Genomic DNA, 144179 nt, shown 5'->3' on the forward strand with positions numbered 1-144179 from the left:
TAGGATAAGCACTCTCAAATATTATTACTTATAAACCGGGGGAGGGCTGGGTTTCCACTCGCATCAGTTACTTTCTCTCCTCCTAGAAAATCTTGCAGCCGCTAGAATTTTGGGCCCCTTTGCTAGGAGGCAATTAACAAATTGCATTTTTACTATCAAAGTTGAGAAAGAGTGGCCCTTGCCCTGCCGGCACGCTTCCGACGCGTCGCCCTGGCCTGAAGATGTCTACGGTCGGGTTCGCGCCCCGTGGTCACCTAAGGCTTCCAGAGCGCCGGAGCCGGTGTACAGGACCTGCTCCTCCAGGGTCCCCATCTGGGTCTCCAGCTGTCCTTCCTCTCTACTTTCTTCTCGCGGCACACCCCTCTGGGCCTCGTCTAAACGAAGGCACCGCTGGTCCGGAGTTGCACTTGTTCGCTCCCTCCTGGGCTCTGGCAGAGCTGCATCCCCGGGGCTGCTCCGGGTTCTGGCCAGATAGCAGAGTCAGAGTCGAGATGCATGTCCCCTGCGCCGGCCAAGGGTGCCGCTGGGGCTCGCGCCGAGTAGGCGAAGGCGGGGACCAGAGGCGCCCGAGGTGGCGCAACGCGCACAGGTGGCGCCCGGCCAGGCCAGGTTCGGGCAGGTGAGGCTAGGTGTGGTCGGGAAGGGGCGGGCGGACCGGCCCCACCCCGCCTCGGTTCAGCAAGTGGGCCAGCTTGTTGGGGCTCGCTTGGCAAGGGGACGCGGGGACTAGGGGCGCGGACGCAGGTACGGGAGGATGCGGCTGCGGGGACCTGGGGGCGCAGGGCTAGGGCAGCAGGCCCGGCCCGCACGGCTTTCCCGGAAAGCGCTGCCCAGCGCCGCGGCGATGCCCTCGCTGTGGAGAGAAATCCTCTTGGAGTCGCTGCTGGGTAAGCTGAAGCGCCTCGCCGCGCGTTTGCGGGTGCCAGCTCTCCGGGCCCTGTCCAGAGCCGCGGCGCTAGTCCAGGTTGGCTGAGTTCGGGTAGGAGGAAAAGGGCGCTCCGTGCCCAGAGTGGAGATGCTTATCTTCCCCTGGGAACTCTTCCTACTGAGGGGAATAAAGGAAAAGACCTAGACTGGAGTGTTCAAACTGAGTCTGCGAGGCGCCCGCAGAAGACGCCGTCGCCCGAGTTCCCAGCAGCTCTGGGATTGTGCCCAAGGAGCGCGAATTCCTCTCGTGTCGGCCTTGACCCCGCAAGGCCGGTATCGTCCCCAAAGACCCCCACCCGTGGCCTTTTAGTTTAACTTTACACAATTCAGTGCTGAACTTTAAAATTCAGAAGGAGAGGGGCACCTGTTTTCCCCAGGAGCTGTAGGTGAACACCCGGTGGCAGCTGCTGCCGTGAACTGGGCCCAGGACAAGTGGCCCTGGTGTGGGCTGCACACTTGGGCATTTGGCGAAAAGCATCGGACTCGAGTCTCATGTGCTCTCTCACCAGCTTTACAAAATCCCAAGGACAATTTTATTGGTGTAATTCTGTCGGAGCTGTGTGAGTAATAAAATGAAAGTTCCCAGACAAACATTTGGGATATTGCTGGAATCCCAGGTTCGTTACAAAACAAAGATCCCTCTGGTCTGGGTGGGGCGCCTTCCTGAGAACTTGATTTTCTGGGAGCTGGTAATTCTCAGGAGGGCTTCAGACTATTTTTTTTTTTTTTTTTTCTGGCTCAGTCTGTATCTATAAGTTGGGAGATGTACAGTGCCTAGCATTCAATAAGTACCTCAGGTGCTAGTACTCAGTGCATTTGATCTCACTTAATCCTCCCAACAACTCTGAAGGGGTTGAAAGTTTTGCGGACTAAGAAGCGGAGTTGGAAAGTCAGTTGGTAGAAAGTCCCCACACCTGGTAGGTAGAGGGGCTACCTTTGGACCCAGGCTGCTTAGAGTTATGGCAACTCTGACATTTGCTACTTGTGTAACCTTAGGTACTCATTTATCTTTCTGAGTCTCAGCGTTTTGCTTGTTGTTTTGTTCTTGCTTAGTTAGTTTTTGCATTTATAAGAGGCGAGTGGAAATACTACCCATCTCATAGCATAGGGGGCTGTATAAGGAATGAGACAGATGCTCCGTGTTTAACACTTAGCACCAATCCTAGTGCGTGGCAAGTGCCCATAGCGTTAATTATCATCATTGCTCAAGATTATACAGCGGTTATTGGCAGAGGTGCAACTTACTTCAGATCTGGGTATTCCACTACCCTGCACTGCCTCCTAAGGATTAGACTGAAAATGTTCTACTCAAGGGAATGACTGCTGCCTCACTCAAGTGCTTTGGGTGTAGTCTGGGGTTGTAGGAGGGAGTCCTGCTGCTTACTGCCCTTTTGGACTCTCACAATATTTTTCATTATACAGGGGACAATGTAGGTAAGAAAATTTTGTCAGTCAGGGTCCTGATGGGAAGCCAAATTCAACTCAGATGGTCCAAATGAATAGGACTTAATAAAGAGATTGTCTACAGCCATATGGGCAAGGAAAAGGAACAAGCAAGGGATGCTGAGAGACTCATGGCAGCAAGAAGCCATCCTCTACCAGGGCCTGATGTGAGGGGGCGGGGGGGGGGGGAATATGTACGTTTCACCAGAAATTTCACTTCTGGGAATATATCCTACAGATATACTCAGAGTCATGCATTACACAGTGACATTTCACTAGGAAATTGCCATCACTTTTCTGTCCATCGGTCTCTTAAGGCACAACACAGTCAGTGCAGTGAGTTCTGTGAATCTCTACACAGGTGTAGTGCTCTTGTTTTGTTTCCTGTCAGTGGAAACAACTGGAACCCAGTTCAGGCCAGAGTCATAAAGAAGAATGGCCAGCCTGAGTGGCTGGAGTGGAGGGATAGGGCTATTGTTAGAAACAATGCCGAAGTTACACTTTCTCTCTTTAACTTTTTTTTTTGTAGGATATATTTCTTGGTCTCTCTACCATGACCTGGGACCGATGATCTATTACTTTCCTTTGCAAACCCTAGAACTCACTGGGCTTGAAAGTTTTAGTATAGCGTTCCTTTCTCCAATATTTCTAACAATTACTCCTTTCTGGAAATTGGTTAACAAGAAGTGGATGCTAACCCTGCTGAGGATAATCACTGTCGGTAAGATTTAAAAGAGTTTCTTTAAGTTTTTTTGTTTTAGTTAAAAATCAAGTGAGATTATGTAGACTGTTCTTTGAATGCTAAATGTTTGAATTTAAAAAATCAAATATTTCTCTTTCCCTTACCACTACCTTAGAAGAGCTTTAGTAATTGGAAGACTAGACTGAAAGTCGATGTGTTTTACATTTACAATGTTTTTGCCAGACTAGAAAGACCTAAAAATCATTGAAATGAGTAGAGGAAAGATACCTTAAAGAACTGATCAACTCTTGAATATATTGTGTTTTTCTTTCCAACTGTGACATAACACTCAGGAGCCATTTTAAAAAGTTTGTTAAATAATAATTCACAAGAAATGTGAAGATTATGATGACAAACACCACAATAAGCAGTCAAACAAGAAACTAGGAAAAATACTTGCAACTCTTTTAGCCAAAGGGCTAATTTCTGTAATATATAGAGTTCCCACAAACCAATAATAAAAAGAGACCAACAACTCAATAGAAAAGGGGGCACAGGATCTGATCAATTCACTGGAAAGGAAATACAATTAGTTCTTAAAAATGGAAGCAAATGTATAGATCATAAATTATACACATACAGATATGCTTATCTATAGTTTGACAAGTAGATCAGCAAAGAATAGTCTGACTGCACTGTGCAGTAAGAGTGGGGAAACAGGCACTCATACATTGCTGGTGCGTGTCCATTGGCACAACCTCTATGGAGAATAATTTAGTAGTATTATCAAAATTACAAATAAGCACATTTCACCAGAAATTCTACTTCTAGAAATATATCCTGCAAATATACTCACAGTCATGTGTTGCATAGCGACATTTCACTATGACACTGCCATCGCTTTTCTGAAGGCACAACACAGTCAGTGCATTGACTTCTGTGGATCCCCACAAAGGTATAGAGCTCTTGTTTTGTTTTGTGTCAGTAAAGATGAAGTCTCGCTATGTTGCTCAGCTGGTCTCGAACTCCTGAGCTTAAGCCATTCTCCCTGGCCTCCCACAATGCTGAGATTATAGGTGTGAGCCACTGCTCATGGCCTAGAGCTCTTGTTTTTAAAACAACTCAGACTCAGAAGGATAGTGGCAAAAACTCCTGAGAAGTGTGCCCTTTACAAAGTTGGTGTCCATAGGAATTGGAAGATGTGTCAAATGGTCTTGAAATTTTCAGCTCCAAAAATAACAAATGAAGTTTCCTATCCTGAACTGAGTATATAGTAATTGATTTCAACTGGCATTGACTTACAGTATCCTTCCATGACCCACCATAGCTCTGAGTCTTGCAAGATTCATTTTCTTATCACACTTCAAGTTGATTTTATGGGAGTGATCTCATAGGTAGTAATTTCTTGTTACCTTTGGTGCTGCCTATGTGGACCTTACCTATACATCCACAGACTGAGTGGAAACTGGGATAGTTTCCATTACTTCAATCCATTTTTGGCCCAGTAACTTCTGGTGACTGTAAGGGATGTGATATAAAATAAGTTTGGGGTAGATATTCTATTTTATCTCTATGCTTCCTGTTCCCTTTTCACTTTCTTCCTCCGTGAAAACCTATCACCTTGAGCAGAAGTAGAATTATATTTGGAAATATGAAATAGGTAGGGAACATTACTCAGAGTTGAGGAGGAAGTGGCCATTCTCTGCTAAATGCTGCTCCAGGTGACCATTGAGCTTTGTTTTTGCTAAACAGAGGCTGAAGTAAGCCATGATTTGCTTTAAAACTCCCTTCAAATGCTTCTTAGGGATATGAAACAACTTTGTTTTTAGAGTCCTGAGATATTCTTATGTAAATACAGAGAGGGTCTGAGCGTTACATGCCATCTCACTTCTGGCACCTCAGATATTCAAGGTTAATTACTGTGTAAGTAACCATTAAACCAGTTCATACTCCTATCAATTTAGATTATTTTTGACCCACCAGGTTGGCTATAATCAAAAAAGACAGACAATAATAAGTGTTGGCAAGGATGTGGAGAAATTGGAACTTTCACACATGACTGGTAGAAATGTAAGAAATGTAAAATGGCACAGCTGCTTTGGCAAAGTGTGACAGAAGCAGTTATCATATGATCTAACAACTCTATTCCTTGGTATATACCCAAGAAAAATGGAAACATCTGTTCAGACATAAACTTGTACACAAATCTTCATAGCTGCATTATTCATGAGAGCCACAAAATGGAAACAACCTAAATGCCCATCAACTGACACATGGATAAACATACTGTAGTATATACATGCAATGGAATATTATGTAGCTATGAGAAGTAATGAAACACTGATACATGCTACAACCTGGATGCACCCTGAAAACATTATGGTAAGAGAAAGAAGGCAGTCACAAAAGGCCACATATTGTACAATTTAATACGAAATGTCCAGAATAGGAAAAATTCGTAGAGACAGAAAATAGATTAGTGGTTGCCAGAGGCTAGGGGATGTAGAGAGAAGGGAATGAGAAGAGACCTGCTAATGGGGATGTGGCTTCTTCTTGGGGTGATGAAATTTTTCTGGAATTTGATAGTGGTGATTGTTGCACAACTTTATGAGTATACTAAAAATCATTGAATTGTATATTTTAACATGGTGACTTTTATGATATGTGAATTGTATTTCAATAAAAATTTTAAATACATATATAAAATTATACACCAACTATGTCTTCCTGAGTATAAAGATGGTATCAGATAACATTCATCAAATGCAGATTATGGAGTTCCAATCCATGCTTGCCAAAACTGCTTAGCTCTCCCTATTTTGTTTGTAGGCAGCATAGCCTCCTTCCAGGCTCCAAATGCCAAACTTCGACTGATGGTTCTTGCACTTGGGGTATCTTCCTCGCTGATAGTGCAAGCTGTGACTTGGTGGTCAGGAAGTCATTTGCAAAGGTATGGTTAATGTTTCATGTACTTATAGACAAACAAGTATAGTCAGTTACCAAAGGGAAACTTGGGGCCAGGAGTTCCAGGTTATAGTTTTTACCTTCCATATGGCCTTGTTGAAGTCTCCTTTTTTTCCTTTTCCCAAAACAAGGACATGAACACTTGCCATCAATCTCAATAAGGTTTTGAAAATTAATGAATTATAGCAAGTTGCTTAAGTTGCTATATAGAGGCTAAGTCACATTCATTATTGCAGATTACCAACAAGACTATTTCAGCTACTTATTCTATGAAACTGTGAAATTCATGATGGACATAGTACATTGAGTCCACATAAAAAGTGTTTAAAAATACTTTTGCACTTACAGATACCTCAGAATTTGGGGATTCATTTTAGGACAGATTGTTCTTGTTGTTCTACGCATATGGTACACTTCACTAAACCCAATCTGGAGTTATCAGATGTCCAACAAAGTGATACTGACATTAACTGCCATAGCCACACTCGATCGTATTGGCACAGGTAATATAGTAACTTTGGAATTTTCTCTTTTGCAGAGCTTACATTTCCTGTGTGAATGTTCCACATCTTGGAAAGAAAATCTATAAAAGTAATCTTTCTGCATTATATCTATATTTCAGCTTTTTCTTCCTCTGAAATAATAATTGGTGCAACCAGTGGGCTATTTGCTAAGCAGCAGGCACATTTTCCTTGCCTGTACAGACAGAGGGTAAAAATAAAATACCGTCACTGGTTTGTAGCACCGTGGCAGTGGGAGACGAGAACCAGGCCTTATACCCTAGCTCTCATTCGGCTCTGTCTTCCTCCTCCTTCCCCCTGGTCAGGGCTCTCTAGGATGGGATTCTCCATCCTCCACTTCCACACTGACCCCAGTACATCTGTAACACTAAGGAAAGTTTCTGTGACCTATAGCTGTCCCTGGAACTTCCTGTGTTTTTTTCTTCCAGAGGTCTGAAGCTCCAAATCTAAGACTTGAAAAGAAAGGAAACCTTGCATATGCATACCAACTTTCCAATCACCTGTATCTCCCAGGGGCCAGCTTTCTCTGAGACAGAAACATGCCCAGCTTGGAGTTTGTTTTGTAAACCAACCCGAGACTCTTCTAAAAAGAAGGGAGAAGTGTTAGTGGATTCTAGTTAACTTGCTCCTAGCTTTTTGTGTAACTCTCAGTGAGTCACTGTTCTTCTGTAACTACAAGGTGAAATATCAAGATTAATGGAAGTTTAGAGGGTATTGGCTCACCACAAACAAAATGCTTGTATAATTTCCCCTGTGCCCCCTAGTTTGGCATGAAATGAGAATAGAGGGAAATTATGTCAGTAAATTGATCACATGATTATTAATAGTAGAAGACTTAGAACTCGGTCTGGTCCCCTAACATATGTTTTACATTCATATCTAGAGGCAGAGACTCGGGCAGCCCATTTCACAGGTACAGCCTGATAAAGATCTGAACTTCAGGGTACTGTTCACATTTCCTGACTTTTTTTCTATCTGGCCTCTGTTTTAAATGTATGTGACCCAGTTCCTGGCTGGCAGTCCCTTTCTCCATTTCTGCTCTGTGCCTTCCTTTATAAAACTGACTGTTCATCATGCACCTTCTCAGCCTATCTGAGCATATTAAGTATTTTTTGTAGTTTCCTTTGAAGATTTGTTGGGTCCTGTGTGGGGGTGGGGTCACCCACTGTCATACACTGCATTTCACTCAGCAAATTCAGTTTAGATGGCTTTTCCCTCAAAACTCTCTGCTGAGACCCCATGCCCCTGGTCTCCCTTCTGTCACTACCGCCCTCTCCCACTCCATCCCATCCCCACTGCTCTCAGCTCTGCCCCTCCTCCCTCTGATCCTGTTAATGTCAGAGAAGCTTTCTTGGGAAATTAGACTGCCAGCCGTACAGTCAGACCCTAAGACCTTCCTTCCATCCTGTAGAGGGCAGGATGGGGGTCACAAAGTGTCTGCCCAATAGGCTTTCTCTGTTTCTGTGAAGGAGTCCTCCTGCTGGCATCTTCTCCAGTTGTTACAGTTTTGTGTGTAAAGTCATTACTGTGATGAGTTGGACCTCTTGGTTAAATAGTACCAAGGAGCTACACTGCCTAAGCTCTAATCCCAGGTTCCTAGGTTCTCTTTACTAGCTGCGTGAACTTGGAAAGGCTACCTGATCTCTCTGGGTCTGTTTTCTTGTTTTTGAGACTGAGTTTCACTCTTGTTGCCTGGGCTGGAGTGCAGTGTTGCGATCTCGGCTCACTGCAACCCCCACCTCCCAGGTTCAAGTGATTCTCCTGACTCTGCCTCCCGAGTAGCTGGGATTACAGGTGTCTGCTACTGTGCCTGGCTAACTTTTTATTTATTTATTTTTTTGTGTGTTTTTAGTACAGACCGTTTTCACCATGTTGACCAGGCTGGTTTCAAACTCCTGACCTCAGGTGATCCACCCGCCTCGGCCTCCCAAAGTACAGGGATTACAGGCACGAGCCACGGCATCCTGCCCTGTTTTCTAATCTGTAAAATAGGATTAATAGTAGAGCCTACTTCATGAAGTTGTTGTGAAAGTTAAATGAGTTAATATAAAGTTAATATACAGGGCTCGGAAGAGGGGTTGGTGCACAGTGGCTACTCAGTCAATGCACTGCATCCACAGAGGGTTAGATGACAACCCTGTTCTTTGGGAGGAAGCAGCCTGTGTACTGGAAATGTTCCACTCAATTTTTACATTTGTTCCCGGACACTTTTTCTGCAATGCCTTAACTTCACATGAAGCAAATAATTTTCTGCATTTTCACCTGTTGAATTCCAAAATGCGTTTTCTGCCTTAAACCATTCCTTATCTGGCCTGCATGGAATTATCTCTCCCACTAAATAGCTGTCAGCATGTTTAGCTTTGTATTTTAGTTGCATGTCTCATCTCCTCTTCTGAAGTAAGCTTCTTGAAGCCAAATGCCATTTCTTCCTTAATGTCTGCTAACTATAGAGCGCAAATTTCCATATAACTAAACTTTTTCCATATATGTATTTTTAAATTCTAGATGGTGACTGCAGTAAACGTGAAGAAAAGAAGACTGGTGAGGCAGCCACGGGGATGGCCTCTAGACCCAACTGGCTCCTGGCAGGGGCTGCCTTTGGTAGCCTTGTGTTCCTCACCCACTGGGTTTTTGGAGAAGTCTCTCTTGTTTCCAGATGGGCAGTGAGTGGGCATCCGCATCCAGGGCCAGATCCTAACCCATTTGGGTGAGTTTGGGTTTGGAAGCAATCACAAAATTGGCAGTTATGCCTGGAGAAAGCAATGCCTCCTTTGTCAGACAGCTAGGTCTGTGCTAACCAGATATTTCATACCCACTCTCCCTAGATATCAGAATATGGCATGAAATTATTGTGTGCTCTGGAGAGAAGGGCACCAGAAGGGTCTTTTCCCCTGTGCAGAAGGATTGCTGAAAAGTAGATGTGGGAAGCCCAATGGTTGCTCACAGCTAAATAAGAGGTTTCCAGAGCTTCAGCATAGGCATCCCGAGGAATGCTTGCACAGAACATTCTCAGTGGTGGGAGAGGAGCAGCACTCCCTGGCCATTTCCTCCAGACCCTCTGGTTATGGTTATGGGCATTTAGTAGGACAAGACCACAGTCCCCTGGGGAGACTAGGTTGACTGCCTGGGGCACAGATCTCTATTCTCAGCGAAGGAGGGCAGCCCCAGGAGATCCCTGCATCTTCTGGTACTTTCTTGTTCCAGCCGTGGGACACACAGGGAGTTAGTAGTCTGGAGTCAAGTGTTGGTCCTTGTGTTTTGCCCTTATTAACCCTCTCTCTACTCTTCCTGACATATCATTTCTCTTGTAACTGGCACCATCTCTTCTTGCAAAAAAATTGGAGAAACTCTTAAAAGATCTGCCTCTGATAACTTTTCTCTCTTGTAGTGCTCAATTCTTACAATTGAAGGCATGCAGCTGCCTACTGGATCTTTCCCCAGCAGGGATCTGGGCATATCCCACAGGCTTGTCAACCTCAGCCTGTCCAAATCTGAACTCAGTATTTCCCAGTCCTCCACGCATGTTCTTCTTCCCCCATGCCCAGGTCCACTTTGTCTGTCCACCTCATTATCCAAACCTGAAACCAAGAGTTTGCCCAGAATTCTCCATCTTCCTCATTTTCTCCAACTCAGTTCTGTGACTTCTTTTAGATTAAACCCTTCCTCTCTATCCCTAAGCACATCTGCCTTAGTGGAGTCCTCACCATTTTTTCATTCAGGCTATTACTGTTGTCTCCTAATTGTCTCTCTTTAGCGGAATCTTCTCCACATGGCTCCAGAATGATCTCTGTAAAATGCAAATCTGATTCCACCACTCCTTTACTTATAAGCTCTCAGCAGTTTGCCCCACAATACACAGGGAAAATACTGCCCCCAATTCTCCCACATGAGGCAGGATCTGGCCCCTCTACTTACCTTTACAAATGCGTTCTAATCTTATCCTCCTGCTTCACCTGAGCCGAACCCACTTGCGGTTCTCTGGAAGTGCCAGACTGTTCCAGTCTCCCCACTGCCTGGGCTTGCTTTACTGTCTTGATGTCCTGGTAAGCCCTACTCCATTCAAAACGCAGCTGAAACATTTTCTCTGTGAATTCTTCTCTTATTATCACAGGGGATCCCTTCTTTATGCCACATACTATAATACTTTGAATCAATCAATTTTTGTATGTGTGTTATATATGTGTGTACACACATACACATATATATGTATCTGTTAGAAACTTTATTTTTCTGTATTACAGATTTTTAAAAATGTCTTTCTTCCTGTCCAGATACTAAGCCCCTTGAGGGCAGGGAATGGGAAAATGAATGAATATTGATTGCTTACTCTGTGTCAAGTACTGAACAAGGACGTTTGAAAATATTATTTCATTTAGAGTCTGTATCTTCCTCCATATCTGGGAGGAAGGCAGAGAAGAAAGAAAGGAACAAAAGGACAGAGGGGAAGGAAGAAGTTTATTCCTACGTGTTAAAGCTTAGTTTCCAGAGTTACTTGTGAAAACAAGCATACGTTTTGTGGCAGAGTAAAGGAAGAATTTTAATTGTAAATGGTGAGTCCTGGTAGCCAGGAGAAACTCACCATTCAACTCTGGGCCAATCATGTTACATCCCTGGCCTTGCTTTTCTCACAAGAAGAATGTAACTAAACTTCAGGGGGAAACTTTCTCACATATATAAAATGAGGGTTTGCTTTTCAGACATTTCCTAATCCTGTATATTAGAGTGAGACATTGAAGATGGAAATGCAACTCACAAGACCAGCATTTCCCAAACTGTGCTGGTTTGGGAAGACACAGCGTCTTCCCTGTGAGATGCTGGTTTCTTGAGATGTAAACGAGAAAAAGAAAATGCTTCTACATCAAATAGGTTGAGGAAATAGTGCATTTCAATCTTCCTTTCTTTGTACTTCACAATGCATATCAGCATATTAGAGACGTTTGGAGGTTTCCCAAAGTTATTTGAACATGGAATTATCCTTTAGAACATCTATTAATGCCTGACAGAGTAGGCGTGTTTCTCAGAACCAGCTTGAGAAATGTTGCGTTAGACCATCATCGCTCACCCTCATCATAGTAGGAATGGCTTTCTGAAATTCACCAGATTATACTTAAGGAAATGGGTCATAGGTATGTTTGATGGGGAAAAGGTGAGAGGGAGGCTCCGAAGGTGCTGAAAGGCCTTGGGAAAACAAAGGAGCAGTGTCATCTGTGGCCCTGGGAGGACAAGGGAGGACAAACTGTGTCTTGGTCACATGTTCTGGCTTCTCCTTAGCCCACGCCAACACTAGTGACCCCATCACTCTTAGTGTTCTGTAGCACTTTCTGCCTTCTGATAATCTTCATTATTATTAGATCTCACTATTTTGTCCAGGCTGGTCTCAAACTCCTGACCTCAAACGATCCTCCCCCCTCTGCCTCCCAAAGTGCTGGTATTACCGTCATGAGTCACTCTGCCTGGCCCTATCTGCATTATTTATTAATGGTGTTTATTATAAGTCTCCCCCACCAGAATGTGAGCTCTGTGGGAGAAAGGGATCATTGTTCATTGATGCATCCCAAACACCTAGAACAGAGCCTGGCACATGGTGGGCACTCAAAAATATTTGTTGTTGATTTGGCAGTAGAAAAATATCCACACTGTCCTTCATGGCCTCTTCTCACATCTGGTCTTCCGGAGCCCCAGGGTCATTCTTACACAGGTAGGAGCAGGTAGTAATATGGCTACGAGCCTCACCTCAGAGCCTGAGGACCATTTTAGATTCTTAGTCCTATGTGGGCTACTGTGTTTGACCTCAAGCAGGTTACTTACGTGCTCTTTCCCTCAGTATTCTCCTCTGCAAAATGGGGATAATATTAGCATTTACCTTACAGGCGCATGAGAATTAAATGAATAATAATTACAGGGGAAAATCTTAAAATAGTGCCTAGTATATAGTGTATGTTATGTTTTTGAGCTTAATTTATGTGACAGCTACTTAAATGAGTCCTATGTTCTAGCTATTATTATTTCTGGGTTTCCTTCTAAAGTTTAGTTAAATTTCTTTTTTCCTCCTTTTGCAACTTTTTGCCAAAATAGCAAAATAATAAAATCATTTGTGGTTGTTTTAAAAGCCACACAGCTATCAGTTATTTATCAAATTGACACTGGTTTTGGGAAGGCAGAGACTCTAGGCAAGAGCAGTATTGAGGTAGAGGAAAGAAAGAAAAAAAAGCAAACTAAATAGAAACCATTCCAATGAGCTTTTCTTTTTGTTCTTGGCAGAGTCATTTAAAATGTTACATGACCAACATGGACTGTACTTTAATAGTCTGAGAAAGCTTGGTTACTGCGCTTACATGATAAGTTGGCAGATATCATTGATCTCATGGCGGAGTTTTTATTCCTTCTCTGTTCTGAATGTGTATAATATTGGCTCCCAGTGGGCTCTCATGATCTCACCGGTTGTTCCACACACATTATTTCTTATATGTAACCAGAGGTGGGAGGTATATTTCTATTTTATATTCGGGACGATGAAATATTACTAACATCACATGTCTTAGAGCATGTCCTTTTTCACAGAGGTGCAGTACTGCTGTGCTTGGCAAGTGGATTAATGCTTCCAGCTTGTTCGTGGTTTCGTGGTGCTGGTTTGATCTGGTGGGTTACAGGTATGTGGAATTTACCTGCAGATAGACCATCACTGAGCTTGGTTATCCAGTTTGTCTGCAAGCATGCACAACTCAACTGAAAGTAGATACAACCATATAAATATGTACTGTGGCCAGATGGGCTGTTGCAACCAGCAGCAGCAACTATAACGCAGATGTCACCAAGGTCACTGGTGACTACCTGCTCTGAATTCCTGCTTCCTCCTACCTCCGCCTCCCCTTCCTCCTGTGGCTGTGCTGCTTTCCTGGACTACATTGCCATAATACTACCTACTCTTAAAAATACATAAACAAGGCACATGTGTTAAGTAGCAGATTTATAAAAATTCTTGATTTTTAATTAAAAAATTTTTTATTTGTATAAATTTATGGGGTACAAATGAGATTGATTGATTGATAACTTTTAAGTTCAGGGATACATGTGTAGGTTCGTTATATAAGTAAACTCGTGCAATGGGGGTTTGTTGTACAGATTATTTTGTTACCCAGGTAAAAAGCCTAGTACCCGTTATTCTTCCTGATCTTCTCTCTCCTTCTACCCTTGTCTGGTAGACCCCAGTGTCTGTTGTTCCCCTCTTTGTGTCCATGTGTTCTCATCATTCAGCTCCCACTTAATGAGAACATGCAGCATTTGGTTTTCTGTTCCTGCATTAGTTTGCTAAGGATAATGGCCTCCAGCTCCATCCATGTTCCTGCAAAGGATATGATCTCATTCTTTTTTATGACTGCGTAGTATTACATGGTATATTTTACCACATTTTCTTTATCCAGTTTACCATTGATGGGCATTTAGGTTGATTCCATGTCTTTGCTACTGTGAATAGCGCTGCAATGAACATATGCGTGCATGTGTCTTTATGGTAGAACAATTTATATTCCTTTAGGTACATACCCAGTAATGGGATTGCTAGGTCAAATGGTGATTCTGTTTTGGGGAATTGTCACACTGTTTTCCAAAATTGTTAGACTGATTTCCACTCTCACCAGCAGAGTATAGGTGCATAGATTGGGTAGTGGTCAAGTCAGAGTTCTTAGGCAATCCCTCACCTGATGGATAGAGTGGACCCATTAAGTAATTCTCATGAATAGCAGATTTTACCTAGGAGATGAGGGCCATGCATTGCCATGTTGCTAGTTGCCAGACTTCTTTCACTCTTCAAGATTCCTTGCTTTTCTGTGTTTCAAAAATGCCCTTTAGAATTCCATGATGAAGCTCCATTTCCCTTTCTCCTTTACATGTAACAGGCCCAGCCTTCCACGTCTGCTTACTCAAAGACCTGACCCATCTTTTCCCAGTTACACCCTTTAAGACCCCAGAAGTATCAGTGAAGACAATCATGTTTTGGGCCTCCCTCTTCCCTCTCCCCTAGTCTTTGTGAAGAGGAGGGAGCATTGTACTTATTTTCCTATAACAGAATTATGCCAGCCCTCCTCCTTTCCCTTAAAAGGCAGTATTTAATGATTATAGTCAGGTTTTCTGACTCTAAGTAAAAAAACCACTTTATTATATAGCAAATACTATATTTGGTTTATATAGCAAATACTATATTTGGTTTGAGACGTTGTTAATACATATTGATTAAGCTGGTGATTCAGAGTAGTACACTAGATGCTGTGTTTGAGAGATTGTATCAGTAATAGAAGATTTAGGATGACAACATAACAAGTGAATTTCTGTACATCATAAGCGCCATCACATTTGTCTGGAAATGTATGTGTAATCCAGATACATGGCTAACTCGATGAGGTTAGCCAGGTCCTCTTCCTCCTGGAGCTATGTGAACACACTGTTGCAGTCTTGTTGAGCTGTTTGTACTTGCTTGTGTAGTTTTTGATAGGCATTGTATTTGGAGCCTGTGGAGATTTGTGTGTATGTGGGAGTAATCTTTCTTCCCATCACAGGGTTTATTTGTGAGATTCCTCAGGGAAAGAGCCAGGAAAATTTGTCAATGCTGAGTTTGCATTGAGCATATGCAGAAGCTTTTTTTTTTTTTTAATTTATTTATTATTATTATACTTTAAGTTGTAGGGTACATGTGCATAACGTGCAGGTTTGTTACATATGTATACTTGTGCCATGTTGGTGTGCTGCACCCATCAACTCGTCATTTACATCAGGTATAACTCCCAATGCAATCCCTCCCCCCTCCCCCCTCCCCATGATAGGCCCTGGTGTGTGATGTTCCCCTTCCCGAGTCCAAGTGATCTCATTGTTCAGTTCCCACCTATGAGTGAGAACATGCGGTGTTTGGTTTTCAGTTCTTGTGATAGTTTGCTAAGAATGATGGTTTCCAGCTGCATCCATGTCCCTACAAAGGACACAAACTCATCCTTTTTTATGGCTGCATAGTATTCCATGGTGTATATGTGCCACATTTTCTTAATCCAATCTGTCACTGATGGACATTTGGGTTGATTCCAAGTCTTTGCTATTGTGAATAGTGCTGCAATAAACATATGTGTGCATGTGTCTTTATAGCAGCATAATTTATAATCCTTTGGGTATATACCCAGTAATGGGATGGCTGGGTCATATGGTACATCTAGTTCTAGATCCTTGAGGAATCGCCATACTGTTTTCCATAATGGTTGAACTAGTTTACAATCCCACCAACAGTGTAAAAGTGTTCCTATTTCTCCACATCCTCTCCAGCACCTGTTGTTTCCTGACTTTTTAATGATCGCCATTCTAACTGGTGTGAGATGGTATCTCATTGTGGTTTTGATTTGCATTTCTCTGATGGCCAGTGATGATGAGCATTTTTTCATGTGTCTGTTGGCTGTGTGAATGTCTTCTTTTGAGAAATGTCTGTTCATATACTTTGCCCACTTTTTGATGTGGTTGTTTGTTTTTTTCTTGTAAATTTGTTTGAGTTCTTTGTAGGTTCTGGATATTAGCCCTATGTCAGATGAGTAGATGGCAAAATTTTTCTCCCATTCTGTAGGTTGCCTGTTCACTCTGATGGTAGTTTCTTTTGCTGTGCAGAAGCTCTTTAGTTTAATTAGATCCCATTTGTCAATTTTGGCTTTTGCTGCCATTGCTTTTGGTGTTTTAGACATGAAGTCTTTGCCCATGCCTATGTCCTGAATGGTACTACCTAGGTTTTCCTCTAGGATTTTTATGGTATTAGGTCTAACATTTAAGTCTCTAATCCATCTTGAATTAATTTTCGTATAAGGAGTAAGGAAAGGATCCAGTTTCAGCTTTCTACTTATGGCTAGCCAATTTTCCCAGCACCATTTATTAAATAGGGAATCCTTTCCCCATTTCTTGTTTCTCTCAGATTTGTCAAAGATCAGATGGCTGTAGATGTGTGGTATTATTTCTGAGGACTCGGTTCTGTTCCATTGGTCTATATCTCTGTTTTGGTACCAGTACCATGCTGTTTTGGTTACTGTAGCCTTGTAGTATAGTTTGAAGTCAGGTAGCGTGATGCCTCCAGCTTTGTTCTTTTGACTTAGGATTGTCTTGGAGATGCGGGCTCTTTTTTGGTTCCATATGAACTTTAAAGCAGTGTTTTCCAATTCTGTGAAGAAATTCATCGGTAGCTTGATGGGGATGGCATTGAATCTATAAATAACCTTGGGCAGTATGGCCATTTTCACGATATTGATTCTTCCTATCCATGAGCATGGTATGTTCTTCCATTTGTTTGTGTCCTCTTTTATTTCACTGAGCAGTGGTTTGTAGTTCTCCTTGAAGAGGTCCTTTACATCCCTTAGAAGTTGGATTCCTAGGTATTTTATTCTCTTTGAAGCAATTGTGAATGGAAGTTCATTCCTGATTTGGCTCTCTGTTTGTCTGTTACTGGTGTATAAGAATGCTTGTGATTTTTGCACATTGATTTTGTATCCTGAGACTTTGCTGAAGTTGCCTGTCAGCTTAAGGAGATTTTGGGCTGAGACAATGGAGTTTTCTAAATATACAATCATGTCATCTGCAAAGAGGGACAATTTGACTTCTTCTTTTCCTAACTGAATACCCTTGATTTCTTTCTCTTGCCTGATTGCCCTAGCCAGAACTTCCAACACTATGTTGAATAGGAGTGGTGAGAGAGGGCATCCCTGTCTTGTGCCAGTTTTCAAAGGAAATTTTTCCAGTTTTTGCCCACTCAGTATGATATTGGCTGTGGGTTTGTCATAAATAGCTCTTATTATTTTGAGGTACATTCCATCAATACCGAATTTATTGAGCGTTTTTAGCATGAAGGGCTGTTGAATTTTGTCAAAAGCCTTTTCTGCATCTATTGAGATAATCATGTGGTTCTTGTCTTTGGTTCTGTTTATATGCTGAATTATGTTTATTGATTTGCGAATGTTGAACCAGCCTTGCATCCCAGGGATGAAGCCCACTTGATCATGGTGGATAAGCTTTTTGATATGCTGCTGAATCCAGTTTGCCAGTATTTTATTGAGGATTTTTGCATCGATGTTCATCAGCGATATTGGTCTAAAATTCTCTTTTTTTGTTGTGTCTCTGCCAGGCTTTGGTATCAGGATGATGTTGCCTCATAAAATGAGTTAGGGAGGATTCCCTCTTTTTCTATTGATTGGAATAGTTTCAGAGGGAATGGTACCAGCTCCTCCTTGTACCTCTGGTAGAATTCAGCTGTGAATCCATCTGGTCCTGGACTTTTTTTCATTGGTAGGCTATTAATTATTGCCTCAATTTCAGAGCCTGCTATTGGTCTATTCAGGGATTCAACTTCTTCCTGGTTTAGCCTTGGAAGAGTGTAAGTGTGCAGGAAATTATCCATTTCTTCTAGATTTTCCAGTTTATTTGCGTAGAGGTGTTTATAGTATTCTCTGATGGTAGTTTGTATTTCTGTGGGGTCGGTGGTGATATCCCCTTTATCATTTTTAATTGCGTCTATTTGATTCTTCTCTCTTTTCTTCTTTATTAGTCTTGCTAGCGGTCTGTCAATTTTGTTGATTTTTTCACAAAACCAACTCCTGGATTCATTGATTTTTTGGAGGGTTTTTTGTGTCTCTATCTCCTTCAGTTTTTCTCTGATCTTAGTTATTTCTTGCCTTCTGCTTGCTTTTGAATGCGTTTGCTCTTGCTTCTCTAGTTCTTTTAATTGTGATGTTAGAGTGTCAATTTTAGATCTTTCCTGCTTTCTCTTGTGGGCATTTAGTGCTATAAATTTCCCTCTACACACTGCTTTAAATGTGTCCCAGAGATTCTGGTATGTTGTATCTTTGTTCTCATTGGTTTCAAAGGACATCTTTATTTCTGCCTTCATTTCGTTATGTACCCAGTAGTCATTCAGGAGCACGTTGTTCAGTTTCCATGTAGTTGAGCGGTTTTGATTGAGTTTCTTAGTCCTGAGTTCTAGTTTGATTGCACTGTGGTCTGAGAGACAGGTTGTTATAATTTCTGTTCTTGTACATTTGCTGAGGAGTGCTTTACTTCCAATTATGTGGTCAATTTTGGAATAAGTGCGATGTGGTGCTGAGAAGAATGTATATTCTGTTGATTTGGGGTGGAGAGTTCTATAGATGTCTATTAGGTGTGCTTGCTGCAGAGATGAGTTCAATTCCTGGATATCCTTGTTAACTTTCTGTCTCGTTGATCTGTCTAATGTTGACAGTGGAGTGTTGAAGTCTCCCATTATTATTGTATGGGAATCTAAGTCTCTTTGTAAGTCTCTAAGGACTTGCTTTATGAATCTGAGTGCTCCTGTATTGGGTGCATATATATTTAGGATAGTTAGCTCTTCCTGTTGAATTGATCCCTTTACCATTATGTAATGGCCTTCTTTGTCTCTTTTGATCTTTGATTGTTTAAAGTCTGTTTTATCAGAGACTAGTATTGCAACCCCTGCTTTTTTTGGTTCTCCATTTGCTTGGTAGATCTTGTTCCATGCCTTTATTTTGAGCCTATGTATGTCTCTGCATGTGAGATGGGTCTTCTGAATACAGCAGACCAATGGGTCTTGACTCTTTATGCAGTTTGCCAGTCTGTGTCTTTTAATTGGAGCATTTAGTCCATTTACATTTAAGGTTAATATTGTTATGTGTGAACTTGATCCCGCCATTATGATAACTGGTTATTTTGCTTGTTAGTTGATGCAGTTTCTTCCTAGCCTCGATGGTCTTTACATTTTGGCATGTTTTTGCAATGGCTGGTACCGGTTGTTCCTTTCCATGTTTAGTGCTTCCTTCAGGGTCTCTTGTAAGGCAGGCCTGGTGGTGACAAAATCTCTAAGCATTTGCTTATCTGTAAAGGATTTTATTTCTCCTTCACTTATGAAACTTAGTTTGGCTGGATATGAAATTCTGGGTTAAAAATTCTTTTCTTTAAGAATGTTGAATATTGGCCCCCACTCTCTTCTGGCTTGGAGAGTTTCTGCCGAGAGATCTGCTGTTAGTCTGATGGGCTTCCCTTTGTGGGTAACCCGACCTTTCTCTCTGGCTGCCCTTAAGATTTTTTCCTTCATTTCAACTTTGGTGAATCTGGTAATTATGTGTCTTGGAGTTGCTCTTCTCGAGGATTATCTTTGTGGCGTTCTCTGTATTTCCTAGATTTGAATGTTGGCCTGCCCTACTAGGTTGGGGAAGTTCTCCTAGATGATATCCTGAAGAGTGTTTTCCAACTTGTTCCATTTTCCCCCTCACTTTCAGGCACCCCAATCAGACGTAGATTTGGTCTTTTTACATAATCCCATACTTCTTGCAGGCTTTGTTCATTTCTTTTTCTTCTTTTTTCTTTTGGTTTCTCTTCTCGCTTCATTTCATTCATTTGATCCTCAATCGCTGATACTCTTTGTTCCAGTTGATCGAGTCAGTTACTGAAGCTTGTGCATTTGTCACGTATTTCTCGTGTCATGGTTTTCATCTCTTTCCTTTCGTTTATGACCTTCTCTGCATTAATTACTCTAGCCACCAATTCTTCCACTTTTTTTTTCAAGATTTTTAGTTTCTTTGCGCTGGGTACGTAATTCCTCCTTTAGCTCTGAGAAATTTGATGGACTGAAGCCTTCTTCTCTCATCTCGTCAAAGTCATTCTCCGTCCAGCTTTGATCCGTTGCTGGTGATGAGCTGCGCTCCTTTGCTGGGGGAGATGCACTCTTATTTTTTTAATTTCCAGCTTTTCTGCCCTGCTTTTTCCCCATCTTTGTGGTTTTATCTGCCTCTGGTCTTTGATGATGGTGATGTACTGATGGGGTTTTGGTGTAGGTGTCCTTCCTGTTTCATAGTTTTCCTTCTAACAGTCAGGACCCTCAGCTGTAGGTCTGCTGGAGATTGCTTGAGGTCCACTCCAGACCCTGTTTGCCTGGGTATCAGCAGCAGAGGCTGCAGAAGAGAGAATATTTCTGAACAGCGAGTGTACCTGTCTGATTCTTGCTTTGGAAGCTTCCTCTCAGGGGTGTACTCCACCCTGTGAGGTGTGGTGTGTCAGACTGCCCCTAGTGGGGGATGTCTCCCAGTTAGGCTACTCAGGGGTCAGGGACCCACTTGAGTAGGGAGTCTGTCCCTTCTCAGATCTCAACCTCCGTGTTGGGAGAACCACTGCTCTCTTCAAAGCTGTCAGAGTCGTTTGGGTCTGCAGAGGCTTCTGCTGCGTTTATTGTTTACTGTGCCCTGTCCCCAGAGGTGGAGTCTACAGAGACAGGCAGGTTTCCTTGAGCTGCTGTGAGCTCCACCCAGTTCGAGCTTCCCAGCAGCTTTGTTTACCTACCAAAGCCTCAGCAATGGAGGGCGCCCCTCCCCCAGCCTCGCTGCTGCCTTGCCGGTAGATCACAGACTGCTGTGCTAGCAATGAGGGAGGCTCCGCGGGCGTGGGACCCTCCTGGCCAGGTGTGGGATATGATCTGGTGTGCCTGTTTGCTTAAAGCGCAGTATTGGGGTGGGAGTTACCCAATTTTCCAGGTGTTGTGTGTCTCAGTTCCCCTGGCTAGGAAAAGGGATTCCCTTCCCCCTTGCGCTTCCCAGGTGAGGCAATGCCTTGCCCTGCTTCAGCTCTCGCTGGTCGGGCTGCAGCAGCTGACCAGCACCGATCGTCCCGCACTCCCCAGTGAGATGAACCCAGTACCTCAGTTGAAAATGCCAAAATCACCGGTCTTCTGTGTCGCTGGCGCTGGGAGTTGGAGACTGGAGCTGTTCCTATTCGGCCATCTTGCTCCGCCCCCCCAGAAGCTTCTTAATCTGCATATAAGTTGGAAAAGGAAAAAGAAATGCATTGAGCATTTGTTCAGCATTTATATCATGCCTTTTCTCATAAAGTATAAGCAAAGTGCTTATTGGGCAGGTAGTTAACAGCTTCATTTTAACCTTAAGAACACAGAGAAATAGATTGTTAGTTAAAGAACAGAAAAGCTGTGAACCTATCGTGTTATACTTATTTCCCCAGACAAGTAAGGTCATATCCTTGAGAGTCAAACCTAGTCTAGTTTTGCTGTCTCTCTGCAGTATTAAATAGTAGCTTTAAAGACTCTAAGAGAAGCAGATTTAAGGCTTCTAGAAGGCTGTTTGCAGTAGAAGAAAGCAGGGCCATAATTCACCAGCTTCATTTTCCTTTCTGATCACTTACTCACTTGCAATAAGTTGGAGCTCAAGCTTAATTATCTGGAGGTGGTGCCCACTTTTCACTGTGATTCGTCTCTGGAAACCACACAATAAAGCAAGCTGTGGCCAAAGGAATCCTGTTTTCCCACTGTACAGTTTAAGTTGACAATCCAACTGGAGACTCAGCATGAAATTAATTATGGCAGTGACTGAACAATTTCATACAAGCAAAGATACAGGTGCTTTAAATGTTGATAGCAGTTAAATCAGTAAAGCCAGAGTTCTATTTTTAAAAAAGGCTAGATAGAGTAAACACATTGATAGGACCCCATTGTACTGTAGTGTTCAGATAATTTTACTACATGGAAAACTTGATTTATTGAAAACTTATATGTGAGTTATAACTGTTATTGAAATAGTTACCATTACTTCCACTTGACGTCTTTGATGTTGTACAGGTTTGGGGGGAGATTATTGGAAAGGCTCAAACAAAAGCAGTTAAGGAATACAGTTAAGTGAAAAAGGTAAAGTGACTAACAGTGTGTATCGCATGCTACCATTGGTGTACAAAAAGGAAGGGAAATGCATGCACATATATATTTCTTTGTATGTGTAGAGTATCTCTGGAAGGATGCAAAGGTAAGTGCTTACACTGGATTGGTTGCCTTCACTAAGGGGAACTAATGGGTGACGGGACAGAAAGTCCCTTTTGTAGCATTTGAATTCCAATTTTGAATTTATAACCCACTTAAACAGTACAATTTTGGCAGATTTAAGATATAGAGCCCATTTTAAAATAGAAATAAAAATGGTAACAGTCAAGATAAATTTGAGAGATGTTTTCATTCCCTCTAGACAATTCTCTGTAGTAAGACAAAGAGAACAATATTATTCTAACGTCTTTAGATTAGAATATCAAATTCAGAATCATTCTTTTAAAAACAGTCATTGTAAGCCAGTAAGTAAGAAAAATTTAACCTCACTAATAGTCAAATAAGTGCAATTTAAAATGTCATAGCATTTTTGACTTTAATTTGGTAAAGATTTTTGGCATTATTACATATATTTGGTAAATTTTTACCAAATTAAAGATGAAATTTTGGCAGGATTTAAGAGGTGTTGAGACTTGGCAGGTTTTCTACAGGAAGTAAAGACAAGTATTAGGTTTCCTGAAAGTTGCTTTCAGGAAAGCAACTGGTCACAAGTCATGACCTTAAAATACTTATGCCCCTTAACATAAGAGTTGTGTTGCTAAGAATCTGTTTTAAGGAAATAATAGGTAATGTGGCAAGGGATCATTGACAAAAAAATATGTTCATCACACTGTTGTTTTAAAAGCTTGACATGGGAAGCTTCATAAATGGCCAGCAATAGGAAAATACTTATATTGGGGTGTATTTATCCAGTGAAGTATTATATGTACATTAAAATGTTTTAGAAAAAAATTATTTACACTAATAAATGTTCCTGATATAACGTTTCATAAAAAGCAGCATATATAGTCTTTAATATGTGGTACAATTCCATTTATGTAAAAATACTTCTGTATATACACAGAAGATGACTTAGAAATACACAGAAATATTGGCTGTGGTCATCTCCATCTTAGTCAATCCTAAACTGCTTCTTTTCGGTTCTGTATTTTTAAAATTTCTAAAGCAAATAGGCATTACATTTGTTTTATTTTAAAATGAAAAAATTCCATTGAGGATCTAGGTATTTAAAGATCTCCCTATGAAGTTAAACTCCATGGTTTGTAGAGGACCTTGGAATCTAGTTCTCATGCTCATCTGAGAGATGTTCTTTTTGAAGTGGGGAGAAATAGGCAGTCAGGAAGTTGGCATTGCCCTGTGATGGTGCAATGGAGTGTACTGAACTTATTGAGCTATGGAGCATTAAGATGCTGGCTGGAGCCACTTTCTGCTTCCCACTGCTTTCTGGAGTTCTTGGCCCAAGTAGTGAAGAGTCTGCTGTAGCTACCCTTGGTGGGTCCTAATTACACAACATGGATTGGAATGTTTCAAAAATGCCATATTTTCTATGGAAAGGGATTATATTGATGGTCCCAAGATGGAGTGGACCCTGCAGTGCTATTTCAAAGCTGATTTCACAAGAATTGGGGGAAAGGTTATGTGACCTCAGCATTGGCTCAATAAACTAACATTTACAGAGTGCCTGCTGTGGATCCGACAGAATGCATAGCTACCGACACCTAGCAGGCTGTTGGGTGATGAATGAACTGATTGCAGAATTGCTCAAGCAGTGAACCTACGAATGCTACCTCTTCTCTTGGGGCTGTGTGGTTGGAAAAGTCAATGTACCTCTTGTAGGATAGGTGGTAGCATTAGATGGACAGAAATTCCTTTAGAAGCCCCTTAACAGAAGTGTTCTAGAAACCACACTCTACCTGTTTTCTAATGTCCTGTATCTGATTGGTTAAATGTAATGGACATATTTTTGGTATTACAGATAATTTTAGTTTTTATTGCTGTTAGGATCTTAACAGCAACGACCTAAAAATGCCTTTTTCCCTCCTGCCCTTTCTGAAGAAATAGCACTGAACTGAGATTTACTAGATCCACATTCTACCTCCAGTTGAGACAGTAACTGGCTGTGTGACATTGGGCAAATCACATTAACCTTGTCAGATCTTAGTTTTCTCATCTGTCTGGAGATTGGATCAGTATACCCCTAAGGTCTGTTCTGGTTCTAAAGGCTATAAATTGGTCATCCTCTAAGCTCAACTGCTTTCCTGTCTGATTCATTTCTCTCTCTCACAAACAGGAACAGCTTCAGCTGCGGGGCTCCTTTACCTGCACACGTGGGCAGCTGCTATGTCCGGCTGTGTCTTCGCTGTCTTTACTGCGTCCATGTGGCCTCAAGCACTTGGACACCTTATTAACTCAGGGACAAACCCTGGGAAAACCATGACCATTGCCATGATATTTTATCTTCTAGAAATATTTTTCTGTGCCTGGTGCACAGCTTTTAAGTTTGTCCCAGGAGGTGTCTATGCTAGAGAAAGATCAGATGTGCTTTTGGGTGAGTATATTTGAAAGGTATGGATTAAAATAATTACTCAAAAATATCCTTATGGACTGACCAGGATTTAGCACCTTATGTAACTGGTAGAAGTAAACAGGATGATCTAGCTTTCTTAATAAAATAGACTCTCTTGATTAAAACATAAAACCTGGAGGGATGTCTAAATTATAAATTAAAAACAAATGTCTTAATTTACCAGTGCATTTGAGTAATACTTATTACTACAAAGGTCTTTTAAATTAATTAGTTGTGAAAAGATTCAGTCCATACTAAAGCGTAAACAATGTAACACTTGTGTTATATGACCTGTTAGGAAAAGGTATGATCATGATACTCATGCTGCCACTTCAGTGGTTGGCTTGTAAATATACATGGGGATTGTGATTTTTTGGGGTTCCCCTGAAGTTCATTTATGAATGTTTTTTTGAGATGAGGTCTTACTCTGTTTCCCAGGCTGTAGTGCAGTGGTGTGATCATAGCTCACTGTAACCTTGAGCTCCTGGCCTCAAGCGATCCTCCTACCTCTGCCTCCCAAGTAGTTGGGCCTACTAGGTGTGGGCCACCACACTCCACTAATTTAAAAATTTTTTGTAGAGACGGGGGTTTTGCTATGTTGCACAGGCTGGTCTTGAACTCCTGGCCTCAAGTGATCCTCCTGCCTTGGCTTCCCAAAGTGCTAAGATTACAGGTGTGAGGCACCACACCTAGACGCTATCATTTTTATTTAGTATATTTGTACCAAAAAATTCATATATCTTAGTGTAAATGATAAACCTCCAAATCATAGCACAAATATATTTACCATTTTAGTGGTTATGAATTTGCATACCAAAATTATAATTTCATAAACTTAGCTCAGTTTAATATTTTAAAAATTGATTCATATACCAAAATTATAATTTCATAAACTTAGTTCAATTTTAATATTTTAAAAATTGGCTTCTGGCAATAATAAAATTATTGGTGTATACCAGGCATACATAAATCGAATGTTGTGAATCATTTAGATTACATAATTTTAGCTTAAGTAACATGTCAAATTCTTCCACAAAATGTTTGAAAGATGAGGAGAAAAAAACATGTTAATAAGGGATAAACTCGTTCATTTGTTCAGTTATTCATTAAGAACATTAACATGATTTCACTGGTTGTCTACATTTTGAAAAAAATATGATCATGTACCTTATGTTCCAGGAACAGTGCCAGATACTGAAGATTATTTTTTCACCTTTTTATCTGTATAAATTTGTGGGGTACAAGTGCAATTTTGTTACATGCATAGGTTGCATAGTGATTAAGTCAGGACTTTTAGAGTATCTATCACCCTAACAGGGTACATTGTACCTATTAATCAATTTCTCATCACTGCCCCCTTTCCCACCCTCTCATTCTTCTGGTCTACTTTATATAGCATTCCCAGCTGCTGAAATATTAAAAACACCCACTGTCCTTGCCTACCTGGAGCTTTAGTTGAATGGGGGAAACACCATATATAAAACGAGACAAATACTTAAGAAATTACAGTTGTGCGAGTGCTACTCAGGAGAAGTGAAGGCTTCTATTTGGGTTCTGTTTTTTTCTTTTTCTTTTTCTGTTGCTCCAGCTGGAGTGCAGTGGTGCAGTCATAGCTGTGTATCCTTGAGCTCCCACCTCAACCTCCCAAGTAGCTGAGTCTCCAGGCACACACGACCATGCCTGGCTGATTGTTATTTTTTGTAGAGATGGGGTCTCACTTTGTTGCCCAGGCTGGTGTCGAACTCTTGGGCTTATGCAATTCTCCTGCCTTGGCCTCCCAAGGTGCTGGGGTTACATCTACCTGAGTTCTGCTACAGTTCCCTTGGTGCCCTGACAGATATCCAACTACTCTGTACATTTTCCCATATGCTTTTCTACCCCATGAGCTAGACATCTGTCAGGACAGGCTGGTTTGAAAGACATATTTTCAAATTACATGAAATGTTTTTGAATTAACTTGGAGAATTTGGTATTTCTGGTAAATACTCAAGCTTTTATCTAATGAGAGAAATACATTGCTGTATTTCTTCTGTGGTAACCTTGGCTTTGTAAACTTTGTATTTCTTCTGATTTCTTTCAGGTGTGTGTACTCTCCCCTGCTTTGTTTTCTTGTCCAATGCCCTGCTTTTTTTCTTTTACAAGCTTGCTTAGGGATCTGCCATGAGAATAAAACAAATGAAAGTAAGAACTATTCCATGCATGAGTTTGTTTCTTTAGAATTTTATGAACGATGAGTTTTTTTTTTTTTTTAGTTTCTTCTCACTGCTTATGGGATTGTAGAAACAGTGCATAATTACAACTTCATACAACTAAGAACTTTAAAGAAAAATAAGAGTGATGTTATTTGATGAGGCCACAAAAGCCAAGAAATATTAGTAATATTTAGAGTAGCTTTTAATACAACTGAGCTGAAAATAATCTTTATTATATCAGAATTTAGTTATAAATTTATTTTCTGGGTTCCTCCTGCTGTTTCCTGGAAAATTGGATACCGCTGGTTTTGCTTGGCTTTTGACTTTCACTTGACGTTTCTTAAATGCCTTAATTTCTTAATTTCCATATGGCAGCATATCTCTGTTTCCATTTTTAGTGTGTATGGTTTTAGATGAAGTAAGTAAACTTTAAGTGTAAGCTAGTTTGTTGTGCATCCCAGTTTAGCTCTACTTTATTGTCTGGCCTGTTGGCACACTGTGAGTTCCCGCATGCATCCTCTGTGCGGCCTCTGTGGCTGGAGAACTCATTTCCTGGGGCAGAATTATTGCAACAAGCACTGCCATATTAAGAGCCTACATATGCTCCATTGTGATCCTCAACCTGGTGCACGGAAGGGCTCTTACTGCATCCCTATGGGAGCTCAGAAGATTTCACTGTCCCCTGCTCAATCAACAGTCAGTCAGTAACACCTTCAGCAACCTAACAACTAGGAAATACTCAAGAAATTCAAAGAAATATGCATCGGGAAAAGGCTGGGGTCCTCTCACTTAAAGCATGATTCCTAGAACCCTACCTGATATTTTCCAGTTATCAAAGGCACTACCAAAGTAATTGCTTAGGTTCTGAGATAAATTAAATCAGTACATTAATTTCCAGGGTATGTTCCTTTAAAAGAAATCTCAGCTGCTGGAATACAACATTGGAAGGATTTTTGGATCAGAGTATAACGTATTCTTTCTTTCCCTTATAACAGGCACAATCTTGTTAATTATTGGGCTGAATATGCTATTTGGTCCTAAGAAAAACCTTGACTTGCTTCTTCAAACAAAAAACAGTTCTAAAGTGCTTTTCAGAAAGAGTGAAAAATACATGAAACTTTGTAAGTATAGTTTTACATTCTTAAAAAATTAATTATATAAAATTCTAAATGTATGAAATTAAAGAGTATAATGGTCCCTCAGGTGTCCTTCATCCAGTTTCAGCAATTCTCAACATTTTGCCATGTTGTTAACAGCTATCTTCTCTACTTTTTTAAAAAAATTATACTTTAAGTTCTAGTGCGCATGTGCACAACGGGCAGCTTTGTTACATAGGTATACATGTGCCATGTTGGTTTGCTGGACCCATCAACCTCGTCATTTACGTTAGGTATTTCTCCTAATGCTATCCCTTCCCTGGTCCCCACCCCATGGCAGGCCCCGGTATGTGATGTTCCCTGTCCTGTGTCCGTGTGTTCTTATTGTTCAATTCCCACCTATGAGTGAGAACTTGCAGTGTTTGGTTTGTTGTCCTTGTGATAGTTTGCTGAGAATGATGGTTTCCAGCTTCATTCATGCCCCTGCAAAGGACATGAACTCATTTTTTATGGCTGTGTAATATTCCATGGTGTATATATGCCACATTTTCTTAATCCAGTCTATCATTGATGGACATTTGGGTTGGTTCCAAGTCATTGCTATTGTGAATAGTGCTGTAATAAACATACATGTGCATGTGTCTTTATAGTAACATTATTTGTAATCCTTTGGGTATATACTCAGTAATGTGATGGCTGGGTCAAATGGTATCTCTAGTTCTAGATCCTTGAGGAATCACTACAGTGTCTTCCACAATGGTTGAACTTATTTACACTCCCACCAACAGTGTAAAAGCATTCCTATTTCTCCACATCCTCTCCAGCACCTGTTGTTTCCTGATTTTTTAATGATTGCCATTCTGACTGGTTTGAGATGGTATCTCATTGTGGTTTTGATTTGGATTTCTCTGGTGACCAGTGATGATGAGCATTTTTTCACGTGTCTGTTGGCTGCATAAATATCTTCTTTGGAGAAGTGTCTGTTCATATACTTTGCCCACTTTTTGATGGGGTTGTTTTTTTCTTGTAAATTTGTTTAAGTTCTTTGTAGATTCTGGCTATTAGCCCATTGTCAGATGGATAGATTGCAAAAATTTTTTCCCATTCTGTAGGTTGCGTGTTCACTCTGATGGTAGTTTCTTTTGCTGTGCAGAAGCTCTTTAGTTTAATTAGATCCCATTTGTCAATTTTGGCATTTGTTGACATTGCTTTTGGTGTTTTATTCATGAAGTCTCTGTCTATGCCTATGTCCTGAATGTTATTGCCTAGGTTTTCTTCTAGGACTTTTATGGTTTTAGGTCCTACATTTAAGTCTTTAATCCATCCTGAATTAATTTTTGTACAAGGTGTAAGGAAGAAATCCAGTTTCAGCTTTCTATATATGGCTAGCCAGTTTTCCCAGCACCATTTATTAAATAGGGAACCCTTTCCTCATTGCTTGTTTTTGTCAGGTTTGTGAAAGATCAGATGGTTGTAGATGTGTGGTGTTATTTCTGAGGCCTCTGTTCTGTTCCATTGGTCTATATATCTGTTTTGGTACCAGTACCATGCAGTTTTGGTTACTGTAGCCTTGTAGTGTAGTTTGAAGTCTGGTAGCATGATGCCTTCAGCTTTGTTCTTTTGGTTTAGGATTGTCTTGGCTACGCGGGCTCTTTTTTGGTTCTATATGAACTTTAAAGTAGTTTTTTCCAATTCTGTGAAGAAAGTCATTGGTGGTTTGATGGGGATGGCATTGAATCTATAAATTATCTTGAGCAGTATGGCCATTTTCATGATATTGATTCTTCCTATGCATGAGCATGGAATATTCTTCCATTTGTTTGTGTCCTCTTTTATTTTGTTGAGCAGTGGTTTGTAGTTCTCCTTGAAGAGGTCCTTCCCATCTCTATTAAGTTGGATTACTAGGTTTTTTATTCTCTTTGTAGCAATTTTGAATTGAAGTTCATTCATGATTTGGCTCTCTGTTTGTCTGTTATTGGTGTATAGGAATGCTTGTGATTTTTGCACACTGATTTTGTATCCTGAGACTTTGCTGAAGTTGCTTATCAGCTTAAGGAGATTTTGGGCTGAGATGATGGGGTTTTCTAAATATACAATTATGTCATCTGCAAATAGGGACAATTTGGCTTCCTCTTTTCCTAATTGAATACCCTTTATTCTTTCTCCTGCCTTATTGCCCTGGCCAGAACTTCCAACACTAAGTTGAATAGGAGTGATGAGGGAGGGCATCCTTGTCTTGTGCTGGTTTTCAAAGGGAATGCTTCCAGTTTTTGCCCATTCAGTATGATATTGGCTGTGGGTTTGTCATAAATAGCTCTTATTATTTTGAGATACGTTCCATCAATACCTAGTTTATTTAGGGGTTTTAGCATGAAGGGCTGTTGAATTTTGTCAAAGGCCTTTTCTGCATCTATTGAGATTATCATGTGGTTTTTGTCTTTGGTTCTGTTTATATGCTGGATTGCATTTATTGGTTTGTGTATGTTGAACCAGCCTTGTATCCTCAGGATGAAGCCAACTTGATCTTGGTGGATAAGCTTTTTGATGTGCTGCTGGATTCAGTTTGCCAGTATTTTATTGAGGATTTTCGCAGTGATGTTCATCAGGGGTATTGGTTTAAAATTCTCTTTTTCTATTGTGTCTCTGCCAGGCTTTGGTATCAGGATGATGCTGGTCTCATAAAATGAGTTAGGGAGGATTCCCTCTTTTTCTATTGATTGGAATAATTTTAGAAGAAATGGTACCAGCTCCTCTTTGTACCTCTGGTAGAATTTGGCTGTGAATCCCTCTGGTCCTGGACTTGTTTTGGTTGGTAGGCTATTAATTATTGCCTCAATTATTGCCTGTTATTGGTCTAGTCAGAGATTCAACTTCTTCCTGGTTTAGTCTTGGGAGGGTGTATGTGTCCAGAAATTTATCCATTTCCTGTAAGTTTTCTAGTTTATTTGTGTAGAAGTGTTTATAGTATTCTCTGATGGTAGTTTGTGTTTCTGTGGTATTGATTGTGATATCCCGTTATCAATTTGTATTGCATCTGCTTGATTCTTCCCTCTTTTCTTCTTTATTAGTCTTGCCAGCGGTCCATACATTTTGTTGATATTTTCAAAAAACCAGCTCCTGGGTTAATTGATTTTTTTGATGGATTTTTTGTGTCTCTATCTCCTTCAGTTCTGCTCTGATCTTAGTAATTTCTTGCCTTCTGCTAGCTTTTGAATGTGTTTGCTCTTGCTTCTCTAGTTCTTTTAATTGTGATGTTAGGGTGTCGATTTTAGATCTTTTCTGCTTTCTCTTGTGGGCATGTAGTGCTATAAATTTCCCTCTTAACACTACTTTAAGTGTGTCCTAGAGATTCTGGTACATCGTGTCTTTCTTCTCATTGGTTTCAAAGAACATCTTTATTTCTGCCTTCATTATCTCGGTGGAGATATCCCTTTTATAATTTTTTACTGCATGGTGTTAGGTTGTCAATTTTAGATCTTTCCTGCTTTCTCTTGTGGGCATTTACTGCTATAAATTTCCCTCTACACACCGCTTTAAATGTGTCCCAGAGATTCTGGTATGTTGTATCTTTGTTCTCATTGGTTTCAAAGAACATCTTTATTTCTGCCTTCATTTCGTTATGTACCCAGTAGTCATTCAGAAGCAGGTTGTTCAGTTTCCATGTAGTTGAGTGGTTTTGATTGAGTTTCTTAATCCTGAGTTCTAGTTTGATTGCACTATGGTCTGAGAGACAGTTTGTTATAATTTCTGTTCTTTTACATTTGCTGAGGAGTGCTTTACTTCCAACTATGTGGTCAATTCTGGAACAAGTGTGATGTGCTGCTGAGAAGAATGTATATTCTGTTGATTTGGGGTGGAGAGTTCTGTAGATGTCTATTAGGTCCACTTATTGCAGCGTTGAGTTCAATTCCTGGATATCCTTGTTAACTTTCTGTCTCGTTGATCTGTCTAATGTTGACAGTGGGGTGTTAAAGTCTCCCATTATTATTGTAGGGGAGTCTAAGTCTCTTTGTAAGTCTCTAAGGACTTGTTTTATGAATCTGGGTGCTCCTGTATTGGGTGCATATATATTTAGGATAGTTAGCTCTTCCTGATCAATTAATCCCTTTACCATTATGTAATGGCCTTCTTTGTCTCTTTTGATCTTGATGGTTGAATGTCTATTTTATCAGAGACTAGTATTGCAACCCCTGCTTTTTTTTTTTCCATTTGCTTGGTAGATCTTCCTCCATCCCTTTATTTTGAGCCTATGTGTGTCTCAGCATGTGAGATGGGTCTCCTGAAAACAGCAAACTGATGGGTCTTGACTCTCTAATTTGTCAGTCTGTGTCTTTTAATTGGAGCATTTAGTGCATTTACATTTAAGGTTAATATTGTTATGTGTGAACTTGATCCTGTCGTTATGATATTAGCTGGTTATTTTGCTCACTAGTTGATGCAGTTTCTTCCTAGTTTTAATGGACTTTACATTTCGACATGTGTTTGCAATGGCTGGTACCTGTTGTTCCTTTCCATGTTTAGTGCTTCCTTCAGGATCTCTTGTAGGGCAGGCCTGGTGGTGACAAAAACTCTAAGCATTTGCTTGTCTGTAAAGCATTTTATTTCTCCTTCACTTGTGAAACTTAGTTTGGCTGGATATGAAATTCTGGGGTGAAAATTCTTTCCTTTAAGAATGTTGAATATAGGCCCCCACTCTCTTCTGGCTTGGAGAGTTTCTGCCATGAGATCTGCTCTTAGTCTGATGGGCTTCCCTTTGTGTGTAACCTGACCTTTCTCTCTGGCTGCCCTTAACATTTTTTCCTTCATTTCAACTTTGGTGAATGTGACAATTATGTGTCTTGGAGTTGCTCTTCTCAAGGAGTATCTTTGTGGCATTCTCTGTATTTCTTGAATTTGAATGTTGGCCTGCCTTACTAGGTTGGGGAAGTTCTCCTGGATGATATCCTGCAGAGTGTTTTCCAACTTGGTTCCATTTTCCCTGTCACTTTCAGGCATACCAATCACACGTAGATTTGGTCTTTTCACATAATCCCATATTTCTTGGAGAATTTGTTCATTTCTTTTTACTCTTTTTTCTCTACACTTCTCCTCTCGCTTCATTTCATTCATTTGGTCTTCAACCACCAATACTCTTTCTTCCAGTTGATCGAGTCGGTTATTGAAGTTTGTGCATTTGTCACGTAGTTCTCATGTTATGGTTTTCACCTCTATCAGTTCTTTTAAGGTCTTCTCTGCATTGATTATTCTAGTTATCCATTCATCCATTCCTTTTTCAAGGTTTTTAGTTTCTGGTTACATCTGGTTACATCATTCCTCCTTTAGCTCTGAGAAGTTTGATTGAGTGAAGCCTTCTTCTCTCAACTCGTCAAAGTCATTCTCCATCCAGCTTTGTTCCGTTGCTGGTGATGAGCTGTGTTCCTTTGGAGGGGGAGATGTGCTTTGATTTTTTGAATTTCCAGCTTTTCTGCACTGCTTTTTCCCCATCTTTGTGGTTTTATCTGCCTTTGGTCTTTGATCATGGTGACGTACTGATGGGGTTTTGGTGTGGGTGTCCTTTCTGTTTGTTAGTTTTCCTTCTAACAGTCAGGACCCTCAGCTGTATGTCTGTTGGAGTTCGCTTGAGGTCCAGTCCAGACCCTGTTTGCCTGGGTATCAGCAGTGGAGGCTGCAGAAAATAGAATATTGCTGAACAGTGAGTGTTGCTGTCTGATTTTTGCTCGGGAAGCTTCGTCTCAGGGGTGAACCCCACCGTGTGAGGTGTGAGGTGTCAATCTGCACCTAGTGGGGGATGTCTCCCAGTTAGGCTACTCAGGGTTCAGGGACCCCCTTGAGCAGGCAGTCTGTCTGTTCTCAGATCTCAACCTCTGTGCTGGGAGATCCACTGCTTTCTTCAAAGCTGTCAGACAGGGGCATTTACCTCTGCTAAGGTTTCTGCTGCTTTTTGTTTAGCTATGCCCTGTCCCCAGAGGAGGAGTCTACAGAGGCGGGCTGGCCTCCTTGAGCTGTGGTGTGCGCCACCCAATTGGAGCTTCCTGGCGGCTTTGTTTACCTACTTAAGCCTCAGCAATAGTGGGCGCCCCTCCCCCAGTCTCACTGCCGTCTTGCAGTTAGATCTCAGACTGCTGTGCTAGCAATGAGGGAGGCTCTGTGAGGTGGGACCCTCTGGGCCAGGTGTGGGATGTAATCTCCTGGTGTGCCATTTGCTAAGACCCTTGGTAAAGCACAGTATTAGGGTGGGAGTTACCCGATTTTCCAGGTGTTGTGTGTCTCAATTTCCTTTGGCTAGGAAAAGGAATTCGCTTCCCCCTTGCACTTCCTAGGTGAGGTGATGCCTCACCCTGCTTCAGCTCTCACTGGTTGGGCTGCATCTGCGGACCAGCGCCAACTGTCCGACATGCCCCAGTGAGATGAACCTGGTACCTCAGTTGAAAATGCAGAAATCACCCGTCTTGTGTGTTGCTCACACTGGGAGCTGGAGGCAGGAGCTGTTACTATTTGGCCATCTTGGGCGCGCCCCCCTCTTTCATATTTTTTACCTCTATGTTTTGGGCTGCCCCTTGAACTAATTCTCTATTCAGCTTGTCTGATTCAATTGTCTTTGAATTTCTAATTTCAATTATTATAATTATCTTTTTATTTCTAGAACTCTATTTGATTTCTTTTAAAAATTTTCTGATTGTTTATTTTAGTCTCATGTTCCCTAGTCATACTTTTAAATACCCTCCTTTATTTTTGTAAATATAATAAGCATACTTGTTTTATATTCTGATTCAGAAAGTTCCAACATCTGTCTTTGTGGGCTTGATTCTGCAGAGTGTTTTTTTCCTTTGTTTCCTGCTCATGGAAACTTGTTTTCTTGTATGTTTTATGACTTATTTTTACTTTAAGCTCATAGTCCTTGGAACATTTTTAGGGAAAATTCTTGAAACCTGAGTTTAAAGAGTTGTCGATGTATACATGTCACACATGAAATTTAACCCAAGAACTACACATTTTCCCTTTGCACAAAATCATTGGCCAATAAATTCAATGATTTTATAAACCTTGTTATTTTAAAACAGATTTAGGTATTTTTATTTTTTCCTAGTGCCATGTGTTTATTCCCTCCCATGTGAGTGGTTCACATACAGAGCCCACACAGGAGTGGGCACCATGGAATAGGGCAGCATTCCTGGCTTCTGAGGGGAGGATCTTGGCCTCACAGTGTAAGAAAGGAGAGGATGTTTTATCTCCTGCCTAGGGGACCCAGGAGCAAATTCCACCCCTTCCACCTCTCAGCTAAGGAGAAGCCACCTTGGTGACATTTAGTTCCAACCATTATAGTAAGTGGAGAAGGGATTGTCCTGGTCCCAACCATTACAGGGTGAAGATATAAACAGTAAAGGAAGGTATAGTTTGGATGAGGCCACAAAAGAGGGTAGATGACACCATCAGAAGCTTGTGCAGGGGAGGGGCAATGACTCGGCTTCTGGGCTGCTTAGTCCCTGATTTGGCAGGAAGGGTATGGAAAATGGGTGGGGCTCATTGTTTGGCATTGATATCCACGAATTCAGGCTTGAGGGAAGCACTACCCAGGAGGAAGCCATCCACGTCAGGCTGGCTGGCCAGCTCCTTGCAAGTTACCCTGGTCACAGAGCCTCCATAAGTGATACGGGTGCTCTGAACCACATCAGAGATATTGGATTTAAGACATCCTTGGAGCTTCTTTTGTACTTCCTGGGCCTTTTGGGGTGTTGCAGTTTTGCCAGTACCAATGTCCCACACAGGCTTATAAGCCAGGATGACCTTGCTCCAGTCCTTCACCTTATCTGCGATGACCTTTGTCTGCTCGAAAACAACCTTCTTGGTGATGCCAGCTTCCCTTGCATCTAGCTTCTTCCCAATGCAGGTGATTACTCCAAGTAACTCTGCCAGAGCATGGGCCACTTTCTGCCCAATCTGTTCATCTGACTCCCCAAAGACATGCCTTCTCTCTGAGTGCCCCAGGACCACCCATCTGGCTCTGCAGTCTTTGATTTTGCCAGGGCTGATCTCCCCAGTAAAGGCCCCATTAGTCACTTTGTAGCAGTTCTGCACAGGCACAGCAATCTTGGGATCTAGCTTCTGCTGGGTGAAGTTGATATAAGCAGTGGAGGGGAGAGCAAACCACCTCGGTGTCAACTGGCACCTTGGTCACATTCAGTGCCAGTGAGCTACCCAAGACTCTTCTTCCGCCCATTCATCTTCCAGTTCCCCCATCATGAAGAACTTCTTGGAGGGCACCACAGCACTGGAGATGAGGCACTGAAGGTCAGTGTCAGCAAATTTATTTTATTTTATTTTATTCATTTAAAAATAATCATTTCTTTTTTCTGTTTAGTTCTGTGGCTGCTTGTTGGTGTGGGATTGTTGGGGTTAGGACTACGGCATAAAGCCTATGAGAGAAAGTTGGGCAAAGTGGTAAGTAATTAAAAACCTTGAAATAGAATTTTATATGGTATATATATGTGCATATATTTGTACACGTTACCATTCTGATTGAACCTGGATCTGATGACTTCAGAGCCCTGGACTCTATCTTCTAAACTCTTATGTGCCAGACTGATAAGATAGTGGGATTATTTTATGAAGTTGGGTTCTTGGAATAGGATAGGCCCGTATACTAGGGACAGATTGTTGATGATTTTGTTTCATGGAGTTATTTCTGCCATTCATGATTTAACATATCTAAACTATGTGTATTAGTTTGTTCTTGCACTGCCATAAAGAAATACTTGAGACTGGGTAATTTATAAAGAAGAATTTTAACTATCCCATGGTTCTACAGACTGTACAGGAAGCATGGAGGCATCTGCTCAGCTTCTGGGGAGGCCTCAGGAAACTTGCAATCATGGTGAAAGGCATACAGGGAGCTAATTATCTTACATGGTGGAGCAGGAACAAGAGAGAGAGGGGGTAGGTGCTACACACTTTTTTTTGTTTTTTTTTGTTTGTTTGTTTGGTTTTTTTTGATGGAGTCTCACTCTGCTGCCAGGCTGGAGTGCAGTGGTGCGATCTTGGCTCACTGCAACCTCTGCCTCCCAGGTTCAAGCGATTCCCTTGCCTCATCCTCCCAAGTAGCTGGGACTACAGGCAGTGTGCCAAGGCACCCGGCTAATTTTTTTTTTTTTTTTTTTTTTTTTTTTTTGTATTTTAGTAGAGATGGGTTTCACCATGTTGGCCAGGATGGTCTTGATTTCCTGACCTTGTGATCTGCCCACCTCCCAAAGTGCTGGGATTACAGGTGTAAGCCACCACGCCTGGCAGGTGCTACACACTTTAAAACTATCAGATCTGATGAGAACTCACTCTTTCACTATTACAACAACACAAAAGGGGGGTGTTTTATCATTTATTTATTTATTGGAGAACAGTACCGAGGGTATGGTGCTAAACCATTCATGAGAATTCCACCCCCATGATCTGGTCACCTCCAGGCCCCAGAGATTACAATTCAACTTGAGATTTGGTAGGGACACAGATCCAAACCATGTCACTATGAGATAAGAAACTATTTTGCATTGGACTTTCTGTACTTCTTGGTAGATATTGCTGAAGATAGCAATGTGAGATTCTTTAGGAAAACTCTTACAGATAATACTATGGGTAGCTTATGCCTTGACAGGTAGTAAAACTTTTCTTGTCTCTTTCTTTCCTCTCTTGCTATCTGCAGTTTTAAATGTTTTAATATCCTTTTCTCTTTTAGAACAGTTGGCAGAAATGAGAATAAGCAATTGAATGTTGTGCTTTCTATCTGATCTGATAAAAAGTCTAGTGTATTTCATAATGCAGTCAGAGGTACAGTTTTGGTTAAAATAGAAATTGTTGAGGGTTGACTTTGAATTTTAGCAGTCTGTACTACCAGGAACATTTTTCATTTTGAATAAAAAGCTAGACTGAGAACATAGACCATGTTTCTCTTCTTGATCTTTGTACGTTCAGTAACTTACAGAGTGCTTGGTAGGTATTCAGAATTAAGTAACTATTTCTTAATAAGTAGATAACAGTAGATGATCACTACATGTTCCTTTAATTGTTGGTCATTATTATTGCAACATAATGTCCATCAGAAAAGGATACCTAATGTCATCCAGGAATTCTTTTGGAAGGAGTTATTTGAATTGGATTTGATACCTGTTCTTTTGCTCATTTGCTCATTCATTCATTTGGCTAGTGATTACTGAATGTTTCTTTATTACCTGGTGCCAGGGATACAGATATAAACAAGTTGGACAAGAACATGCCCTGCCAGAGTTTGCATTCTAGTAGGAGAGAATGATAGTATTCAGAGAACAAATAAAGAAACGATCTCATTTTAGATCAAGCTGCCATGAAGGAAACAGGATTGTAGAATGAAAGGTAACTGGGTATGGGGGATTAGAGAAAGCTGTCTGAGGAGAGGTGACATTTGAGATGAAATTTGCAAACTGAGAAAACAGTTGTGAGGGCTGGGATGTTGGCAGAAGGAACACATATAGAGGACTGAGGGAGAACCACACTTGGTGTGTTTGAGGGACATCAGGGTGACTGGCTTGGCTGAAGCTTGGTGAAGAGTAATAGATGATGTGGAGAGGCTGGGGAGGGCCATACCAGGGCCTTGTAGAACACAGAAGTGTTGCTGTTATTTTTTTCTTATTTTCATTTTATTATTAGTATTATTTTTAATGTCAATAGTTTTTTTTTTTTAATTTTTTTATTTTTTAGCTGGAGTCTCACTCTGTCACCCAGGCTGGGGTGCAGTGGCATGATCTTGGTTCCCTGCAACCTCTGCCTCTGGCTTCAAGCGATTCTCTTGCCTCAGCCTCCGGAGCAGCTGGGATTACAGGTGCACACCACCATGCCCAGCTAATTTTTGTACTTTTAGCAGAGATGGAATTTCACTGTGATGGGCAGGCTGGTCTCAAACTCCTGACCTCAAGTTATCTGCCTGCCTTCGCCTCCCAAAGTGCTGGGATTACAGGCATGAGCCACCGTCCCTGGCCATTGTCAATAGTTTTTGGGCAAGTGGTTTTTGGTTATGTGGATAAGTTCTTTAGAGGTGATTTCTGAGATTTTAGTGCACCCATCACCCAAGCAGTGTACACTGTACCAAATATGTAGTCTTTTTTTGTTATTACATTTTTTTCAATAGGTTTTTGGGGGAACGGGTGGTGTTTGGTTATGTGAATAGGTTATTTAGTGGTGATTTCTGAGATTTTGGTGCATCCATCACCCGAGCAGTGAAATTGTAACCAATTTGTAGTCTTTTATTCCTCACTCCCTCCCACCCTTTCCCCTGAGTCTCCAAAGTTCATTGTATCATTCTTATGGCTTTGCATCCTCATAGCTTAGCTCCCACTTATGTGCAAGAACATATAATGTTTGGTTTTCCATTCCTGAGACACTTCACTTAGAATAATGGTCTCCAATTCCATCCAGGTTGTTGCAAATGCCATTATTTTATTCATTTTTATGCCTGAATAGTATTCCATTACACACACACACACACACACACACATGCTATCTATCTATCTATCTATCTATCTATCTATCTATCTATCTATCTAATCATATTTTCTTTATCCACTTGTTGATTGATGGGCATTTGGGCTGGTTCTATATTTTTGCAATTTCAAATTGTGCTGCTGTAAACATGTATATGCAAGTATCTTTTTCATATAATGACTTCTTTTCCTCTGGGTAGATACCCAGGAGTGTGATTGCTGGATCAAATTGTAGATCTATTTTTAGTTCTTTAAGGAATCTCCACACTATTTTCCATAGTGGTTGTACAAGTTTACCTTCCCACAAACAGTGTAAAAGTGTTCCTTTTTCACTACATCCATGTCAACATTTATTAGTTTTTGATTTTTTGATTATGGCCATTCTTGCAGGAGTAAGGTGGTATCACATTGTGGTTTTGATTTGCATTTCCCTGAACATTAGTGATGTTGAGCATTTTTCCATATGTTTTTTGGCCATTTGTATATCTTCTTTTGAGAATTGTCTTTTCATGTTCTTAGCCCACTTTTTGATGGGATTTTTTTTTTTCTTGCTGATTTGTTTGAGTTCCTTGTAGATTTCGGGTATTAGTCCTTTTTCAGATGTATAGATAGCAAAGATTTCCCCCTATCTTGTGAGTTGTCTGTTTAGTCTGCCAATTATTTCTTTTGCTGTGCAGAAGTTTTTTAGTTTAATTAAGCTCCATCTGTTTATCTTTGTTTTTGTTGCATTTGTTTTTGGGTTCTTGGTCATGAAGTCTCTGCCTAAGCCAATTTTAAAAGAGCTTTTCCAATGTTGTATTCTAGAATTTTTATGGTTTCAGGTGTTAGATCTAAGTCTTTGATCCATCTTGAGTTGATTTTTGTAAAAAGTGAGAGATGGGGATCCAGTTTTATTCTTCTACCTGTGGCTTGCCAGTTATCCTAGTACCATTTGTTGAATAGAATGTCCTTTTCCACTTCATGTTTTTGTTTGCTTTGTTGAAGATCAGTGGACTGTAATCATTTGGCTTTATTTCTGGGTTCTCTATTCTGTTCCATTGGTCTATATGCCTGTTTTTATACCAGTGCCATGCTGTTTTGGTGACTAGGGCCTTATAGTATATTTTGAAGTTGGGTAATGTAAGGCCTCTAATTTATTATTTTTACTTAGTCTTGCTTTGGCTATGCAGACTCTTTTTTGGTTCCATATGAATTTTAGGTTTTTTTCCAGTTCTGTGAAGAATGATGGTGGTATTTTAGTGAGAATTGCATTGAATTTGTAGATTGCTTTTGGCAGTATGGTTATTTTCACAATATTGATTCTACCCATCCATGAGCATGGATGTGTTCGCATTTGTTTGTGTCATCTATGATTTCTTTCAGGAGTGTTTCATAATTTTCCTTGTAGAGGTCTTTCACCTCCTTGGTTAAGTATATTCCTAAACATTTTATTTTATTTATTTTTTCAGCTATTGTGAAAGGGGTTGGATTCTTGATTTGATTATCACTTTGGTCACTGTTGGTGTATAGAAGGGCTACTAATTTGTGTACACTAATTTTGTATCTTGAAACTTTGCTGAATTCATTTACCAGTTCTAGGAGCTTTTTGGTGGAGTCTTTGGGGTTTTCCAGATATACCATTATGTCATCCACAAACAGTGACAGTTTGACTTCCTCTTTATCAATTTGATACCCTTTATTTCCTTCTCTTGTTGGTTGTGCTGGCTAGAACTTTCAGTACTATGTTGAATAGAAGTAGTGAAAATGGACATCCTTGTCTTGTTCCAGGTCACAGGGGAATGCTTTCAACTTTTCCCTATTCAGTATAATGTTGGCTGTGGGTTTTGTAATAAATGGCTTTTATTACTTTAAGGTGTGACCTTTCTATGCCGATTTTGCTGAGGGTTTTAATCGTAAAGGGACGCTGGATTTTGTCAACTGCTTTTTCTGTGTCTATTGAGATGATCATGTGATTTTTGTTTTAAATTCCATTTATGTGGTGTATCACATTTATTGACTTACAGATGTTAAACCATCCCTGCATCCCTGATATGAAACCCACTTGATCATGGTGGATTATCTTTTTGATATTCTGGTGGATTCAGTTTGCTACTATTTTGTTGAGGATTTTTGCAACTATATTCATCAGATATATTGGGCTGTAGTTTTCTTTTTTTGTTATCTCCTTTGCTAGTTTTGGTATTAGAGTGATACTGGCTTCATAGAATGATTTAGAAAGGATCCCCTCTTTCTCTATCTTTTGGAATAGCGTCAGCAGGATTGGTACCAATTCTTCTTTGAATGTCTGATGGAATTCGGCTGTGAATCTGTCTGGTCCTGGACTTTTTTTTTGTTAGCAACTTTTAAATTGCCATTTCAATCTTGCTACTTTTCATTGGTCTGTTCAGAGTTTCTATTTCTTCCTGGTTTAATCTAGGAGGGTTGTGCATTTCCAGAAATTTATCCATCTCCTCTAGATTTTCTAGTTTATGTACGTAGACATGTTCATGGTAGCATTGAATGATCTTTTGTATTTCTGTGGTATTTGTTGTCGTCTCTTCTGTTTTATTTCTAATTGAACTTATTCTTTACTTGGGTTATCTCACTAATAGTCTATCAATTTTATTTATCTTTTCAAATAGTCAGCTTTTTGTTTCATTTATCTTTTGTATTTTTGTTCATTTGTTTTTTCAATCTCATTTAATTCGGCTCTGATTTTTGTTATTTCTTTTCTTCTGCTGGGCTTGGGTTTGGTTTGTTCTTTTTTCTCTAGTTCCTTGAGGTGTGATCTTAGGTTCTTTATTTGTGCTGTTTCAAACTTTTTGATATAGGCATTTAAGGCTATGAACTTTCTTAGTACTGCCTTTGCTGCATTGCAGAGGTTTTGATAGGTTGTTTCACTATTATCATTCAGTTCAAAGAATTTTTTAAATTTCCATCTTGATTTAATTGTGGACACAATGATCATTCAAGAGCAGGTTATTTAATTTCTATATATTTGCATGGTTTCGAAGGTTCCTTTTGAAGTTGATTTCCAATTTTTATTTTTTATTTTTTGAGATGGAGTTTTGCTCTTGTCACCCAGGCTGGAGTGCAATGGCACAATCTCAGCTCACTGCAACCTCTGCGTCCCAGATTCAATTGATCCTCCTGTCTCACCCTCCCAAGTACCTGGGATTACAGGCATGCACCACCACATTCAGTTAAATTTTGTATTTTTAGTAGAGACAGGGTTTCACCCCATGTTGGTCAGGCTGGTCTTGAACTCCCGACCTCAGGTGATCCACCTGCCTCAGCCTCTAAAAGTGCTGGGATTACAGGCATGAGCCACTGTGTCTGGCTGATTTCTAATTTTATTCCATTGTGGTCTGAGAGAGAGTTCTTGCTATAATTTCATTTTCTTAAATTTGTTGAAAATTGTTTTGTGGCCTATCATATGGTCTATCTTGGAGAATGTTGCATGTACTGATGAATAGAATGTGTATTCTGCAGTTGTTGGGTAGAATGTTCTGTAAATATCTGTTAAGTCCATTTGTTCCAGGGTATTGTTTAAGTGTTTATTTGTTGACTTTCTCTCTTGATGACCTCTCTAGTGCTGTCAGTGCAGTACTGAAGTCCCCACTGTTATTGTGTTGCTATCTCATTTCTTAGGTCTAGTAGTAATTGTTTTATAAATTGGGGAATGCCAGTGTTAGGTGCATATATATTTAGGGTTATGATATTTTCCTGTTGGACTAGTCCTTTTATCATTATATAATGTCCTTCTTTGTCTTTTTTAACTGCTGTTGTTTTAAAGTTTGTTTTGTCTGATATAAAAATAGCAACTCCTGCTCACTTTTGGTGTCCATTTGCATGGAATATCTTTTCCACCCCTTTACCTTAAGTTTATGTGAGCCCTTAGGTGTCAGGTGAGTCTTTTGAAGACAGCAGGTACTTGGCTGGTAAATTCTTACCCATTCTGCCATTCTAAGTCTTGTAAATGGAGCATTTAGGGCATTTACATTTAATGTTAGTATTGAGACATGAGGTACTATTCTATTCATTGTGCTGTTTGTTGCCTGAATACCTTGGGTTTTCTTTCATTGTGTTGTTGTTTATTAGGTTCTTGAGATTTATGCTTTCTGGAGATTCTGTTTTGGTGTATTTCAAGGATTTGTTTCAAGATTTAGAGCTCCTTTTAGCAGTTCTTGTAGTGCTGGCTTGGTAGTGGCAAATTCTCTTAGCATTTGTTTCGCTGTAAAAGACTGTATCTTTCCTTCATTTATGAAAACTTAGTCTTGCTGGCTACAAAATTCTTGGCTGATAATTTTTTGGTTTAAGGGGGCTAAAGATAGGACCCTAATCTATTCTAGCTTGTAGGTTTTTTGCTGAGAAATCTGCTGTTAATCTGATCGGTTTTCCTTTATAGGTTACCTGATGTTTTTGCCTCATACCTTTTAAGATTCTTTTCTTTGTCTTGACTTCAGATAACCTGATGACTATGTGCCTAGGTGGTGATCTTTTTGCAACATATTTCCCAAGTGTTTTTTGAGCTTCTTGTATTTGGATGTCTAGATCTCCAGCAAGGCTAGGGAAGTTCTCCTCAATTATTCCCTCAAATATGTTTCCAAACTTTTAGATTTATCTTCTTCCTTGGGAACACTAATTATTCATAGGTTTGTTCATTTAACATAATCCAAAACTTCTTGGAGGCTTTGTTTATTTTTTAAATTGTTTTTCCTTTGTCTTTGTCAGATTGGGTTAACTTGAAAGCCTTGTCTTCAACCTTTGAAGTTCTTTCTTCTATTTGTTCAATTCTATTGGTGAGATTTTCCACTGCATTTTGCACTTCTCTAAGCGTGTCCTTCATTTCCAGAAGTTGTGATTGTTTTTTATTTATCCTATCTATTTCACCAGAAATTTTTCCATTCATGTCTTGCATCATTTTTTTTTTTTTTATTTCTTTAAGTTGGACTTTACCTTTTTCTGGTGCCTCCTTGATTGGCTTAAGAGTCAACTGTCTGAATTCTTTTTCTGGCAATTCAGTGATTTCATCTTGGTTTGGATCCATTGCTGTTGAGCTAGTGTGATCTTTTGGGGCTGTTAAAGAACCTTGTTTTGCCATGTTAATAGAATTGTCTTTCTGATTCCTTCTCATTTGTGTAGACTATGTCAGAGGGAAGATCTGGGACTCAAGGCTGCTGTTCAGATTCTTTTGTCCCACAGGGTGCTCCCTTGATGTGGTGCTCTTCCCTTTCCCCCAGGGATGGGGCTTTCTGAGAGCTGAACTGTAGTGATTATTTCTCTTCTGGATCTAGCTACCCAGCAGAGCTACTGGTTCTGGGCTGGTACTTGGGAGTATCTGCAAAGAGTCCTGTGATGTGATCTGTCTTCAGATCTCTTGGTAATGGATACCAGTACTTGTGCCAGTGGAGGTAGCAGGGGAGTGAAGCATACTCTGTGAGGGTCCTTGATTGTATTTTTGTTAAGTGTGCTAGTTTTGTGTTAGCTGGCCTCCAGCCAGGGGGTGGCACTTTCAAGAGCACATCAGCTGTGGTAGTATATAGGCAGGATCAGGTGGTGGGTGGGGCCATGGAACTCCTACAAAAATATGTCCTTTTTCTTCAGCTACAAGGGCCAGTAGAGAAAGACCATCAGGTGGGGACAGGGTTAGGTGCCTCTGAGCTCAGACTCTTGTTGGGCCAGGCTGGCTGTAGCTGCTGTGGGAGATGGGTGTGTGGATCCTAGGCCAATGGAGTTATATTTCCAGGGGAATCATTGCCGCCTCTGCTGTGTCACATAGGTTGCCAGGGAAGTGGGGAAAAGCTGGCAGCCACAGGCCTCACCCAGCTCCCATGCAATCCATAGCACAAAAGGCTGGTCTCACTCTAACCGTGCCCCCACAACAGCACTGAGTTTATGTCCAGGCAGCTGGTGAGCAGGGCTAGGAACTTGCCCCAGGCTAAAAGCCTCCCAGCTGAGAAAGCAAGCCGACTGATTGTTCCTTGGCTGTCCCATGGACCCTGCAGCAGCAATCCACTTCCTTCAAAGGGTCTGTGGATTCCCTTGGCTTTCCTGGCATGTTCCTGTGGTAGTTCTTGGAGCAGAAGTTCATGATGTGGGTCTCCATGCACTGCTCTCTCTGTTGAAGTGGGAGCTGCAAGTTAGTTTTGCCTCCGATTTGCCATTTTCCTGCCATCCCCAAGATGTAGTCTTTTATCCCTTACCCTGTCCAACCCATCCCTCCAAGTCCCCCAAGTTCATTGTATAACTCATGCCTTTGCATCCTCATGACTTAGTTCCCACTTATAGGTAAGAACATACAATATTTGGTTTTTAATTCCCGAGTTACCTCACTCAGAATAACGGCATTCAGCCCCATCCAAGTTGCTGCAAAAGATATTATTTTGTTCCTTTTCACGGCTGAGTAGTATTCCATGGTGTGTGTGTGTGTGTGTGTGTGTGTGTGTGTATACGTATGTATATGTGTGTGTGTGTATATATATTACATTTTCTTTATCCAGTCATTGGTGGATGGGTGCTTAAGTTGGTTCCATATCTTTGCAATTGTGAATTGTGCTGCTGTAAACATGTGTGTCCAAGTCTTTTTAACATAATGACTTCTTTCCTTTTGGGTAGATCCCCAGTAGTGGGATTGCTGGATCAAATGGTAGTTCTCCTTTTAGTTCTTTAAGGAATCTCTAAACTGTTTTCCATTGTGATTGTACTAATTTACATTCTCATGGTGATTTTATTTTACTTGCGATGGAAGCCACGGTAGTGTCTCAAGCAGGAGAGTGAAGAAAAATGATATATGTCAATTTGGCTGCTCTTTGAAAAATGGATTATAGGGAGATAAGAACGGATGCAAGGAGATAAGTTCTGAGGCTTCTTCAGCTGTCTAGTAGAGAGATGATGGTGATCTTTGCTGGCGTAATGGAAATAAAGTTGGAGATAAGTGGATAGACTTAGAACATATTTTGAAAGTAGAATTGATAGGATTGGCAGAGAGGGTAGATGTTGGGTGAGGAGAAGGAAGGAATCAAGGAGACTTCTATGTTTTTGGTTTGAGCAGCTGGATGAAGGGAGTGGCATTTCCTGGGAAGAATAAAGGAATAACATGTTTTGAAGTGATGATATCTAGAATTAATTACAGATGAATAGTTGCAAGAAAAAGGATAGCATGATAAATATAATATGCCTCTTGAAATCTCTATTGATGGTTCTGCTTTCTTTACTAGGTATTAATTTGATTTTTTTTCTGTTTTTACCATTCTAAAAATTATTTAATTTTTTTTTGTCATTGCATAGTAGGAGTGTACATTTTTAGGGTACATGGGATGTTTTGATAAAGGCATGCATTGTAAAATAAGGCATTGTGGAGAATGGGATATCCATTCCCTTAAGCATTTGTCCTTTGGGTTACAAACAATTCAGTTACATTCTTTATTTTAAAATATACAATTAAATTATCATTGACTATAGTCACCTTATTGTTCTATCAAATAGTAGGTCTTATTCTTTTTATTTTTTTTGACCCATTAGCCATTGCCACCTCCCTCCCCGAGTCCCCTACTACCTTAGTAGGTAATCATTTGAGATGGATACTTAGGGTTGGGCAGTGCATTCTCTGGCTTACACATGACCTGAGGACCTCATAAAAGGGGCTGTGCTCCTGGACCTTGAGCTTTCCAGTACAGCAGGGGTGTAACATCATTCATAAGTAGGTTAGAATAAGCTGACCACTTCTTCAATATGTTGAAGGCCCCTCTGTATCCCTCTGTGTGATTCATTTCCCATGCAAGAGTAAACACTATCCTGAGTATTGTGATTTTTTTTTTAGCACTTTCATGCGTTCCTTTCTATTGTTACCATATATGACAGATCCCTAGACAATACTGCTTTTTTTCTAAATGACATCTGATGTATGTATTTTGCAACGTACTTTTTTTTTTAATTTAAAATAATCTTTCTGAGATTCCTCCTTGTGGACCTATGTAGCCCTAATTCACTTATTAGGGTTGTGTAGTGTTCCATTCCACATATGTAGCACCATTTGTTTATTCATTTTCCTGCTTATGGACAGCCAGGCTCTTTCTAACTTTTTATTATTATAAGCAGTGCTTATTACAAATACTCACTTTTCCAACATCCCTCCTAACTTCCAAGCTTAAGCTAGAAATTTGCAGAAGACTAATTTGAGAATGCTGTATAGCAAATATCTCCTTCTTTTCATGGATTAAATGTGGGAAAATGTCTAAGGAAATTCCTTTGCTGAAATAAGAATTTTGGTAGAGAGAAGTGGAGAAAAGTGGGTCACTGAAACTGCCATTGTTCACAGTCGTCCTAAATTATCATTAAAACAATTCCTCAGGCACCAGCCAAAGAGGTCTCTGCTGCTATCTGGCCTTTCAGGTTTGGATATGACAATGAAGGGTGGTCTAGTCTAGAAAGATCAGCTCACCTTCTCAATGAAACAGGTAAGTCTTTCTGGAATTAGTTCCAGGTTTTGAGAAACTATTATTGTTACTTTTATTTTCAGCGGGGTCATAAGCCATAACTTAACACAGGTATTAAATTAAATTTATGACCAGCAGATGGTCATAAACTCACCTCAAAAATGCTCTACTTTGGCAGGCAGCTGCAGGGGGACTGAGCTTCTGTAACCACATCTGTCTTTGTTTGAGAGCAATTAATTCAGGTGATTCTGAGCAATTCCTCATACTGAGTATCTGCAGGGGATTCGTGTTGTGTTGTTCTTAGGGATGCCCCTGCTAGTAGCTCCTGTCACCTAGGGACCCACTGCTGGGGACCAGAAAACTGTTGGATCAAAAGGCAGAATGGGTTGCAGGGAAAAGAAAGAGAGATCAGACTGTTACTGTGTCTATGTAGAAAAGGAAGACATAAGAAATTCCATTTTGATTTATACTAAGAAAATTATTTTGCCTTGAGATGCTGTTAATCTGTAACTTTAGCCCCAACCCTGTGCTCGCAGAAACATGTGATGTATGGAATCAAGATTTAAGGGATCTAGGGCTGTGCAGGATATGCCTTGTTAACAATATGTTTACAGGCAGTATGCTTGGTAAAAGTCATCGCTATTCTCCATTCTCGATTAGCCAGGGGCACAATGCACTGTGGAAAGTCACAGGGGCCTCTGCCCAAGAAAGCCTGGGTATTGTCCAACGTTTCCTCCCACTGAGACAGCCTGAGATATGGCCTCATGGGAAGGGCAAGATTTGCCTGTCCCCCAGCCCAACACCCATAAAAGGTCAATGCTGAGGAGGATTAGTAAAAGAGAAAGGCCTCTTGCAGTTGAGATAAGAGGAAGGCCTCCATCTCCTGCATGTCCCTGGGAACAGAATGTCTCGGTGTAAAACCCGATCATACATTCGTTCTATTCTGAGATAGGAGAAAACTGCCCTGTGGCTGGAGGTGAGATATACTGGCAGCAATGCTGCTCTGTTACTCTTTGCTACACTGAGATGTTTGGGTGGAGAGAAGCATAAATCTGGCCTACATACACATCTGGGCACAGTACCTCCCCTTGAACTTATTTGTAACACAGATTCCTTTGCTCACATGTTTTCCTGCTGACCTTCTCCCCACTATCATCCTGTTCTCCTGCCACATTCCCCTTGCTGAGATAGTGAGAATAGTAATCAATAAATACTCAGGGAACTCAGCAACTGGGGCCTGTGCAGGTCCTCCATATGCTGAGCACTGGTCCCCTGGGATCAGTATTCTTTCTCTATACTTTGTCTCTGTGTCTTATTTCTTTTCTCAGTCTCTCATCCCACCTTATGAAAAATGCCCACAATTGCTTCCAACAGGCCTAGGGTCAATTTGATTTTTCCAATGCTCCAGGGTGCTCATTTTTGTGTGAAGCATCTTTGAAATGTGAGAGTGTTTTTGGTTCTTAGACCAGCTACGGGTGTATGGAGCAGGATAAGTAAAGGAATAACCTGTTCTGGTTATTCTTAATGATAAGCATACCTCCTGAGAAATGTCTTAGTATCTATATGTATATAATACCACTGAGACATTTCTTTGTCGCTTAGCCCTTTTTTAGTCTGATTGCAGGCTTCCAAGGCACTCCTGGCCAAGATCTAGAAACGCCAATCAACTTAGTTCTGGGTCAGTACCATGGAGCTATCTGTCCTGGAATAAAATGCTATGGTGCACCGTTCTCTTGTTTCTGAACATAAATTGGATATTTGAGAAATGCGTTAAGATTATTTGAAATTTCAGGAATGATGTTGAGCACATTTGAAAATTTTTATCCTTCTCGGTAGTTCCTGGAGGTGTTTCACATTTTAATTGCGTTCTAAACATGGAAAAATTCTTTAGAGCTCAGATTTGAGCCACTTCCTTCCAGTGACTTATTAAAAATTACTTTGTTTTTGGGTTAACAGTAAAGAAAAAAAGGTTAAGGGTCAAGAATAAAATGTTGCTAATTGTTTTTTGCCTTGCTGTGATTCATCACTGTATGCTACTTTTTTTTTTTTTTTTCCTGAACAGGTGCAGATTTCATAACAATTTTGGAGAGTGATGCTTCTAAGCCCTATATGGGGAACAATGACTTAACCATGTGGCTAGGGGAGAAGTTGGGTTTCTATACAGACTTTGGTCCAAGCACAAGGTATCATACTTGGGGGTGAGTATACACTTGAGAATTAATCCTGAAGATAGTCCTGAAAGGTTAGGCTGCATAGACTTGGAGTGGCAAGTTGATATTTTCATACCTTTGGTGAATATGCCCCAGTGATGCTTCTTGTGGGTTGAGGAGGTGCTGGAGATATGCACATTCTGTAATTTTTAAAATGGTTTTTCTATGACTGGATATTTCCAGTTCTTCACCATTATAAATCTAGGAGCTGAGGTCACAGCACCAAGCATGTCTGGCCTGGATGCTGTCCTCATGGAGCTTACTTTCCAGTGTAAGACAGAAAATCAACATGTACACACAAAAAATAAACAAGGTACTTCACAATCATAATAAGTGCTGTGTAGAAAAGAAACCACTGAGGGAGAATAACTGGGTGGGCATTGGCCGTGGGGATGCTACTATAGGCAGGGTGATCAGGAAGGTCTCTGCGAAGATGTCATTGTGAGCAGGAGCCAGGATCAGCCTTGGGAAGAGCTGAGGGAACAGTCTGGGTGAAGACTGAGGCAGGATCCATCTTGGTGTGCCTGGAGCATGGGGGGCCAAAGTGCAACTGGTAAGAAAGGAAGTCAAGGATGGGTACCTGATCATAGAGGGCTCCATTTTATCCAGTTGTGATTGGAAGCCACTGGAGGATTTTAAACAGATAGTGATCTGGAAGAACAGATTCTCAGGGACAAGAGTGGGAGCCAGGAGGCAGAAATGATAGGTGGAATAGCACAGATGAGAGATGACAATGGGAACAGCGGAGATGGTGACAAGAGGACAAACTCAGGAACTATTTTAGAATAGAGCCAACAGAACTTACAACAGTTTAGATGTCAGTGGAGGAGAAGGAAGAATCAAGGGCGATGTCTAGGTTTTTGACCTGAGTACCCGCTAAGAGATGATGCCCTTTAATGGAATGGGAACCATCAGGAAAGTTGTAGGTTTGTGTTAAGTGTGAGATACCCCAAGACAGTCAAGTCATGCCCAGTAGGCAGTTGGTTATGGCCTGGAGGGCTGAGAAGGACAGGCCAGGCTGGAGATGTACTTTCAGCTATCATCGTATAGAGACAGACCTGTCTCAGAGACTCCATGAAGGTGACAGACAATGCATCTAGCTAGAGAAGAGAAGCCTACTAAGGACTGAGCTCTGTGGCTTAGAGTGAGGTGGAATGCCTTTTCATATGCCTATAGGACAGTTTTTCATTTCTAATTTTGTAAATTGTTACTCCATGTCATAGTTGGCAAGACTGTACCTTCCCATATGTGTTGATTAATATTATGATTGTTTACGCAAATGTGTTGGCAGAGTAACTGCAAGTACAATGGGTTTTGTGTATTGTTAATGCTGCCCTTTTCGTGTGTCCATAGCGCTTATTAAAACAGAGGTGATGGTGTTTCCTTAGTGACACAGTGAGACATGCTAACTAGCAGATGAAAGGATCTGACAAGTGGACTGCCATATAAGTCTCTGCCACATTGCTTTGTATGTTCCTTGGTGGGATGTGTGCAGTGGGACACATCCCTCTTTTTTTTTTTTTTACTTATTTATTTATTTATTTATTTATTTATTATTATTATACTTTAAGTTCTAGGGTACATGTGCATATCGTGCAGGTTTGTTACATATGTATATTTGTGCCATGTTGGTGTGCTGCACCCATCAACTCGTCAGCACCCATCAACTCGTCATTTACATCAGGTGTAACTCCCAATGCAATCCCTCCCCCTCCCCCCTCCCCATGATAGGCCCCGGTGTGTGATATTCCCCTTCCCGAGTCCAAGTGATCTCATTGTTCAGTCCCCACCTATGAGTGAGAACATGCGGTGTTTGGTTTTCAGTTCCTGTGATAGTTTGCTGAGAATGATGGTTTCCAGCTGCATCCATGTCCCTACAAAGGACACAAACTCATCCTTTTTTATGGCTGCATAGTATTCCATGGTGTATATGTGCCACATTTTCTTAATCCAGTCTGTCACTGATGGACATTTGTGTTGATTCCAAGTCTTTGCTATTGTGAATAGTGGCGCAATGAACATACGTGTGCATGTGTCTTTATAGCAGCATGATTTATAATCCTTTGGGTATATACCCAGTAATGGGATGGCTGGGTCATATGGTACATCTAGTTCTAGATCCTTGAGGAATCGCCATACTGTTTTCCATAATGGTTGAACTAGTTTACAATCCCACCAACAGTGTAAAAGCGTTCCTATTTCTCCACATCCTCTCCAGCACCTGTTGTTTCCTGACTTTTTAATGATCGCCATTCTAACTGGTGTGAGATGGTATCTCATTGTGGTTTTGATTTGCATTTCTCTGATGGCCAGTGATGATGAGCATTTTTTCATGTGTCTGTTGGCTGTGTGAATGTCTTCTTTTGAGAAATGTCTGTTCATATACTTTGCCCACTTTTTGATGTGGTTGTTTGTTTTTTTCTTGTAAATTTGTTGGAGTTCTTTGTAGGTTCTGGATATTAGCCCTATGTCAGATGAGTAGATGGCAAAATTTTTCTCCCATTCTGTAGGTTGCCTGTTCACTCTGATGGTAGTTTCTTTTGCTGTGCAGAAGCTCTTTAGTTTAATTAGATCCCATTTGTCAATTTTGGCTTTTGCTGCCATTGCTTTTGGTGTTTTAGACATGAAGTCTTTGCCCATGCCTATGTCCTGAATGGTACTACCTAGGTTTTCCTCTAGGATTTTTATGGTATTAGGTCGAACATTTAAGTCTCTAATCCATCTTGAATTAATTTTCGTATAAGGAGTAAGGAAAGGATCCAGTTTCAGCTTTCTACTTATGGCTAGCCAATTTTCCCAGCACCATTTATTAAATAGGGAATCCTTTCCCCATTTCTTGTTTCTCTCAGATTTGTCAAAGATCAGATGGCTGTAGATGTGTGGTATTATTTCTGAGGACTCGGTTCTGTTCCATTGGTCTATATCTCTGTTTTGGTACCAGTACCATGCTGTTTTGATTACTGTAGCCTTGTAGTATAGTTTGAAGTCAGGTAGCGTGATGCCTCCAGCTTTGTTCTTTTGACTTAGGATTGTCTTGGAGATGCGGGCTCTTTTTTGGTTCCATATGAACTTTAAAGCAGTGTTTTCCAATTCTGTGAAGAAACTCATTGGTAGCTTGATGGGGATGGCATTGAATCTATAAATTACCTTGGGCAGTATGGCCATTTTCACGATATTGATTCTTCCTATCCATGAGCATGGTATGTTCTTCCATTTGTTTGTGTCCTCTTTTATTTCACTGAGCAGTGGTTTGTAGTTCTCCTTGAAGAGGTCCTTTACATCCCTTAGAAGTTGGATTCCTAGGTATTTTATTCTCTTTGAAGCAATTGTGAATGGAAGTTCATTCCTGATTTGGCTCTCTGTTTGTCTGTTACTGGTGTATAAGAATGCTTGTGATTTTTGCACATTAATTTTGTATCCTGAGACTTTGCTGAAGTTGCCTGTCAGCTTAAGGAGATTTTGGGCTGAGACAATGGGGTTTTCTAAATATACAATCATGTCATCTGCAAAGAGGGACAATTTGACTTCTTCTTTTCCTAACTGAATACCCTTGATTTCTTTCTCTTGCCTGATTGCCCTAGCCAGAACTTCCAACACTATGTTGAATAGGAGTGGTGAGAGAGGGCATCCCTGTCTTGTGCCAGTTTTCAAAGGGAATTTTTCCAGTTTTTGCCCACTCAGTATGATATTGGCTGCGGGTTTGTCAGAAATAGCTCTTATTATTTTGAGGTACGTTCCATCAATACCGAATTTATTGAGCGTTTTTAGCATGAAGGGCTGTTGAATTTTGTCAAAAGTCTTTTCTGCATCTATTGAGATAATCATGTGGTTCTTGTCTTTGGTTCTGTTTATATGCTGAATTATGTTTATTGATTTGCGAATGTTGAACCAGTCTTGCATCCCAGGGATGAAGCCCACTTGATCATGGTGGATAAGCTTTTTGATATGCTGCTGAATCCAGTTTGCCAGTATTTTATTGAGGATTTTTGCATCAATGTTCATCAGCGATATTGGTCTAAAATTCTCTTTTTTTGTTGTGTCTCTGCCAGGCTTTGGTATCAGGATGATGTTGCCTCATAAAATGAGTTAGGGAGGATTCCCTCTTTTTCTATTGATTGGAATAGTTTCAGAAGGAATGGTACCAGCTCCTCCTTGTACCTCTGGTAGAATTCAGCTGTGAATCCATCTGGTCCTGGACTTTTTTTCGTTGGTAGGCTATTAATTATTGCCTCAATTTCAGAGCCTGCTATTGGTCTATTCAGGGATTCAACTTCTTCCTGGTTTAACCTTGGAAGAGTGTAAGTGTGCAGGAAATTATCCATTTCTTCTAGATTTTCCAGTTTATTTGCGTAGAGGTGTTTATAGTATTCTCTGATGGTAGTTTGTATTTCTGTGGGGTCGGTGGTGATATCCCCTTTATCATTTTTTATTGCGTCTATTTGATTCTTCTCTCTTTTCTTCTTTATTAGTCTTGCTAGCGGTCTGCCAATTTTGTTGATTTTTTCACAAAACCAACTCCTGGATTCATTGATTTTTTGGAGGGTTTTTTGTGTCTCTATCTCCTTCAGTTTTTCTCTGATCTTAGTTATTTCTTGCCTTCTGCTAGCTTTTGAATGCGTTTGCTCTTGCTTCTCTAGTTCTTTTAATTGTGATGTTAGAGTGTCAATTTTAGATCTTTCCTGCTTTCTCTTGTGGGCATTTAGTGCTATAAATTTCCCTCTACACACTGCTTTAAATGTGTCCCAGAGATTCTGGTATGTTGTATCTTTGTTCTCATTGGTTTCAAAGGACATCTTTATTTCTGCCTTCATTTCGTTATGTACCCAGTAGTCATTCAGGAGCACGTTGTTCAGTTTCCATGTAGTTGAGCGGTTTTGATTGAGTTTCTTAGTCCTGAGTTCTAGTTTGATTGCACTGTGGTCTGAGAGACAGTTTGTTATAATTTCTGTTCTTGTACATTTGCTGAGGAGTGCTTTACTTCCAATTATGTGGTCAATTTTGGAATAAGTGCTATGTGGTGCTGAGAAGAATGTATATTCTGTTGATTTGGGGTGGACAGTTCTATAGATGTCTATTAGGTGTGCTTGCTGCAGAGATGAGTTCAATTCCTGGATATCCTTGTTAACTTTCTGTCTCGTTGATCTGTCTAATGTTGACAGTGGAGTGTTGAAGTCTCCCATTATTATTGTATGGGAATCTAAGTCTCTTTGTAAGTCTCTAAGGACTTGCTTTATGAATCTGGGTGCTCCTGTATTGGGTGCATATATATTTAGGATAGTTAGCTCTTCCTTTTGAATTGATCCCTTTACCATTATATAATGGCCTTCTTTGTCTCTTTTGATCTTTGATGGTTTAAAGTCTGTTTTATCAGAGACTAGTATTGCAACCCCTGCTTTTATTGGTTCTCCATTTGCTTGGTAGATCTTCCTCCATCCCTTTATTTTGAGCCTATGTATGTCTCTGCATGTGAGATGGGTCTTCTGAATACAGAAGACCAATGGGTCTTGACTCTTTATGCAGTTTGCCAGTCTGTGTCTTTTAATTGGAGCATTTAGTCCATTTACATTTAAGGTTAATATTGTTATGTGTGAACTTGATCCCGCCATTATGATAACTGGTTATTTTGCTTGTTAGTTGATGCAGTTTCTTCCTAGCCTCGATGGTCTTTACATTTTGGCATGTTTTTGCAATGGCTGGTACCGGTTGTTCCTTTCCATGTTTAGTGCTTCCTTCAGGGTCTCTTGTAAGGCAGGCCTGGTGGTGACAAAATCTCTAAGCATTTGCTTATCTGTAAAGGATTTTATTTCTCCTTCACTTATGAACCTTAGTTTGGCTGGATATGAAATTCTGGGTTAAAAATTCTTTTCTTTAAGAATGTTGAATATTGGCCCCCACTCTCTTCTGGCTTGTAGAGTTTCTGCCGAGAGATCTGCTGTGAGTCTGATGGGCTTCCCTTTGTGGGTAACCCGACCTTTCTCTCTGGCTGCCCTTAAGATTTTTTCCTTCATTTCAACTTTGGTGAATCTGGTAATTATGTGTCTTGGAGTTGCTCTTCTCGAGGATTATCTTTGTGGCGTTCTCTGTATTTCCTGGATTTGAATGTTGGCCTGCCCTACTAGGTTGGGGAAGTTCTCCTGGATGATATCCTGAAGAGTGTTTTCCAACTTGGTTCCATTTTCCCTCTCACTTTCAGGCACCCCAATGAGATGTAGATTTGGTCTTTTTACATAATCCCATACTTCTTGCAGGCTTTGTTCATTTCTTTTTCTTCTTTTTTCTTTTGGTTTCTCGTCTCACTTCATTTCATTCATTTGATCCTCAATGGCTGATACTCTTTCTTCCAGTTGATCGAGTCAGTTACTGAGGCTTGTGCATTTGTCACGTATTTCTCGTGTCATGGTTTTCATCTCTTTCCTTTCGTTTATGACCTTCTCTGCATTAATTACTCTAGCTATCAATTCTTCCACTTTTTTTTCAAGATTTTTAGTTTCTTTGCACTGGGTACGTAATTCCTCCTTTAGCTGTGAGAAGTTTGATGGACTGAAGACTTCTTCTCTCATCTCGTCAAAGTCATTCTCCGTCCAGCTTTGATCCATTGCTGGCGATGAGCTGCACTCCTTTGCCGGGGGAGATGCGCTCTTGTTTTTTGAATTTCCAGCTTTTCTGCCCAGCTTTTCCCCCATCTTTGTGGTTTAATCTGCCTCTGGTCTTTGATGATGGTGACATACTGATGGGGTTTGGTGTAGGTGTCCTTCCTGTTTGATTGTTTTCCTTCTAACAGTCAGGACCCTCAGCTGTAGTTCTGTTGGAGATTGCTTGAGGTCCACTCCAGACCCTGTTTGCCTGGGTATCAGCAGCACAGGCTGCAGAAGATAGAATATTGCTGAACAGCGAGTATACCTGTTTGATTCTTGCTTTGGAAGCTTCCTCTCAGGGGTGTACTCCACCTTGTGAGGTGTGGTGTGTCAGACTGCCCCTAGTGGGGGATGTCTCCCTGTTAGGCTACTCAGGGGTCAGGGACCCACTTGAGCAGGCAGTCTGTCCCTTCTCAGATCTCAACCTCCCTGTTGGAAGATCCACTGCTCTCTTCAAAGCTGTCAGACAGAGTTGTTTGCCTCTGCAGAGGTTTCTGCTGCTTTTGTTGTTGTTTAGCTGTGCCCTGTCCCCAGAGGTGGAGTCTACAGAGACAGGCAGGTTCCCTTGAGCTGCTGTGAGCTCCACCCAGTTCGAGCTTCCCAGCGGCTTTGTTTACCTACTTAAGCCTCAGCAATGGCGGGCGCCCCTCCCCCCCCAGCCTCACTGCTGCCTTGCCCTTAGATCACAGACTGCTGTGCTAGCAATGAGGGAGGCTCTGTGGGTGTTGGACCCTACCGGCCAGGTGTGGGATATAATCTCCTGGTGTGCCTGTTTGCTTAAAGTGCAGTATTGCGGTGGGAGTTACCCGATTTTCCAGGTGTTGTGTGTCTCAGTTCCCCTGGCTAGGAAAAGGGATTCCCTTCCCCCTTGCGCTTCCCAGGTGAGGCGATGCCTCGCCCTGCTTTAGCTCTCGCTGGTCGGGCTGCAGAAGCTGACCAGCACCGATTGTCTGGCACTCCCTAGGGAGATGAACCCAGTACCTCAGTTGAAAATGCAGAAATCACCGGTCTTCTGTGTCGCTCGCGCTGGGAATTGGAGACTGGAGCTGTTCCTATTCAGCCATCTTGCTCTGACACATCCCTTTTTAACACATGTACATGGTAGAGTGGGACTGACAATGATGCCCATGTCTCTTTTCATTGCAATACAGGATTATGGCTTTGTCAAGATACCCAATTGTGAAATCGGAGCATCACCTTCTTCCGTCACCAGAGGGCGAGATCGCACCAGCCATCACATTGACCGTTAACATTTCGGGCAAGCCGGTGGATTTTGTCGTGACACACTTTGGGAACCACGAGTGGGTTTCTTTGGCCTACCTAATATTACACAAATGCCAAGAAACGTTATTAACAATGTACTTTGATTTCTATGAAATCACCTTTCTCATTTTCTTCTTTTTTACCTCCCAAAGTATTTCTCCCTGTGTTGCTGGTTTTTAAAATCAGACAGAAGCATTTAAGATGCAGGCAGCTGTTAGTGCTGGTGTAGGGACGGGCCGTGTTAGTCTGCACTTACTGAGCTGTACGGTCAATTCCCTGTGCAGGGACTGTCCAAAGTACATTACTGTGTTTGATCTTCACTCTGTGCAAGGTAAGCACTATTAGAGTCCCATTTTGCAGGTCAAGAAACTAGGCTGAGAGAGGTCAGACAACTCATCCAATGAGGAGCAAGCACAGGGTCAGGGCATAGGCAGCCCCAAACCCAGGGCTGCAAGTGCTTGCAACTACACAATAAACCACACAACAGAAAAAGAAATTCCCTTTTCCTACAGGATTACTGCTACAAATGGAAGTACTGTTGGGATTTGAGTTTATTAAATGACATCTCTTCTCTCCCTCATGTTTTCACAAACAACCGATAGGCAGAGGAATCTGGAAGAGGGAGATCTAAATATCACTTTAAATACTGATAAGCCTATTTGGAAAACCTGGCTTAAGTGCCCATATGGACTTGTGAATACATCCCCAAATATATATGAAAATGACTCCCCCTAAACGGTGGGCCTACCCTGCCTGCCCTGGCAAGCTCTCTCCTTGATGGAAAGAAGAGGATGGAAAACAGCCTGTTTGCAAACTGGCAGCTTCCAAGGAGAATAGAAAAGAAGGATTTGAGACAAGCACATAAAATTAACTTCAATATTATTGAATTAGAAAAGTCCTCCCCAAAAGTAAAGAATGGGGAGAGAGGCCAATGGTGGTTTTCCAAGGAAGTCCCTCTACAAGCAACATGAAGAGTGGGGAATGAGTTTTACCACCAAAGAATAACATTTACGACCAGTGACAGTACTCAATAAATGATGAATAATCCCAGCAATATATTGTAAAAGCAAACATAAAAGTATATAACTTATACTCTACCATACCAAACCACAATAATTTAAACATGAATGTAAAGAGCTACGTGCTATGACATTCACATGCAAGCTTTGCCTGCATTAATGACACAAGAGGCCACAGAACTTTAAAGTGACATACTTTTGGAAAACAACATTATTGTACTATGTTTTATTTAAACAAATTGATGTGTCTGCCACTCTTATTTCCCTGGTTACCTGACTGTTTTTAATACTATTATGTGAATCTGTGAAAGCATATTTGAATATTTTCTTAAATAGGTCAGATAATAAATAATATAAATAAACCTTCCAAATATAATTAATATGAACCATTCATGAACCAGACTCTTGCTTACCTCCTTAGAAATAAGAGGAGTGTTTGGAGGATGGATGATATAGATGGTTCGTATCTCTTAAAAAAGCTGTTTGAAGAAATGCTTTCTGTTGCTCCCAGTGATTTTCATGTAGGAAGTACAGACATTCAGAAATCATTCCCATGACCTTATGTTGTACTTAACATTGGGTTTATCTTTTTTTAAAAAAGGTACTTTCTTGTTTAAAGGTTGCAAGTTCTCAACCTAAGAAACAGTTGAACTCCTTCCATTTTTCCTTTGCCTTTTTCCCCCGTCCCCTTTAACTCTCTCCAATATATCCCAAAATGTGAAGAATAGGTTTGAAAAGGAAGAGAAAGCTAAAAGAGAGCCCTAGGAATGCGCTTGAAAAAGAGGAGGGAAGGATTGCCTTTTCTCACTTTCTGTTAACCACATACTTAAAGTTCTCTGGATAACACCATATCCTTTACTTGCTGTCTTGCTCATTTGATTCAATAATAATGACAACAACAATAGCAGTAACAATAATAGTGAACACTTATTGAGGATACATAACTCCAGGGATGAAGGCAGTGTAGTTTAATGATTAAGAGCATGGGATTCCAGAACCTGGAATCAGACAATCCGGTTTGAATCCTAATTCTTTAACTAGTTGTGTATCCTTTGCTGAGTTACTTAACTACCTCGAGCTTTAATTTTCTCAACTGCAAATCAGGGGCAATAATCCTACCTATTTCGTGGGGTTCTTGTGCCCATAGTACCTCATACAACGTACATGAATGTAGTAAGTGCTCAATTAACATGGCCGTTACTAAACCAAATCAGACAACTATGAATATAAGGTATATTGGGCAGCTTAAAAAATAATTCATTTATCAAACATGAATCAAGCATCTGACATGTCCCACGCACATGACTAGACTTTGTCTTTGCTTTAGGAACCACTACTCTGAGCCACCCCCCAGAATTACTGTCTGGTACACTGTAGCCTCCCCAAAAGTGACATAGGAAAGTTAACACCTTGAATAATTTGTGACGCGATCACTACATGTTTTATTTGTCTTTGTTTTCTACAGTACTAAATACACAAATTCTTACTGTGAAAAAATATTTAGAGATTTCATTTTCCAGTGATTATGGCATATAAATGTGAAAATCCTATTAGGAATGAATAATTCCTAATGCTTGTGCATGTTATTAGCTTATTCAAAAGATTTTAAAAAGTACTGACTACATAAGTACATCTTTTATAACCACTAAATAGGAAATGGCAGCATTTTTTAGAAGTCACACAGGCAAACACCCTAACGAAAATTGATATTATTTTAGGTAATTAACTGAGCCACTAATCGCCATTTAAAGAAATCTATAACATGCATCATAAACAAAGAGGAGAGAACACAGAATCCATAGTCTGACACTATGTGACAAAGAACCAAAACTGTGTTCTAGGTTTCGTTCCATTGCAGGTAAACCTTGGTAAGTTCCAGTTCTCGTGTCTCTGAAAATGGGATAAAATTCCCTTTTCCAGCTTACTTTATAGGGTTATTGGACTGACAAAATATTAACAGATAAGAAAACATAAAGCATATGTGAGCTCTGTCTCTTTCTTTCTGTCTTGCCCTCTTGCCTTATACACATATATATACTTTTAACTTTTATTACTCTCACTAGGTAAGATTTATCTCCTGAGAAAATGTAAAACCAAATTCACAGATTACTTCCAGTTAGATGTTACTAAAATATGTTGGATTGAAAACACTTCCTGTGGTTCAGTGGCTTTGGAATTTTCTAGACCTGAATTTGAATCCTAGTTGTAGGTATCAGATGGAACAGAATTCCCTGCAGACCTAATGAAAGAACTACTTAACAAGATGCTGGAGGGACCCATGGAACAAATAAGAGAGGCTGAGGCATTCAGACACCCATAACAGTGCCTGCCTTAGGGCTGAAGGAACAGGCAGAGAAAACAGTGTTCCCAGAGCCCAGTGAGACCCAGAACCAGGACAAGGGACCACCTAGCATAGAATGCAGCTACTGCCAGAGGGACTGGGGAAGGAATCCCAGAATGTTGCTTTTCTCCCACATTTTTATCTCCTGTGGTGCCTCCAATTGGCCAAACCTAACTTGAAACCAGGAGAGAAGGAAGTCCAGGAGGTGAAATCTGCAGGGGTCAGCCTCCCAGGGCATAGAGAAAGACAGAGGATGAATGTGGTCAGGGGAGATGAAGAATAACCATAGGCATATTAGCCTCATTTGAAAATAGAGCTACCACCTGCCTTCTGTTGTGAGAATTCAGTAGCAAAGGGGTTTAACAAATGGCCATTCTTTTCACTCTTTTATTTCTTGAGACATCTTTTAATAGCCCTCAGCTGTCTACACAAATTTATCCAACTCAGTCCTGTCTTGAGATCCTAACTCAACAAGGTTTCTCCAGTCTTCTCAGTGCTTGGTGATCTTCTATTTTCTTTGTCATTTTCTCCCTTAACACTCATGTATTAGCTACCTTTCTATGTAAATACCCTGTTTGTCTACTTCCTATCTGTTCTGGGCTCCATTCCTTGCTCTTACTCTCAGCTATGCATTGCAGAGAACTGCATTTCTCACAGTCCCTTGCCTTCTGGCTTCTGGGTAGGTTTAGCCAATGGGAGGCACTAGTGCAAGGTTGGAGGGAGTAGAGAAGAGAGTGTATTTCTCTCCTTCTCTCTCTGCTCCCTCTGGTGTCTATGGGAGGAGTTGAGTCTCTTCTGTGGCTCCAGTTCTTCTCTGAATGGTCCCAGTTTCTCTGGGAAGCCTCCTCCATTGATACATCTCCCACTAGTCAGTGCTGGCTTCTGGACTCTGATAATATCACCTCCTCTTGTTTTCCCTGTAGCTGTAGAGGTTGTACTGGTTTCTTATTGTTGTTAATCTCTGATTGCATAATTGACTCCTATCTGGCTTCCCATCACCTGGCTAACCAATTCCCTATATTAAATTCACTTTGTTTGAAACATCTAGGGTGTTTCTGTTTTCCTGGCTGGATCATGTAAAATATGATGTCCTATTTTCCCCCAAACAGACTGACGCTAAACTCCCCAGGAGCTAGATGTACCCACCTAAGTATCTCACTTATAGGTTTACAGTGCTTAGCATAATAAAAGCACCATGTTCGGCCGGTGTTTGAGCAGGAGAGTTAAGAAGGCTTTCAGAAAGTGTTCAGTTGGGCTAGGCAGTGAGTCATGCCTGTAATCCCAGTATTTTGGGAAACAAGGTGGGTGGATTGCTTGAGGCCAGGAATTCAAGACCAGCTTGCCCAACATGGAAAACCCTGTCTCTACTAAAAATACAAAAATTAAGTCGTGCATGGTGGTGTGTGCCTGTCATGCCAGCTACTCAGGAAGCTGAGGCAGGAGAATTGCATGAACCCAGGAGGTGGAGGTTCCAGTGAGCTGAGATTGTGCCATTGCACTCCAACCCATGTGACAGTGTGAGACTCCGTCTCACAAAAAAAAAAAAAAAAAAAAAAAAAAAAAAGAAAGTAGTGTTCAGTTGAAGGAGCTTAGGTTACATAAGCCTGATGGGCTCTGCAAATGTCAGGATTCTTCATCTTAACAGTATTCTTGGCTGTTTTTACTTTTTTAAACTACTAGTTCTTTAGCTGTAATACTGATGGTGAGTTCTCACATTATTGATTTAATTTCTTCTGATGAAAAGTTGAACAAATGCTGTATTTAGAGTTGATCTTTAAATTGACTGGACTCCAAATGATTTGTGAAGAAAGGTCATGTTCTCAGCCAAATGTCTGTCTGCCTACTCATTTGAAGCACTGTATCTATGTCTTGTTCATTTGTATAACATTAAGACATTTGCCCGAGTAGGAACGACTCTGGGCTTGTTCACTATGTGCAGATCATCTTTGAGGTAACTAAGACTTTTTAAAGATTGTTTTACAAATACTATAAAGGGTCATATTTTTACATTTTTTAGAGATGACCTCGACAGGAAACTGCAGGCTATTGCTGTTTCAAAACTACTGAAAAGTAGCTCGAATCAAGTGATATTTCTGGGATATATCACTTCAGCACCTGGCTCCAGAGATTATCTACAGCTCACTGAACATGGCAATGTGAAGGTAACATAATCTTAATAGGATTTATAATTTATTAAGTAAAATACTTCTTTTTCTTTCATGTTTTTTAAAAAATCAACCTCACCTAACAATTTAATGCGCAGTCTGAGTATCTACTGCTGCATAGAAAATCACCACAAAACATACGAGCTTAAAACAGCAGCAATCTTCTATTTGCTTATAAATCTGCAATGCGGACAGGGCTCAATGGGGGTAGCTCATCTCTGTCCCATGCAGGGTCAGCTAGGTGGCTCAACCAAGGACTAGAGGATCTACTTCACAGTAGATTTATATGTCGCAAGTTGTGCTTTAGGCTTGGGACCCTGGTTCCTCGCCATGGGCTACTTGGGCTTCTTTCCTGCATGTTGGCTGACTTTCAATAATGAGTATCCCTAGAGAACCAGAAAAAGCCTATATTGCTTTGTATGGCATAGCTTTATAAGTCATATACTGTTACTCCCGGTGTCATCACAAGTCTGATCACATTAAACTCTTGATGAGAGGAATATAAAAACCACATGATAAGAATACTAATGGGAAGTGAGATTTTATTGTAGCCATGTTTAGAAAACACAATCTGCCACATTATGAAAGTTAATTATGGGTTTGGGCATGATGGCTCATGCCTGTAATTCTAGCACTTTGTTAGGCCGAGGCGGGTGGATCACAAGGTCAGTTGATTGAGACCATCCTGGCTAACACGGTGAAACCCTGTCTCTACTAAAAATACAAAAAATTAGCCAGGCGTGGTGATGGGTGCCTATAGTCCCAGCTACTCGGGAGGCTGAGGCAGAAGAATGGCATGAACCTGAGAGGTGGAGCTTGCAGTGAGCCGAGATTGCACCACTGCACTCCAGCCTGGGCGACAGAGTAAGACTCCGTCTCAAAAAAATGTAAATAAATAAATAAATAAAATAAAAAAGAAAGTTAATTATGGCATTGAGAGTAAAAGACAAAATGAAATGCCTCATAGAGAGAATGGCTAATCAGCCAACAGGGCCACAGCAGATGACACTGAATTACTCTACATTTTCAGGTCTAAAACACTTGAATTTGTCAGTTTACCAGAATATAATAATATTCTGGGGAACTGCCACACAAATAAATTCTCAGAAGATTGAGATATATTTATATATCTCATATATATATGAGATATATGATATATATCATATATATGATATATGATATATATATACATACTACAATGCCAAATGAATTAATTTAGAATGAGAAATATGATTGTTATATTTAGTTATGCCCTATGCAGATGTCTTGGTTCCTTTCATTCTGTTTTATCTCATGTCTTGAGATAATATCTGCAGAGAAAAAAGCTTATCCATCTTATGTTGATTTTACTACTTAAATCTTCTTAGGGTGTAACATTATTTACAGAGCTTGGAAGACAGGTGAAAGAGAGCATGGCATGATGAGAGTTATCTGCATGTGACAGAAAATAACAGAGATCATATTTCTTTATGTAAAAGTCTGGGCAGGTGAATCAGCACTGGAATGGCACTCTGTGGTGTTTGGAATCTGTGTTCTATCGTGTGCTTCCATTTGACAAGGCCTATATTTCCAAACAGCAGCCTTTAGGTTGTAGCTAGCAGGATAGAGGAAGGGATAAAGAAGGGGCCAAGAGCATATGCCAGTCCCTTCTAAAGGCAAAACCCAGAAACTGATCTCTAACACTTCTACTTATATTTCACTGACATAAATTTAGTCTAATGGACATACCTTGCTGTACAGAAAGTTGAGAGGTGCAATGTTTAGTCCTGATGGCCATATTCACAGCTAAAAATACTACAATTTTGGAAGAAGGGCAAGGCAGATATTAGGAAGATGATTTAGTCTCTGCATTTTTTTGGATAGGCAGAAATTAGTGTTAAAACAACAGCGGTCATCTATTTGCTCACGAATCTGGAGTTCGGACAGGGCTCAATGAGGATAGCTCATGTCTGCTCCATGCAGGATCAGCTAGGAGGGCCAACTAGGGACTGAAGGATCTCCTCAGTAGACAATTCACAGGTGGCAAATTGGTGCTTTGGCCTGGGGACCCAGGTTCCTCACCATGGGCTACTTGGGCTTCCTCTCTTCCTTGCAGCTGGCTTCCAATAGTGAGTATCCCAAGAGAAAAATAAAAAGCCTATATTGCCTTGTATGACTTAGCCTTGGAGCCACAGATGGATCCTTGATTTCTGACTCTGGCCAGAGGGATTATGATACTGACATTTATTTTTGTAGAGAATACAAAAGGAAGAAACGTTTTACAAAGAAGATAAGTTCAGCTTTGGGCTGAGTTTGAGGCATCTGTGGAACATTAATAGAGATGTCCAATAGGCAGGTGCATATACAGATCTGGAATTCAACAGGGCAGTGAGAACTAGAGTTATAGATTAAGGGGTGGCCACCATGTAGGGAAGCGTTGAAGCCGTGGAAGTGGGTGATATTGCTAGTAATTAGAGAAGTGCAAATTAGAGTGCTAGAATTAGAGAAGTGCAAAAGGAAGACCAAATAAAGCCCCAGTGGAGCCACATTGAATGTGGCCATCATAGGGGTGTAGGTGAAGGAAGAGAAGACCGATTATTTCAGGAAAGGGAGTAAGGAGAGTTCAGAAGAGGAAAACCTGGAAAGTGTGTACTCACAGAGACTGTATCAGTTGTTTATCACTATGTAACAAACCACCTCTATGTAACAAACCACCTCAAAACATAGTGACTTAAAACTGTAACAACTGAATATTCTCATGATTCTTTGGGATGACTGGGTGGTTTTCTGTTCTTGCCTGGGTTCTCCTGTGTAGTCAGCTGATGGCTTACTTATGGCAGGAGGGTCTAAGATAGCCCCACACATGTGTCTGGGCCCTGGTGCTGGACCTCTCTCTCTTCTCATGGTCTGTCATTATTTATTAGCCTAGATGATGCTGCATTTACCAGCTGTGTGACCTTGGGGCAAGTTACTTAGCCTTTCTGGGCCTCAAGTTCCATATCTGAAATGTGGTGAGAGCGGTATCTGTGGAATCATAGGGTTGTTTGAGAATGAAATAGAAGATAACGTCTGCAAAGCCCTCAGACTTACATGACATATATTATGTGTGTCTGGCTGTATGTCAAAAACAAAATAAGAGAAATGTGTAAGTATATGGTCTATAAATCACAAAGGAATATTAGACAAGATGAAATTTGGCAAGTCTAAGTAAAAATTGCATCCTAATGAGGGCATTCTTACATTGTGTGTGTGCATGTGCATGTGTGTGTGAAGGATATACATGGTGTTAAGAAGAATTTGATTTGATTTTCATCTAATCCTCTCTTGATTTCCACTGTCGTGGTCAAAAGCTGTGTCAAAATTAACGGTGGATTCTTATATTGCTTTCTTTAGGAGGAAGTTTATTAATGCGGAGAAGAGTTTTAATCATTAATGCTTGGACGAACAGATTTTTCTCTTAAAGAAATGAGTATTTAAATCCTGCAGTATTAAAACTTTACAGCATCTTTATTTTTTTTTTTTGCAAGACTTACAGCATCTTTAAAAAATCGAATAAACAAAATGATAGTTAAATATATTTATTGTTTATTATTCCCCATACTACAGCTAAAGTTTTCTATTTTCCCAGGACAAACCAGAACAGTGCTTCTTTATTTTCTTCATTAACATTTTAAATTTAATTTTAAAAATTTATTATAATTTTTATGTATACAAAAGGTATATGCATGTGTGTACTCTAAACAACAATAAAGGTTGATTAATAGACATCCATGTGTCTACCACTAAGCTTAAGAAAAAAATAAAGAATTATATAATAAATGGTGGTGTATTCTTTTAGTGATTTAAAAATGTGTTTTTAATTAAATGTTAACAGTAAAATTCAGAAGTGGTGAAAAGTCAGGTATATTTTTTATATATAAGGTATTTAAAAAGAAGAAAATGGAGATTTCTTTCTTCAGAATAAATGCCTCATATTTATAGTTTCCCAACACATGATAGAAAAGAATATGTTTCTGTTCTCTTTCTTTGGTGAATAATAACCCTGGTCCCAAGCTCTCAACATCAAAAAGACTCATGATTGCTCCCCAAATGTTCTTATTTCCATGATTCAATTTAACAAACACAGATGGAGCACCTGCTCAACACCAGGTTTTATGCTAAGTGCCAGGTGGCCAAAAGTGATTAAGAGTCCCTCTGTGCAGGAGTGGGAGGATGGAGACATAGAAACAGATACCTGGCATGATGGCGTAGCTAGTGTGTGTAAAGTACTGTACAGGATGACCAATGAAGGTGCGGTCAGTGCTGTTGGGGATGAGAGGCTTGGAAAGCTGCCAGGAGCCAGGGTCTATGTTGTAATCGCTGATTTACCTAAGTCACTCTCCAGACCTCCTTCCTCTTTGTTTTCTCAGCATGTAGTACAGAAGCTAGTTGGGCACATAGCAGGTGCTCAATAAATATATGTAGAATGAGCAAATAATTTGGACCAAAAAAGATCAGTAGGAGCCAGGAAGAGAAAACAGCATGTACAAAGAGATATTTATCATGTAGGTAACACATTTTTTGGCAATGTGGAATAGAGCTTTGTTTTTTATATTTTAAACATTCTCCTCTCTGCTCTTTACTAGGATATTGACAGCACTGATCATGACAGATGGTGTGAATACATTATGTATCGAGGACTGATAAGGTGAGCACAGGGGTTTGATTTTGTTTTTAATCTATTATTGCTGCAATCTTTTGGGTCTATCTGAGAAGAAAAAACAACTTTATGGAAGCAATTAATTTTTGTTGCTTTTTATAAACATTGATTTGACTATACAGTTTAACATCTTTTTCAAGGCATAGTCTTATAATTTACAAAAGTAGAAATAGCTTAGCAAATTAAGCTTAATTGTGTAAGAGGATACTGTGTAGGCTATTAAGCAAGGTGAATATGTAACTGTCAACACATATGAGGAATGGCACCATTTTTGAATGTATGGTTTAGTGGAAACATCATAGACCATTGGATGAGAAAGTCCTGGGCTTGAGTTCCAGGCTTGCCAGCTTCTAATCAATAATCCTGGGTAAGTTAACTAATTTGATGGGGCCATTACTATGCTGTAGTGAGATCTCTAGATAAATTATATTTAAAAAAATCATTCCACATAAAAATATAATCCAAGTATATCATATACATGCATATGTGTGTGTGTGATATACTTGGATAATATACATTTGGATACATACAGTCATGTGCTGCTTAATGATATCTTCAGTCAACAACAGACCACATCTACAATGGTAGTTTATAAGATATAATATCATACTTTTACTGTACCTTTTCTATGTTTAGATACACAAATACCATGGTATTACAGTTGTCTACAATATTCAGTACAGTCACATGCAGTACAGGTTTGTAGCCTAGGAGCAATAGGCCATACCATATAGCTTAGGTGTGTAGTAGGCTATACCATCCAGGCTGGTATAAGTGTGCTCTATGGTGTCCACACAATGATGAAACCACCTATGACACATTTCTTAGAATGTATTCTTGTTGTTAAGTGACACATGACTGTATACATACATATGTGATCCAAAATAATACAGCTGAGATTTTAAAATTCAAATATGTAACCATACAAATCAGTTTTGAAGGCAGTATTTGTATCAATAAAGCAAGGAGCAGTTTAATACCAAAAAAAGAGGGACTAACCATTCATTCATTCATTCATTCATTTATCCAATAAGTATTTTCTAAATCCTCTTTATGTACTGGGTATTGTTCTCAGGAGTGGGAATACAATAGGAAAAAAACAAAATCCTTGACTGTCATAGAACTTACGTTGCAACGGAGGGAGACATAAAATAAGCAGACAAGAAATGACAGGCTATGACAGGTGGAGATACGCATGGTGAAAGAAAAATAATAAGTCCAGGTGAGAAGGTAGGGTGTGCTGGGGGTGGCTGTGGTAGGTTATAAAGAGTGGGCAGGGTATGCTGGAGTGACTTCTGGGCAGCACCTCAAGTGGAAGGAGGGACCCCACCTGTGTATACCCTGAGGAAGAGCACTTCAGGCAGGGGAGGCAGGGAAAGTTTGAGAGAAGGATGCTGGACGTTGTGGGGCAAGATCAAGAAGGCCAGTGAGGCTGGAGTAGAGTGACAGAAGTGATGTGAGTATGGCAGGTGGTAGTAGATGATGTACACAGTGGGTCGATTCAGAGGTTCCTCTACATACAAACTTCTTCCACAGAGGGAACATGCTGGAGACCTTCCCTGAAACACTCAAGGGTTCTCCTGTTAGGACGGAATCTGTCTGGAGATATTTGATTTGAGCCCCCTAACTGCCATCCTGGGGACAATGTGGGGAGCCCTGGTGTGGGCTCCTAGGACAGACTTCTCTGACCCTTAGTCTCTTCTCCATATAGAGCAGTTCATCACCCAAAGGCATCTTGGCATCGCCTGCCTAAAGATAGGGGCCGACATTAATGGATCACTCTTTAAATAACCTTATCTTCTAAGATCTGTGGCCTACATTTATGAGAGAAAATAGTTGCTTTCTGGGATGGTATAGAATCATGGAGTCAGCTCCTCTCCCAGTGGGGATATGGCTTGTTCGGTTATAAGTTACAGTCCAGTGAAAGCAAATTGTTAGTTTCTCTTGCTCTAGACCCCATTTGCCATTCAACAAGTATTGATCTAGCAGAATGGATGCCAGGCAATAGGGATAAAGCTGTAAACAAAACAGAGAAGGATCCCTATGCTGGTGGAGGGAGGACAGACAAAAATCATGATAAATAATTCCTGGATGATCTATTTTAGAAGATGACGAGGGTAGTGGGAAAAACTAAGCAGGGGAAGGAGCTTCCAGAATATAGAGGTGGGGTGCGATTGTAAGTAGGGAACTGGGTAGGTCTTACTGAGAAGATGACATTTCAACCAAGATTGCAAAGAGGGAGCCATTTGGCCACCTGGCAGAAGATACTTCCTGGTAGAGGGCTGAGCTAGTGCAAAGACCCCAATGCAGGAGTGCTGCATGTGTTTGAGGAAAAGTGAGGCTAGTGTGGCTGGAAAGGGTTGGGTTGGAGTGGGGTGAGGGGCAGTGAGGAGGGAAGGAGAGAGTGTGTGGGCAGGCAGGGAAGAGAAAAAATCTTGTAAGGATCTGTGAATCCTTAGTAAGCACTTTGGACATTACTTAGTAAAATAGTGACCTTTGCTGGTTCTTGGACAACTCCATGGAGCCATATGCTTACTGAGGTGGGCCAAGGAGGCCCTTGAGATGCTAAGATTGTTTCGGTTATGCCACTAACTCAGAAACTCTAAAAGGCACATCACATGCCCAAATAGCTGTGGAATAGATAGCTTGACTATAATTTGGTGTTTCCAAAGTGTTACAGTAGGACTGAAGGTGCTGAAGGGTGAGTTTTGTATGGTATTTTATATCTAAGATTGAAAACACTGTTTCTGTTTAAATATTTGTTAAAGCAATTGTTTAAATGAGATATCAGAAATTCTAGAAAACGACTTTTCATATAGGCTGAAATAGGTATAATTTCAAGTTGTAAAAAATGTTGGGAACCAAGGAACAGTGGTATTTATAGTAACTGGTGCCCATAATAGCTCATTGTTGGGCTCTGAAACCTTTATTACCTCTCCTTAGGAGAATGGGATGGCAGAGTGTATATATATATATATATAGTATATATGAAAATGTGATATCATATATAATATATATTTATTTATATATAAATTTAATACTCTGTGACATAACAAAATACCATAGACTGGTTGGTCTAAACAACAGAAATTAATTTTCTTTCAGTTCTGTAGATTCTAAGACCAAGATTAAGGTGCCAGCAGAGTTGGCGTCAGGTGAGGACTGTCCCCTTGGGTTGCAGATAACTGTCTTCTTGCCACGTGCCCTCATGGCCTTTCCTTGGGTTGTGCCTGTAGAGAGAGAGTGAGCTCTCTGGTGTCTCTTCTTATAAAGTCATTAATCCTGTAGGATCAGGCCTCCCCACTCATGACCTCATTTCACGTTAATTATTTCCTAGGAAGACCCATCTCCAAATACAGCCACACTGGGGGTTAGAGCTTCAACAAATGAATTTTGGGGGGAATACAAAATAGGAAGATGATTTAAAAAATTCCCATATTAATGAAGTTAGGAACTAGGGTTTTTCAGTTTCTCTCCACAAAACTAATTTTGTAAGCTTTCATCTCAATCACCAAGTTCAATGCCCTACATGTAGTAGGTAGTAAGAGCTTAATGAATACTTATTGGACAATAATGGGAGATCCTCTGCTTTAATGGAAGATTTAGATTGTCAGATTCCTCAGTTTCAAGACTTTTCTTGTATCTTTGAAGGCAGTGTCTGTTAAATGGGTTAGAACTTTGATCTTAGAGTTGGGAATAAATAACCTAGATTTACTAAAGACAGTAACCTAGAATTAGACAAAAGTGAACAGATTTAGGACTTGAGCCCAGACAATGCATTAAGCTGCCTGACAGCTCAGAGCTTCATCTGATGTTCAGTCACAGCTCTGCTTACCTTTCCCAGTGGGCAGACTTGCTGTCTCTGCTGGTCCTGCTCTGGGTTTCTGTTTCTATTTTGCATGGAGTTACAGGCATGTGGTTATAGGCTTTGTTTTACGTGCTTCTCTTCTCCTGCCACTCAGGTCCAAGCTCCCATCATCTTTTACCTAAGTTATTGCAGTGGCTTCATAACTTGTTTCCCTGCTTTGATCCTTTCCCTGAAGGTGATTGTCTACCTGGTAGCTGTCACAGACCTCTGCTTCAAACCCTTCTGATGGATTCTCATCTCACTCTCAAAAACAACAACAACAACAACAACAAAAGTGAGGAAGGCTTTGCATGTTCCCTCTTATGCACTTCACTCCAGTCATGGTGGAGTTGGCCCCCAAAACACCAAGCATATTTCCACCTCAGGACCTTTGCATTTGCTGTTCCCCTTCCCTAAACACCATTTCTCCAGGATCTCTATGGCTTGATCCCTCTCTTCATTGAATTTTTGCTCTAGTGTCACTTTATTGCAAAGGTATGCCCTGACCATCCACCATAAGATAGTAACCTCTGCTGCTTATCACTGCCTGTTATCCTTACTCTGCATTCACCCCAATACTTACTTATCTGTCACTACTTGACTGATTGTAAACATACATATGTGTTTAATGCATCCTTCCCTACTAGAATGAAAATTCCATGAGGGCAAGACTTCATTTTATTCGTGACTTATTCCCCAACACCCAGAACAGTGCTTGCATGTGGTAGGCACTCCATATATATACATATGTGCTTCATTGAATAAATGAATGATTGAAGCTGACCTAAGTCTTTTTTTTCTGGAAGAGCACAATGTAATAAAATAAAATGAATTCTTTGTTGTTAATGGTTCCCCCTGTTTTCCACGTGAGCTTCTCAAATAAGAACTCTTTGTATAATGTCTACAAAGTGCTTTGAATTTCCCCAGGAATTGAAAGCTCTCAGCCAAAATAGGATATGGATTTTTTCCAGATATATAAAAATCTTTGATTTTAGACTTGAAATTTGGCTGAAAATATTCATGTGGCATTTGTATTTTTAAAGGTAAGAAAAAATTTAGGCAAACACCCCTGTCATTCTGAAGAATTCCTGTTATTAGCTCAAAACATGATTGTATGGGAGGCAATTTGCATGGCTAGAATATTCGTTAGTATAAAAAAAGTAAAGTAAATTGCTAAGAATAGTTAATTAAATCTATATACATATTCTTTATTCATTTATATCATATCAGCAATATTTTGCCAATATTTAGATTAACAATTTAACTTAATTCCAGTTGTGATATTCAGAGTAGAGTCAGAAGTGGGAAACTGGCTTAATAACAAAGGTGGTATCACTTGGATCTCATTAGATTTCCATGTAATAATAAAACCTTTACAAATAATTTCTGTTTCTGCTACAGGTTGGGTTATGCAAGAATCTCCCATGCTGAACTGAGTGATTCAGAAATTCAGATGGCAAAATTTAGGATCCCTGATGACCCCACTAATTTTAGAGACAATCAGAAAGTGGTCGTAGACCACAGAGAAGTTCCCAAGAAAATTCATTTTAATCCCAGGTGAGTTCCTTTACGTTGTAGTTCAGTTATAAGCTACCACATCCCTCTATGGAACCTACATATTCCCTCAAAATGAGCTAAAAATTATATCTTCTCCTAGAGGTTTATTCGGGGTAAGGGAGCCTGTGACAAAGATGATAAAATCTGGTTGGGGTTGAAGTTATGGTGTTTGCTTTGTGGAATCAAGAAATATGTTGTAACCTCAGGTTAAAAAAGCTCACATTATCATCATCACCATCATCATAACTGCCACCCCCACAATAGCTAGTATTTGAATGCTCCTATGTCCTAGACCCTATTCTAGGTGCTTTTTGTGTTATCTCAATTAATCCTTATTGGCTGGTCCTCTTATTATCCCTGTTTAATAGATGAGGAAGCTCAAGCTTAAGAACATGAAGTAACTTCACTGGGGTCACATGGCTAGTCAGTGATGGCACTAATAAGTGGGGAGAAAGCCTGTTAGCATCATTGGGTTGATGGGATTCTCAACTCTGGCTGCACATTAGATTCACCTGGACAGCTTTTGAAGAATACCACTGCCTGTTGCAATCTCAGTCTCTGATAAAACAGATGTTAAACCAACAAAGTTCAAAAGAGACAAAGAAGGCCATTACATAATGGTAAAGGGATCAATTCAACAAGAAGAGATAACTATCCTAAATATGCACCCAATACAGGAGCACCCAGATTCATAAAGCAAGTCCTTGGAGACCTACAAAGAGACTTAGACTCCCACACAATAATAATTGGAGACTTTAACACCCCACTATCAACATTAGACAGATCAACAAGACAGAAAGTTAACAAGAATATCCAGGAATTGAACTCAACTCTGCAACAAGCGGACCTAACAGACATCTACAGAACTCTCCACCCCAAATCAACAGAATATACATTCTTCTCAGCACCACATTGCACTTATTCAAAAATTGACCACATAGTTGGAAGTAAAGCACTCCTCAGCAAATGTAAAAGACCAGAAATCATAGCAAACTGTCTCTCAGATCACAGTGCAATCAAACTAGAACTCAGGATTAAGAAACTCAATCAAAACTGCTCAACTACATGGAAACTGAACAACCTGCTCCTGAATGACTACTGGGTACATAATGAAATGAAGGCAGAAATAAAGATGTTCTTTGAAACCAATGAGAACAAAGATACAACATATCAGAATCTCTGGAACACATTTAAAGCAGTGTGTAGAGGGAAACTTTTAGCACTGAAGGCCCACAAGAGAAAGCGGGAAAGATCTAAAATTGACACCCTAACATCACAATTAAAAGAACTAGAGAAGCAAGAGCAAACACATTCGAAAGCTAGCAGAAGGCAAGAAATAACTAAGATCAGAGCAGAACTGAAGGAGATAGAGACACAAAAAAAAATCCTTCAAAAAAATCAATGAATCCAGGAGCTGGCTTTTTGAAAAGATCAACAAGATTGATAGACTGAAATGGAGATCTGGAGCAAGATGGCCGAATAGGAACAGCTCCAACCTCCAGCTCCCAATGCGAATGACACAGAAGAAGGGTGATTTCTGCATTTTCAACTGAGGTACTGGGTTCATCTCACTGGGGAGTGCTGGACAATCGGTGCTGGTCAGCTGGTGCAGCCCGACCAGCAACAGCTGAAGCAGGACAAGGCATCACCTCACCTGGGAGGTGCAAGGGGGAAGGGAATCCCTTTAGAAATGGAGACACACAACAGCTGGAAAATCAGGCAACTCCCACCCTAATACTGTGCTTTACCAAAGGTCTTAGCAAATGGCACACCAGGAGATTATATACCACACCTGGCCAGGAAGGTCGCACGCCCACGGAGCATCCCTAATTGCTAGCACAGCAGTCTGAGATCTAACTACAAGGCAGCAGCGAGGCTGGGGGAGGGGTGCCAGCCATTGCTGAGACTTAAGTAGGTAAACAAAACCTCTGGGAAGCTCGAACTGGGTGGAGCCCACTGCAAGTCAAGGAGGCCTGCCTGTCTCTGCCTGTCTCTGTAGACTCCACTTCTGGGGACAGGGCACAGCGAAACAAAAAGCAGCAGAAACCTCTGCAGATGTTAATGACCCTGTCTGACAGCTTTGAAGAGCAGTGGATCTCCCAGCACAAAGGTTGAGATCTGAGAATGGACAGACTGCCTGCTCAAGGGGGTCCCTGACCCCTGAGTAGCCTAACTGGGGGACATCCCCCTCTAGGTGCAGACCAACACCTCACACCTCAAAAGGTGGGGTACACCCCCGAGACTAAGCTTCCTGAGCAAGAATCAGAAAGCAGCATGCACTATTCAGCAATATTCAATCTTCTGCAGCCTCCGCTGCTGATACCCAGGCAAACAGGGTCTGGAGTGGACCTCAAGCAATCTCCAACAGACCTACAGCTGAGGGCCCTGACAAGTAGAATGAAAACTAACAAACAGAAAGGACACCCACACCAAAACACCATCACTACCACACCATCATCAAAGACCAAAGGCAGATAAAACCACAAAGATGAGGAAAAAGCTGGAAATTCAAAAAATCAGAGCATATCTCCCCCTCCAAAGGAACACAGCTCATCACCAGCAATGGACCAGCTGTACAGAGAATAACTTTGATGAGTTGAGAGAAGAAGGCTTCGGCTGATCAAACTTCTCAGAGCTACAGGAGGAACTACGTAACCAGTGCAAAGAAACTAAAAATCTTGAAAAAAGAATGAAAGAATGGATAACTAGAATAATCAATGCAGAGAAGGCCATAAATGAACTGACAGAGATCAAAACCATGACACGAGAAATATGTGAAAAATGCACAAGCTTCAGTAACTGACTCAATAAACTGGAAGAAAGAGTATCAATGATTGAAGATCAAATGAATGAAATGAAGTGAGGAGTCTAGAGAAAAAAAGGAAAAAGAAATGAACAAAGCCTCCAAGAAGTGTGGGATTACGTGAAAAGACCAAATCTATGTCTGATTGGTGTGCCTGAAAGTGACGGGGAAAATGGAACCAAGTTGGAAAACACTCTGCAGGATATCATCCAGGAGAACTTCCCCAACCTAGTAAGGCAGGCCAACTTTCAAATTCAAGAAATACAAAGAACGTCACAAAGATAATCCTTGAGAAGGGCAACTCTAAGACACGTAATTGTCACATTCACCAAAGTTGAAATGAAGGAAAAAATGTTAAGGGCAGTCAGAGAGAAACATAGGGTTTCCCACAAAGAGAAGCCCATCAGACTAACAGCAGATCTCTCAGTAGAAACTCTACAAGCCAGAAGAGAGTGGGGGCCAATATTCAACATTCTTAAAGAAAATAATTTTAAACCCAGAATTTCATATCCAGCCAAACTAAGTTTCATCAGGGAAGGAGAAATAAAATGCTTTACAGACAAGCAAATGCTTAGAGATTTTGTCACCACCAGGCCTGCCCTACAAGAGACCCTGAAGGAAGCACTAAACATGGAAAGGAACAACCAGTACCAGCCATTGCAAAAACATGCCAAAATATAAAGACCATCAATGCTAGAAAGAAACAGCATCAATTAACGAGCAAAATAACCAGCTAATATCACAAGGACAGGATCAAGTTCACACATAACAATATTAACCTTAAATATAAATGGACTAAATGGTCCAATTAAAAGACACAGACTGGCAAATTGGATAGAGTCAAGACCCCATCAGTTTGCTGCATTCAGGAGACCCATCTCACATGCAGAGACACACATAGGCTCAAAATAAAGGGATGGAAGAAGATCTACCAAACAAATGGAGAACCAAAAAAAAAAAAAAAAAAAAAAAAAAAAAAAAAAAAAAAAAAAAAAAGCAGGGGTTGCAATCCTAGTCTCTAATAAAACAGACTTTCAATCATCAAAGATCAAAAGAGACAAAGAAGGCCATTACATAATGGTCAAGGGATCAATTCAACGGGAAGAGCTAACTATCCTAAATATATGTGTGCCCAATACAGGAGCACCCAGATTCATAAAGCAAGTCCTTAGAGACTTACAAAGACACTTAGGCTCCCATACAATTATAATGGGAGACGTCAACACCCCTGTCAACAACACTGTCAACATTCAACAGATCAACAAGACAGAAAGTTAACAAGAAAATCCAGGAATTGAACTCAACTCTGCAATAAACGGACCTAATAGACATCTACAGAACTCTCCACCCCAAATCAACAGAATATAAATTCTTCTCAGCACCACATCGCACTTATTCCAAAATTGACCACATAGTTGGAAGTAAAGCACTCCTCAGCAAATGTACAAGAACAGAAATTATAACAAACTGTCTCTCAGACCACAGTGCAATCAAACTAGAACTCAGGACTAAGAAACTCAATCAAAACCGCTCAACTACATGGAAATTGAACAACCTGCTCCTGAATGACTACTGGGTATGTAACGAAATGAAGGCAGAAATATAGATGTTCTTTGAAACCAATGAGAACAAAGATACAACATACCAGAATCTCTGGAACACTTTAAAGCAGTGTGTAGAGGGAAACTTTTAGCACTAAATGCTCATAAGAGAAAGGAGGAGATCTAAAATTGAAACCCTAACATCACAATTAAATGAACTAGAGAAGCAAGAGCAAACACATTGAAAAGCTAGCAGAAGGCAAGAAATAACTAAGATCAGAGCAGAACTGAAGGAGATAGAGACAAAAAAACTCTCCAAAAAAAAAATCAATGAATCCAGGAGCTGGTTTTTTGAAAAGATCAACAAAATTGATAGACTGCTAGCAAGACTAATAAAGAAGAAAAGAGAGAAGAATCAAGTAGACACAATAAAAAATGATAAAGGGGATATGACACCGACCCCACAGAAATACAAACTACCATCAGAGAATACTATAAACACCTCTGCGCAAATAAACTAGAAAACCTAGAAGAAATGGATAATTTCCTGGACACTTACACTCTCCCAAGACTAAACCAGGAAGAAGCTGATTCCCTGAATAGACCAATAATAGTCTCTGAAAGTGAGGCAATAATAAATAGCCTACCAACCAAAAAAAAGTCCAGGGCCAAACGGATTCACAGCCGAATTCTACCAGAGGTACAAGGAGAAACTGGTCCCATTCCTTCTGAAACTATTCCAACCAATAGTAAAAGAGGGAATCCTCCCTAAGTCATTATATGAGGCCAACGTCATCCTGATACCAAAGCCTGGAAGAGACACAACAACAAAAAAAGAGAATATTAGACCAATATCCCTGATGAATATCGATACAAAAATCCTCAATAAAATACTGGCAAACCGAATCCAGCAGCATATCAAAAAGCTTATCCATCATGACCAAGTGGGCTTCATCCCTGGGATGCAAGGCTGGTTCAACATATGCAAATCAATAAACATAATCAAGCATCTGTTTATAACCAAATGGTTATAATGGTTCTGTTTATAACCAAAGACAAAATCCACGTGATTATCTCAATAGATGCAGAAAAGGCCTTTGACAAAATTCAACAGCCCTTCATGATAAAAACGCTCAATAAATTTGGTATTGATGGAACATATCTCAAAATAATAAGAGCTATTTATGACAAACCCACAGCCAATATCATACGGAATGGGCAAAAACTGGAAGCATTCCCTTTGAAAACTGGCACAAGACAGGGATGCCCTCTCTCACCACTCCTATTCAACATAGTGTTGGAAGTTCTGGCTAGGGCAATCAGGCAAGAGAAAGAAATCAAGGGTATTCAATTAGGAAAAGAAGAAGTCAAATTGTCCCTGTTTGCAGATGACATGATTGTATATTTAGAAAACCCCATTGTCTCAGCCCAAAATCTCCTTAATCTGATAAGCAAGTTCAGCAAAGTCTCAGGATACAAAATCAATGTGCAAAAATCACAAGCATTCTTATACACCAGTAACAGACAAACAGAGAGCCAAATCAGGAATGAACTTCCATTCACAATTGCTTCAAAGAGAATAAAATACCTAGGAATCCAACTTACAAGGGATGTAAAGGACCTCTTCAAGGAGAACTACAAACCACTGCTCAGTGAAATCAAAGAGGACACAAACAAATGGAAGAACATACCATGCTCATGGATAGGAAGAATCAATATCGTGAAAATGGCCATACTGCCCAAGGTAATTTATAGATTCAATGCCATCCCCATCAAGCTACCAATGACTTTCTTCACAGAATTGGAAAAAACTGCTTTAAAGTTCATATGGAACCAAAAAAGAGTCCACATCGCCAAGACAATCCTAAGTCAAAAGAACAAAGCTGGAGGCATCATCCTACCTGAGTTCAAACTGTACTACAAGGCTACAGTAACCAAAACAGCATGGTACTGGTACCAAAACAGAGATATAGACGAATGGAACAGAACAGAGCCCTCAGAAATAATACCACACATCTACAGTCATTTGATCTTTGACAAACCTGAGAAAATCAAGAAACGGGGAAACGATTCACTATTTAATAAATGGTGCTGGGAAAATTGACTAGCCATAAGTCGAAAGCTGAAACTGGATGCTTTCCTTACTCCTGATATGAAAATTAATTCAAGATGGATTAGAGACTTAAATGTTAGACCTAAAACCATAAAAACCCTAGAAGAAAACCTAGGTAATACCATTCAGGACATAGGCATGGGCAAGGACTTCATGTCTAAAACACCAAAAGCAATGGCAACAAAAGCCAAAATTGACAAATGGGATGTAATTAAACTAAAGAGCTTCTGCACAGTGAAAGTAACTACCATCAGAGTGAACAGGCAACCAGCAGAATGGGAGAAAACTTTTGCAATCTACTCATCTGACAAAGGGCTAATATCCAGAACCTACAAAGAACTCAATCAAATTTACAATAAAATAGCAAACAACCCCATCAAAATGTGGGCAAAGGATATGAACAGACATTTCTCAAAAGAAGACATGCATACATCCAACAGGCACATGAAAAGATAGTCATCATCACTGGCCATCAGAGAAATGCAAATCAAAACCACAATGAGATACCATCTCACACCAGTTAGAATGGCAATCCTTAAAAGGTCAGGAAACAATAGTGCTGGAGAGGATGTGGAGAAATAGGAACACTTTTACACTGTTGGTGGGATTGTAAACTGGTTAAACCATTGTGGAAAACAGTGTGGCGATTCCTCAAGGATCTAGAACTAGAAATACCATATGACCCAGCCATCCCATTACTGGGGATATACCCAAATGATTATAAATCATGCTGCTATAAAGACACATGCACAGGCATGTTTATTGTGGCACTATTCACAATAGTAAGGACTTGGAATCAACCCAAATGTCCATCAGTGACAGACTGGATTAAGAAAATGTGGCACATATACACCATGGAATACTATGCAGCAATAAAAAAGGATGAGTTCGTGTCCTTTGTAGGGACATGGATGCAGCTGGAAACCATCATTCCCAGCAAACTATCACAAGAACAGAAAACCAAACACCGCATGTTCTCACTCATGGGTGGGAATTGAACAATGAGATCACTTGGACTCTGGAAGGGGAACATCACACACCGGGGCCTATTATGGGGAGGGAGGCAGGGGGAGGGAAGGCATTGGGAGTTATACCTGATATAAATGACGATTCGATGGGTGCTGATGAGTTTATGGGTGCAGCACACCAACATGGCACAAATATACATATGTAACAAACCTGCACATTGTGCACATGTACCCTAAAACTTACACTGTAATAATAAAAAAAAGATAGTAAAAAGAAATGCGAATCTTCAAAAAAAATCTATCAAATAAAAAAAGATTGATAGACCACTAGTAAAACTAATAGAGAAGAAAAGAGAAGAATCAAATAGATGCAATAAAAAATGATAAAGGGGATATCACAACCAATCCCACAGAAATACAAACTACTATCAGAGAATACTGTAAGTACCTCTTCACAAATAAACTAGAAAATGTAGAAGAAATGGATAAATTCCTGGACACATACACCCTCCCAAGACTAAACCAGGAAGAAGTTGAATCTCTCGATAGAGTAATAACAGGCTCTGAAATTGAGGCAATAATTAATAGCCTACCAACAAAAACAGTCCAGGACCAGATGGATTCACAGCTGAATTCTACCAGAGGTACAAGGAGGAGCTGGCACCATTTCTTCTGAAATTATTCCAATCAATACAAAAAGAGGGAATCCTCCCTAACTTATTTCATGAGGCCAGCATCATGCTGATACCAAAGCCTGGCAGAGACACAACAAAAAAAGAGAATTTTAGACCAATATCCCTGATGAACATCGATGCAAAAATCCTCAATAAAACACTGGCAAAGCGAATCCAGCAGCACATCAAAAAGCTTGTCCACCATGATCAAATGGGCTTCATCCCTAGGATGCAAGGCTGGTTCAACATACGAAATCAATAAAAGTAATCTAGCATATAAACAGAACCAAAGACAAAAGCCACGTGATTATCTTAATAGATACTGAAAAGGCCTTTGACAAAATTCAACAGTGCTTCATGCTGAAGACCCTCAATAAACGAGGTATTGATGGGACATATCTCAAAATGATAAGAACTATTTATGACAAACCCACAGCCAATATCATACGGAATGGGCAAAAACTGGAAGCATTCTCTTTGAAAATGGGCATAGGACAGGGATGCCCTCCCTCATTACTCCTATTCAACATAGTGTTGGAAGTTCTGGCCAGGGCAATCAGGCAGGAGAAAGAAATAAACGGTATTCAATTAGGAAAAGAGGAAGTCAAATTGTCCCTGTTTGCAGATGACATGATTGTATATTTAGAAAACCCATTGTCTCAGCCCAAAATCTCCTTAAGCTAATAAGCAAGTTCAGCAAAGTCTCAGGATACAAAATCAATGTGCAAAAATCACAAGCATTCTCTTACACTAATTACAGACAAACAGAGATCCAAATCATGCATGAACTCCCATTCACAATTGCTTCAAAGAGAATAAAATGCCTAGGAATCCAACTTACAAGGGACGTGAAGGACTTCTTCAAGGAGAACTACAAACCACTGCTCAACGAAATACAGGAGGACACAAACAAATGGAAAAACATTCCATGCTCATGAATAGGAAGAGTCAATATGAAAATGGCCATACTGCCCAAGGTAATTTATAAATTCAATGCTATCCCCATCAAGCCACCAATGACTTTCTTCACAGAATTGGAAAAAACTAACTTAAAGTTCATATGAAACCAAAAAAGAGCCCAGAGAATCCTAAGCCAAAAGAACAGAACAGGAGGCATCATGCTACCTGACTTCAAACTGTACTACAAGGCTACCCTAACCAAAACAGCATGGTACTGGTACCAACACAGACATATTGACCAAGGGAACAGAACAGAGGACTCAGAAATAATACCACACATCTACAACCATCTGATCTTTGACAAATCTGACAAAAACAAGAAATGGGGAAAGGATTCCCTATTTAATAAATGGTGCTGGGAAAACTGGTTAGCCATAAGTCGAAAGCTGAAACTGCATTGCTTCCTTACACCTTATACAAAAATTAATTCAAGATGGATTAAAGACTTAAATGTTAGCCCTAAAACCATAAAAACCATAGAAGAAAACCTAGGCAATACCATTCAGGACATAGGCATGGGCAAGGACTTCATGTTTAAAACACCAAAAGCAATGGCAACAAAAGCCAAAATTGACAAATGGGATCTAATTAAACTAAAGAGCTTCTGCACAGCAAAAGAAACTACCATCAGAGTGAACAGGTAACCTCCAGAATGGGAGAAAATTTTTGCAATCTACTCATCTGACAAAGGGCTAATATCCAGAATCTACGAAGAACTCAAACAAATTCACAAGAAAAAAACAAACAACCCCATCAAAAATTGGGCAAAGGATATGAACAGACATTTCTCAAAAGAAGACATTCATACAGCCAACAGACACATGAAAAAATGCTCATCATCACTGGCCATCAGAGAAATGCGAATCAAAACCACAATGAGATACCATCTCACACCAGTGAGAATGGCAATCATTAAAAAATTAGGAAACAACAGGTGCTGGAGAGGATGTGGAGAAATAGGAACTGTTTTACACTGCTGGTGGGACTGTAAACTAGTTCAACCATTGTGGAAAACAGTGTGGCAATTCCTCAAGGATCTAGAACTAGAAATACCATTTGACCCAGCCATCCCATTACTGCATATATACCCAAAGTATTATAAATCGTGCTGCTATAAAGACATATGCACAGGCATGTTTATTGTGTCACTATTCACAATAGCAAAGACTTGGAACCAACCCAAATGTCCATCAATGACAGACTGGATTAAGAAAATGTGGCACATATACACCATGGAATACTATGCAGTCAGAAAAAAGGATGAGTTCATGTCCTTTGTAGGGACATGGATGCAGCTGGAAACCGTCATTCTCAGCAAACTCTTGCAAGGACAAATAACCAAACACAGCATGTTCTCACTCATAGGTAGGAATTGAACAATGAGAACACCTGGACACAGGAAGGGGAACATCACACACTCGTTCCTGTCGAGGGGTGGGGGGAGGGGGGAGGGGTAACATTAGGAGATATACCTAATGTAAATGACAAATTAATGGGTGCAAGACACCAACATGGCACATGGATACATACGTAACAAACCTGCATGTTGTGCACATATACCCTAGAACTTAAATTATAATAAAAAATAGAATAAAATAAAATAAGCAGCAAAAAATAATTATTAATTAAAAAAAATACCACTGCCTGGGACCAACCCCAGACCAATTTATCAGGACCTCCTGGGGTGGTACCTGGGCTTTGGGATTTAAAAAATTATTTTCAGTTTATTTTAATGTGCAGTTAGGATTGAGACTATGGATCATGGATAATTCATTTACATTGCATGTGAAAAATTCATTACCATGTGAAATATATATTTATATATTTTTTGAGATGGAGTCTTGCTCTGTCACCCAGGCTGGAGTGCAGTGGCGCGATCTCAGCTCACTGCCACCTCTGTCTCCTGGGTTAAAGCAATTCTTCTGTCTCAGCCTCCTAAGTAGCTAAGACTACAGGTTCATGCCCTGATGGCTGGCTAATTTTTGTATTTTTAGTAGAGACAGAGTTTCACCATATTGGTCAGGCTGGTCTCAAACTCCTGACCTCAGGTGACCCACCTGCCTTGGCCTCCCAAAGTGCTGGGGTTACAGATGTGAGTCACCATGCCTGGCCTTGTTTTGTTTTTAGAAGAGAAATCTATTTGCAGCAAAACATACGAGATGGAGTATGTGCTCTTTTCTCCCCCATGACTGGATAGTGAGAGGAAACTTCTACATAAAGTCAAACACAGAACATATCATGTACATTATTATTATTTGACATTTCTATCACTTTTGCCAGCTAATAGCTATAGACATTTCTCATTTTGTTGGGGGAAGAAAGAAATTTCTCCATTCTCTTTTTCTTCCTTGTCCCTCCTTACAAGAAGAAAAAATTGTACCAAAGTGTAGGTGATGAATATGAGGAGAATTATCACCAAGTCTCAATTTGTTCCAATTCCTGTATTGATCTTACCCTGTGTAAGTGTAATGTGACTAGGAAAAGCCTGGGCCCTGGGGTCATTTGTCTGGCTCAAATCCTCACTCTTGCCAGTGAACAGCTGGGTAACTGTGGGCCAGTTGCTTAACCTCTCTGAGCCTCAAGTGCCTCATCTAAAAATGGGAAAAATAGTAGTGGTTACCTCCTAAGGCTATATGAAGCATGCATGGCACAAAAAGTTGTTAGAATAGTGCATAGTGAATGCTTGTGGTTTAACAGTAGCTGCAAAAGCAACATTAGAATTTGCACTAGTAATGGTAGAAGTAAAATAGAAGGATTCCCTCCTTTTGCTTATTGAGATGGTTTCTTGAAGCTAGAAAATCAGGGAAGGAAAGGATTTTCTTGTGTCATTATTCTTTATGTAGCAGGAGTGCAGAGAAATCCAAATAAAATATTTTTGGCTAACCACAATGGCAGATTGATCCAAACCAACTGTGAAGGGAGCTAGATTTGCTTTCTCACTCAGTTTAATTATGAAAATAACAAAGGCATAAGTAGAAGGCATGTCTTAATTTTAAAACTGTGATGAGAGTATTTAAGATCTACTCTCATAGCAATTTTCAAATATACAATACATTATTATTAACTACAGTCACAATGCTTTACAATAGATCTCCAGAAATTTTTCATCCTGTCAAATTGAAACTTTGTATCATTTCACCAACATCTTCTCAACCCTCATCTCCCCCAGCCCCTGGCAACCACCATTCTACTCTTTGCTTCCACGAGTTCAATTTTTTTCAAATTTTACATATAAATGAGATCATGACGTATTTGCCTTTCTGGGTCTGGATTATTTCACTTAGCATGATGTCCTCTAGGTTCATCCATGTTGTTACAAATGACAAGATTTCCTCTTTTCAGGCTGAATACTATTCCATACATACACATGTTTGTGTATAGCTGCATTTTCTTTATCCATTCATCTGTCAATGGACACTTAGGTTGATTATATTTCTTGACTCCAGTGAAAAATGCTGCAGTGAATGTGGGAGTACAGATATTTCTTCAATACTAATTTCTTTCATTTGGATATATACCAAGAAGTGGGATTGTTGGATCATATGGTAGTTCTATTTTAAATTTTTAAAGGAACTTTTGTAATGTTTTCCATAATGGCTATACTAATTTGCATTCCCCACAACAGTGAACAAGGGTTCCTTTTGCTGTACATCTCCTGCCAACATTTGCTGTCTTGCCTTTCTGGTACTAGCCGTTTTAACATGTGTGAGGTGATGTCTCGTTGTGCTTTTAATTTGTGTTTCCCTGATTAGTGATGAGCATTTATTCACATACTAGCTGGATACTTGGATGTCTTCTTTTGAGAAATATTTATCCATGTTTGTTTTCTTGCTATTAAGATTTTTGAGTTCCTTATATATTTTAGATATTAGCCATGTATTAGATATAGGTTGAACATCTCAAGTAAAAAAATCCAAAATTCAGAATGCTCCAAAATTCAAAACTTTTTGAGCACGGACACAGTGCTCAAAGGAAATGCTTGGGGCATTTCAGATTTTGTACTTTTGGATTTGGGATGCTCAAACAGTAAGTGTAATACAAATATTCCAAAAAATGAATCCAAAATCTGAAATACTTCTGGTTCCAGTGATTTTGGATAAAGAATACTCAACATATATATGGTTTGTAAATATATTCTCTCATTCTGTAGGTTGTATCTTCACTCTGTTGATTGTTTTCTTTGCTATATAGAAGCTATTAGTTTGATACAATCCCATTTGTCTATTTTTGCTATTGTTTCCTTTGCTTTAAGGATCATATTAAAAAAATCATTGCCCAGACCAATGTCAGAAATTTTTCTTGATGTTTTCTTCTAGCAGTTTCACAGTTTCAAGTCCCAAAATCTTTAATCTATTTTGAGTTGATTTTTGTATATGGCATGAGGTAAGAGTCCGATTTCATTCTTCTGCATGTGGATACCCAGTTCCCCCACCACTGCTTATTGAGAAAGTTGTCCTTTCCTCATTGTGTGTTTGGGGTACCTTTGTCAAAGATCAATTGACTGTAAATGTGTGGATTTATTTCTAGGCTCTCTATTCTGTTCTATTGATCTATACATCTGTTTTTATGCCAGTACCATGCTGTTTTAATTACTACAGGTTTGTTGTGTATTTTGGAATCTGATAGTGTGATGCCCTCAGCTTTGTTCTTTTTGCTTATGATTGCTTAGGCTACCTGAGGTGTTTTGTGGTCTTATACAAATTTTAGGGTTGATTTTTCTATTCCTGTGAAAAATGTCATTGGAATTTTGATAAGGATTACTTTGAATCTGCAGATTGCTTTGGGTAGTATGAATATTTTAACAATATTGATTATTCCAGTTCATGAACACAAGATATGTTTCCATTAATTTGTGCTCTTAAATTTCTTCCATCATTATTTTATGGTTTTCAGTGTACAGGTATTTTACCTCCTTGGTTAAATTTATTCCTAAGTATTTTTTGATGCTATTGTAAATGGGATTGTTTTCTTGATTTCTTTTTCCGATAGTTCATTGGTAGTATATAGAAATGCTACTGATTTTTATAAGCTGATCTTTTATCCTGCAAATTTACTGAATTTATTAATTCTAACAGTTTTTCAGTGGAGTTTTTAGGTATATATATTCTTGTCATCTGCAAATAGGGACAATTTAAATTTTTCCTTTCCAATTTAGATGTATTTTATTTCTTTTACTTGCTTAATTGCTCTAGCTAGGACTTTCAGTACTATGTTGAATAGAAGTGCTGAGAGTGGGCATCCTTGTCTTGATCCTGATCCCAGAGTAAAAGCTTTCAACTTTTAATCACTGGGTATTGATGTTACCTGTGGGTTGTCATATATGGCCTTTGTTATGATGAGGTCTATTTCTGCTATGCCTAATTTGTTGAGAGTTTTTATCATGAAAAGTTCAAATTTTCAGATGCTTTTTCTGCATCTATTGAGATGATCACATGATTTTTGTCTTTTACCCTGTTAATACATTGTATCATATCTATTGGTTTGCATATATTTAACTATCATTGCATCCTAAGGATAAATTCCCCTTGATCATGGTGTATGATCCTTTTAATATACTGTTGAATTCAGTTTGCTAGCATTTTGTTGAGGATTTTCTACATGTGTGTTCATTAGTGATATTGGCCTATAATTTGCTTTTCTTGTAGCATCCTTGTCTGGCTTTGGTAACAGGCTAATAATGGCCTCATAAACTGAATTTGCAAGTGTTCCCTCCTCTTCAATTATGAAAGAGTTGAGAAGGATGGGAATTAATTTTTCTTTCTTCTTTTCTTCTTCTTCTTTTTTTTTTTTTTGAGTCTCACTCTTGTCACCCATGCTGGAATGCAATGGCATGATCTCAGCTTACTGCAACCTCTGCCTCCCCGGTTCAAGCAATTCTCCTGCCTCAGCCTCCTCAGTAGCTGGGATTATAGGCACCTGCCACCATGCCCAGCTAATTTTTGTACTTTTAGTAGAGATAGGGTTTCACCATATTGGCCAGGCTGGTCTCAAACTCCTCACCTCAGGTGATCTGCCTGCCTTGGCCTCTCAAAGTGCTGGGATTACAGGCATGAGCCACCATACTTGGCCTAATTTTTCTTTAGATGTTTTGTAGAATTCACCAGTGAGGCCATTGGATCTGGGCTTTTTGCTTTTGAGGAGGTTTTTGATTACTGATGCAATTTCCTTATGCATTATTGAACTATCCAGATTTTGAATTTCTTCATCTGTCAGTCTTGGTAGATTGTTGCTATGAACTGGTCCATTTCTTTCTTTTAGGCTATCCAATTTTTTGGCGTATTATTGCTCATAGTAGTCACTTATGATTATTTGTGTTTCTGTGGTATCAGTTTAACATTTCCACACTGATTTATAATTTTATTAATTTGATTTTTCTCTCTTTCTTAGTAAGTCCAGCTAACAGTTTGTCCATTTTATCTTTTCAAAAAAACAACTCTTAGTTTCATAGACATTTTTTAAGTTTTCTATCCTCTATTTCATTATTTTTGCTCTGATATTTATTATTTTCCTTTCTTTTGTTGACTTTGGGCCTTGTTCTTTTTCTACTCCCACAGGTATAAAGTTAGGTTGTTTGATGTCTTTATTTTTTCATAATGTAGGTGTTTATTGCTACAAAATTTCCCTTTTAAAATTGTGTTTGCTATGTCCCATAAGTTTGGGTACATTGTGTTTCCATTTTTATTTATCTCAACAAAATTTAAATTTTTCCTTTTGATTTCTTCTTTGATCCATTATCTGTTTAGGAAAGTGTTGTTTAATTTCTACATATTTGTGAATTTTCCAATTTTCCTCCTGTTATTGATTTGTAATTTAACTATTGTTGTTGGAAAGGATACTCAAAATGATTTCAGTATTCTAGAACTTGTTAAGGCTTGTTTTGTGGCCTAACATAAGTCTTGTCCTGGAGAATGTTCCATGCATTTATGAACCCCCAAAGTCTGAGACAGGTCTCAGTCAATTTAGGAAGTTTATTTTGCCAAAGTTATGGATGCACACCTGTTACACAGCCTCAGGAGGTCCTGAAGATATGTGCCCAATGTGGTCAGAGCACAGCTAGGTTTTATGTATTTTAGGGAGACATGAGATATCAATCAACATATGTAAGATGAACATTGGTTCAGTCCAGGATGGCAGGACAACTGGAAGCAAAGGCAGGACATCTCGAAGCAGGGAGGAGGCTTTCAGGTCATCGATAAGAGACAAATGGTTGCATTCTTTTGAGTTTCTGATTAGCCTCTGCAAAAGAGGCAGTCAGATATGCATTTATCTCTGTGAGCAGAGGGATGACTTTGAATAGAATGGGAGGCAGGTTTGCCCTAAGTGGATCTCAGCTTGACTTTTCCCTCTAGCTTAGTGATTTTGGGGCCACAAGATTTATTTTCCTTTCACTTGCACCTGAAAAGAATGTATATGCTGCTGCTGTTGGATGAAATGCTCTCTCTATATGTTAGGTCGATTTGGTCTATAATGTTGTTCAAGTCTACTGTTTCCTTGTTGATTTTCTATTTGGATGATTTATCCATTGTTGGAAGTGGGTTATTGAAGTCCCCTACTACCATTGTATTGCTGTCTAGTTCTCCCTTCAGTTCTGTTAATATTTTCTTTATATATTTAGGTGCTCTGATGGTGGGTGCACATATATTTATAATTATTATATTATATTGATGAATTGAGCCCTTTAGTACAATGACCTACTTTGTCTCCTCTGGCAGTTTTTGACTTAAAGTCTAGTTTGTCTAAGTAGAGCCACCCCTCATCACTTTTGGTTATCATTTGCATGGAATATCTTTCCAAACCTTTACTTTCAGTCTATGTATATCCTTCAAGCTAAAGTGAGTTTTTTTATAGGCAGCAATTTCTTATAATTTATTCTTTTAAATCCACTTAGCCACTCTGTCTTTTGATTAGAGAATTTAATCCATTTACATTTAAAGTAATTATTGATAGTTAAAGACTTAGTATTGCCATTTAAAGAATTGTTTTCTGACTGTTTTACAGTTCCTTCATTCTATTCTTACTCTTTTCCCTTATGATTCGATGATTTTTTGGTAATAGTATGCTTTAATTGCTTTCTCTTTATCTTCTGTGTATCTACCATAGGTTTTATATTTGTAGATACCATGAGTCTTACATAAAACATAATTATTTATTTTCAGCTGGAAACAACTTTGTCTGCTGCATATAAAAACTCTGAGATTTAGCTTTTCCTCCCACTACATTTTATGTTATTGATGTCACAATTCATGTATTTTATATATCATGTACCCATTAACAAATTTTTGTAGTTATGTTAATACTTCTGTCTTTGAACTTTTACACTAGAGTTTAAAATGATGCTGCATAAGTATTAAAGTATTAATGTTTTCTGAATTTGACTATATTGTTAACTTTACAATAAGTTTTACACTTTCACATTGTAAATGTCCTTTCATTTCAGCTTGAAAAACTCCCATTAGCATTTCTCACAGGGTGTGTCTAATGATGATGAACTCCTGCAGCTTTTGTCTCTTTGGGAAAGTCCTTATCTCTCCTTGTCCCTGAAGGACAGCCTTGCTATATAGAATTATTGGTTGGTAGAATTCTTGTTTTCTTTTAGCACTTTGAATACATCATCTCAATTTCTTTTGACCTGCAAGGTTTCTACTGAGAAATACACTGATAATCTTATAGGGGTTCCTTTGAATGTTTTTTCTCTTTGTTTTTCTCTTGCTGCTTGCAAAATTTTCTTTTTGTCTTCGATTTTAAAAAATTTGATTATAACGTGTCTTGGTGGCAATCTCATTATATTTAATATATGTGGGGGTGCTTTGGGCTTCATGGATCTGCATGTTAATCTTCCTATCCAAATTTGGAAAGTATTCAGCTGCTTTTCTTTAAATAAGATTTCTTCCCCTATTTCCTTCTTTCTCTGCTTCTTCTGGAACACCAATAAGGCATATTGGTTTACTTAATGATGACCTATAATTTCTGTAGGCTATCTTCACTTTTTCACTCTTTTTTCTGTTACTCTGGTTGGGTAATTTTGAATGACCATACTTTGAGCTCTCTGATTCTTCTGCTTGGTTGAGTCTGTTGTTGAATCTCTTCATTAAACTTTTCAGTTTAGTTATGATGTTTCTTAGCTCTAGAATTTCTGTTTGGTTCTTTTTTATGATTTCTATCTCTTTATTGAACTTCTCATTCAGTTCCTGTACTCTTTTTCTTATTTTGTTTAGTTGTCTATCTGTGTTCACTTGTAGCTCACTTAGCTTCAAGATGATTACTATTTTATTTTGTTTTTATTACACTTTATGTTCTAGGGTACATGTGCACAATGTGCAGGTTTGTTACATATGTGCACATGTGCCATGTTGGTGTGCTGCACCCATTAACTCATCAATTACATTAGGTATATCTCCTAATGCTATCCCTGCCCCAACCCACGACAGGCCCCAGTGTGTGATGTTCCCCTTCCTGTGCCCAAGTGTTCTCATTGTTCAATTCCCACCTACGAGTGAGAACATGCAGTGTTTGGTTTTCTGATCTTGTGAAAGTTTGCCGATAATGATGGTTTCCAGCTGCATCCATGTCCCTACAAAGGACACGAACTCATCCTTTTTTATGGCTGCATAGTATTCCATGGTGTATATGTGCCACATTTTCTTAATCCAGTCTGTCATTGATGGACATTCGGGTTAGTTCCAAGTCTTTGCTATTGTGAATAATGCTGTAATAAGCATACCTGTGCATGTGTCTTTATAGCAGCATGATTTATAATCCTTTGGGTTATAAATCCCAGTAATGGGATGGCTGGGTCAAATGGTATTTCTAGTTCTAGATCCTTGAGGAATCGCCACACTGTTTTCCACAATGATTGAACTAGTATACAGTCCTGCCAACAGTGTAAAAGTGTTCCTATTTCTCCACATCCTCTCCAGCACCTGTTGTTTCCTGACTTTTTAATGATTGCCATTCTCACTGGCATGAATGGTATCTCATTGTGGTTTTGATTTGCATTTCTCTGATGGCTAGTGATGATGAGCAATTTTTCATGTCTGTTGGTTGCATAAATGTCTTCTTTTGAGAAATGTCTGTTCATATCCTTTGCCCAATTTTTGATGGGGTTGTTTGTTTTTTTTCTTGTGAATTTGTTTGAGTTCTTTGTAGGTTCTGGATATTAGCCCTTTGTCAGATGAGTAGATTGCAAAAATTTTCTCCCATTCTGGAGGTTATCTGTTCACTCTGATGGTAGTTTCTTTTGCTGTGCAGAAGCTCTTTAGTTTAATTAGATCCCATTTGTCAATTTTGGCCTTTCTTGCCATTGCTTTTGGTGTTTTAAACATGAAGTCCTTGCCCATGCCTATGTCCTGAATGGTATTGCCTAGGTTTTCTTCTATGGTGTTTATGGTTTTAGGGTTAACATTTAAGTCTTTAATCCATCTTGAATTAATTTTTGTATAAGGTGTAAGGAAGGGATCCAGTTTCAGCTTTCTACTTATGGCTAACCAGTTTTCCCAGCACCATTTATTAAATAGGGAATCCTTTCCCCATTTCTTGTTTTTGTCAGGTTTGTCAAAGATCAGTTGGTTGTAGATGTGTGGTATCGTTTCTGAGTCCTCTGTTCTGTTCCCTTGGTCAATATGTCTGTGTTGGTACCAGTACCATGCTGTTTTGGTTAGGGTAGCCTTGTAGTACAGTTTGAAGTCAGGTAGCGTGATGCCTCCAGCTTTGTCCTTTTGACTTAGGGTTTTCTTGGTAATGCAGACTCTTTTTTGGTTCCATATGAAGTTTAAAGTAGTTTTTTTCCAATTCTGTGAAGAAAGTCATTGGTAGCTTAATGGGGATAGCACTGAATCTATAAATTACCTTTGGCAGTATGCCCATTTTCACGATATTGATTCTTCCTATCCATGGGCATGGAGTGTTCTTCCATTTGTTTGTGTCTTCTTTTATTTCATTGAGCAGTGGTTTGTAGTTCTCCTTGAAGAGGTCCTTCACATCCCCTGTTAGTTGGATTCCTAGGTGTTTTATTCTCTTTGAAGCAATTGTGACTGGGAGTTCACTCATGATTTGGCTCTCTGTCTTTTATTGGTGCTTCAAGATGATTATTTTGAATTTTTTATTAGTCAGTTTTTAATTAGCATCAGTTACTTGTGCTTTATTTGTTATTTTGGTGGTATCATGTTTCCTTGATTATTTGTGATCCTTGTGGACATGCTCTGGTTTCTGGACATTTGAAAAAGTGGGTACTTCTTCTACTCTTTACAGATTGGCTTTGGCAGGGAAAGCGTTTACCAGTTGGCTGGTCCAAAGATTCTCAGTGGGCTATCTAGCTGGGCTCATGCATGGACTTATGCTAGAGTTCTTGGGCAGACTTGTTTGGTGCCTGGGTTAGCAAGTGGATAGGCCTTGTGTCTGGGTCTATGGGGTCAGTCTGGTGCTGGGGTCCATTGGGATGGGCCCGGAGCCTGTGTCAATAGGGACTGGACTTGAATTCTGGGTCCATGACAGCCAACCTGATTCCAGGAGTAGGTATGTGGGGTTAGGCCTTGATCCTGAGTCTGCAGGAGCCACCCTGGTGTTGAAATGAGCCTGGTGCCTGTGTGCATTGGGATAGACCTGGAACTTGGGCCCATGAAGCCTGGGCCTCCTATGTTGAACCAGTGCTGGGGTCTCCTATGGCGGGCCTGTACTCTGGAATTGCTGGAGCTGGCCTAGATTCTGTTACCTGGGGCTGCAGGGACTGGTCTGGAGCTGCAGTGCGTTAGAGCCTGGGTTCACAGGGCCCAGTCTGGAGCCTGGAACTGGCAATGCTAACCTGGTGCCTGGGGTTATGTAGGGTGGCCTGGAGCTGGTTGCATAGGGGCCAGCCTAGCACTGGGGTAGGCTTGGAGGCTGGGACTGTGGGTATTGCTCTAGAGGCCAGGTCCATGGGCACTGGAGTCAGGGACCACAGAGTTGGTCGGGAGCTGCGGCAGGCCTAAAGGCTAGGTCCACGTGTTCTAGCCTGGAGTCTGGGGATTTTCGGGGTGTCCTGGCACTGGTGCCAGTCTGGAGCCTTGGGTGGGCCTGGAGCCTGAATTTGCTAGGGCCAGTTTAGGGCCTGGGGTTGTTGGGGATGGCCTCGTGTTTAGGTTGGCCTGGAAACTTGTTCTGTGGGTGCCAGCCTGGTGCTGATGTTCATTGGCCTGGACTTGGTGCTGGGGTCTGTGGCAAAGTTGGGTGCTTACTTCGCTCCTTTCAGCCCGTGAAGAGAGTATCTATCTCTCTACTTACTGTGCTACCTAGTCTTGGGGGAGGAGTGATAAAAGTAATGTGAAGTTGTCCTTCCTACCCTTCTCAATGAGCCTTTTCTTATTTCTGTAACACATTCAAGTGCTATACTCTCTCATCTGAAATCTTTAACTCTTGTGAAGATATTTTTGTGCATGGATAGTTGTTCAAATGGATGTTTCTACAAGGAAAAGCACTGGAAAGTCCCATTTTATCATCTTGCTGACATCACTCTTGTATATATCTATACATCACACAATTATCCCACCTTTGTAAATGTATGACACATATATGTATGTATGTATATCTGTGTGTACATGTGTGTTTTTGTTCTATTTGCTAATCTGATTATTTCATCCAACTAGTATATTATGAACTTCATTCTGAAATAAAGTATTCTTCTTCAAATATTTTTTAATGATTGCATAATATTTCATTGTATGGATGCACCAAAATTTAGCTAATCAATTTTGTTATTTTTCCATATTTATTATTTTATTATTATAAAAAGTCTTCTAAGGACTTCTTATCTATTTGAGCATAATCTTGATTACTTCCTTAGGGTCTAGCTTTAGATGTGAAATAGCAGAATCAAAGGTTATGTTAAATTTTATATTCCTTATTATTATTCTTTGAAGATGACAAAGGAAGCAGATCTCCTGTCTTTTACATGACAGAGGTTAGATATAGTGGTTGCTTATGAAGAAAAGGAAGGAAGTGGTCTCTTATGTGCAAGTCTTAGCTTTCTTCCTAGTGTCTTTTGTATTCTATCATATCAACCAGAGCTGTGTAATTAATTAGTTATTCATGTGCAAAGTAAAGAACTAATCTGCAGCACATTAACACATGTAGAAAATTTAGAAGTTCTGCCAAAATAGATTTTTATATGCATAAATGTAACATGAATAACATTTCAGGTTTCATGACCCCTTTCATATAAACAAATATTATTCAAACTCAAGACTAGAATGAAAATCTAGACTTATTTTTCGGCAAGGTTAGCCAATAATTCTTAAACAGTTGTGCTTTTGGAATTATCTGTAACCATGGAAAGAGGACTTTGGGGGTTAAAATTTTAGTTTGCCTTTCCCATGTGCATGAATCTTTTTTATTTATTCATTTACTATTTTATTTTATGGTTGAAATTTTGCATAAGAACATACCTTTCTGAATGGTTTTTACATGTCAATGACATTTTTTTTTTTAAATTTTTTAGATTTGGATCCTACAAAGAAGGACACAATTATGAAAACAACCATCATTTTCATATGAATACTCCTAAATACTTTTTATGAAACATTTAAAACAAGAAGCTATTGGCTGGGCAAATCTAAGAAAAAAAGTATGTAAGATAAAAAGAAGAGATTAATGAAAGTAGGAAAGTACATATGAACAACCTCAACTTAAAAACAAACATGGTATCTATACAGTGGGAAATTACCTCAATTTATAAACCATGTTGCTTAATAAAAACATTTCTCCAAATTGTTTTCCCTAAATTTTGATAAAAAATAGAATGTGGGGTAATATAAGAAAGTTTCACCATGGAGTTAAAATAATTAAAAACGTCTTATCTTTTTAAGGTTTAGAAATAGGACTTTTTTTTGTTTTCTTTTTTTGATACAAAATCTCTCTCAGTTGCCCAGGCAAAGTGCAGTGGTGTGATCACTGCTCACTGCCACCTTGATCTTTAAGGCTTAAAAAATAGGATTTTGTTTTTTGTTTTTTTTTTTGAGACAAGATCTCTCTCAGTTGCCCAGGCTAAAGTGCAGTAGTGCGATCACTGCTCACTGTACCCTTGATCTCTTGGGCTTGGGTGATCCTCCCACCTCAGCCCTTGGGGTATCTGAGACTATAGGTGCTTGCTACCATACCTGGCTAATTGTTTAATTTTTTGTAGAGAAGAGGTCTCACTATGTTGCTCAGACTGGTCTCAAACTTCTGGGATCAAGCAATCCTCCCACCAGCCTCCCAAACTGCTGGGATTACAAGGGTGAGCCACTGCACCCAGCCAGACATTGATTTGTTGGTGAGCTGGAAGGATTACTTGTGAAAATCAAGCAATTTTAAACCCTTCTTGGGACAAAGCTGGGGAAAATGTTTAACAAATTAAGTCTAATTAGTAGAAGAATAACGTGCATGTGACTATTACTGACTTAACATGAGCAGCAGCCCATCACCATCCTTCCCTGAACTGTGAGGGGTTGTCTGTCTTTTCCCCATGCTTACACCTCTTCATGGCTGTACATGGCACCCTGTGCTGATGTCTCCAATCAGTCAGGCCACCAGGCTCTCAGCAAGCATACTTTAACACACAGAAGGGTCCCATGAAGTGATTTTCCTTCTGTAGAATCAAGTAGGCAGACAAAGGGAGAATTCAACACAACAGCACCATCTCCATGGAAGATAATGATTTGAATGTTGGCCATGGAGACACCTGAAGTCTTAGAACTGGAAAGGACACTGAATGCTGCTTTGCCTTTTGGGGCAGGGATAGAAGTTGTCAGAAAGATAGTTTCCAAAAGTATTACATCACAATCTAAGGAGATTCCTCAGATCTTTTTAACGAAAGTGTATCATACTAGTCTGTTCTCAGGCTGCTATAAAGAACTGTCCAAGACTGGATCATTTATAAAGGAAAGAGGTTTAATTGACTCACAGTTCTGCAGGGCTGGGGAGGCCTCAGGGCACTTACAATCATGGTGGAAGGGGAAGCAAACACATCCTTCTTCACATGGTGACAGGAAGCAGAAGTGCTGAGCAAAAAGGGAAAAGTCCCTATGAAACCATCAGATCTCGTGAGAACTCACTCATTATCATGAGAACAGCATGTGGGTGACCTCCCCCATGATTTAATTATCTCTCACCAGGTCCCTCTCATGACACTTGGGGATTATGGAAGCTATGATTTATTTTGAGATTTAGTGGGGACAAACTCCAAACCATATCATATACTGAGAACATTGCCATGTGCAAAACATTGCATTCCTATAGCGGTTTTAAAGATGAGTCCATGAGTGATCCTGCAGTTTCTTCAAAAGCTGGAACCTCATTCACTTCTCTTTTAGTGTGGGCTAGACTTAGTGACTTACTTCTAATGAAGAGAATAAAGTGAAAGAGATGGTATGTGACTCCAAGTCTGGGTTATAAACAATACTGGGGATTCTGTCTTAATCTCACTATCTTGGTTCTGAGAGAAGCCAGCTGCTGTGTTGTGAGCAGCCCCATGGAAAGGTGGTGAGGAACTGAGGCCTTGTGCCAATAGCCAGAGTGAGTCACCTTAGATGTGGAACCTCCAGCCCCAGAAAAACTTCAGATAACTTCAGCCCCATGTTGGCTACAACTTCATGAGAGATCCTGAGCCCTAAGCACCTAACTTAACTTGTCCCAAATCTTGACAGATAATAACTGTTTGTTGTTTTAAGCCACTATGTAATGGGGTAATTTGTTTTGTATCAATACATAAGCAACACAGTCCTTAAAATATATTTGAACATCTTTGGGAATCTGGCAACAACAAACATATTTATTCAGTGTCCATTTTATCCATTATACTGTACTAGGCATGTGGTAGTGGTGGGAGGTGTCACTTAACTGAAAAAGACATTGCCCTAAACACCAAGTGTGGGAGATGGGAAAATACAAAGACAGCTTGAATAGCAACTACTGATTATTTACCCCCTATTGAGTTAGATGCTTTACCAATGTTATCTCCTGACAACAATACTGCAAGGTTATATAACCCATGTGCCAACTGGGGTCTCTTTACCTTTAAACTCTAGGTAAGACAGCCAGAACCCCCATTCCACTCCTTCCAGAAGACAGTGTCTTCCCAAGATTTCTGTGAATTTGGAAGTGAAGGAGACAAGACTCACATTCTTATAGGCATCTCTCTCACTGATCTCCTTGTACTGTCATATTTCAATTTATACGTGGTCTCATTGCATTTCTGACACCCAAATCATGCTACCGTGCAAGGTAAATGCAAGCAAATAATGCATTTAAAACACGTTGTTAGTGCCTGGGGAGGCAGATCCACAAACAGACAGCAGGAGCTGCCTCTGTTCTATGCCAAGCATACAGAGAGTTTGGTTGTTTTCTTAACTTCCTCAAAAGAAACAAATAAAAGTCTCTGACTATGTGTCTTAGTGGGTAGCAACTTTTACTGACTATTTGGGAAGATAGAGAAGGGTTTTCATTGTAGAAACTCAAAACATATTCAAATGGGGTAATTAGATATTCCCTTGCTTTGCAAATCTTTTCTCTTCTTCACATCATGTAGTTTGGCAATATCCTATTTTCTTCTCTAGTTGTTCATATCTTCCCCAAATTTCTATTAATTTCTAATGCAAATCAGATTAACATCTTTATTTTTTAGCCTCCTGCTTACTCATCAAGCTCTTGGAATCTTAATTTCTATGTCAATGGCTTAGCTAATTGGGAGGTTTCAATACACCTCTCTCAGTAAATGTTAAAACAAGGAGAAAGTGTGAACAATGCAATTAATCTAAGTGACATGTGCAGAACAGTGCCCCAAGGAACTTCAAGTTACTCATTGTTTTCAAGTGCCTGCAGAACATTTACCAAAACAGACCATATGCTAGGCCAAAAAGCAAGACTCAACAAATGTCAAAATATTGACTTCATACAGGATTATATTTTCTGATGGTGATAAGACTAAGCTAGAAACAAATAACAAAAAGATAATGGGAAAGTCCCAAATATTGGAAATAGAATAATAAACTTCTAGGTAATCCATGGGTCAAAAAAAGACCACAAGGAAAATCAGAAAATATTTTGAACTAAATAGTAATGAAAATATGGCATATCAAAAGTTATATGATATTGTTTTGTGTTTAGAGGAAAATATGTAGACTTAAATGCATGAATTGGAAAAGAAGACTGACTAAAAATCAGTTACAGGAGTACCCATCAAGAGAAGCTGAAAAGGGAACAGAAAATTAAACCCAAAAGAGAGCAGAATAAAGGAAAAAAGGAAAAGACCAGAAATTAATGAACTGGAAAACAAACAACTGCAATAGATAAAAGTGACAAAACCAAAGGTGGAGTCCTTTGAAAAAACTAATAAAATTGAAAACTTTTTAGTAGGACTGATCAGAAGAAAAAGGAAAGAAAGAAGGCAAAACTGACCAACATCAGGAATGAAAAAGTAGACGTAACTATAGATCTTACAAATATTATAAAGAAAATAAGAGGACATTATTAACAATTTTATACCAATTAATGTCTCAAAAATATAGTTTACCACAAGAGATACAAGAAGAAATAGAAAACTTACTAAAGAAATAAAATTAATAATTAAACAACCAAACATAAAACAAAAATTCTGAGCCAAACATTCAAGGTCAGAGGCAAGAAAAATTGACATCAGTTCCAGTCTACTCTCATGTGCTCCAGCTCATTCCTGTGTCTTCCAGCTTGTTCTTGCTCTCCACAACTTTACATCCATCTTCCTTTCTCCATGGCCTGCCTTGCAGATTTCACACTCTAATATTGTCTGAAGACAATAACCTTATAGGTGACTTAATCAGCAACCACAGCTATGCAAAATCAAGTCTCTAATAAATCCTTATATATACTCTAGTTGTTCTCTTTCTCTGATTAAATCCTGACTGATAAAACTTCCCACGGCAAAAACTGTACACCCTGATAGATTACCAGTGAATTTTAACAGCTATGTATGGAAGAAATAATACCAATCTTACAGATTTTTTCCAAAGAATAAAACAAGAGGAATACTTCCCAACTTGCATGAAGTCACCATAACTTTGGTAACTGTGATGGTTGATTTTATTGTCAATTTTACTGGACCACAAGGTGCCCAGATATTTGATTATACATTATACAGGGTGTGCCTCTGTGGGTGTTTCTGGATGAAATTAATATTTGAATTGATAGACTGAGTAAAGTAGATTGCTTTCCCCAATGTGGAGAGGCCTCATCCAATTCATTGTAGGCCTGAATGGAACAAAAAGGCTGGGTAAGGGAGAATTCACTCTGTCTGCTTGCCTAGTTTTGAGCTGGAACATGAATCTTCTCCTGCCTTCAGATTTGGACTCTGGTTGGAACTTACACCGTTGGCTCTTCTGGTTCTCAGGCCTTCAGATCAGACTGGAACTATAGTGCCAGTTCTCTTTAGGGTCCAGCTTGCTGACTGCAGATCATGGCACTTCTCAGCTTCTGTAAATGCACAAGTCAGTTCTTTATAATACATCTCTCTCGCGGTCTTTTCTGTCCTTCTGCCTCTGTCTCTATCTACACACACACACACACACACACACGCACACACACGTGGTTGTGCTTCTCTGGAGAACCCAGACTAGCACAATATAAAAACTGAAAAGAATATTAAATGAAAAGAAAATTATAGGCCAACCTCTATCATATACATTGATATAAAATTGCTAAACAAAATATTTGCAAGTCAAATCCAGCACTATATGAAAAGGGACTACATTATGATCAAGTTAAATTTATTCTAGGAATGGAAGGTTGGTTTAACATTTGAAAATCAATGTAATTCTCCATATCAACAATATATGTAATGATATATTTAAAAGCATTTGATGAAGCTTAATCTCTATTCATTATTTTTAAAACCACAAAAAATCTCTTAGTAAACTAGGCATAGAGGAAATTTTTCTTAATTTAATAAAGCATATGTACAAAATCTTATGGTGAATATGATAACAGTGAAAGATTGAATGCTTTCCTCTTGAGAACAGGCATGAGGCATAAATGCTTACTATGTGCTATTGTACTAGAGGTCCTGGCCAGTGCAATACTGTTAGAAAAACAAATAAATGATAGAAGGTTAGAAAAAAAGAAATACAATTGTCATTATTTTCAGACAACATGATTGTTTATGAAGAAAATGAAAAATAATCTACAGATGAACTATTAGAATTACTGGAAGCAGAAATCAATCAGAAAATACCCATGTTAGAATGAATTGAAAGTAAAATAGCCCACAAAAAGAACTGTAGGGCAGGCACAGTGGCTTGTACTGGTAATCTCAGCACTTTGGGAGGCCTAGGCAGGGAGATCGCTTGAGTTTGAGACCAGCCTGGACAACATGGCAAAACTCCATCTCTACAAAAATTATCTGAGTGTGGTGTTATGTGCCTGCAGTTCCAGCTACTCAGGAGGTTAAGGTGGGAGGATGGCTGAGTTCAGGAGGCAGGGGTTGCAGTGAGCTGAGATCATGCAACTGCACTCCAGCTTGGGCAACAGAGACAGACCCTGTCTAAAAAAAAGAAAAAAAAAATCTGTATGTTGCTTTAAGTCATCTAAGTCTTAGTTATTTTTAAAAAATGTAGCCCGTGTACCAGTAGCACTGACATCACTTGGGGGCTTTGTAAAAAGGTGGAGTCTTAGGGCTTACCCCAAGTCATCTAACTCAGAATTTACACTTTAACAAGATCAACAGGTGATGTGTAAGCACACTAAAGTTTGAGAGGTCCTGATCTTGGTGGCACAAAAAATCTTAAGCCCTAAATTGAGACTAAGGTGATTCTGGATGGCTCATGTCCTCAGACACCTGGAAAAAAATAAAACAAAATTCTGTACAATTAATAACCCTTTTAGAAGGAAGATAACAGGTCTCAAGAAATTTCTACAGTAAGTTCTTGTGCACAATGTCCAGTGCATAATCAAATATGACTAAGCACACAAGGACATAAACCACGATAAGCAGAAACAACAGTCAAGGGAAAAAACATACTAAGCCTTCAGGTATGGGATTTACCAGACACAGACTGTAAAACAACTATGCTTTCTGTGCTTAATGTGGAAAGTAAAAAGTTCCTCTTCAAGGTTTCCATTCTTGTTAAAAGATGATACTAATAATAAATGTTAGAAATAATAGTTTCTTTTAAAGACTTTCTTCAAAGCCTTCTTGCTTTTTCTTAATAACTCTTTGTTAAGCCCTATCCTATGTAGCTGTTAGACATAAAGGAATAAGTACATTCTATGTCCTTGTACTTTAACAAAGATATATGTGCTAGACATGCTCGCAAGCACATAGTACATTCTATGTCCTTGTACTTAAACCAAGATATTTGTGCTGGATGTGCTCACAGCCATGTCCCAGCTCACAGTCTATGTTCCTTCCTTATTTGGGAATATTATTACTTTTCTAAGTCCTTTTGTAAGCAACTTCCTCTTTTTAACCTCCATTGCTTTTAGCTATTTAGAAAAGTTTTTAAGCTGTTAGCCAATCAGGTTCAGTTTAAATTGTGAGGTCTGACCAACATAAAAACCAAGCTTGAATGTTTTGGCAATAAACTAAAAGCATAAAAAGCATAAAAAGCAACATAGCAGATTTGAAAAAAAAGAAAAGAAAAATTGTAGAACTCAAAAATACAATAACTGAAATTAAGAGTTCAATGATATGATTTAACAACAGAATAGACAAATAGTTGAACAGGATTTGTGAACTGGAAGATAGCTCAAAAGAAACTGAGATCCAGAGGTAGAGGGAAATGGGGGTAAACTTCAAATGTATCTGTTTAATATTCACAAAGGTAGTGTTTGTTATATATAAAAATAAACACATACTTAAAAATCCCTTCAAACCTGCATATAGTAGCGTGCTGTGCGCAAGTCAACAAAAAGTTATTATAGTTATTATTACATACTACTAGTGGAACATTGCTATTATGTTAATCCTCTTTAACTTGATGATCATTATTCCAGTGCTTCTAACTGTCCTGACTTCACAGATGCTTGTTGTTGCAAAATCCTGAGGTAAAACAAAGGCCCTGATATTATAGGTGGGGTGAGAGTGTGGCTGACTATAGTTTCTCCAGTTGGGGGCCTTCTGAGTGGACCCACTGAACATCTTTGGGGAAGGAGGCTAAGGCCTACTATGTAAGTTGTCAGGAAGGGAGGTGCCCTCCTAAGAAGTGATGGAGACTTCATAACGTAGTTGAACTTGAAGTGATTAGTGAAGTGGTATAATCTGTGAAATCAGCAAAATATAATTATATTCTTAGCTCTCCTTATTTTTAAGATTTCTAAGGAAATCTATAGATTAGAAATTAAATGAATTCTGTGGAACTTTGGGGTTCTTGTTAATAATACCAAGCCCGTATTCTGTCATTGGATCTATGAGGATTGAGGATTCTGGGAACCTAATTTCTCTTCAATTCCAGTTTGCTTTGCAGAGAAAGAAAGCATGCAGATTCTCATATTTACACTGCTTCCTAGAAAAATAAGACACTATATTAACATTTCTCTCTGTTTTTATTTTTTATTTTTACCATAACAGAGCTTTCTAACAATATCCCCATAAACATTTTCTAACATCTCTGGCAATTTCCATTTCTGTTTTTTTCTTCTAAAAATTTAGCTAGCTAAATTTAAATGTTGAATTTAGATTTTGTTTTCTTTCTTTCTTCCCCCAGATTTATTTTAAATTGTAAATAAGAATGCACTAGTTTATTGAGTGTGCCCTGAGGGAGGAAGGTTTGGTAATTCAGTGACTCCTAACCTGGGGTGGGTATGGTCTGCAGACAGTAAAAGGTAGAGTCCTACGGGGGAAATGGAAGAATCCAGATCTCTCCCCCTACTTTATAGTGGACATAAAGTATATGTGGACTTAGCAGCCAATGTCTTCCATTCTGGAGACCAGGCTGTCCATCTTCAGGACTTTCTCTTCAACAAATTATCTGCTTAGTGGAATCTGGCAATTCAAGAAATATCCTCTTGTTTCTCATTTCTCATTTGAGCTTTAATCCCGGTACACTTTTTAGATGATTCACATAGATTCTGGGAACAGTGGATGAAACAATGAAAAAGGAAAAACAGAATGAGGCAAGATAGCCAAATAGAAGCCTTCACCAATTGTCCTCCCCCCAGGAACAGCAAATTGAACCACTATTCACACAAAAAAGCACCTGCTTAGGAACCAAAAATCAGACCAGCATTCACAGTACCTGGTTTAACTTCATATAACTGAAAGGGGCACTGAAGAGTTAGGAAGGACAGTCTTGAACGGCCTATAGAAGGCCTCCATTCACCTCCCAGCAATGCTTGTGTGGTGTGGAGAGAGAATCTGTGTGCTTGGTGGGAGGGAGAGTACAGTGATTGTGGGACTTTGCATTGGAACTCAATGCTACCCTGTCACAGTGGAAAGCAACACCATGCAGAATTCAGCTGATGACCATGAAAGGAGCGTTTAGAATAGCCGTAGTCAGAGGAGAATTACCTATCTGGCAAGCCCTTTCACAGCAGGCTAAAGTGCTCTGGGGGTCCTAAATAAACTCAAAAGACAGTCTAGGCCACAAGGACTAGTAAGTCCTGCTGAGCAAGTCCTCGTGCTGTGCTGGTCTCAGAACCAGTGGACTTGGGCAACATGCAACCTACTGAAATGCCAGCCAGTGTGGCCAAAGGAGTGCTTGTGCCACTTCTCTCCCAACCTCTGGCAGCACAACTCAAACCTCTGGGAGAGATTCCTTCCCTCCACTTGAGTAGAAGAGAGGGAATAATAAAGAGGATTTTGTCTTGCAACTTGGATGGCAGCTCAGCCACAGTAGGGTAGGGCACTGAGCAGAGTTTTGAGGCAGCCATTTCAGGCCCTAGCTCCCAAGTGACATTTCTAGACATACCCTGGGCCAGAAGGGAACCTGTTGCCTTGAAGGGAAGTACCCAGTCATGGCAGAATTTATCACCTGCTGACTAAAGAGCGTTTGGGCCCTGAATAATCAGTAATGGTAGCCAGGCAGTACTCCCCATGCCTTGGGTAATACTCAGAGACATACTGGTTTTAAATGCGACCCACCACAGTCCCATCTGTGGTGGCTATGGGGAGAGAGTCCTTCTGCTTGAGAAAAGGAGAAGAGTAAAGGGAAGGGTAAAGGGGACTTTGTCTTGCAATTTAGGTACCAGCTCAGCCACACTGAGACAGAGCACCAAGTAGGCTCCTGGGGTCTCTGATTCCAGGTCTCAGATCTTGGATGGCATTTCTGGACCTGCCCTGGGCTAGAGGCAAGCCCACTGTCTTAACAGGGTGAGTCTCAGGCATGGCAACATTCACCACAAGATGACTGAAGAGCCACTGCACCTTGAGTGAACATGGACAGTACCCAGGCAGTACTCTTTGTAGGTCTGGAGCAGTGGTGGCCATGGTGAGAGAATTCTTTTGCTTGTGGAAAGGGGAGGCAATAGTGGGAAGAACAAGGATTTGTGGCTTGGGAGGCAACTCAGCACAACTAGAGTAGGGCACTAGGTAGATTTCTTTCTTTTCTTTTTTTTTTTTTTTGCTTGCATAGTTCCTTTCTTTCTTCTTCTTCTTTTTTTAAAAATTATACTTCAAGTTCTAGGGTACATGTGCACAACGTGCAGGTTTGTTACATATGTCTACATGTGCCATGTTTGTGTGCTGCACCCGTTAACTTGTCATTTACATTAGGTATATCTCCTAATACTATCCTTCCCCCCACCCCACCCTATGACAGGCCCCGGCAAGTGATGTTCCCCTTCTTGTGTCCAAGTGTTCTCATTGTTCAATTCCCACCTATGAGTGAGAAGATGCGGTGTTTGGTTTTCTGTCCTTGTGATATTTGCTCAGAATGATGATTTTCAGCTTCATCCATGTCCCTACAAAGGACATGAACTCATCCATTCATGCAGGTTTGTTACCTATGTATACATGTGCCATGTTGGTGTGCTGCATCCATTAACTCATCCTTTACATTTGGTATATCTCCTAATGTAGGTATATCTCCCTCCCCACTCTCCCCACCCCTCGACAGGCCCTGGCATGTGATGTACCCCTTCCTGTATCCAAGTGTTCTCATTGTTCAGTTCCCACCTATGAGTGGGAACGTGCAGTGTTTGGTTTTTTGTCCTTGCGATAGTTTGCTGAGAACGATGGTTTCCATCTTCATCCATATCCCTGCAAAGGATATGAACTCATCCTTTTTTTTTGGTTGCATAGTATTCTACGGTGTATATGTGCTACATTTTCTTTCTTTTGTTTTTAATTAATTTATTATTATTATACTTTAAGTTGTAGGGTACATGTGCATAACGTGCAGGATTGTTACATATGTATACTTGTGCCATGTTGGTGTGCTGCACCCATCAACTCGTCATTTACATCAGGTACAACTCCCAATGCAATCCCTCCCCTCCCCCCCTCCCATGATAGGCCCGGTTAGTGTGATGTTCCCATTCCTGAGTCCAAGTGATCTCATTGTTTCCGGTTCCACCTATGAGTGAGAACATCGCGGTGTTTGGTTTCAGTTCTTGTGATAGTTTGCTGAGAATGATGGTTCCAGCTGCATCCATGTCCTACAAGGACACAAACTCATCTTTTGTAACATGGTATTCCATGAATTGTATATGTGCCACATTTTCTTAATCAATCTGTCACTGATGGATATTTGGGTTGATTCAAGTCTTTGCTATTGTGAATAGTGCTGCAATATAAACATACATTGTGCATGTGTCTTTATAGCAGCATAATTTATAATCCTTTGGGTATATCCCCAGTAATGGGATGGCTAGGTCATATGGGTACATCTAGTTCTAGATCCTTGAGGATACTTCATACTGTTTCCATAATGGTTGAACTAGTTTACAATCCACCAACAGTGTAAAAGTGTTCCTATTTCTCCACATCCTCTCCAGCACCTGTTGTTTTCCCTGACTTTTTTAATGGTCATACATTCAACTGGGTGTGAGATGGTATCTCATTGTGGTTTTTGATTTGCATTTCTCTGATGGCCAGTGATGATGGTATTTTGCATGTGTCTGTTGGCTGTATGAATGTCTTCTTTTACGAAATGTCTGTTCATATCAGCACTTTTTGATGGGGTTGTTTGTTTTTTTTTCTTGTAAATTTGTTTGAGTTCTTTGTAGGTTCTGGATATTAGCCCTTTGTCCAGATGAGTAGATTGCAAAATTTTCTCCCATTCTGTAGGTTGCCTGTTCACTCTGATAGTAGTTTCTTTTGCTATTGCAAGAAGCTCTTTAGTTTAATGAGATCCCATTTGTCAATTTTGGCTTTGCTGCCGTTGCTTTTGGTGTTTTAGACATGAAGTCTTTGCCCATGCCCTATGTCTGAATGGTACTACCTAGGTTTTTACTCTAGGTTTTTATGGTATTAGGGTCAAGACATTTTAGAGTCTCTAATCCATCTTGAATTAATTTTCATTATAAGGGAGTAAGGAAAGGATCCAGTTTCAGCTTTCTACTTATGGTAGCCAATTTTCCCAGCACCATTTTATTAAATAGGGAATCTTTTCCCCATTTCTTACCTTCTCTCAGGTTTGTCAAAGATCACATGGCTGTAGATGTGTGGTATTATTTCTGAGGACTCGGTTCTCTTCCATTGGTCTCTCTGTTTGGTACCAGTACCATGCTGTTTGGTTACTGTAGCCTTGTAGGTATAGTTTGAAGTCAGGTAGTGATGCCTCAGCTTTGTTCTTTTGACTTAGGATTGTCTCTTGGAGATGCGGGCTCTTTTTGGTTCCATATGAACTTTAAAGCAGTTTCCAATTCTGTGAAGAAACTTTCATTGGTAGTAACGATGGGGATGGCATTGAATCTATAAATTACCTTAGGCAGTATGGCCATTTTTCACGATATTGATTCTTCCTATCCATGAGCATGGTATGTTCTTCCATTTGTTTGTGTCCTCTTTTGATTTCACTGAGCAGTGGTTTGTAGTTCTCCTTGAAGAGGTCCTTTGCATCCCTTGTAAGTTGGATTCCTAGGTATTTTATTCTCTTTGAAGCAATTGTGAATGGAAGTTCATTCCTGATTTAGCTCTCTGTTTGTCTGTTACTTTGGTGTATAGAATGCTTGTGATTTTGCACATTAATTTTTGTATCCTGAGACTTTGCTGAAGTTGCTTATCAGCTTAAGGAGATTTTGGGCTGAGACAATGGGGTTTCTAAATATACAATCATGTCATCTGCAAACAGGGACAATTTGACTTCTTCTTTTCTAACTGAATACTCCTGATTTCTTTCTCTTGCCTGATTGTCTAGCTTGGAACTTCCAACACTATGTTGAATAGAATTGGTGAGAGGGCATCCTGTCTTATTAGCCAGTTTTCAAAGGGAATTTTCCAGTTTTGCCCATTCAATTATGATATTGGCTGTGGGTTTTGTCATAAATAGCTCTTATTGTTTTTGAGGTACGTTCCATCAATACCGAATTTATTGAGCGTTTTTAGCATGAAGGGGCTGTTGAATTTTTGTCAAAGCCTTTTCTGCATCGATTGGGAATAATCATGTGGTTCTTGTCTTTGGTTCTGTTTATATGCTGGATTATGTTTATTGATTTGCCGTTAGAACCAGCCTTGCATCCAGGGATGACCGCTGATCATGGTGGATAAGCTTTGATGTGTTGCTGAATCCGGTTTGCCAGTATTTTATTGAGGATTTTTTGCATCGATGTTCATCAGGGATATTGGTCTAAAATTCTCTTTTTGTTAATGTCTCTACCCAGGCTTTGGTATCAGGATGATGTTGGCCTCATAAAATGGGGTTGGGGAGGATTCCCTCTTTTTCTATTGATTGGAATAGTTTCAGAAGGAATGAATTTTCAACTCCTCTTGTACCTCTGGTGAGGAATTCAGCTGTAATGAATCCATCTGGTCCTGGACTTTTTTTGGTTGGTAGGCTATTAATTATTGCCTCAATTTCAGAAACCTGCTATTGGTCTATTCAGAGTTCGAAACTTCTTCCTGGTTTTACTCTTGGAAGGCGTGGTGTCAGGGAAATTATCCATTTCTTCTAGATTTTCCAGTTGATTTGCGTAGAGGTGTTTATAGTATTCTCTGATGGTAGTTTGTATTTCTGTGGGGTCGGTGGTGATATCCTTTATCATTTTTATTGCATCGATTTGATTCTTCTCTCTTTTCTTCTTTATTAGTCTTGCTAGTGGTCTGTCAATTTGGTTGATCTTTTTCAAAAACCACCTCCCTGGATTCATTGATTTTTGGAGGTTTTGTGTCTCTATCTCCTTCAGTTCTGCCCTGATCTTAGTTATTTCTTGCCTTCTGCTAGCTTTCAAATGTGTTGCTCTTGCTTCTCACAGTTCTTTTAATTCGCAGTTAGAGTGTCAATTTTAGATCTTCCTGCTTTCTCTTGTGGGCATTTAGTGCTAAATTTCCCTCTGCACACTGCTTTAAAATGTGTCCCAGAGATTCTGGTATGTTGTTATCTTTGTTATCATTGGTTTCCAAAAAGAACATCTTTATTTCTGCCCTTTCATTTTGTTATGTACCCAATAGTCATTCCAGGAGCAGGTTGTTCAGTTTCCATGTAGTGGGCGGTTTTGATTGAGTTTCTTAGTCCTGAGTTCTAGTTTGATTGCACTGTGGTCTGAGACAGGTTGTTACAATTTCTGTTCTTACACATTTGCTGAGGAGTGCTTTGCGCTTCCCAGTGCATTGGTGAATTTGCAGATGCAGAATGCGATGTGGTGCTGAAGAATGCATATTCTGTTTGATTTGGGGTGGAGAGTTCTATAGATGTCTATTAGGTCTGCTTGCTGCAGAGATGAGTTCAATTCCTGGATATCCTTGTTAACTTTTCTGTCTTGTTGATCTGTCTAATGTTTGACAGTGGAGTGTTGAAGTCTCATTATTGTGTATGGGAGTCCTAGAGTCTCTTTGCTTGTAAGTCTCAGGGCTTGCTTTATGAATCACGGTGCTCTCCTGTATTGGGTGCATATATATTTAGGATAGTTAGCTCTTCTGTTGAATTGATCCTTTACCACCATTATGTAATGGCCTTCTTTGTCTCTTTTGATCTTTGATGGTTTAAAAGTCTGTTTTATCAGAGACTAGTATTGCAACCCTGCTTTTTTGTTCTCCATTTGCTTGGTAAATCTTCCTCCATCCCTTTATTTTGAGCCTATGTGTCTCTGAGTGTGAGATGGGTCTCCTGAATACAGCAGACTGATGGGTCTTGACTCTTTATCAGTTTGCCGTCTGTGTCTTTTAATTGGGCAATTTAGTCCATTTTACATTTAAGGTTAAGATTGTTATGTGTGGGAACTTTTTCCTGCCATTATGATATTAACTGGTTATTTTGCTCCTTAGTTGATGCAGTTTCTTCCCTAGCCTCCATGGTCTTTACATTTGGCATGTTTTTGCAATGGCTGGTACGGTTGTTCCTTTCATGTTTAGTGCTTCCTTCAGGATCTCTTGTAAAGGCAGGCCTAGTGGTGAATGAAATCTCTAAGCATTTGCTTATCTGTAAAGGATTTTATTTCTCCTTCACTTATAAGAGCGCTTAATTTGGCTGGATATGAAATTCTGGGTTTAAAATTCTTTTCTTTAAGAATGTTGAATATTGGCCCCACTCTCTTCTGGCTTGAAGTTTCTGCCGAGAGAGAAGATCTGCTGTGAGTCTGATGGGCTTCCCTTTGTGGTAATATTGACCTTTCTCTCTGGCTGCCCTTAAGATTTTTTCCTTCATTTCAACTTTTGGCAATTGAATCTGGTAATTATGTGTCTTGGGTTGCTCTTCTGAGGGAGTATCTTTGTGGCGTTCTCTGTATTTCCTGGATTTGAATGTTGGCCTGCCCTACCAGGTTGGTGAAGTTCTCCTGGATGATATCTTGCAGAGTGTTTTCCAACTTGGTTCCATTTTTCCCCTCACTTTCAGGCACCCCAATGAGATGTAGATTTGGTCTTTTTACATAATCCCATACTTCTTGCAGGCTTTGTTCTTTTCTTTTTCTTCTTTTTTCTTTTGGTTTCTCTTCTCGCTTCATTTCATTCATTTGATCCTCAATCGCTGATACTCTTTCTTCCAGTTGATTGCGTCGGTTACTGAAGCTTGTGCATTTGTGATGTATTTCTCCTGTCATGGTTTTCATGTGTTTCATTTCGTTTATGACCTTCTTTGCATTAATTACTCTAGCCATCAATTCTTCCACTTTTTTTTTGAAGATTTTTAGTTTCTTTGCACTCGGTACGTAATTCCTCCTTTAGCTGTGAGAAGTTTGATGGACTGAAACCTTCTTCTCTCAACTCGTCAAAGTCATTCTCCGTCCAGCTTTGATCCGTTGCTGGCGATGAGCTGCGCTCCTTTCCTGGGGCAGATGCGCTCTTATTTTTTGAATTTCCAGCTTTTCTGCCCTGCTTTTCCCCCATCTTTGTGGTTTAATCTGCCTCTGGTCTTTGATGATGATGATGTACTGATTGGGTTTTGGTGTATGTGTCTTTCCTGCTTGATAGTTTTCCTTCTAACAGTCAGGACCCTCAGCTGTAGGTCTGTTGGAGATTGCTTGAGGTCCACTCCAGACCCCGTTTGCCTGGGTATCAGCAGCACAGGCTGCAGAAGAGAGAATATTTCTGAACAGCGAGTGTACCTGTCTGATTCTTGCTTTGGAAGCTTCCTCTCAGGGGTGTGTACTCCACCCTGTGAGGTGTGGGGTGTCAGACTGCCCCTAGTGGGGGATGTCTCCCAGTTAGGCTACTCAGGGGTCAGGGACCCACTTGAGCAGGCAGTCTGTCCCTTCTCAGATCTCAACCTCCGTGTTGGAAGATCCACTGCTCTCTTCAAAGCTGTCAGACAGAGTCATTTGCGTCTGCAGAGTTTTCTGCTGCTTTTGTTATTGTTTACTGTGCTCTGTCCCCAGAGGTGGAGTCTACAGAGACAGGCAGGTTTCCTTGAGCTGCTGTGAGCTCCACCCAATTCAAGCTTCCCAGCAGCTTTGTTTACCTACTTAAGCCTCAGTAATGGCGGGCGCCCCTTTCCTAGCCTCGCTGCTGCCTTGCCGCTAGATCACAGACTGCTGTGCTAGCAATGAGGGAGGCTCTGTGGGCGTGGGACCCTCCCGGCCAGGTGTGGGATATAATCTCCTGGTGTGCCTGTTTGCTTAAAGTGCAGTATTGCGGTGGGAGTTACCCGATTTTTCAAGTGTCGTGTGTCTCAGTTCCCCTGGCTAGGAAAAGGGATTCCCTTCCCCCTTTCACTTCCCAGGTGAGGCGATGCCTCGCCCTGCTTCAGCTCTCGCTGGTTGGGCTGCAGCAGCTGACCAGCGCCGATCGTCCGGCACTCCCCAGTGAGATGTACCCAGTACCTCAGTTGAAAATGCCGAAATCACCGGTCTTCTGTGTCGCTCGCACTGTGAGTTGGAGACTGGAGCTGTTCCTATTCGGCCATCTTGCTCCGCCCCCCAGCTTCTTTCAATTTTTTATTCCCAGATATTCATTTACACACTATAGGCCTCTGTGGGCTTTGAATTTTTTGTTCACAAATTGTGCAAGGAGAGTGTGAGTGTTTCCAACCTTCTCAGTCAAAGAAAGGCTTCACACATAGATTCTCTCAAGTTTTTGCCAGGAGATATTCTGTTTTTCACTATAGGCCTCATTGGGCTCTGAAATGTCCCTTTATAGATACTATAAAAATAGTGTTTCCAACCTGCTGAATCAAAAGGAAAATTTAACACTGTGAGCTGAATCCACACATGGCAAAGCATATTCACAGATAGCTTCTTTCTAGTTTTTATTGCAGGATATTCAGATTTTCAACAAAGGCCTCAGTCGGCTTTTGAATGTGGCTTCTAGAATTCTAGAAAAAGAGTTTTTCCAAGCTGTGAATCAAAAGAAGAGTTTAACTTCGTGAATTGAATACACACATCACAAAGCTGTTTCACAAGTAGCTTCTTTCTACTTTTTATTTTGGAAAATTCAATTTTTCACTATTGGCCTCAGTGATATCCGAAACGTGTTTTCACAGATTATACAAAAGGAAAGTTTCCAATCTACTTAATCAAAAGAAAGTTTGGACTCTGTGAGCGGAATCCACACATAGCAAAGTAGTTTTACAGATAGTTTCTATTTTTTCTTTTCTTTTCTTTTTTTATCACTACATATTTGGTTTTCCACTGACGGCCTCTGTGGGCTCTGAAACGACCCTTCACAGATTCTCCAAAAAGAATGTTTCCAACCTTCTGAATCAACATAAAGGTTTAACCCTCTGAAATGAACCCACCTATCACAAAGCAATTTCACAGACACCTTCTTTCTAATTTTTAATCACGGGATATTCAGTTTTTCATGATAGGCCTCAGTGGGGTCTGAAATGTCCCTTCACAGATCTACAAAAAGAGTGTTTTCAACCTGCTGAATTAAAAGAAAGATTTAACTGTGTGAACTGGTTCCACACACGGTAAAGCAGTTTCGCAGATTGTTTCTTTGTAATTTTTGTCATGGGGCATTGGATTTTTCACTATAGGCCTTCATGGGCTCCGAAATATGCCTTTGCAGATCCTGCTAAAAGTTTTTTTAACCTACTGAATCAAATGTAAAGTTTAACTCTGTGAGCTGAATCAACACATCACAAAGCAGTTTCACAGATATCTTCTATGATTTTTTAAATCTTGGGATATTCTTTTTTTTTTTTTCTATAGGCCTCAGTGGGCTTCAAAATGTCCCTTTGTAGATTCTACACAAAGAGTGTTTTCCTCCTGCTGAATCAAAAGAAAGGTTTACCTATGAGTGGCTGAATCCACACATCACAAAGGAGTTTCACAGAGAGTATTTTTCTAGTTTGTATCACGGGATATTTATTTTTCACCATAGTCCTCAGTGGTCTCTGAAATGTCCTTTTTCAGATTCTACAAAAAGGATGTTTTCATCTTGCTGAACCAAAATAAAAGGTTTAACTCTGTGAACTGATTCCACACATCACAAAGCAGTTTCACAGATAGTTTCTTTCTACTTTTCATTGGGAGATATTCAGTTTTTCAATATAGGACTCAGCGGGCTCTGAAATTTTTCTTTTGCAGAAACTGCAAAAAGAGTGTTTCCAAGCTGCTGAGACAAAAGAATGAATCCATACATGATGAGGGAGTTTCACGGATAGCTTCTTTTTGTTTTTATCATGGGATAATTGTTTTTTTATATAGGCTTCTGTGGGCTCTGAAATGTTCCTTCACATATTATAAAAAAGAGTGTTTCCAACCTCCTGAATCAAAAGAAAGGTTTACCTGTGTGAGTTGAATCTACACATGATGAAGCAGTTTCATGCGTAAATTCTTTCTAGATTTTTCACGTGATATTCAGTTTGTCACCATAGGCCTCAGTTGTCTTTGAAATGTCACTTTGCAGATACTACAAAAAGTTTTTCCAACCTACTTAATCAAAAGAAAGCTTTATCTCTTTGAGCTGAATTCACACATCAAAAAGCCGTTTCATAGATAGTTTCTTTCTAGTTTTTATCTTTGGATATTCAGTTTTTCACTACAGGCTTCAGAGTGCTCTAAGTGTCCCTTCAAAGATCCTACTAAAATAGAGTTTCCAATGGGCTGAGTCAAAAGAAATGCTTAATTCTGTGAGCTATCCAAACATAGCAAAGCAGTTTTACAGATGGCTTCTTTCTAGTTTTGATTGCAGGATATATTCATTTTTTTGGTATAGGCCACAGAGGGCTATGAAATATCCCATCGTAAATTCTACAAAAAGAGTGTTTCCAACCTTTTGAATCAAAAGAAAGTTTATCTCTGTGAGCTGAATCCATACATTACAAAACACTTTCACAGGTACTTTTTCTTTTTTTTATCATGGAATATTTGGTTTTTCACTAAAGGCCTCAGTTGGCTTGGAAATGTCCGTTTGCAGATTCTAAAAAAAAAAAAAAAGTGTTCCCAACATGCTGAATGAAAAGGGAGTTTAACTCTGTGAGTTTAATCCACACATGGCAAAGCAATTTGACAGATAGCATCTATCTAGTATTTACCCTGGGATATTCTGTAGGCCTCAGTGAACTTTGAAATGTCTCTTTGTTGATTCTCCAAAAAGAGTGTTTCCCTCCTGCTGAATCAAAAGGAAATATTAAATCTATGAGCTGACCCCACCTATCCCAAGGCAGTTACACAGATATAATTTTATTAGTTTTTATAATAGGGTATTCTCTTTTTCACTATAGGTCTCAGTGGGCTTTGAAATGTCCCTTAGTAGTTTCTACAAAAACAGTGTTTCCAACTTGCTGAATGAAAAAAAAGTTTTAACTCTGTGTGCTGAATCCATCCATCACAAAGCAGGTTCACAGGTAGCTTTTTTCTAGTTTTTTACTGCAGGCCTCATTGAAATCTGAATTGTCCCCTTGCAGATTCTACATAAAGAGTGTTTCCAACTGGCTTAATAAAAAGAATATTTTAACTCTGTGAGCTGAATACCCACAATACAAAGCAGTTTCTATGATAGATTCTATTTTATCATGAGATATTCTGTTTTTTACTATGGGACTCAGTGGGCTTTGAAATGTCCCTTTGAAGATTCTACAAAAAGAGTGTTTCCAACCTGCTGAGTAAAAAAAGTTTTAACTCTGTACCTGAGTCCATACATCAAAAAGCAGTTTCACAGATCCCTTTTTTCTAGGTTTTATCATGAAATAGTCAGTTTTTCACTATAGTCTTCAAATTTTCCTTCCATGGTTTATACAAAAAGATAGTTTCTGACTTGCTGAATCAAAAGAAAGGTTTAAATCTGTGAGCTGAATCCATACGTGGCAAAGCAGTTGAACAGATAGCTTCTTTCAAGTTTTTATCACTGGATATCTGCTTTTTACTACAGGGCTCAGTGGGCTCCAAAATGTTTCTTCGGAGATTCTACAAAAAGAGAGTTTCCAACCTGCTAAATCAAAAAAATTTAACAATGTGGCTGAGTCCACACATGAAAAAAGCAGATTCATAGATAGCTTATTCCTACTTTTTAATCACGAGATACTCAGTTTTTAACTACAGGCCTCTGTGGTCTCCAAAATGTCCCTCCACCAATACCACAAAAAGAGTGTTTACAAATTTGTGAAGGAAAATAAAGTTTTTACTCTGTAAGCTGAATCCACACACCACAAAGCCCTTTAATATATAGTTTCTTTCTAATTTTTATTGTGGGATATTCTGTTTTTCACCATAGACCTCAGTGTCTTCCTTTGCAGATTCAACGAAAAGAGTGTCTCTAACCTGCTGACTTCACAGAAAGGTTCAACTCTGAGAGCTGAATTCACAATGGTAAGGAGTTTCACAGATAACTTCTTTCTAGTTTTTATCACATGATATTCAGGTTTTCATTGAAGGCCTCACCGGGCTGTGAAATGTCTTTTTGCAGAATCTAAAAGAACACTGTTTCCAACCTCCTTAATTAAAAGAATAATTTAACTCTTTGAGCTGAATAAACACATCACAAAACAGTATTACTGTTGGATTCTTTTTAGTTTTTATTGTGGGATATTCTGTTTTTCACTATAGGTCTCAGTTTGCTCTGAAGTGTCCCTTCAGAGATTCCACAAAAATAGAATTTCCACCAGAGTGAATTAAAAAAAAAGGTTTATTCTGTGAGCTGAATCCACCCATTGCATAGCAGTTTTACAGATAGCTTCTTTCTAGTTTTTATTGTGAGATATTTGATTTTTCACTATAGGACTCAGTGGGCTTTATAATATTTCTCAGTGGTTTCTACAAGAAGAGTGATTCCAACCTGCTGGATCAACAGAAGTTTATTTCTGAGAGCTGAATCCACATATCACAACACAGTTTCACAGATAGCTTTTTTCCAATTTTTATTGTGGGATATTTGGTTTTTCACTGTAGGCCTAGTGTGTTTTGAAATGTCCCTTCACAGATTCTACAAAAAGAGTGTTTCCAACATGCTAAATCAAAAGGTTTAATTCTGTAAGCTGAATCCACACATGGCATAGTAGTATCACAGATAGCTTCTTTCTAGTTTTTATCACAAGATTTTTCTCAGTGGGCACAAAAATGTTCCTATGCAGATTCTACAAAAGAAGTGTTTTTAACTTTGTGATTCAAAAGAATGATTTAACATCATTAAAGATGCTGCTGAAGGTACACATCACAAAGCAGTTTCATAGATAGCTTCTTTTTAGTTTTTATTGTGGGATATTCAGTTTTTAACTATAAGCCTCCTTGGGCTTCCAAATTTTTCAAGTTATTTCCATAAAAAGAGTATATTCAACCTCTTGTATGAAAGAAAACGATTAACTCCTATAGCTTTATACTATAGGCCTTAGTGTGGTCAGAAATGCACCTTCGCAGATTCCACAAAAAAAAGTGTTTCCAACCGGCTAAATCAAAAGAAAGGTGCAATTCTGTGAGCTGAATCCACACATCAGAATGTTGTTTCACAGATAGCTTCTTTCTAGTTTTTATCACAGGAGATTCAGTATTTCATTATAGGCCTTAGTAAGCTATGAAATGTCTTTATGCAGAGCCTATAAAAAGAAGTGTTTCCAATGTGCTGAATCAAAATAAAAGTTTAACTCTGTGAGCTAAATACACACAGTGCAAAGCAGTTTCACAGATGGCTACTTTCTAGTTTTTGTCATGATATATTCTACTTTTCACTATAGGCCTTAATGAGATCAGGAATGCCCCATTGCAGATTAAACAAAAAATGTGTTTCCAACCTGCTGAATCAAAAGAGAGGTTTAACTCTTTGAGCTGAATCCACATGTGGAAAAACAGTTTCATCGATAGCTTCTTTCTAGGTTTTATTATGGAGTATTCGGTTTTTCTCTATTGGTCTCACAGGGCCCCCAAATGTCCCTTTGCAGATTCTACAAAAGGAGTGTTTCCAACGTGATGAATTAAAAAAAAAGGTTTATCTCTGTGACTTGAATAAAGATATCTCATGTGAGTTTCACAGATAGCTACTTTCTAGTTTTTATCACGGGATTTTTTTTTTTTTTCTTTGTATCCCATACTGGGATCACTAAATGCCCTATTGCAGATTAAACAAAAAATGTTTTTCCAACCAATTGAATTAAAAGAAAAGATTTACTCTGTGTGCTGAATCCACACATGGCAAAGTAGTTTCACAGATAGTTTATTTCTAGTTTTTATGACTGCAGAGTCTGTTTTTCACTAGTGGCTTCAGTGGGCTCTGAAATGTTCCTTCACAGATTCCACAAAAAAGATGTTTACAAACTGCCTAATCAAAAGGAAGAATTAACTCTTTGATCTGAATGCATGCATTACCTAGTAGTTTCACAGAGAGCTTCTTTGTATTTTTTGTTGCAGGATATTTGTTTTTTTCATAAAGGCCTCAGTGAACTCTGAAATGTCCCTTCTCAGATTCTACAAGAAGAATGTGTTTAACCTGCTGAATCAAAAGAAAGTTTCAACTCTGTGAGCTGGATACACATATCACAAATCAGTTTCACAGATTGCTTCTTTCTAGTTTTTATTGCGAGATACTTGGTTTATGACTAATAGGCCTCAGTGGGCTCCAAAATGTCCTTTTGCAAATTCTACAAAAAGAATATTTCCAACCTGCTGACAAAAGAAAGGTTTAACTCTGTGAACTGAATTTGCACATCACAAAGCTGTAACACAATAGCTGCTTCCTAGTTTTTATCACAAGATATTCTAGTTTTCGTTTTAGGGCTCTTTGGGCTTGGAAATGTCCCTTTTCAGATTCTACAAAAAAAAAAAAAAAAAGTGTTCACAACCTACTGAATCAAAAGAAAGGTTTGACTCTGAGCTGAATCCACACATCACAAAGCAGTTTCACAGATAACTTCTTTCTAGTTTTTATCATGGGCTATTCTGTTTTTCACTATAGGCCTCAGTTGGCTCTGAAATGTTTTGCAAATCCTACAAAAAGAGTGTTTTAAACCTGCTGAATTAATGCAAAGATTTAAATCTGTTAGCTAAATTCACACATGGTAAAGTAGTTTCACAGATATCTTATTTCTAGTTTTTATCACAGGATATTCGATTTCTCACTACAGGCCTCAGTGGAGTGTGAAATGTTTCTTCACAGATTCTTCAAAAACTGTGTTTCCAACATGCTACATCATAAGTAAGCTTTAACTCTCTCTGCTGAATCCATACATTGCAAATCTGTTTCACAGATAGTATCTTTCTGGTTTTTATCATAGCGTATTTGATTTTTCGCTGTAGGCCTCAGTGGGCTCTGAAATGCCCCTTCCCAGATTACACAAAAAGCGTGTTTCCAAACTGCTGGTTCAAAAACCAAATGTTTAATACTGTGAGCTGAATCCAGAACTCAGAAAGCAGTTTCACAGACACATTCTTTCTAGTTTTCATTGCTTGATATTCAATTTTTGACCATTGTACCCCGTGGGTTCTTACATATTCGTTCCCAGATTCTACAAAAAGAGTGTTTCCAGCCTGCTGAATGAAACAAAAGGTTTAAGTCTGTGAGCTGAATCCACATCACATAAAGCAATTTCAAATATAGCTTTTTTCTAGTTTTTATTGAGGGATATTTGGTTTTTCAACACAGGCCTCAGAGGGCTCTGAAGTGTTCCTTTGCAGATGCTTGAAAAGAATGTTTTTAACCTGCTTAATCAAAAGAAAGGTTCCACTCTGTGATCTGAATCCACATATGGAAAAGTTGTTTCACAGATAGCTTCTTTCTATCTATAGAGAAAAACTGAATGTCTCAAGGTAAAAACTCTAAAGAAGCTATCTGTGAAATTGGTTTGCCATGTGTAGATTCAGCTGACAGAATTAAATTTTTCTTTGGATTCAGCAGGGTAAAAACTTTTTTTTTGTGGAGAATCTGTGAGGTGACACGTCAGATCCCACTAAGGCGTATACTGAAAAACTGAATATCCCATGATAAAAAATGCAAAGAATCTCTCCGTGAAACTGCTTTGCCATGTGAAAATTCAGTTCACAGAGTTAAACCTTTTTTTTCATTCAGCAGTTTGGAAGCACTTTTTTGGTAGAATCTGGGAAGGGACATTTCTGATCCCACTAAGTCTTATAGTGAATAACTGAATAACCCATGATAAAAACTAGAAAGAAGTTATTTGTGTAACAGCTTTGTGATGTGTGGATACAACTCACAGAGTTAAACCTTTCTTTTGATTCAGCAGGTTGGAAACATTCTTTTTGTAGAATCTGCAAAGGGACAATTGGGAGGCCATAAATCTTATAGTGAAAAATAGAATACTCCCATACAAAAACTAGAAAAAAGCTATCTGTAAAACCACTTCATGATGTGGGGATTCATATCACAGAGATAAACATTTCTTTTAATTCAGTATGTTGGAAACACTCTTTTTGTAGAATCTGCAAAGTAACATTTGGGAATCTGATTAATGACATTTGGGAGCCCATTCAGGCCTATGGTGAAGAATGGAATATCTCCTGACAAAACTAGAATGAAGCTATCTGTGTAACTGCTTTGCGATATGTCTACTGATCTCACAGTGCTAAAACTTTCTTTGATTCAACAGGTTGGAAACACTCCTTTTGTGGAGTCAGCAAAGGAACATTTGGGAGCCCATTGAAGACTATAATGAAAAACTGAATATCCATAGATAAAAACTAGAAGAAACCTATCTGTGAAAATGCTTTGAAATGTGTGGATTAATCTCACAGAATGAAACCTTTCTATATGGAGAATATCCCTGTATAAAAACTAGAAATATTCTGTCTCTGAAATTGCTTTGAAATGTGTGGATTCATCTCAGTGAGTTAAGCCTTTCTTTTGATTCAACAGATTGGAAGCACTCTTTTTGTAGAATCTGTGAAGGGACATTTTGGAGCCAACTGAAGCCTAGAGTGAAAAACCAAATAACCATGCACAAAATCTAGAAAGAAGCTATCTGTGAAACCGGTTTGCAATGTGTGGATTTATCTAATAGAGGTAAACCATTCTTTTGAATCAGCAGGTTGGAAACTGTCATTTTTTGCATCTGTGAAGGGACACTTGAAAGCCCATTGAGGCCTATACTGAAAACCGAATATCCCCAGATAAAAGCTAGAAAGAATCGATCTGTGAAACCACTTTGTGAAGTGTGGATTCATTTCAGAGTTAAATCTTTCTTTTGATTCAGCAGGTTGAAAACATTCTTTTGTAGAATATGTGAAGAAATGTTTAGGAGCCCATTGAGGCCTATATTGAAAACCAGAATATCCCTGATATAAACTAGAAGGAAGCTATATGTGAAACCCCTTTGTAATGTGTGGATTCATCTCACAGAGATAAACCATTCCATTGATTCACCAAGTTGAAAATACTTTTTTTATGGAAACTTGGAAAGGACATTTGGGAGCCCATTGATGCCTATAGTGAAAAACAAAATATCCCCAGATAAAATCTAGGAAGAAGCTATCAGTGAAACTGCTTTGTGATGTGTGGATTCAAATCACAGAGTTAAACATTTTTTTTAATACAACAGGTTGAAAACACTATTTTTCTAGAAACTCTGATGGGACACTTGGGAGCCCATTGAGGTTTATAGTGAAAAATCGAGTATTCCCTGATAAAAACTAGAAAGAGCCTTTCTGAGAAAATACTTTGAGAGGTGCAAAATCATCTCAGTGAGGTAAACTTTTCTTTTGATTCAGGAGTTTGGAAACAATCTTTTTGTAGAATCTGCAAGAGGACATTCGGGAGCCCATTGAGGCCAATGTTGAAAAAGAAAAATATGTTCAAATAAAAATTAGAAAGCTTTCTGTGAAACTACTATGTGGTGTGTACATTCACCTTGCTGAGGTTAAAGTTTCTTTACATTCAGCAGTATGGAAACACTGTTTTTGTCAAATCTGCAAAGGGATATTTAGGAGCTCATTGGAACCTACAGTGAAAAAGTAAATATTCAGATAAAAACTAGAAAGAAGGTTTTAGAGAAACTGCTTTGTGATGTGTGTATTCATCTCACAGAACGAAACCATTCTTTTGATTGAGCAGTTTGGATACATGGTTTTTGTAGATTCTCCAAAGGGATATTTGGGAATGCATGGAGGCTTACGGTGAATAAGAAAATATTTTCAGTGAAAAACTGGAAGGAAGAAGTCTGAGAAAATTCTTTCTGTTGTGTGGATTAATTTCACAGATTTACACCTTTATTTTGATTCAGTAGTTTGGAAACACTGTTTTTGTCCATTCTGCAAATGGACATTTGGGGACTCATTGAGGCCAATTGTGAAAAAGCCATTATCTTAGAATAAAAACTAGAATGAAGGATCTGAGAAACCACTTTGTGACATGTGTCTTCGTATCGCAGAGTTAAGACTTGTTTTAATTCAGAAGCTTGGAAACCTTGTTTTTGTAGAGTCTGCGATGGGATATTTGGGAGTGCTTTGAGTACTATGGCGAACAAATATTTTCAGATAAAAGCAAGAAATAGGATTTCTGAGTAACTACTTTGTGATTTGTGCATACACTTCACAGATTTAAACCATTCTTTTCACTGAGAAGTTTGGAATCACTGTTTTTGTCCATTCTGTGAATGGATATTTGGAAACTCCTTGAGGCCAATGGCAAAAAACCAAATATCACAGGATAAAAGCTAGAAGGAAGCTATCTGAGAAACTGTTTTGTGGTGTGAGCATTCATCTCACAGAGTCAAACTTTTTTTCATTTAGCAGTTTGCAAACAGAGTTTTAATAGAATCTGCATAGGGATATTTGGGAGTGTATTGAGGCCTATGGTGAAAAAGAAATATCCTCAGATAAAAGCTAGAAAGAATCGTTCTGAGAAACTGCTTGGTGATGTGTGCATTCATCTCACAGAGCTAAATGTTTCTTTTGATTCAGCAGTTTGGAAACGCTGCTTTTGTGGAATCTGTGAAGGGATATTTGGGAGTGCTTTGAGACCTATGTTGAAAAAGGAAATCTCTTCAGGTAAAACCTGGAAAGAATCTTTCAGAGAAACTCTTTTGTGATATGTGCATTTATCTCACTGAGTTATACTTTCTTTTCATGGACTATTTTGGATACACTGTTTTGTAGACTCTGCGAAGGAGTATTTTGGAGCACATTGAGGTCTATGATGAAAAAGGATGTATCTTCAGATTAAAACCACAAAGAAGGTTTTGGAGAAACTTTTCTGTCATGTGTGCATTCATCTCATACATTTAAACCTTTCTTTTGATTGACCAGTATAGAAACACTCTTTTTATAGAATCTGTGATGGGATACTTGGGAGCACTTTGAGGCCTATGGTGAAAAGGAAATATCTTCAGATAAAAATTAGAAAGAAGAATTCTGAGAAACTGCTTTCCGATGTGTGCATTCTTCTCTCAGAGATAAACCTTTCTTTTGATTCAGCACTTCAAAAACACTCTTTCTGTAGGATCTCCTAATGTTTATTTGCATGTGCCTTGAGGCCTATGGTGAAAAACGAACTATCTTCAGAGAAAAACTGGAAAAAGGCTTTCTCAGAAACTGGCTTGTGATATGTGCATTCAACTCAGAGTTAAACCTTTCTTTTGATTGAGCAGTTTGGAAACACTATTTTCGTAGAATCTGTGAAGGGATATTTGGGAACACGTTGAGACCTAGGGTGAAAAATGAAATATCTTCAGACAAAAAGAAGAAAGAAGCTAAAAAGTAGACAGATGCTCTCTGAGAAACTGTTTGTGATGTAGGCCTTCCTCTCTTCGAGCTAAAGCTTTCCTTTGAGCAATTTTGAAACACTTTTTTTTAGAGTCTGCAATGGTATATTTGGGATCCACTGACTCATATTGTGAAAGAGGAACTATCTTCAGATAAAAACTAAAAATAAACTGAGAAACCTGTTTGTGATGTGTGCATTCATCTCTCAGAGTTAAACCTTTCTTTTGAATGATCAGTTTGGAAACACTGATTTGTAGAATCTGCGAAGGGATATTTGGAGCACATTGATTCCTGTGGTGAAAAAAAGAGATACTTTTTGTTAAAAACTAGAAACAAACTTTCTGAGAAACCACTTTGTGATGTGTACATTCATCTCACAGAGGTAAACCTTTCTTTTGGTTGAGCACTTGGGAAATACTGTTTTGGTAGAATCAGCAAAGGGTTATTTGGGAGAGCCCTGACACCTATGGTGAAAAAGGAAATATCTTCACACAAAAACTAGAAAGTTTTCTGAGAAACCATTTTGTGACAAGTGCATTCATCTTGCAGAGTTAAGCCTTTCCTTTGAGCAGTTTGGAAACCTCCTTCTGTACAATCTGTGAAGGGATATTTGAGAGCACATTGAGGTCTATGGTGAAAAAGGAAATATCTTCACATAAATCATAGACAGAAGCTTTCTGAGAAACTGCCTTGTGATGTGTGCATTCATCTCACACAGTTAAACTTCTCTTTTGATCGACCAGTTAAATGGATATTTGCATGTAAATTGAGGCCTGTGGTGAAAAAAGGACTAGCTTCAGAGAAAAACTAGAAAGAAACCTTCTGAGAAACTGCTTTGTTATGTGAGAATTCACCTCCTAGATTTAAACGTTTCTTTTGAATGAGCAGTTTGGAAACACTTTTTTTGTAGAATCTGTGAAGGGATATTTTGAGCTTATTGATTCCTGTCATGAAAAAATGATATTTTCAGTTAAAAACTAGAAACAAGCTTTCTGAGCTTTGTGATATTTGGGAATGCATTGAGGCCTGTGGTGAAAAAGGAAATATCTTCAGAGAAAAACTAAAATAAGCTTTCTGAGACATTGCTTTGTGATGTGTTTATTCTTCTTTCAGGTTAAAACTGTCTTTTGATTGAGAAGTTTCGAAGCACTGTTATTGAAAAATCTGCAGTGGGATATTTTGGAGTGCTTTGAGGACTGTGGTGAAAACAGAAATATCTTCAGAAAAAAACTAGAAAGAAGCTTTCTGAGAAACAGCTTTGTCATGTGTGCATTCCTCTGTCATAGTCAAAGCAGTCTTTTCATTGAGCAGTTTTCAAACACTGTTTTTGTAGAACCTGCAGAGAGATATTTTGGAGCACATTGAGAACTATGGTAAAAAGGAAATATCTTCACTAAAAACTGGAAAGAAGCTTTCTGAGAAACTGCTTTGTGAGGTGTGCATCCTTCTCACACAGTTAAACAACTCTTCTGAATGAGCAGTGTGGAAACCCTGTTTTTGTAGAATCTGGGAAGCAATAATTTGGAGCGTGTCAAGGCCTGTGTTGAAAAATTAAATATCTTCAGAGAAAAAGCAGAAAGAAGCTTTCTGAGAAACTTCTCTGTGGTGAGTGCATTCATCTCATAGAGAATTCTTTCTTTTAATTGAGCAGTTTGGAAACACAACTTTGGTGGAATCTGTGAAGGGATAATTGGTAGTGCTTTGAGACTTACGGTGAAAAAGGAAATATCTTCAGGTAAAAACTAGAAAGAAACGTTCAGAGAATCTGTTTTGTGATATGTGCATTTATCTCTCTGAGTTAAACTTTCTTTTGATTGACCACTTTTGGAACACTGTTTTGCAGATTCTGTAAAGCAATATTTTGGAGCACACTGAGGCCTATGGTGAAAAGGGATCTATCTTCAAATTAAAACTACAAAGAAGTTTTCAGAGACACCGCACTATGATGTATGCATTCATCTGATAGAGTTACAGCTGTCTTTTGATGGAGCAGTATGGAAACACTGTTTTCATAGAATCTGCGATGGGATACTTGGAAGTGCTTTGAGGCCGATTCTGAAAAAGGAAATATTTTCAGAAAAAAGTAGAAATAAGCTTTCTGCAAAACAACTTTCTGATATGTCCATTCTTCTCTCCGGAGTTAAACCTTTCTTTTGATTGAGCTGTTTGAAAACAATATTTTTGTAAATCTGCAAAGGGATATTTGAGAGCGCCTTCAGGCCTATGGTGAAAAAGGAGCTATAGCTAGAGAATAACTAGAAAAAGGCTTTCTCAGAAACTGGCTTGTAATATGTGCATTCAACAACAGAGTTAAACATTTCTTATGATTCACTGGTTGGAAACACTGTTTTCATAGAATCTGCAAATGGATATTTGGGAACACATTGAGGCCTATGGTGAAAAAGGAAACATCTTTAGGTAAAAACTAGAAAGAAGTTTTCTGAGGAACTCTTTTGTGATGTGTGCAATCAAATCACAAACTTAAAAATTTCTTTTGATTGAGCACTTTGGAACCTCTGTTTTCATAGAATCTGCAAAGGGATATTTGGGAAAGCATTGAGGCCTATGGTGAAAAAGGAAATATCTTCACATAAAAATAGAAGGACTTTCTATGAGAAACTGTTTTGTGATGCGTTCGTTCATCTCACAGCGGTAAACCTTCCTTTTGACTGAACACTTTGGAAACATTGTTTTTGTAGAATTTGTGAAGGGATATTTGGGAGTGTTTTGAGGCCTATCGTGCAAAAGGAAATATCCTCAGTTAAAAACTGCAAAAAACTTACTCAGAAACTGGCTTGTGATGTGTCCAATCAACTCACAGAAGTAGAGTGTTTCCAAACTTCTCCATCAAAACAAAGTTTACATCTGTGAGATGAATGCACACATTGTCTCTCTGAAAGCCTCTTTTTAGTTTTTCTTAGAAGATATTTAATTTTTCACCATAGGCCTCAATGCGCTCCCAAATATCCCCTTGCAGATTCCACAAAAAGAGTGTTTCCTAAATGCCCTATCAAAAAAATAGCTTTACTCTGTAAGATGAATGCACACATCACAAAGCAGTTTCTAAGAAATCTTGTTTCTAGTTTTTATCTGAAGATATTTCCTTTTTCACCAAAGGTGTGAAAGCACTCCCAAATACCCCTTCACAGAATCTACAAATTTGTGTTTTCAAACTGCTCAATCAAAAGAAGTTTAACTCTGTCAGATAATACACACATAACAAACCAGTTTCTTCAAAAGCTTCTTTCTAGTTTTTACCTGAAGATATTTCCTTGTTCACCATAGGCCTCAAATCACTCTGAAATATCCCTTTGCAGATTCTACAAAACAAGGTTTTCCAAACTGCTACACCAAAAGAAAAGTTTAACTCCATGAAGCGAATGAACACACCAGAAAAGAGTTTCTCAGAAAACTTCTTTCTAATTTGACCTGAAGATATATCCATTTTCACCTTAGCCTTCAATGTGCTCCCATGTATCCCCTCGCAGATTCTGCAAAAACTGTTTTCAAACTGTTGCATCAAAAATAACTTTTAACCCTTAGAGAAAAATCCACACAACACAAAGCGATTTTCAGAAAGCTTCTTTTTAGTTTTAATCTGAAGGTATATCTTTTTTCAACATGGGCCTCAATACCGTCTGAAATCTCCCATTGAAGGTTATACAAAAACAGTGTTTCCAAACTGCTCAATCAAAGGAAATGTTCAACTGTGTGAGACGAAGGCACACATCACAAATAAACTTCTCAGAAAGCTTCTTTGTAGCTTTTATCTGTAGATATTCCCTTTTACAATATAGACTTCATTTCAATCCCAAATATCTCTTCATAGAATCTATAGAAGCTGTGTTTCCAACTGCTCTATTAAAACAAAGTTTAACTGTGTGAGATGAATGAACACATCACAAAGCAGTTTCTCAGAAAACTTCTTTCTAGTTTTTATCTGAATATATTTCCTTTTTCATCATAGGCCTCAATGCACTCCCTAGTATCCCTTGGCAGATTCTATAAAAAGAGTGTTTCCAAACAGCTCCAATAAAAGAAAGTTTTAACTCTGTGAGTTGAATGCACACATCACAAGCCAGTTTATGAGAAAGTATTTTTGTAGTTTTCCCCTGAATATATTTCCTTTTACACTGGAGTCCTCAAAGCACTCCCAAATATCATTTGGCAGATTATACAAAAACCAAGTTTCCAAATGGCTCAATGGAAAGAAAAGTTTAACACTGTGAGATGAATGCACACAACACAAAGCAGTTTTTCAGAAAGCATCTTTCTAGTTTCTATATGAGGATATTTCTTTCTTCACCTAGGCCTCAATGCACTCCCAAATATCCCATCACAGAGTCTACAAAAACGGTGTTTCCAAACTGCTCTCTTAGAATATAGGTTGAACTCTGTGAGAAGAATGCACACATCACAGTGTGGTTTCTCAGAAATCTTCTTTCTGGTTATGATCTGAAGATGTTTCCTTGTTCTGCATAGGCCTCACTGCACACAAAAATATCCCTTTGCAGTTTCCACAAAAACAATCTTACCAAACCGCTCAATGAGAAGGAACGTTTAACTCTGCAAGATGAATTCACAAATCACAAAGCAGTTTCTCAGAAAACTTCTTTCCAGTTTTCATCTGAAGGTATATCCTCAGCCACCATAAGTCTCAATGCACTCCCTAATGTCCCTTCTAGGACTCGTGAAAGACAGATTTTCCAAACTACACAATGTAAAGAAAAGTTTCACTCTGTGACACGAATGCACATATCCCAAAGCAGTTTCTCAGAAAGCTTATTTCTAATTTCTATGTGAAGATATTTCTTTCTTCACCTCAGACTCAATGCACTCCTGATTATCCCACAGCAGATTCTACAAAACCAATGCTTCCAAACGGCTCTACCCTAAGGCAGATTTACTTCTGTAAGTGCAAAGCACACATCACAAAGCAGTTTCTCTGAAAGCTTCTCTCCAGGCTTCATCTAAAGATATTTCCTCTTTGACCATAGGCCTCAATGTGCTCCTGAATGTCCCTTTGCAGATTCCACAAAAACAATGTTCCCAAATTACTCAAAGAAAAGAAAGGTTTCACTCAGTGAGATGAATTCACACATTACCAAGCTGTTTCTCAGAAAACTTTCAAGTTTTTATCTGAGGATATTTCCTTTTGCAAATTAGGATTCAATGTGCCCAAAAAGCACCCTTCTCAGACTCCACAAAAACTGATTACAAAATGCTTAATCAAAAGAAAGGTTTAACTCTATGTGATGAATGAACAAATCACAAAGCACCTTCTTGGAAAGCTTCTTTCTAGTTTTTATCTAAGGACATTTCCATTTTCACCATAGACTTAAAAGCACTCTGAAATATCCCATTGTAGATTTTACACAAACAGTGTTCCCACTGTGCTCAATGAGAAGAAAGGTATAACTCTGTGAGCGGAATGCACACACGACAAAACAGCTTCCCTGAAAGCTTCTCTCCAAGTTTTATCTGAAGATAATTCTTTTTTCAGCTTAGGCCTCAATATGCACAAAAATATCCCTCTGGAGATTGAACAAAAACAGGGTTACCATACTGCTCCATGAGAAGAAACGCTGAACTCTGCGAGATGAATGCACACATCATAAAGCAGTTTCTCAGAAAGCTTCTTTCTAGACTTCCTCTGAAGGTATTTCCTTGTTCTCCATAGGCCTCAATGTGCTCCCTAATGTCCCTTTACAGACTCGTGAAAGACAGAGTTTCCAAACTGCGCAATGTAAAGAAAGGTTTCACTCTGTGAGATGAATGCACACATCCCAAATACTTTCTCAGGAAGCTTCTTTCTACCTTCTATGTGAAGATATTTCTTTCTTCACATTTGCCTCAATGCACTCCCAAATATCTCACCACAGATTCTACAAAAACAATGCTTCCAAACTGCTCTATTCAAAGACATGTTTAACTTTGTGAGTGGAATGCAGTTTCTCTGAAAGATTCTCTCCAGTTTTTATCTAAAGATATTTCCTCTTTCACCATAGGCCTCAATGCACTCCTGAATATCCATTTGCAGATTCCACAAAACAGTGTTACCAAACTGCTCAATGAAAAGAAAGGTTTAACTATGTGAGATGAATTCACACATTACCAGCAGTTTCTCGCAAAGCTTCTTTCTAATTTTTATATGAGGGTATTTCCTTTCGAACCTTAGTATTTGATGCTCTCCCAAATAACCCTTCTAAGATTCCACAAAAACAGTGATTCCAAACTGCTTAATAAAAAGAAAGGTTTAACTCCATGAGATGAATGCCCAAATCAAAATGCATTTTCTCAGAAATCTTCTTTCTAGTTTTGCTCTGAAGACATTTCTTGTTCACCATAGGCGCCAATGCGTCTCATAATGTCCCCTTGCAGACTTGTGAAAGACGGAATCTCCAAACTGTGTAGAGTAAAGAAAGATTTAACTCTGTGAGATGAATGTACACATTATAAAGCAGTTTCTCAGAAAGCTTTTTTTTTAGTTTTTATCCGAAGATACTTCTTTCACCTCAGGCTTCAATGCTCACCGAAACATCTCTGTAGATTTTACAGTGTTTCCACACTAGTGAATGAGAAGAAAGGTTCCTCTGTGAGAGGAACATGCACATCACAAAGCAGTTTCTCTTAAAGCTTCTCTCCAGGTTTTATCTGAGGATATTTCCTTTTTCAGCATAGACCTCCATGCACACCAAAATATCCCTTTGCAGATTCCACAAAAACAGTGTTAGCAAACTGCTCAATGAGATGAAATATTTAACTCTGCCAAGTGAATTCACACATCAGAAAGCAGGTTTTGGAAAACTTCTTTCTAGTTTTAATCTGATATTTCCTTTTCCCCATAGCCTTCAAAGCACTCTGAAATATTCCTTTTCATATAGCTTAAAAAAATTATTCCAAACTGCTCAATCAAAAGAAAGATGTAACTCTTCAAGATGAATGCACAAATCACAAAGCAGTTTCTCAGAAAGCTTCTTTCTAGTTTTCATCTGAAGATATTTCCTTGTTCACCATAGGCCTCAATGCTCCCCCAAATATCCCTTTGCAGATTCGTCAAAGACAGGGTTTACAAACTGCGCAATCTAGAGAAAGGTTTAATTCTTTGAGATGAATGCACACATCACAAAGTTGTTTCTTGGAAATTTTCTTTCTAATTTTTTTCTAAGGATATTTTCTTTATCACAATAGGCTTCAATGAGCTCCCAAATATCCCTTCTCTGATTCCACAAAAATAGTGATTCCAAACTCCTGAATGAAAAAAAGATTTAACTCTTTGAGATGAATGCACCCATCACAAAGCAGTTTCTCTGAAAGCTTCTTTCTAGTTTTCATCTGAAGTTATTTCCTTTCTCACCATAGGCCTCAAGGCATCCCCAAATGTCCCTTCATGGCCTCATGAAAGACAGAGTTTCCAAACTGTAAAGTGTAAGGAAAGGTTTCACTCTGCGAGATGAATGCACACATCTGAAAGCAGTTTCTCACAAAGCTTCTTTCTAGTTTCCATGTGAAGATACTTCTTTCTTCACCTGTGCCTCATTCAGGTCAATGGCCAAAAATCAATTATCCCAGGACAAAAACTAGAAGGAAGCTATCTGAGAACCCGCGTTGTGAAGTGTGCATTCATCTCACAGAGTTAAACCTTTCATTTCATACAGCAGTTTGGAAACACTGTACTTGTAGAATCTGCAAAGATATATTTGGGAGTGCACAGAGGCCTATGGTGAAAAAAATGTGTCTTCAGGAAAATATAGAAAGAAACTTTACCAAAAACTGCTTTTGGATGTGTACATTCATTTCACAGAGTTAAACTTTTCTTTTGATTCAGCAGTTTGGAAACACTGTTTTTGCCCATTCTGTAATGGACATTTCTAGCTCTTTGAGACCAATAGTGAAAAAGTGAATATCCCATGATAAAACAAGAAGGAAAATATGTGGGAAACTGATGTGTGCATTCATCTTGCAGTGTTAAAGTTTTTTTTTTAATTCACCAGTTTGGAAACACTGGCTTTGTGCATTTTTCAAATGGACATTTGGGAGCTCATTGAGGCCAAGGACGAAAGTGGTTTCTCAGAAAGCTTCCTTCTAATTTTTATCCCTAGAAATTTTCTTTATCACCGTATTGCTAAATGTGTTCTGAAATGCCTATTCACAGAATGTACAAAAAGAGTGTTTCCAAACTGCTGAATCAAAGGTCAGGCTTAACCCTGTGAGATGAATGCACACATCAAAAACCAGTTTCTCAAATAGCTATCTTCTAGTTTATATCTCAGGATATTGGCATTTTTGGCGTTGTCCTCATGAACTCCCGAATATCCCTTTGGAAATTCTACAAAAGGAGAATTTCTAGCCTGCTGAATGAAAAGAAAGTTTTAACTGTGTGAGATAAATGCACACATAATAAAGCTGTTTCTCAGAAACATTCTTTATAGTTTTCATCTGAAGAGATTTTTCTTTATCACCATATTCCTCAATGCACTCTGAAATGCCCATTTGCAGAATGTACAAAAAGAGTGTTTTCAAACTGCTGAATGAAAAAGCAAGGTTTAACTCTGAGACATGAATGCACACATCACAAACCGGGTTTTCAGATAGCTTCCTTCTAGTGTTTATCATGGGACATTAATTTTTTCACCATTGACCTCCATGAGCTCCCAAATGTGCTTTTGCAGAATGGGCATAAACTGTTTCTGAACTGCTGAATCACTGGAAAGTTTTAACTCTATGAGATGAGTGCACACGTCACAAAGCAGTTTCTCAGAGAGTTTTTTCATTTTTTATCTGAAGATATTTTATTTTCCAACATAGGCCTAAATGTGCACCAAAATAACCCCTTGCAAATTCTTGAAAAAAGATTTTCCGAACTACTGAATGAAAAGAAAAGTTTAACAATGTGAAATGAATGCACACATCAAAAATCGGTTTCTCAGATACATTTCTTCTAGTTTTTATCCTGAGATGTTTGGTTTTTTGAAATTGACATAATTGAGCTTTGAAATGTACATTCAAACAATGGACAAAAGCAGGGTTTCCGAATTGCTGAATGAAAAGAAAGGTTTAGTTATGCTAGATGAATGCACACATCTCATATTGGTTTTTTAGTTTGCTTCCTTCTAGTTTTTCATCCTAGGATATTTGTTTCTTCACCTTTGGCTTCAGTGAGCTTCCAAACGTCCATTTGGAGAATGGACAAAAACAGTTTTTCCAAAAGGCTCAATCCAAAGAAAGGTTTAACTCCCTGAGATGAATGCACACATCACAAAGCAGGTTCTCAGAGATGTTATTTATAGTTTTTATCTGAAGATGTTTTCATTTTCCCTGTAGGCCTTACTGTGCTCACAAGTATCCTTTCACAGATACTACAAAAAGAGTGTTTCCAAATTGTTGAATCAAAAGGATGGTTTAACTCTGTGACATGAATGCACCCATAACAAAACAGTTTTCCAGAAAGTTTCTTTCTAAAGTTTTTTTTTTTTTTTTTTTTTTTTTGAGACGGAGTCTTGCTCTGTCGCCCAGGCTGGAGTGCAGTGGCCGGATCTCAGCTCACTGCAAGCTCCACCTCCCGGGTTTACGCCATTCTCCTGCCTCAGCCTCCCGAGTAGCTGGGACTACAGGCGCCCGCCACCTCGCCCGGCTAAGTTTTCATATTTTTTAGTAGAGACGGGGTTTCACCGTGTCAGCCAGGATGGTCTTGATCTCCTGACCTCGTGATCCGCCCGTCTTGGCCTCCCAAGGTGCTGGGATTACAGGATTGAGCCACCGCGCCCAGCCTCTTTCTAATTTTTAATTGAAGATATTTTCTTTTTCACCACAGGCCTCAATGTACTTCCAAATGTCCCTTCATACATTCTGCAAAAACGGTGTTTCCAAACTGCTGAATGAACAGAAAGGTTTAACTCTGTGAGATGAATGAACTCATCAAAAATCAGTTTCTCCAATAGCTTCCTTCTAGTTTTTATCCTGGGATATTCACTTTTTCACCATTAGCCTCAATGAACACCAAAATGGCCTCAATGAGTTCCAAAGGTCCATTCGGAGAATGGACAAAAATAGTTTTTCCAAACTGCTGAATGAAATGAAATGCTTATCTCTGTGAGATGAATGCACACATCAGGAAGCAGTTTCACAGATAGCTTACTTCTAGTTTTTAATCCTAGGATATTCACTTTTTCCCCATTGGCCTCAATGAACACTGAAATGTCCATTTGCAGAATGGACAAAAACAGTTTTTCCAAATGTCTCAATCAAAAGAAAAGTTTAACTCTGCAAGATGAATGCACATATCACAAAGCAGTTTCTCAGATAGCTTCTTTCTAGTTTTTATCCTTGGATATTTGCTTTTTCACAATTGACCTCAATGAGCTCCCAAATGCTGACTTACCAAATGGACAGAAACAGTGTTTCCAAACTGTTGAATCAAAAGAATGGTTTAACTGCATGAGGTGAATGTACACATGACAAAGCTGTTTCCCAGAAAGCTTACTTCTAGTTTTTATCTGGATATATTTTCTTTTTCACCATAGGCCTCAATGCGCTTCAAAATAACCATTAATACATTCTGCAAAAACAGTGTTTCCAAACTGCTGAATGAAAACAAACATTTAACTCTGCAAGATGAATGCACACATCACAAAGCAGTTTCTCAGATAGCTTCCTTCTAGTTTTTATCTGAAGACATTTTCTTTTTCTTTTTCTTTTCTTTTCTTTTTTTTTTTTTTTTTTACACTTCATTGTTGTTTTATTTTAAGAAATTGCTGCAACCACCACAGCCTTCAGCAACCACCACCCTTAGCGGTCAGCAGCCATCAACATTAAGGTGACGTTCTCCACCAGCAAAAAGATGACAGCTTGCTAAAGACACAGATGGTTGTTAGCATTTTTGACAGCACAGTGTTTTTAAAATTAAACAAAAACAAAAAAACAATAATACATTACGTTATTTCAAATAGGAGGAGAATCTTGAAAGTTCAAGATTGAACAAATAAATGATAAATGTTTGAGATGATGGATATACTAATGACCCTGATCTGATCACTGTACAATATTTGTATCAAAACTTTACTAAGTATCCCATGATCATGTATAATTATTATTTGTTAATTAAAAAATAAAATAAAAAAATTGTTACTTCTCTTAAGTGGCCAAAAAGAAAATGGTATTAAATAAAGAAAAATGGTACATGTAAAAGTGTTTGCCACATTACTTTATAGCATAAGCTGTCCACCCTTGGCTTCAATCTGGAATTTCTTAATCCAGGGATGCTGAAAGAAGCAGTACCATTTAAATTCCTCAATCTAACTTACATCCAGCTTTTTATTACACCAGTAATCACTCCACTAAACCCAAAGTCTGTACTCATCCTCACCCACTTAAAAATTGAACAGTTTTAATCCAGGAGAAAGGGATGGCAATCCAGAGGAGAGCATGTTATGACAATCACTGGCACCCAGACTTTCCTTGTTTTTGATAAACTTAAACTTTGGGTGAGTCAATGTTTGAAACTCTCAAAAGCATTATAGTAATTTATTTGAAGGCTCTTTGTGATTTGCATACCAGGTTATATAAAACGTTAGGCTAGAGACTTAATCTCTAGAGGTCTGGCAAGTAACCACTATCATTTGGTGGGGAATAGGGGTGGGGCATGTCAATTTTCAGTTCTAATTTGTCCTCTAGTCAAGAACCCTGTACTTCCTTTCTTATTATACCTCTCACTTTAGCAAGACTGCTTAACACACCGTGATGAGGGTTCTGCAAGAGAGGGAGGGCTATAGAGCTACCCAGTAAGAGTATTTTTATAGAATATGTAAAATCTAGTACTTTAATCTGAAATAAACAATAATGGGATGTTGAGGTTATTTTTTCCACCAAAGTTACCAAGAATTTTGAGGCAGTTTCTGTGAAAAACTGGAATACATTTTTGTTGCCTACTTCCTCTACCTAAAAGGTGAGTGAAAAGATATGTAGGATCATTGCTATATTTTATTAAATTTAAGATGCTCCATTATTTTATTTTACACTAAGAAGGAGAAAAATGCCTCCAATTAAAGTGACAATGTATTATCACTTAGAATTTATACATTTGCATCTTACTAAAAATTCTTTTAGACTCATTTTAGATATAGATTTTATTATACATTATAGTTTTCTGTTTATGTTCCTTTCTATGTGCATAATAAAATTCCAATGCTGATTCATGGTATAATCTTTTTGAAGACACTTTAAAAAGCAATTAAACTCAATCTTTATTAGTGTCACCCTTATATGTAACTCTGGGGAAATGACAACAACATAAACAGCTATGACCTAGTTTGAATATGTGCAGGTGAGCAATCACTTCACAAGCACTCCCTAGCTGTAACAACCGTAAGACACATTCCAGTTCAAAAGATAAAATATGTGCATCACAGAAGCAGTGAAATACAGCATTTGGGGATGAATAAAGTCTTCCTATTGGAGATATTTTGAGTGTATTAGCCTTATTCTGCATCTCCCTCGAAAAGTCTGTTGGCCTTTGAATACAACTTTGTGCCAGATTTTGTACAGAAACCTAAAGAGGTGGCAATCTTACACTGCCGGAGTCATCAGAAAGGAAAGGAAAGGGAAATAGAAGGGAACTGCCAAGTGGATATTGAAGCCAAAAGAGTCACAAGGCAGGGCCCTCCGTTAGAAATGTTTATAGAAGGACCCCTAGTATGGGGTAATCCCCTCTGGGAAACCAAACCCCAGTACTCAGCAGAAGAAATAGAATGGGGAACCTCATGAGGACATAGTTTCCTCCCCTCTGGATGGCTAGCCACCGAGGAAGGAAAAATACTTTTGCCTGCAGCTAACCAATGGAAATTACTTAAAACCCTTCACCAAACCTTTCACTTAGGCATTGATAGCACCCATCAGATGTCCAAGTTATTATTTACTGGATCAGGCCTTTTCAAAACTATCAAGCAGATAGTCAGGGCCTGTGAAATGTGCCAAAGAAATAATCCCCTCCACTGCAGGCCATACATTTCAGTCCCTGTATCTTTAACCTCCTTGTTAAGTTTGTCTCTTCCAGAATCAAAGCTGTGAAACTATAAATGGGTCTTTAAATGGAGCCCCAGATGCAGTACATGACTAAGATCTACTGTGGACCCCTGGACCAGCCTTCGAGCCCATGCTTCGATGTTGGTGACATCAAAGGCACTCCTCCCAAGGAAATCTCAACTGCATGACCCCTACTATTACCCAAATCAGCAGGAAGCAGCTAGAGAGCTTATTGGCCAACCTCCCCAACAGCACTTGGGTTTTCCTGTTGAGAAGGGGGACTGAGAGACAGGACTAGCTGGACTTCCCAGGTGGACTAAGAATCCCTAAGCCTACCTGGGAAGGTGACGGCATCCACCTTTAAACATGGGGTTTGCAACTTAGTTCACACCCTACCAATCAGGTAGTAAAGAGAGCTCACTAAAATGCTAACTAGGCAAAAACAGGAGTTAAAGTAATAGCCAATCATCTACTGCCTGAGAGCACAGTGGGAGGGACAGTGATTGGGATATAAACCCAGGCATTCGAGCCAGCAACGGCTACCCACTTTGGGTCCCCTCCCTTTGTTTTGGAGCTCTGTTTTCACTCTATTAAATCTTGCAACTGAAAAAAAAAAAAAAAAAGACTGCCGGATCCTCACATTTAAGATAATGCTACTCTCTATCATAAACTTTGAGTGGCTTTTGTAGTTAGGGGAGTGCAGTCATGACTAATTGACATCCTACACCCACCTCCCTTACGTAGAGATGGTTTGGTTTCAGAATATGTATTTCATTCCACACAAATCCATATGCATAGTTTTGGTATGTCATTATAGTCCGAAGATGAAGGTGGCCCAATGCTTAAAATTTCTAATCAGATGCTTGCAAGTGGTTGTTAAAACCTTCCACAAAGTTTGGATATTTAAAAGGAGATTCAAAGGTAAGTTTGGAGGTGGAGCTTAGATGCTAATGAGAGACAAATTGATATCAATAGAACACAGGAGAAATTTGGTTATTTCAGTGAGAAATCAAAAAGAGAGAAAATGGAGAGAAGACAAAGGTATTTTGTGAGGTGACATTTCTCCAGAGTATTCCTAATTAAAGCAGATGAAAGTTCCTTTTAAAGGCCTTAAAGTTGCTTTTGTTTGTGTTACTGCACACTTGCTTTGTCCTCTAGTGAATAGTATCCTTTGGAGTCTGAATGGCTAAGATCCAGCACTATCTGGCCAGGAAGAGCTCTAGAAGGAGGCAAGTGGGTCTTGCATTGTCAGGTGGATGTGACTGAGAACTGTGGGAGTGAGGGGCTCCAGCCTGGGACTAGGTGCGTTAGCTTTGTGGATCATGAAGATGGAAAACCAGAACTGGATGCTGCAGGAGAAAGAACCATGGCCAAGGTCTGTATTGGTCTAGCAAAGACAAGAGGAGATCATTGCTTAAAACACAGAATGAGATGCATGCACAGGAATGAAACCGAAGTGTTCTATCAGCTGTTGTCCAGGAGAGTCAAAATTAATTCTTGTGTAAGACTCCCAGGCTGGAGCCCCTCACCCCCATAGTTCTCAGTCTACCTAAAAGGTGAGTGAAAAGACATGTAGGATCACTCCTACATTTTATTAAATTTAAGATGCGCCATTATTTTATTTTCCACCAAAAAGGAGAAAAAATGCCTCCAATTAAACTGATAATGTATTATCACTTAGAATTTACACATTTGCATCTTACTAAAAAATTCTATTAGACTCATTTTAGATATAGATTTTATTATACATTAAAGTTTTCTGTTTATGTGCCTTTCTATGTGCATAATAAAATTTCAATGCTGATTCATGGTATAATATTTGTGAAGACACTTTAAAAAGCAATTAAACTCAATCTCCATTAGTGTCACCCTTGTATGTAACTCTGGGGAAATGACAACAACATAAACATAACCTGGACATAGTGAGCAACATGTAACCAATGCTTGATCTCACTCACTCAGTTGGCTATAAGTATCTGGCTTTATTTCTGGGTTCTTTATTCTGTTCCATTGGTCCATGTGCTCATTTTTATACCAATACTATGTTGTTTTGGTAAATATAACATTGTAGTATAATTTAAAGTCAGGTAATGTGATGTCTCCAGATTTGTTCTTGGTTCCACAGGAATTTTAGGAATCTTTTTTCTAGTTCTGTGAAGAATGATGATGGTATTTTGGTGGAAATTGCATTGAATTTGTAGATTGCTTTTGGCAATATGGTCATTTTCACAAATTGATCTTACCCATTCATGAACATGGGATGTATTTCCATTTGTGTTGTCTATAATTTCTTTCAGCAGTGTTTTGTAGTTTTTCATGTAGAGGTTTTTCACCTCCTTGGTTAGGTATATTCATAAGTATCTTACTTTATTTTTGCAACTGTGTAAAAAGGGGCTGAGTTCTTGATTTGAGTCTCAGCTTGGTCACTATTGGTGTATAGCAGTGCTACCAATTTGTGTACATTGATTTTGTATTCTTAAACTTTGCTGAATGCATTTATCAGTTCTGGGAACATTCCAGTTGAGCTTTGAGGCTTTTAGGCATAAATTATCATCAGTGGTGAACAGTTTTCGCTGCCTCTTTTACCCGGTTGGATGCCCTTTATTTCTTGTCTTTTCTAAATTTCTTCTTCTAGAACTTCTGATACCATTGTGAATAGAAGTAGTGAAAGTCAGCATCTGCCTTGTTCCAGTTCTCAGGGGGTAATGTTTTCAACTTTCCCCCATTCAGTATAATGTTATTGGCTATGCTTTGTCATAGATGGCTGTTGTCTTGAGAGTACGCCTTTTTATGTTTGGGCAATTGTTATTATTATGCTTTAGTTGACTGCAGCCGCTAACTTGCAGGTTTGCACATGTATCGCCTGGCGCATGGTGGGTGTGCTGCCCATCAACTCATCAATAGCATCAACGTCAATTACATCAAGGTATAGCTCCCAATGCAATCCTCACCTCCCCCGCCGCCAGTGATGGGCCGGTGTGTGATATCCTTCGAGTCAGCGATCTCATTCAGTTTACCTATGAGTGAGAACTTAATGTGGTGTTGGTTTTCTGTTCTTGTGATGGTTGCTGGAATGATGGTTTCCAGCTGCATCCATGTCCTACAAGGAACCCTACAAACTCATCTTTGCGTTACGTATTGCTTACTTCGAGTCCAAGTGATTCGGCGAGTTCAGTTCCCACCTATGAGTGAGAACATGCGGTGTTTGGTTTTCTGTTCTTGTGGATAGCTTGCTAAGATCGATGTGGTTTCCAGCTGCATCCATGTCCCTACAAAGGACGAACTCATCCTTTTTTTATGGCTGCATATATTCCATGGTGTATATGTGCTTACATTTTCTTAATCCCAATCTGTCACTGATGCATTTGGGTTGATTCCAAGTCTTTGCTATTAGAATAGTGCTGCAATAAACATAATGCGGTGCATGTGTCTTTATAGCAGCATAATTTATAATCCTTTTGATATATCCCCAGTAATGGGATGGTTGGGTCATATGGTACATCTAGTTCTAGATCCTTGAGGAATCGCCATACTGTTTTCCATAATGGTTGAACTAGTTTACAATCCCACCAACAGTGTAAGTGTTCCTATTTCCACATCCTCCAGCACCTGTTGTTTCCTGACTTTTAATGATCGCCATTCAACTGGTGTGAGATGGTATCTCATTGTGGTTTTGATTTGCATTTCTCTGATGGCCAGTGATGATGAGCATTTTTTCATATGTCTGTTGGCTGTATGAATGTCTTCTTTGAGAAATGTCTGTTCATATCCTTTGCCCACTTTGATGGGGTTGTTTGTTTTTTCTTGTAAATTTGTTTGAGTTCTTGTAGGTTCTGATATTAGCCTCGTCAGGATGAGTAGATTGCAAAAATTTTCTCCCATTCTGTAGGTTGCCTGTTCACTCTGATGGTAGTTTCTTTTGCTGTGCAGAAGCTCTTTTTAGTTTAATTAGATCCCATTTGTCAATTTTAGCTTTTGCTGCCGTTGCTTTTTGGTGTTTTAGATTACGAAGTCTCTTTGCCTATGCCTATGTCCTGGAATGGTACTACCTAGGTTTTCCTCTAGGATTTTGTATATGGTATTAGGTCTAACATTTTAAGTCTCTAATCCATCTTGAATTAATTTTTCAGATAAGGAGTAAGGAAAGGATCCAGTTTCAGCTTTCTACTTATGGCTAGCCAATTTTCCCAGCACCATTTATTAAATAGGAATCCTTTTCCCCATTTCTGTTTCTCTCAGGTTTGTCAAAGATCAGATGCATAGATGTGTGGTATTATTTCTGAGGCCTCTGTTCTGTCTCCATTGGTTTATATCTCTGTTTTGGTACCAGTACCATGCTGTTTTGCTACTGTAGCCTTGTAGCATAGTTTGAAGTCATCAGGTAGCTGATGCCTCCAGCTTTGTTCTTTTGACTTAGGATTGTCTGGTGATGTGCGGGGCTCTTTTTTGGTTCCATATGAACTTTTAAAGCAAAGTTTTTTCCACTCTGTGAAGAAACTCATTGGTAGCTTGATGGGGATGGCATTGAATCTATAAATTACCTTTGGGCAGTATGGCCATTTTCACATATTGATTCTTCCTATCCATGAGCATGGTATGTTCTCTTTCCATTTGTTTGTGTCCTCTTTTATTCAGCTCTGAGAGTGTGGTTTGTAGTTCTCCTTGAAGAGGTCCTTTACATCCCTTTGTAAGTTGATTCCTATAGGTATTGATTCTCTTTGAAGCAATTCGTGAATGGAAGTTCATTCAAGGATTTGGCTCTGTGTTTGTCTGTTATTGGTATAAGAATGTGATTTTTGCACACACTTTTGTATCCTGAGATTCTTTGCTGGTTGCTTATCAGCTTAAGGAGATTTTGGGCTGAGACAATGGGGTTTCTAACATACAATCATCATGTCATCTGCAAACAGGGACAATTTGACTTCTTTCTTTCCTAATTGAATACCCTACTTTTCTCTTGCCTAATTGCCCTAGCCAGAACTTCCAACACACTCTTTTCGAATAGGAGTGGTGAGAGAGGGCATCCGTCTTGTGCCAGTTTTCAAAGGGAATTTTTCCAGTTTTGCCCATTCAGTATGATATTGGCTGTGGGTTTGTCAAATAGCTCTTATTATTTTGAGGTAATGCTCCATCAATACCGAATTTATTGAGTGTTTTAGCATGAAGGGCTGTTGAATTTTGTCAAAAGCCTTTTCTGCATCTATTGAGATAATCATGTGGTTCTTGTCTTTGGTTCTGTTTATATGCTGGATTATGTTTATTGATTGAATGTTGAACCAGCCTTGCATCCCAGGGATGAAGCCTCCACTTGATCATGGTGGATGCTTTTGATGTGTTGTTGAACTGGGTTTGTCAGTATTTTATTGAGGATTTTTGTCGATGTTCATCAGGGATATTGGTCTAAAATTTCTTTTTTGTTGTGTCTCTGCCAGGCTTTGGTATCAGGATGATGTTGGCCTCATAAATGAGTTAGGAGGATTCCCCTCTTTTCTATTGATTGAATACCTTTCAGAAGGAATGGTACCAACTCCTCCTTATACCTCTGGTAGAATTCAGCTGTGAATCCATATCTGTCCCACTTTTTGGTTGGTAGGCTATTAATTATTGCCTCAATTTCAGAGCCTACTATTGGTCTATATTCCAGGGATCCAACTTCTTCCTGGTTTAGTTCCTAAAGTGTGTGTAAGTGTCCAGGAAATTATCCATTTCTTCTAGGTTTTCCAGTTGATTTGGCGAGAGGTGTTTTATAGTATTCTCTGATGATAGTTTCTAGGTTTCTGTGGGGTCGGTGGTGATATCCCTTTTATCATTTTAATTACAAGGCCGATTTGATTCTTTTTCTCTTTTCTTCTTTATTAGTCTTGCTAGTGGTCTGTCAATTTTGTTGATCTTTCAAAACCAACCTCCTGGATTCATTGATTTTTGGAGGGTTTTTTGTGTCTCTATCTCCTTCCAGTTCTGCCTGATCTTAGCTATTTCTTGCCTTCTGCTAGCTTTCAATGTTTGCTCTTTTGCTTCTCTTAGTTCTTTTTAATTACATGTTAGAGTGTCAATTTCTTGATCTTCCGCTTCTCTCTGTGGGCATTTAGTGCCATAACTTCCCCACACACTGCTTTTAAATGTGTCCCAGAGATTCTGTTGTATCTTTGTTCTCATTGGTTTCAAAGAACATCTTTATTTCTGCCTCATTTCATATATAAAAATCTGTGCAGTCATTCAGAGCAGGTTGTTCAGTTTCCATGTAGTTGAGCGGTTTTGGATTGAGTTTCTTAGTCCTGAGTTCTAGTTTGATTGCACTGTGGTCTGAGAGACAGTTTGTTATAATTTCTGTTCTGTACATTTGCTGAGGAGTGCTTTACTTCCAATTATATGGTCAATTTTGGAGTAAGTACGATGGTGCTGGAGAAGAATGTATATTCTGTTGATTTGGGGTGGAGAGTTCTATAGATGTCTATTAGGTCTGCTTGCTGCAGAGATGAGTTCAATTCCTGGATATCCTTGGTTAACTTTCTGTCTGGTTGATCTATCTAATGTTGACAGTGGAGGTTGAAGTCTCCCATTATTATTGTATGGGAGTCTAAGTCTCTTTGTAAGTCTCTAAGGACTTGCTTTATGAATCTGGGTGTCTCTGTATTGGGTGCATATATATTTAGGATGGGTTAGCTCTTCCTGTTGAATTGATCCCGGCCACTATGTAATGGCCTTCTTTGTCTCTTTTGGATCTTTGATGGTTTAAAGTCTGTTTTATCAGAGACTAGATTGCAACCCTGCTTTTTGTTCTCCATTTGCTTGGTAAATTTTCCTCCATCCCTTTATTTTGAGCCTATGTAT

At 39.3% G+C, this 144179-nt stretch overlaps 1 protein-coding gene and 1 pseudogene across 2 annotated transcripts; one reads left to right on the top strand and one right to left on the bottom strand.

Moving 5' to 3' along the window:
* Window positions 1-661: 661 nt before the first annotated feature.
* Window positions 662-96472, top strand: CWH43 (cell wall biogenesis 43 C-terminal homolog). Its single transcript, XM_031664446.1, has 16 exons — window positions 662-887; window positions 2900-3091; window positions 5882-6002; window positions 6365-6519; window positions 9043-9244; window positions 13099-13187; window positions 24483-24740; window positions 27946-28071; window positions 36407-36486; window positions 47881-47986; window positions 50028-50163; window positions 57962-58111; window positions 63451-63595; window positions 68203-68264; window positions 73525-73680; window positions 96208-96472. Exons 1-16 carry the CDS (start codon window positions 755-757, stop codon window positions 96284-96286), a joined length of 2190 nt encoding a protein of 729 aa, XP_031520306.1. The 5' UTR covers window positions 662-754; the 3' UTR covers window positions 96287-96472.
* On the bottom strand, window positions 35294-36351 carry LOC103884355 (annotated as a pseudogene). The gene has a single exon (XR_002522003.2). The product of XR_002522003.2 is annotated as a triosephosphate isomerase pseudogene (transcript).
* Window positions 96473-144179: the final 47707 nt, after the last annotated feature.

This window comes from Papio anubis, chromosome 3, assembly GCF_008728515.1.
Source record: "Papio anubis isolate 15944 chromosome 3, Panubis1.0, whole genome shotgun sequence".
In the NCBI taxonomy this organism is placed as follows: Eukaryota; Metazoa; Chordata; class Mammalia; order Primates; family Cercopithecidae; genus Papio; species Papio anubis.

Coding starts and splice junctions, on each gene's coding strand:
- CWH43 (XM_031664446.1), top strand. CDS start 755: ATGCGGCTGCGGGGACCTGGGGGCGCAGGGCTAGGGCAGCAGGCCCGG. Junction 888..2,899: donor CCTCTTGGAGTCGCTGCTGG/GTAAGCTGAAGC, acceptor TTTTTTTTGTAG/GATATATTTCTTGGTCTCTC. Junction 13,188..24,482: donor TTTGATCTGGTGGGTTACAG/GTATGTGGAATT, acceptor TCTCACAAACAG/GAACAGCTTCAGCTGCGGGG.